A 144179-nucleotide genomic window follows, 5' to 3' on the forward strand; every position below is an offset into this window, starting at 1 on the left:
GTGGCTCCTGACAATTGAACTTCATCTTTTTCAGTTGGTAGTACGTCACTACGTTCATGTTTGTCGGCCGACAATTGTGTACCATTTGTATGCAAGACAAAATCCAGGCACACACCTTCGGACAAAAAGGTTTTGTCTGCAGAAAATCTAATCGTGTGTACGAGTCCGCAACGATGGAGAAAATTAGCTCCTTATAATACAAACATAAAATACAAGCTGAAAAGTCCACACCTATCTCTTCTCAGATAATGTTCACATTACCACAACATACAGTAGTTATATTAAACATAACATAACTCCCCTGTATCAACTGTCAGTTTAGAATTCTGCCAATGCTGGTTTTTCATTTTATTTTAAGTGTATTTTTGTATGTTGGTTGAACTTTATGGAGGTGACTTTGCAACTATGTATCTCACTCATTGAGAAAGTTCAAATTGAAATCCCATGAAAGCTTGTATAAAAGTTATATAGCTCAACTGTCATGAACCCACTCCGTTCTACCACAGTCACCTGGCAAGTCTTATTATCTCACTCATTAACAAGGTTGGATTTTATCATTGTAAAAGCTACAGTGGCAAGGCAGAGAAGCTGAAAGATATGGTGTGTCTTATATCTGCCACACTTAGAAACTGCTGCTTAGAAACTGCTGCGTAAAGCCTAATACACACTCTAATACACACTGTTCTGGGAAGACTGTCCACCAGGTTTAGGAGCGTGTTTATGGGAATGTTTGACCATTCTTCCAGAAGCGCATTTGTGAGGTCATGCACTGATGTGGACGAGAAGGCCTGGCTCGCAAGTCTCTGTTCTAATTCATGATCATCCCAAAGGTGCTCTGTCAGGTTAAGGTCAGGACTCTATGCAGGCCAGTCAAGTTCCTCCACCTCAAACTCACTAATCCATGTTCTTATGGACCTTGCTTTGTGCACTGGTCCAAATCATTTGGTGGAGGGGGGTTTATAGTGTGGGGTTGTTTTTCAGGGGTTGGACTTTCCTCCTTAGTTCCAGTGATGAAACTCTTAAGGCGTCGCCATACCAAGACATTTTGGACAATTTTATGCTCCTAACTTTGTGGGACCAGTTTGGAGATGGCCCCTTCCTGTTCCAACATGACTGAGCACCAGTGCACAATGCAAGGTCCATAAAGACATGAATGAGAGAGTTTGGGGTGGAGGAAGTTAACTGGCCTGTACAGAGCCCTGACCTCAACCTGATAGAACACCTTTTGGGATGAATTAGAGCAGAGACTGTGAGCCAGGCCTTCTCGTCCAACATCAGTGTCTGACCTCACATTCTGGAAGAATGGTCAAACATTCCCATAGACACACTCCTAATCCTTGTGGACAGCCTTCCCAGAAGAGTTGAAGCTGGTTAAGTTGCAAAGGGTGGGCCAACTCAATATTGAACCCTACGGACGAAGACTGCAATGCCATTAAATTTCATGTGCGTGTAAAGGCAGGTGTCCCAATACTTTTGACAATATAGTGTATTTATTGGAATCAAGTTTCAGAAACCTATTCCCTTTCATAATTTTTTTTGAACATTCACAGTCCATAAACATTCATTCAAAATGAAACTTGCATTCATTTTGCCAATAGATGTAAAGAACTGTGGTAATCACCTATAGATCTCCTTTAACCACTTGCCACCAGCACACCGTCAAATGACGGCGGGGCGGTGCGGTTCTCGTTCTGGGTGGATGTCATATGACGGCCCTCCAGAACTACTGCTCTCGCTTGCCCGTGGGGGTGTGTATCGCGGCGATCGGTGGTGCGGTGTGTCAGTCTGACACAACGCTACACCGATCTCGGTAAAGACCCTCTAATGGAGGCTCTTTACCACGTGATCAGCCATGTCCAATCACGGCTGATCACGATGTAAACAGGAAGAGCCCTTGATCGGCTTTTCCTCACTCACGTCTGACAGACGTGAGTAGAGGAGAGCCCATTGGCTGCTCTCCTGACAGGGGGGGGTCTGTGCTGATTGTTTATCAGCGCAGCCCCCCCTTGGATGCCGCCAGGACCACCAGGGATCGCCACCACACTGGACCACCAGGTATGCCACCCTAGGTCACCAGGGAAATGCCAATCAGTGCCCAGGCAGCTGCCAATCAGTGCCCATCTTTAGTGTTGCCTATCAATGCCATCTATAAGTGCCGCATATCAGTGCCCATCAGTGCCACGTATCAGTGCCCATCAGTGCCACCTATCAGTGCCCATCAGTGCCACCTATCAGTGCCCAGCAGTGCCACCTATCCGTGCCACCCATAAGTACTCATCAGTGCAGCCTTTCAGTGCTCATCAGTGGCGCCTACCAGTGCCCATTAGTGCTGCCTATCAGTGCCCGTCAGTGCTCATAAGTGCCACCTCATTGGTGGGACCTCATCGGTGCCGCCTTATCAGTGCCCATCAGTGAAGGAGAAAACGTACTTATTTACAAAATATTATAACAGTAACAAAAGAAAAACTTTTTAAAAAAATTTTAGGTCTTTTTTTATTTGTTTAGCAAAAAATGGAAGGGGGTGTAAGTGCCTGGTATTGAAGTAGTTAACATTTAACCTGCCCTAAACTAAACCCCAGTACTCCACCCTTTATTGTACTGCCTACCCGCCTCTTCCTCTGCCGGGAGCCTTTGTATCAGAACTACCAATATCCTAGTGCTATTGACATGATAATGAACCTTGTCTTTTTTTATCAGTCATGTCTTGCATTGTCTAACCATTTATGAAAGTTCACTGCTTTTAGAATCACATTGACTTGAGGTTACTAAACGGAAAAAGAGAAAACATGGTCAAATTTTCCGTTTTTGTGCCTTCACTGCCTTGCTAGCTATTCTATAACCAATTTGTTTTCTGTCACCTATATTTTTTTGCACATCTGACCACCGGCAGTAACAACTGCACGAATTTCAAAATTACAGCCACGGACCGCAACTGTCAATGTCTCAAATTAGTTTGTATCTCTGTTTGTCAGTCACCCAGTTCCGCTGTATAATAATAGGTTCACGAATCTCATCTTACATCAGTTTGTTGCCCGGGTTCTCAGGCAGCGGTATATATAACCCGAAGGGTATGTAAAGCACAACCATTGTGTAACACTGCAAAGCAAAGCAGAACCTTTTCATGCCATGAGCAAACACCACTACCCCCTAGACCCCAACGTTTAAAACAGTACCACGCGTTGATTGCATTATTTACATTATCATTTCTTATACAGGTGCATCTCATAAAACTAGAATATCATCAAAAAGGTATCGTATTTATCAGCGTATAACACGCACATTCATTTTAAGAGGGAAGTTTAAGGAAAAAACGTAAATTTTAAATAAGGAACTTTGGAGCAAAATAAGGGTCAGTGCCCATCTAGAGCTTCACCATCGCCATCAATGCAGCCTGATCAATGCCCATCTGCAGCCTCACAAGTGCCATCAATGCAGCCTCATCAGTCCACATCAATGCAGCCTCACCATTGCCATCAATGCAGCCTCACCATTGCCATCAACGCAGCCTTACCATTGTCATCAATGCAGCAGCCTCACCAATGCCATCAATGCAGCAGCCTCACCATTGCCTTCAATGCAGCAGCCTTACCAGTGCCATCAATGCAGCAGCCTCACCAGTGCCATCAATGCAGCAGCCTCACTATTGCCATCAACGCAGCAGCCTCATCATTGCCTTCAATGCAGCAGCCTTACCAGTGCCATCAATGCAGCAGCCTCACCAGTGCCATCAATGCAGCAGCCTCACCATTGCCATCAATGCAGCAGCCTCACCAGTGCCATCAATGCAGCAGCCTCACCATTGCCATCAATGCAGCAGCCTCACCAGTGCCATCAATGCAACAGCCTCACCAATGCCATCAATGCAGCAGCCTCACCATTGCCATCAATGCAGCAGCCTCACCAGTGCCATCAATGCAGCAGCCTCACCAGTGCCATCAATGCAGCAGCCTCACCACTGCCATCAATGCAGCAGCCTCACCATTGCCATCAATGCAGCAGCCTCAACAGTGCCATCAATGCAACAGCCTCACCAATGCCATCAATGCAGCAGCCTCACCATTGCCATCAATGCAGCAGCCTCACCATTGCCTTCAATGCAGCAGCCTCACCAATGCCATCAATGCAGCAGCCTCACCATTGCCATCAATGCAGCAGCCTCACCATTGCCTTCAATGCAGCAGCCTTACCAGTGCCATCAATGCAGCAGCCTCACCAGTGCCATCAATGCAGCAGCCTCACTATTGCCATCAACGCAGCAGCCTCATCATTGCCTTCAATGCAGCAGCCTTACCAGTGCCTTCAATGCAGCAGCCTCACTATTGCCATCAATGCAGCAGCCTCATCATTGCCTTCAATGCAGCAGCCTTACCAGTGCCATCAATGCAGCAGCCTCACCAGTGCCATCAATGCAGCAGCCTCACCAGTGCCATCAATGCAGCAGCCCCACCATTGCCATCAATGCAGCAGCCCCACCATTGCCATCAATGCAGCAGCCTCATCATTGCCTTCAATGCAGCAGCCTTACCAGTGCCATCAATTCAGCAGCCCCACCATTGCCATCAATGCAGCAGCCTCATCATTGCCTTCAATGCAGCAGCCTTACCAGTGCCATCAATGCAGCAGCCTCACCAGTGCCATCAATGCAGCAGCCCCACCATTGCCATCAATGCAGCAGCTTCATCATTGCCTTCAATGCAGCAGCCTTACCAGTGCCATCAATGCAGCAGCCTCACCAGTGCCATCAATGCAGCAGCCTCACCATTGCCTTCAATGCAGCAGCCTCACCATTGCCATCAATGCAGCAGCCCCACCATTGCCATCAATGCAGCAGCCCCACCATTGCCATCAATGCAGCAGCCTCACCATTGCCATCAGTGCAGCCTGATCGATGCCCATCTGCAGCCTAGAGGGGACAGGGAGGGGGGGCGGGACGAGCGCCGACAAATTACATACAGTGAAAATCTCCTATGATAGACAGAACAGTGGTCCAATGACGGCCCAGGAGACGGGACTTCTTATTACAGAGGCCGCCAAGTAAACAGGAGATTCTCACTGTATGTAATCTGACGGCGCTCATCCCGTCCCCCTCCCTGTCCCCTCTGAGGCAGCTAAAATCGAAGTACTGTATTAGCGTATAACACGCACAGGCTATTTGCACCTGATTTTCATGGTGAAAAAGTGCATGTTATACACTAATAAATACAGTAATTTATTTCAGTAATTCAATTAAAAAAGTGAAACTCGTATATTTTATATAGATGCATTACACACAGAGTGATATATTTCAAGCATTTCTTTCTTTTAATTTTGATAATTATGACTTACAGCTAGTTAAAACCCAAAGTTCAGTATCTTAAAAATTAGAATATTACATAAGACCAATTAAAAAAAAGGATTTTTAATACAGAAATGTTTTAAGTCCATGTACAGTAATGAATGCACTCAATACTTGGTCGGGTCTCCTTTTACATGAATTACTGCATCAATGCAGCGTGGCATGGAGGCGATCAGCCTGTGGCACTGCTGAGGTGTTATGGAAGCCCAGGTTTCCTTGATAGCGGCCTTCAGCTCATCTACATTGTTGGGTCTGGTGTCTCTCATCTTTCTCTTGACAATACCCCACAGATTCTCTATGGGGTTTAGGTCAGGCGAGTTTGCTGGCCAATCAAGCACAGTGATACCATGATCATTAAACCAGGTATTGGTACTTTTGGCAGTGTGGGCAGGTGCCAAGTCCTGCTGGAAAATGAAATCAACATCTCCATAAAGCTGGTCAGCAGAGGGAAGCATGAAGTGCTCTAGAATTTCCTGGTAGAGGGCTGCTCTGACTTTGGACTTGATAAAACACAGTGGACCAACACCAGCAGATGACATGGCTCCCCAAACCATCACTGACTGTGGAAACTTCATACTGGACCTCATGCAATTTGGATTTCCTTGCCTCTATACTCTTCCTCCAGACACTGGGACCTTTCCAAATGAAATGCAAACTTTTCCACAGTTTTTGATGATTTGGGGAGATTATACAGTACTTTTGTAGGATTAGCCTGTACAGTACTTTTGTAAGATTAGAGTCAGGTGTATTAATAACTAATTATACCAAGCAGGGGCTAATGATCATCAATTTCATAAGTAGGTTGAAACACAGTCATTAAACTGATACTAAAGTCTCATTTTTTTCTTTAAAAATAACAAACATGTTATACTTACCTGCTCTGTGTAATGGTTTTGCACAGAGCAGGCTGGATCCTCCTCTTCTCAGGTCCCTTGCCGGTTCTCTTGGTCCCTCCCTCCTATCGAGTGCCCCCACAGCAAGCAGTTTGCTATGGGGACACCCGAACTGAGCCACAGCTCTGTGTGCCCATTCAGAGACAGAGACAGTGTTTGGCCCCGCCCCCTCTTTCTCCTAATTGGCTAACTGACTTTGACAGCAGCAGGAGCGGGATTGTCTCCGCCAAAGAGGAGGGAGAGTCCTGGAAAGCCAAGGCACTTGTGTTTTGAGATAGAGCTCAGGTAAGTATTAGGAGGCTGAGGGGGGCTGCTGCACGCTGAAGGCTTTTTATCCTAATGCATAAAATGAATTAAGATAAAAATCCTTCTGCCTTTTGTTAGGGAAATAATTTGGCTGTAAGCTATGCACACAGCCATATCTCCTGTGCTAATAAGCACCCATTTCCGTCTTAATGATATAACGTACCTTTTGGTCGTATGTCTCCCCACTGGTTCCCCATTCCCCAGTAAACAGACATCAACACATTCTTACGTTCTCATCTCAGCATCTCTGGCTTTTCTCAGCCAGCAAGCCCTATTATTTACACATCAACAGGAAGTCCCAAACTTGAGGGTTGTGCCTCCAACAGCCAAACGCCTCCTACAAAGTTTGTGACCTCACAGGAAATGAACAACACAGAGGAAATGACCATATAAAGATGTAACAGGATGTGACAATACAGAAGCCCTTCCAACAGGGTAAAATACAAAACCAAAGACATGCATACATTCAAATAGAAATACAGTAGTGACGTATGCAGACAGTGGTGTGCAAAACCATGCGGCAAGCACATGGCTTTGAACACGACCGTGTGCACACTCCCACTGTTACCAGTGATGTGAACCATACAAAACCATGGCTCAGTGAGCCATAATTTTCATATAGTTATGCTATAGTTCCCATGTACGCAGACATGTATGCTCGGAGTCATTGATGCAGTCGCCATGAGGTGGCCAGTCTCTTGGTGAGGCATAAACTAACATCCCTAAAAGAGCAACAGATCTGCCATGTCCACAGGAAGGTTTTCGCAGTCAATGGTCTTGCACCAACGTCTGTATGTGCACATGAGCGCATTACAGCAAAACCGACACTGGGGGACATTTGACAACACACATTTATAAAATTTTCCACAACAGTCCCTCCTCTTGTCATATGATCCCATGCGTCCCCCGATGAATCCTGATCTTCTTCTTAGTCCATAACTCTGTTCTTCAGGAGGGATGACATGGTGAGCTGTAGTAATCGCCGGTCGGTCTGGGATCCTCTGTGTCTTGTACGTGGGTTGGGCTTTGGGGCATCTCATCAGGGGAGATGTGGTCATCTGCTCAGGCTCTGGTCACGCGTCCAATCAGGCAACACCTCATCACGGCATATAGAGGGAATAGAAACAAAAACATGAGTAAATATACTCCTACTTCCTTCAACTATGATCCGCTGCAAAACAAAATAATTAAATCCCCCCCGATTCACAAACCCTTAAAAGGATTCCAACCTTCACTAGCTATAGCTCTGGCTTTGCCTTGTAGAGATCTAAGCCTTATCCATGTGGGCCTGAACTTTGTCACTACTATCCCCGATCCAGGTATAACACTCTTTACTTATGAATTCCCAGAAACCCCCCTTGGACTGTGGGAACTTCCTTGTAGCTTCAACAGTTACATGAAAACATCCCATCCTCAATGGATGAGAAATTGTTCAAGTGTTTCATAAGCTCAAGCCCCCACCACAAGCAATTCCCTTCCAGCTGTCCCTGCCATTCTTACCTTCTCTCGCGCCATCAGATCCTCACTATCGGTCGTGACATAAGATGCTGGGACGAGTTTCACCAGCACACATGAACCTCTTGCCTTAGGGCAGTGGTTCTCAACTCCAGTCCTCAAGACCCACCAACAGACCAGATTTTAAGTATTACCTTGGGGAGTTGCAGACTAGAATACTGCAATCACTGAGCAATAAGTGATATCACCTGTGATGTATTTCAGCTATCTTGCAAACCTGGCCTGTTGGTGGGTCCTGAGGACTGGAGTTAAGAACCACTGCCTTAGGGGAATTACCTTATAAGCTGTAGATCCGCATTAATACCAAACTACAGTTGAAGCAAACTTGTGGGCTACCTAGTTATCCTGATACCAAAGCTGGCAAGAACCAGAGCTATTGTTAAAATTATAATTAATTTTACCCTCTAGAAATGTATTGTTAAGTTCTATTGACAAGTGTCTGTTTGGAATTTACTAGTTTGTCAAAACTCCTCACATCAATATGAACGTCACATATAGCATGTACCACCGTCATCGCTGGGGCACTAGTAGACCCGACCATGTGTCCTGTTCTCTTTCTTAGCTATTTGGGATGCTTTTCATCGTTACCCTTGCTAAAATTTATTAAACAAAAAAATATAAATAAACAAAGAAACTCCTCTATTCTTTTGTGGTTGATCCGCTTCTTGCAGTGGCTGGCATGGTCTCATTCCTCAAGCTTCTTTACAATGACCCAGTCACCTGGTTGGAAAGAATGTAAACTGGTTATTGTGTCAGGGTCCAGGAGGGACTGGTGAACCCTGTGGTGGACCTTTTGAAGTTCATGTTACAGTGATTGCACCTACCCCATCAGCTGGGAATGTAGGTGACAGCTAATAAGGAAAGTACAACTCTGGTTTTGGTTGACCTCCAAACAAACCTCATATGACAATAACCCAGACATCGGGACTGTGGTCACTGCATAACCTGTGCGTGGCTTACCATCTGGGGTGTAATACCTGGAACCATTGACAAAAAGGTTCTTAGCATCTGGGATGGGAGCCTACTTCACCAAACTGCTGCTTGCTGATTCAAATTTCATCAAAGAAAGACAGTCTTGGCACAAACTTTGCTAGAATTAGAGCGGTTAGTATTATTGGTTTGAAAATTTGTCATTCTCACCACTCTCATCCCCCCTTTTTTTCCTCCTCATTACAAACTGGAGGGAGACATGCAGGGTTCAGAAGGGTGCAGAAAAAAAAACTGAAACAACCTATGACACTTTTACCTTTTTATACACCTGCTTTCTATGTACATAAACTCCTTGGACCTGAAAAGATACTTATAAACAAAGGTTATTACTCCATCCTTTAAAGAATGGTAAACAATACAACATTCGTGTACATTGGTAAATTGTCATTGACATTCCTCAAAACCGATAATAACTAAGCCCTCTGTAACTCTTCACGTTTTTACTAAAATACAACACACGCGACACGTAAGAGGACTGTTGAGGTAGGTTCAAAGATCTTGTTACCACATACAAACATGAGACAAACGTTTAGCTACAAATGTGTGGGAGATATTTCATAGTTCCCAAAAACGAAAATGAAAAAGATAAAAACGACCAGATGGAATGCTGCCTTCACTCTTTTAGCGATAGAAAAAGAATACAATTTGAAAAGCACAAGAGCATCTCAAAATCTTTGCATGGACCAGCCACACAAAGTTCAAAAACAGGCCTGTATATTTTTAATCACACAAACGTGTACTACGCATCCATCAACTCACTCAACATTACAGATTTCTGAAGCCGCAGTCGCGCTACATCAACTCCAGAGGGATACCCAAAATAGTATCCTTGGACCACCTATGTCAATCTTTCTGGGGTTTAATGGCCTTTTTCTCAGAACTAGACTCCATGTTCTGTGCATCCGTCGGACTGTGGGAAGCCTCACATTCCTTCCCTTGCACGGACTGCCATTGCTCATGGTGATTCGAATCGGCTTATGGTCTTACCCCTGCGTCCAGGGAAACCCTTGCACCCATTTCGGGGAGCACCGCCCGGTGCCTTCTTACACGGTGGATTGAAGGACTACAACCACTATTAGTCCCCCAACTAGAAACCCTAAAACGAGGCATTAACTCTATGGCTTGTTGTCCCAACACTTTTGGCACAGAACTACAGAGTACCACTCTTTTAACCACCAACTATTAACTATGCCAAATGATTCGTCAACAACCACAGATCAACCCCCGAATTATGTCTCTACCCCTCACAGTGTATGCATACACAAGCGCATTGCGCTGTACGACCATACACTGCATCGACAGACAAATCTACACAGAGCACTTATGCCTGCTTTCTTTTACAAAACACTGCGGCTTCTCTCTGTACCTTGATATTACAACAATAACTTGGATGCCTCCTGTTTGCTCTCTACCCAAAACTGTATTACAGTATAAAACTAAAAAGACAACTGGAATTAAATTTAAAAACACTTTCAAACGCCAGTATTTTCCCCATTGTCCTTCCAAGCACAAATCTCATTTGCTTGTGTCATAGGACCCCAAGCTACCCCGACCAACTTCCTGTGGATACATAAAATGTTGAGAAGAAATTCCTGTTGCATGCCCAGCTCTAAAAACCCCTCAAACTATTTACATATCAATGTACAGGAAAAGGGAGGGGAGGGAAAGCCTAGTTTCATATACTGCAAGCTATACAATACAACCCTCAGATGAAGACACAAAAACACAAAACAAATAAAAATTAAACACACACTAAAAGTACAAAAACTCACAGTTAAAGCTAGTCTTGTTATCCATTGAAATTCAGTGCAAAGTAGAGGTTTCACTCAAAACCAATATTCAATACAGAAAGTTCAATAGTTTCCTTGAAAAGTATGTAAAAAGTATAAAAATAGAATTCACTTAAAAGGAAATGGTGCCTTGAGAGAAGGTGGCAGCCCAAACCACATGGCTACACACACACACACACACACACACAAAGGAAATTGGAGCAGCTTCCCTTGTAGGATGACACACAGGTCCTCAAAATGGCCGCCGATCCACAAGGTGACTACAACAAAAGCCAGACCACAACAAAATGGCGCATTTTCCCGCCAAAACTGAAATCCAATACAAAGGTGGCCACTCTTCTACTGCAAAGTTAACAAAAACTACAAACACAGCTCACCTACAATAGCTTACATTCGCTTAAAAGTAAACAGAGATGATGCCTAGAAACAAGATGGTGGCTCATGTCACATGGTTTCACACACAAAGGAATTGAAAATGGCCGACCGTAGCCACATGGCAGCCAACAACAAAAGGAAATGGCAGACAAAAACCAGGCCACGACAAAATGGCGAATTTTCCCGCCAAAACCAAAATTTCTCCCCACAAAACTACACATTTGAGATACTAAATGAACACTTACAAACATTTAAAAGTGTTAAAGTTATGAAAAAGCACAACTTAAAACAGAATGGTAGATGAGATCTGGACCACAGCAAGATGGCCGATGACAAAAGGACTACACTAAAACACAAGCACATGAAATGCAATTGTTGAACACTTAAACCATAATACAAACACTTTAGGAACAGTTCTACTGAAAAGCATGTTATCCAATGAAACAACAAAGCCACATAACCCACAATAACACGGCTGAAACATACCCTCTTTTCTCAAACAAAGTTCACATCAGCTTTCACAGGAACAGGACATTGACAAATACAAACAGTGATGCTTGCATGTCGGCTCAGATCATTAGAGCTCCCCTCCCACAGGGTGTAGCCCCTTCAACACAAAACAACAATGCCTATTGTCCTCCACTTAAACTCATGGCATTTTAAAAACAGATTCAGCTACTTACAAAGCTGCTCATCCACACCCATTCCATGTTGCAGATAATCCCAATTCATACATTGCTATTTCTCATATACTGTATTTATTGGCATATAACACTCACTTTTTCACCATGAAAATTGGATGCAAATAGCCTGTGCGTGTTATACGCCAATACTTCAATTTTAGCTGACTCGGAGCGGACAGGGAAGGGGGCAGGACCAGCGGCGTCAAATTACATACAGTGAGAAACTCCTGTTTACTTGGTGGCCTCTGTAATAGGAAGTCCCGTCTCCTGGGCCGCCATTGGACCACTGTTCTGTCTATCATAGGAGATTCTCACTGTATGTAATCTGTTGGCGCTCATCCCACCTCTCTCCCTGTCCCCTCTAGGCTGCAGATGGGCATCGATTAGGCTGCACTGATGGCAATGGTGAGGCTGCTGCATTGATGTGGACTGGTGAGGCTGCATTGATGTTGACTGATGAGGCTGCATTGATGGCACTTGTGAGGCTGCAGATGGGCATTGATCAGGCTGCATTGAAGGCAATGGTGAGGCTGCAGATGGGCACTGACCCTTATTTTGCCTCAAAGTTCCTTATTTAAAATTTAAGTTTTTTTCCTGAAACTTCCCTCTGAAAATGAATGTGCGTGTTATACGCCTGTGCGTGTTATACGCCGATAAATACGGTACTTATTACACAACATACAGTTACTTACACATACACACAGCACACAGTCTCCTTACACAAACATTCGAGCTTGCAAATACAAATCACACACACACACACACCAGACATACGATCAAACTTCCAGCATTATTTCAAAAAGACGAAAAATCAGTTATTTCGCAGAGCAGAGCCTCCCCAACACATCGTAAAGAGATGTCCTAGACTGGGATCCGTTCTCCCCCCTTTCTTGCCAGTGTGGAGGGGGCTTTGTCTGCTCCAAAAGGACCTGGCTCACCGCAAATGTTAGGGAAATTTGCCTGTAAGCTATGCACACAACCATATCTCCTGTGCTAATAAGCACCCATTTCCGTCTTAATGATATAACGTACCTTTTGATCGTATGTCTACCCTCTGGTTCCCCATTCCCCAGTAAACAGACATCAACACATTCTTACGTTCTCATCTAAGCATCTCTGTCTTTTCTCAGCCAGCAAGCCCTTTTATTTACACATCAACAGGAAGTCCCAAACTTGAGGGTTGTGCCTCCAACAGCCAAACGCCTCCTACAAAGTTTGTGACCTCACAGGAAATGAACAACACAGAGGAAATGACCATATAAGGATGTAACAGAATGTGACAATACAGAAGCCCTTCCAACAGGGTTAAATACAGAACCAATCAAAGACGTGTATACATTCAAATAGAAATACAGTAGTGACGTGTGCAGATGGTAGTGTGCAAAACCATGCGGCAAGCACATGGCTTTGAACATGACCATGTGCACAATCCCCCTGTTACCAGTGATGTGAACCATACAAAACCATGGCTCAGTGAGCCATAATTTTCATATAGTTATGCTATAGTTCCCATGTACGCAGACATGTATGCTCAGAGTCATTGATGCAGTCGCCATGAGGTGGCCAGTCTCTTGGTGAGACATAAACTAACATCCCTAAAAGAGCAACAGATCTGCCATGTCCACAGGAAGGTTTTCGCAGCCAATGGTCTTCCACCAACGTCTGTATGTGCGAATACGCTCACATTAGCGCATTACAGCAAAACCGACAATGGGGGACATTTGACAACACACATTTATAAAATTTTCCACAACACTTTATAATCACTTTAACTGAAACAGAAACAGCTGTGTAGAAGGCTTAAAACTGGATGAGGAACAGCCAATCCCTGCTGTTAAGGTGAGGTTGTAGAAGGTGTCATGTCACAGGTAGAGATGGTCCAAACACCCCCCTCAGGGCCACCATCAGGGGGGTACAGCCCTTACACTTGTAAGGGGCCCGAGTGTCTGGACAGGTGGGGAGAAGGCAGGGGCGGGTGCAGGGGAGCTCCGTAGCTGCGCTGGCTTTCAGAATGAGCGTGAGTCGGCAGCTGCTGCTCTGCATCGATGAGCTCTTTACTGCCACCTCTGGCAAATTACTGCATGTGCATTCCTCGTGTGTGTGCTGCACAAGAGCTGGGACCAGGAACACCACCTTACAAGTAAGGGCTGTTTTACAAATGAAGGGTACATGTGTGTGTGTCATACATAAACATGTGATGGGGCTGAGACCGTACAGGCGTTAAACAGGTGTGAGGGGGTTGCTGAGAGCATACAGCTGTGAGGGGGTGGCTGAGAGCATACTAGTGTGAGGGGGTGGCTGAGAGTGTACCGGTGTGAGGGGGGGCTGCAAGCATACAGGTGTGGGGTGGGGCTGTGCGCATACAGGTATTAAGGGGGTGTGGGGCATGCGAGCATACAGCTGCTGGATTGGGATGTCTCTTTTGGGCATAATATAATTTCCTACTGTTAAACCTTGAAAGTACTGATGACTTAATAATACACTGTTCATTTTCATATGACGTTGTAAGAGTGTTAAAAAAAAAAAGTGTGTGCACTGAAGGACTTGATGGAATGGCTAGTGGGCGGTGTCAGAAACCATGAATCAGACTGAGACAGAAGTACAGTTAAATCACACTTGTTTAATAATAATAAAAAAAAGGTTAACAGAGTAAATGTAGTCAAAACATAGCCAGAGTTCTGGAACCGGAACAGATAGTCAGACAAGCCAAAACGTCAGGGAGCCAGAAGGAATGTCAGCCAAGCAAGTCTTTAACAGGAACACAGGAGAGCGTCTCTAGAGATGTGACCAAGGCGAAGGCAGAGATCATCTGGACTGAATGGCTAAAGTAAGCAGGACTGACGAGCAGGATATCATCAACAGGTGAGTCACTGTGGAGAGATAGGAGCTGGCAATTAGCCAACAGCTGAGCGGCCAGCTTAGAGAAGGAAGGGCTGGGCCCAGCCCTGACAGGCGGATTCGGTGGGACGGCCAGTGGGCAGGCCCTGGGGAATGTTGGTGGTCAGGCCTAAAGCTGTCTAAGGGGCCCCACAATTTCTGATGGCTGCCCTGCCGCCCCCCCCCCGTTCGGTTAGCAGCAGAACTCCCGAACAGGGGAAAAGTTCTAACCCGAACGACAAACCCTATTGAAGTCTATGGGAATCGAACTAGGAAAATCAAAAGTGCCCATTTTGAAGGCGTATAAGCAAGTGATTGGCCATAAAAGGGGTATGGGGGTCCTGCCCTCAACATGGGGGGGTGCTTTGGGGCGGACCCCCTCCCACCCCAAAGCACCTTGTCCCCATGTTAATGGGGAGAAGGGTCTCTTCCCCACAACCCCCCCATCTTCTTTCTGGCAGCAGCAACACAAGGTAAGAGGGGTGCACTGTGATATAAGGGACAGTGGGGGACTCTTGACTTCTGATGGTGGGAGGACTCTTGACATCTAGTCTTACAGATGCAACCGGCCCTTTGAGGGCAACCATAATGCTGATGCAGCCAGCAATGAAATTGTGTTTGACACCCCTCATGTAAATAAATATCACAACTTGGAGTCGAGACCACCTACAGTATACTAAAGTTTTTCTCCATACAGGTGACATGATCTCTCCAATCTTTGAACACAAAAATCATTTTTTCTCTGCTACTGCCTATGGTATATATTTCTTATGGTTACATACCCTACCCACTGTACGTATAATGAAAATGTTATGAAAACTTATTGGAAGTAAAAAGAGTATCATGTGTAAAGATACATCAAGAAAGGTATTTCAAATAACAAATCACCTTACAGTATATATCGCTATACAGTTCAGTGAAAAAAAAAAAAAAACAATTCTGCAATAATTAATTCTGTGAATTTAAACTCCCAATAATAAACTCAATGATGAGTTTATGATGACCATCAATGATGACCATCAAGAGATGGTCTCATGAACTTGTTAATTACATCTACTCAATGTTAACTTTCCATCACTATAGGATAGGCCATAGACTCATTCTCAAATATTCCTACATCATAATATGACTCAAGCCATAAGGGAGAACACCTATACGCATGGTTAAGAAACTCTGCTTTAAGGAACAATGCAGATACTGCCGGTCAGGAGATCACTCGAACTAGCAGTGCCAGCACAGGTCAAGCATTCCAGCCCTTAGTTCCATGACGTGTCCTTCAAATCCTGGGACAGTCCCATGGAAAATGGTACAGTAGAGAGATCTGGTTAATGCAGGTCTATCTACAGGGCTTGGGCATAAGATCTGGAAACACTACATGATTTGCAGGTGTGAAAATGACGACATGTTTCACATTGAAAGCGGAAGTGGTGTAACATTCTTTTGCTTCCGCTGTGTGATGAGACACCTAGCTAACAGGTGGGAAGCCTCACTTTCATTATTCACTGCTTGCACTGCTAGTAATATGGAGTCAGCGCTTACTGAGTTTCAGAGGGCAAATTGTTGGTGCCAGCTTAGCTGTGTGGTGTGTGCTTGTGGTGTCACGAGGTGCAGTATCAAAGGTTATGACAGCAAATACAGTTTCCCGGGAATGGTTGACATGGTCAACTGATCGAAGAAGACAAAAGTGTATTGCTCTGGATTGTAACCTGGATTTTTGTATGAAGAGTAGTCCAACATCCACCATCCAAGACTTATATTTGTCAATTCCCAGGAGAGTTGAGGCCGTCTTGGATACCAAAGGCAGTCCAACACCATATTAGGTAACAATTTTGTTCTTTTACCATACCTGTTTCTATAATTTTTGTCCAACCCCTGTATATCTAGATCGTTGGCTTCGATTTTGTGGGGTAAGATTTATCAGGTTGGTTTACTAAAGAAAAAGACAAGGAAAAAGAGAACATGCAACTGGTGCAATAGGAGCTGCCCCCTTGGACTTTTAAGCGGCTCCTATTGCACCAGTTGCATGTTCTCTTTTTCCATATTTAAAGGATGTTGCCAGTCTCTCACATTCAATTCCCTCACAATCTTTTTCAAAGAAAAAGACAATGTTTACACTGGAAAAGGAATGTTCACCTTACTAAAGCTGGCTTTACATGTATCAAAATGTAGCCGGTTCAGTAGCAACCGGATGAGATTTGATCCATATATTGGCAGGCTGATTGTACCTATGTCGACCCATTGATCAACTTGGTTACAACTAGCCTGTTGGATTTTTCTACATTCGATTACTGCCAGCCGCTATAGTGGCTGGCAGTAACCATTGAGTTCAACTCACCAGGAAGGCATCCCACACCCCCCCACCTGAAAAACACAATAGCGCTGTGGAAGGCATTCATAGTCAGTGTTGATGGGGGAATCAAGTGATTTTCTTTCCTTCCACCCATGGTGGAAGTTAAGAAAGTCGAGTAATCTATGGACTGCTTTAGTGATTAGCGTGCAGCTCTACTTTAACCACTTAACAACCGGCCCATAGCCAAATGACGGCTACAGGGCGGTTGTTTAACTCTGGGAGGGCGTCCAGGGACGTCCTCCCAGAATTCTGCTCTCGCGCGCCCCCTAGGGCGCGCACTCGAGAGCATTCGTGACCGCCGGGTCCAGAGGACCCGGCGCATCACAGATCCCGGTAAATGGCCGCTGATCGCGGCCGTTTACCATGTGATCGCTCTGTCAAATGACGGAGCGATCACATGTCAACAAACCGGCGTCATCTGATGACGCCGGTTCCTCTCCTCCCCCTCTCCTCCCCTCCTGTGTACCGATCGGTACACAGTGACCGGAGAGGCGGATGGATGGATGGCTGCAGCGTTGTGGGCTGCATCTGTAGTGCCCACAGCGCTGCACAGAGACATCCAGCCATCCATCCATCCCTGCTCAGCCATCCCTACTACTCTGCATGCTCTGCAATTCCCACTGCAATGCCCCACAATACTCTGCCATACCTTGGAATACCCCTGCAATACTCTGCCATACCCTGGAATACCCCTGCAATACTCTGCCATACCCTGGAATACCCCTGCAATACTCTGCCATACCCTGGAATACCCCTGCAATACTCTGCCATACCCTGGAATACCCCTGCAATACTCTGCCATACCCTGGAATACCCCTGCAATACTCTGCCATACCCTGGAATACCCCTGCAATACTCTGCCATACCCTGGAATACCCCTGCAATACTCTGCCATACCCTGGAATACCCCTGCAATACTCTGCCATACCCTGGAATACCCCTGCAATACTCTGCCATACCCTGGAATACCCCGCAATACTCTGCCATACCCTGGAATACCCCGCAATACTCTGCCATACCCTGGAATACCCCGCAATACTCTGCCATACCCTGGAATACCCCGCAATACTCTGCCATACCCTGGAATACCCCGCAATACTCTGCCATACCCTGGAATACCCCGCAATACTCTTCCATACCCTGGAATACCCCGCAATACTCTGCCATACCCTGGAATACCCCGCAATACTCTGCCATACCCCGCAATACTCTGCCATACCCCAAAATACCCCGCAATACTCTGCCATACCCCGCAATACTCTGCCATACCCCGCAATACTCTGCCATACCCCGCAATACCCTGGAATACCCCGCAATACTCTGCCATACCCTGGAATACCCCGCAATACTCTGCCATACCCTGAAATATCCCGCAATACCCAGCCATACTCTGCAATACTCAGTGATACCCAGCCATACTCTGCAATACTCAGTGATACCCAGCCATACTCAGCAATACTCAGTGATACCCAGCCATACTCTGCCATACCCAGCCATGCTCTGCAATACCCCGCAAAAATCTGCAATACTCTGCCATAACCCGCAATACTCTGCCATACCCAGCCATACTCTGCAATACCCCGCAATACCCAGCCATACTCTGCAATACTCGGTGATACCCAGCCATACTCTGCAATACTCGGTGATACCCAGCCATACTCTGCCATACCCAGTCATACTCGGCGATACTCTGCAATACCCAGCCATGCTCAGCCATACCCAGCCATGCTCAGCCATACCCAGCCATGCTCAGCCATACCCAGTCTCTGTATGTGGCCAGGCTGTGGAAGTCTCACACATGTGGTATCCCCGTACTCAGGAGGAGTAGGAGAATCTATTTTGGGGTGTCATTTTTGGTATATACATGCTATGTGTTAGAAATATTGTATAAATGGACAACTTTGTGTTAAAAAAAAAAAAGCGTTTTAACCACTTCCCGCCTTCCGTCATACGACGTCCTTGACTTTGTGCGGGGATATCTGAATGATGGGTGCAGCTACAGGCATCATTCAGATATCATATTTTTCAGCCGGCGATTCCCTATACCATGAGAACGATCATAGCGGCTGTTACACTGCTTGATCGTTCTTACGGGAGGCGAGAGGGGACGCCCCCCCTCCCGCCGCCCTCCGGTGCTTCTACCGACTCACCGCTACGATCGAAGCCAGGATCTTTTTTTTTTTTTTTTTTTTTTAATTTCAGGAACAGCCTAGAGGTGAGATGTGGGGTCTTATTGACCCCATATCTCACTGTAAAGAGGACCTGTCATGCCATATTCCTATTACAAGGGATGTTTACATTCCTTGTAATAGGAATAAAAGTGATCAAAAAAATTTTTTTTTTGGAAAAAAGTGTCAAACTAAAATAATTAAAGTAAAATGAACAATAAAAAAAAAAAAAAAATTTTTAAAGCGCCCCTGTCCGTGTGCTCGCATGCAGAAGCGAACGCATACGTAAGTCCCGCCCACATATGAAAACGGTGTTCAAACCACACATGTGAGGTATCGCTGCGATCGGTAGAGCGAGAGCAATAATTTTGGCCCTAGACCTCCTCTGTAACTCAAAATTTGTTACCAGTAAAAAATTTTAAAGCGTCGCCTATGGGGATTTTTAAGTGGCGAAGTTTGGCACCATTCTACAAGCGTGTGCAATTTTGAAAGGTGACATGTTAGGTATCTATTAACTTGGCGTAACTTCATCTTTCATATTATGTAAAAACATTGGGCTATCCTTACTGTTTTGTTTTTTTTTAAAGCAAAAAACTGTTTTTTTTCCAAAAAAAACGCGTTCGAAAAATTGCTGCGCAAATATCGTGCGAGATAAAAAGTTGCAATGACCGCTATTGTATTCTCTAGGGTCTTTGCTAAAAAAACATATATAATGTTTTGGGGTTCTATGTAATTTTCTAGCAAATAAATGATGATTTTTACATGTAGGAGAGAAATGTCAGAATTGGCCTGGGTGCTCCAGAACGCCTGAAGGTGCTCCCCTGCATGTTGGGCCTCTGTATGTGGCCACGCTGTGTAAAAGTCTCACACATGTGGTATCGCCATACTCAGGAGTAATAGCAGAATGTGTTTTGGGGTGTAATTTGTGGTATGCATATGCTGTGTGTGAGAAATAACCTGCTAATATGACAATTTTGTAAAAAAAAAAAAACGAAAAAAAAAAAACTTGATTTTGCAAAGAATTGTGGGAAAAAATGACAACTTCAAAAAACTCATCATGCATCTTTCTAAATACCTTGGAATGTCTTCTTTCCAAGAAGGGGTCATTTGGGGGGTATTTGTACTTTTCTGGCATGTTAGGGTCTCAAGAAATGAGATAGGCCGTCAGTACTTCAGGTGTGATCAATTTTCAGATATTGGTACCATAGCTTGTGGACGCTATAACTTTCACAAAGACCAAATAATATACACTAATTTGGGTTATTTTTACCAAAGATATGTAGCGGTATAAATTTTGGCCAAAATATATGAAGAAAAATTACTAATTTTCAAAATTTTATAACAGAAACGAAGAAAAATTTATTTTTTTACAGATTTTTCGGTCTTTTTTCTTTTATAGCGCAAAAAATAAAGAACCCAGTGGTGATTAAATACCACCAAAAGAAAGCTCTATTTGTGTGAAAAAAAGGACAAAAAATTCATATAGATACAGTGTTGCATGACTGAGTAATTGTCATTCAAAATGTGAGAGCACCAAAAGCTGAAAATTGGTCTGGTTATTAAGGGGGTTTAAGTGCCCAGTGGTCAAGTGGTTAAACACAAAAATGGACAACTAAAGTTAAAAAAAAAAACACAACGCTGCCACTGTGTCCATTAAACACTGCCACTGTGCCATCAAATGCTACAACGGTGCCCATCAAATGCAGCCACTGGGCCAAACGCTGCCACTGTGCCCTGTGAGGAGCTTTTGCCGCTAAACCCTTTTATTGAAGTCAGAGGTGATAGAACGTCAATAGTTTAATTTTTACATTCCATTAAATTTTCATGTTTTTTGTTAAGTCAAACTTTGTTTTTCACATTCTTCATCTTCTCTCGTATATTTAACATACTTTTTTTGCTGCATGGAGAGTTCCTACCTTCAAGCTGGCATGACTAGTGAAAGCAGCTTCAGAGTAACAAACATTTGTGCTGAGGTTGAGAGTTTTTGTGCTAGGAGGGAGAGGGAGAAGAGGATCAGTGCTAGGAGAGGGGTAGAAGGAGGGGTTGTTGGGGAGAAAATTTGTACTGGAAGGAGGAAATTTGGGGGCGACAGTGGCGTACAATTTATGTCAATTTGGGGGGGATTTGTGCTGGGAGGGGGGATTTGTACTATGACGGGGATTTGTGTTATGAAGGGGGGATTTGGGTATTGGGAATTTGTGCTTGTAGGGATGATTGAGGGGATTAGTGCTAGGAGGCAAGATTTAGAGGGTAGAAGATTTTATGCTCAGAGGGGAAATTTGAGGGGTAAAGGATTTAAGCTATGGGGGGGGGACTGGTCATTGTATTTTGACAGCAGAATACACTGATCAGCAGCTGCTCACTGTTATCTTTTTTTTTATTTGACAATGCTTATTTACTATCTGTCCATTTTGTAGAACTGATTTTCACACCTTTCATTTCAAGCCCGCTTTTCCTATATTGCTAAAGAGTGTCCAATCATTGGTACTAGTGGGAGAAACAGTGCCCCATCATTGGTATCAGTGGGAGAAATAGTGCCCCATCATTGGTGTCAGTGGGAGAAATAGTGCCCCATCATTGGTATCAGTGGGAGGAATAGTGTCCCATCATTGGTATCAGTGGGAGGAATAGTGCCCCATCATTGGTATCAGTGGGAGGAATAGTGTCCCATCATTGGTATCAGTGGGAGGAATAGTGCCTTATCATTGGGAGAAAAATATCACCGCTCTGAAGGAGGTCTGTGAGGAACAAACATTTTCTCCATGCTGGAAGTAACAGGTGCAGGCAATGCTGGTAATTGAGAGGTAAACGAGAAATCCTGGACAGCCGCACTCAAAAGTAATCTTCGATCTTAATTTAAGTATAATCATAAAAATACATGCCACAGCATCACAAAGCAGGAAACTGACGCGTTTCACACTGTAGTCAGTGCTTAATCATAGCTAAATATCACATGAATGAATCCCCTATATATACCAATATTCATTGAACATGTGTCCAGGAAGTTGATTGGTGATAATCAATCTACAAACTCAAAAAAGCTGTGACTGAAATGGAAGTGGGATCTTAAAACTGTGAAAAAAGTAGTGCCTAAAAAATTCCTTTGAATAATATAAGTGAATAAAAATAATTTTAAAAAAAGGGGTAAATGTGCAAAAGATGCAAAAAATGCAAAAAGGAAGTGTAAAAAGTTCTTTGATGTGGAATAATATCGACTCAAAAAATTATGCATAGAATGAGTGATGTTGTGTCATGTATTTTTATGATTCTACTTAAATAAAGATCGAAGATTACTTTTGAGTGCCTTATCATTGTTGGGAGTAATAGTGCCACATCATTCGTGTTAGTGGATGGAATAGTACCCCATCATTTGTATCAGTGTGAGAAATAGTGCCTCACCATTGGTATTAGTGGGAGTAGTCTGTCTTCTTTTACAGATAGCTGATTTTTTTTTATATTTTTGAGTACCTTATTTTTCAGGGTCTCATAACCCCCTAAGCCTACAACTTATCCTTATCCCCAAAGTGAGCCCTTAACACTTACCCTGCTCCACCAACAGTCAACCACCATTATGCTGGCTTGTCCTGCACTGGTAGCCTCTGCGTCAAACGCACACAGATGAATAGGATTTAGTATTTGGTACCACCGGTTGTAAGAACAAGTCAATGTACTCCCCCAATCTCACATTGGCTGACTGTATGGCGTTGACAATGGGTCTCCCCGGTGGATGGGTCTGATCCTTATGTAGTTTCGGTATGGTATATATCACAGGTACTCTGCAAGTTTGAGGTAACAGATATTTAGCTTCTTCATCATTTAAAATCTTCTTCCTGGTTCCCAGTTGTATTAAGCTTTCCAATTCTTTCTCACAATTTTGTTGTGGGATTTCCCCTCAATTTAAGGTAAGTATTATTGTCATTCAGTTGCCCAATAAGTTCATTGTTATAATATTCCTTCGCTAAAACCACAATCCCCCCCCCCCCTTGTCTGCAGGTCTGATGACAACATTTTTTCTCTCCTCCAGCTCCTTAATTCCTCGTTGGATGTATCTTGGATCCCTTATCCTTTTTAGTTTCAGTGTTTCAAGATCTTGTAGTACCATATGGTTGAAAACATCCACATGTTCATTATTATGAATCTTTGGGTTAAACGGCGATTTGTTTCTCAACTGAGTATGGGGTAATATCACTGGTTAGGTTTTGTGACCTTTGGGTCACGGCAACAGATTTATTTAGCATTTAGTGTACCATTCTACCAGTAGTTCCGAAATTCACGAGCACCTACCTTAGGGGATATGATTGCAAAGAATATCCCTGATCCTCCCAGTCAAGCAACTAGCAACTAGCTAAAAAGGTTTTTTTTTTCCATGCAGGAGATGTTATGCATGCAAGAATACTAAGCTGAATGGCCAAAAAGACGATACATTCAAATCCACTGTTACCAATAAGGAATATCAGATCAAAGACTTTATTTCTTGTAGGACAGAGGGAGTGGTGTATGTCCTCCAATGTCCGTGCTTGAAGCAATATATTGGTAGGACTAAACGCCCAATGTGGAAAAGGATTAGAGAACATATTCAAAAAATTCGGAAGGAGTTTACTAAGCATAGTGTCCCTAGACATTTTGCCCAATTCCACTCACAGGACCATTCAGTAATGAAACTTTGGGCAATTGAAAGATATAAACCTCACTGGAGAGGGAGTAATAGAGTTATCACACTGAGTAAATGTGAATCAAAATGGATTTTTGAAATGAAATCTTTCCGTCCTCAAGGGTTAAACATTGATTTTGACCCTAATTGTTTCATTTCTGATTTCTAGATGTTGGTTTTTTCATTTTCATTTCTATTTACTTATCTATTACGTTTATTCTTGTACAATGTAACCACTGTTTGGTGTATTTATGAGCATTTCAGGTCATTTTTATACGTTTTTATATATTAAGTATCCTTTCAGTGGTGATATTGTTCTTGTCCACTAGATGTCATCCTCTCATACTTACCGGTACTTAGTATGTCTATAATTGGTTATATAAACTCCATGTGGCAGCACTATTGTCTTTTGCCCACTTGATGTCACCATTATCATCTCCTCTCTCTCGTTCTTAATGTGTATATTTTTATATCTTTTCTTTTTGGATTTAATTTTTTCTCTCCAATATTCTTTTTTGTGAAATCTTGTATGAAAAATACTTCCGTATCAATTGAATGTCCAAAATGTTTCCATGTTTGTCTGCCATTTAATGTTGTATTTAATTTATTTCATTTTATTGTATTGTGTGCAACCTATCACCTTTCGGTTGCTAGGCAGTTTTCTCTGGCCATGAGACTTTATTTTATTGTGTGCAACCTATCACCTTTCGGTTGCTAGGCAGTTTTCTCTGGCCATGATGGATGTTTTTTCTTATTGGCCAATTAATTATATTGGACACAGATGAACTGATGACTCACCTGTTACTAAGGCTCCCATTGGTTGGAGGGAGTATAAATACCCGGTGACTGTTACTTGGTTCCTATCCCTGAGGAAGTCACGTGACCAGTGACGCAACGTGTCAGCTTGAGCCTTGTGACGTAATTTCTGGTGGCGTTTTACGGATGTGCGGTGTGCGGTAGTGTGTCACTACTCCCATTGTTTCTTACTGCGATTTTTATTCTTACTTGAAGTAAGCAACTTCTTTTACTTAATAAATTTACTTTTTATTTGGCAATATTGCACTATGGCTGTTCTTTGTTTCCTTTGAGCGCCATTTATACAAGAAGTGCCATTTCTTGGAGCAAGCTGTTTCCTCTAAGTATGGAGTTTCCCAAGATGTTTTGATACCAAGATCTGGACGTAGTTCTTCGTCTTCGCTTGGGACCTGGATGTCTTTACAGATCCATCAGCAGGATTCCTTATCTGACTATCTGATGAGCCTTGTTTGACCTTTGGGTCATTTTTGGAGGTGAGCGGCCAATTCATAAATTTAACAGTCGATGTTTGGATTGATGTGTTGTCTGTTTTTTCTTCTATCAAGTCACTCCTATGAGATTTTTTTATCTCTATATGAACTGACTCCTACCATTGGGCTTTAGTTGGACTTTTATTTACATATATTTATTTGTATGTTTTGTATACTTATGTTCATTCTTTAAGTATATAAATTCATGGCACGTTATTGAATAAGCGCACCACTCTTATTTCTTCCTTTCACCAATGTAAACGGACACCAAAACCACTGACCACCTACTAAAAGAGGGACACTACACTAGCCATAACCAAAAGCAATGTAGTGCACTATAGTGACTACCAAACAAAACATTAAAGGGGGCACTACCCTGACCACCAGTTTAAAGGTGGGCACCCAACCACTGACCATTATCTTAAAGCAGGGCACTACACCAACCACCAGTTTAACGGGAGACTACAATGACCACAAATATAATATAGTGCGCTACACTGCTGTCAGTGTTATTCTTACACTTTTGTTGCCTTTGTTTTGTAACAGTTGCCTGTTTGTTGCCCATCTATTGTCATATTACCCATTTGTTGCCTGCACATTGTAAAAATTCTCTATCTGCCCATGTATGTAATGATTGCTTATTTGTTGCATGTGTATTATAATGGTTGCTGATTTGTTGACTAAGTATTGTACCAATTGACCGCTACTCATATAGTACAAATACACTTTATTGTCAAAAGCATTGGTACGCCTGCCTTTACACGCACATAAACTTTAATGGCGTCTTAGTCCGTAAAATTCAATATTGAGTTGGCCCACCTTTTGCAGTTATAACAGCTTAAACTCTTCTGGGGAGGCTGTCCACAAGGTTTGGGAGTGTGTCTATGGGAATGTTTGACCATTCTTTCAGTGCCTGCAAGGTCAGGCACTGATGTGGACGAGAAGGCCTGGCTCACAGTCTGCTCTAATTCATTCCAAAGTTTTCTATCAGGTTGAGATCAGGACTCTGTTCAGGCCAGTCAAGTTCCTACACCCCACACTATATTGCCAAAAGTATTGGGCCACCCCTCCAAATCATTTGGTGGAGGGAGGATTATGCTGTGGGGGGTTGTTTTTCAGGGGTTGGGCTTGGCCCCTTAGTTCCAGTGAAGGGAACTTATAAGGCGTCAGCACACCAAGACATTTTGGACAATTTCATGCTCCCAACTTTGTGGGAGCAATTTGGGGATGGCCCCTTCCTGTTCCAACATGACTGCGCACCAGTGCACAAAGTACTGACAGTACTGTGCAAAGCAAAAGACCTCTGGCTCACACTATTGTGTTTTTGGCTCTATGGACATTAGAATAAGCTCCTAGAAGATATTATGGGCTTTTTTTTCTGCTCCTGGAAGCTAATAGTGTTATCCTATGTGTCCATGCACACAATTTTATGTTAGAAGCATTTTTCAAGCTTCAGTGTTTAGGAGCAGAAAAATACGTGTTTTGTAAAGTTTTTGAGAGCGTTTTACCAGCAGAAAAAAAAAAACCTGCTAAACTCTCCTAAACGCTTTTAAACTCTACTAAAACAGTTTTTTTCGAATGTTTTTTGTTTTTCTTCATTTACTGTAAAAAATGCTAATAAAATGCTAACACTCCTAAATGCTCCTAAAAGCTTCTAAAAGCAACTAAAATGCTACTACACGATTATTAGCCTTTTTCATTCAGCTTTTTTATTCTAGCATTTTTTAGGTTTATAAAAAACGCTACTGTGCATGGAGTCCTAAAGTATATGTGAACTCTCACCTTGTAAAACAACCCATTTAGTTTAATCGCTTGCTGACCAGCCGCCGTCATTTTACTGTGGCAGGTCGGCACGATCCCGCGAACCGTCGTAGCTATACGTCGGCTCGTGGGATCCGGATAGCAGGCACCACCGGAAGGCACGCACACAAGTCCGCTGCACAGCGGGGGTGCCAGTGCTCGTGGCCGACGGTCTGGATGACCGAGGGACAGAGCACGGAAGTGTGTGTGTAAACACACAAATCCCTGTTCTGTTCTGAGAGGAGTGACAGATCGTGTGTTCCTATTAGCTAGGAGCCACGATCCGTCACTTCCTCTAGTCAGTCCCCTCCCCCTACAGTTAGAATCACCTCCCAGGAAATACAATTAACCCCTTGATCGCCCCCTAGTGTTAACCCCTTCACTGCCAGTAACATTTTTACAGTAATCAATGCATTTTTATAGCACTGATCGCTGTATAAATGCCAATGGTCCCAAAAATTTGTCAAAATTGTCCGATGTGTCCGCGATAATGTGTCCGCAGTCACGATAAAAATCGCAGATCGCCGCCATTACTAGTAAAAAAAAAAATAATAATAATAATAAAAATGCCATAAAACTATCTCCTATTTTGTAGACGCTATAACTTTTGTGCAAACCAATCAATATACGCTTATTGCGATTTTTTTTTTTACCAAAAATATGTAGACGAATACATATCGGCCTAAGCTGAGAAAAAATTAGCTTTTTAAAAAAAAAATGGGGATAAATGGGGAGTACAAAATATTGTGTTTTTTTTCAAAAATGTCGCTCTTTTTTTGTTTATAGCGCAAACAATAAAAACCGCAGAGGTGATCAAATACCACCAAAAGAAAACTCTATTTGTGGGAAAAAAAAAGGTCAATTTTGTTTGGTTATAGCGTCGCATGACCACGCAATTGTCAGTTAAAGCGACACAGTGCCGAGTCGCAAAAAATGGCCCGGTCATTCAGCAGCCAAATCTTCCGGGGCTGAAGTGGTTAAAACAGAAATGAAAGGCAAAACATTATAAATACCCTTTTCCCCCTTTTTACATCACATTTGTTCTCAGCTGCATAAGGAGCTCAGGGAGGAGAAACAGCAGCACACTGTGCTCATCTGCCTAGTGTGGTCAGTTTTTAATAGTAAAGCTGAGGGACTGGCAAGAACACCAGGGATTTCACACAAAGGAAGCAATACAAAGAGAACAGGATACTTTTTGATACAAGTATATGGTACAGCAGGCGCTTATCAGGAATATGAAAATGTTGGGTTTACATATTCTTTAATCCTTCCAGTTATAATTATAGGGAACTTGCCTTAAGCTGGAATGCCTCCAGTCCGAAATTTAGTGTTTCAGCTAGGCTGTAGTCAGCCTGAGCCTCTAATTGCTATTGTTCTGTGTTCCTTGGGCTTCCCATCTGCCTGTTGTAGGGGAGTGTTCCATTCAGACAGAGCAAGAAGAAACAACATTACTAAGTATGAATGTTTATGTCTCTCTGGCAACTCATTAGGAGGTTTATTTCCTGTGGTGCATGCTGAAGACGGATATAAATCTGTGTGGTGTCTTTGAAGAAGGAGCCTCCTGGGTTGTTGCAAGGAAAGGTGGCAGTGTTGGAGACCAGTGCCTCTCAGACCTGCTGCCTGGGAAGGGCCTTTAGCAGAAGAGAGAACATGGTTTGCAGCCTGGAGGCGTTTGTTCTACCGTGCTGGAGCAACTGGAGAAGGAGTGTCCTGCTAAATTATGTCCTGGAGAGCTGGGTTCATGCTATTGGACCATGCAGACTGTCCTGTCTAGAGTTGGGGAAATGGCTCGGGCCAAGCAATAGTTCAGCCCAAACACAGCCTGGTCGCCCTTTGGCGAACATCCGAATTTTCAGGGTGCTCGGCATTATGTTCGCCCCCCGAGTGCCCCACAATGCACTGCGCGCTGCACATAGCATTCTAAGCCCTGATTGGGCAAAGATTTGCCCGATCAGGGCATTTTGCTCAATCAGGGCTTAGTGAATAGTTGGTTGTTAAGGAGCCAGCTGCTGCGTCCTCAACAACGGATGAGTCATCAGCTGTCAATGGGCTTCCCCGCTGACAGCTGAATGAAAACATTGCCGTCAATAGAAAAATAACGACACCCCCCTCCACGCCAAAATTTAAAAAAACACTCCTGGTCGAGCCGAGCTGCATCTCTGTGTATCCATTCAGAGATGGAGCCGCTGGTCGGCCCTGCTCCCATTTCTCTCCTGATTGGCTGAGTTTGAGTGACAGCAGCTCGATTCACTCATGGACATCGCTGGATAGAGATGGGGCTCAGATAAATATTAGCGGGGCTGGGGGGCTGCTGCACACATAAGGCTTAGAATAGAGAATAGAGCTTCATACAGTCACTAACTTCCAGTACCAGGGTCCACCTTGCACTCTCCAGTGAGCTTCTTTAGATCCGAACGAATTCCAGGACTGCTGCGAATAGGCCCCCCCCCCCGCAGCTGAAGCTTCAGCTGGGACCTTGATGTCTTCTAGATGGCACATTGAGAAATCCTGCCCCAGGGTCAGAGCCCCTGCACAGGGGTCTCCTCCAGCAGGACCATACCCAGGAACTCTGCATCTCATGCCTCAAGCCCCAAACAATTTATGAGCTCTTTCACTGCCTTCTGAGCACACCTTACCAGGCATGGGTTGGAGTCCTATAAATATTCAGGCTGCTTGCTCTGTTCTTCTTCCCGCTATACTTCTAGAATCCTCTAGAATACAGGGGGAAGTAATCGGAGCACCAGACTGTGAGACATTGAGCAGACCTAAACAATCAACCCCTGCTCCACTGATTACAGAGCTGCACTACTATAGGAGGGTGCTACAGTAAAAAAAATTATGACTTACATGTGTGGAAAATGGTTCTTACTGTTCAGTAGGTTCAGTTCTCAATGGGAACAATTTGATGGTGCCTAAATGTTTTCAGAATCTGTATACAGTTACTCTATGTTCTCTGACCTCTGCAATCTAAAACAGTAATAAGCTTGACCCAAGTCTGTGTGGTAAGGATATTTCAATTAGACTGTAAGCTCCTCTGGGGTAGAGACTAATAGGAATTGTCCCTATTTCCCATCCTAGGCCAACTGTCTTGTGCTAACCCCATCCTGTCGCAATCAATTTTCCCATCTTAGTATCTTATGAACAAGGTTAGATGTCATGACTTTAGACTAAGCAGTCTCTGATGCTTTAAGACAGGGGTCTCCAAACTTTTCAAACAAAGGGCCACTTTTGTGTCCTCCAGACTTGTGGCCAGCAGGGGCAGAAATGTCACGGGCCCAGCATCAGTGAGAATAAATATGGCCGCAGGGTTTGTGGTCAATAGGAGTATTTTTCTTATTAGTAGGAGGAAAAGTATCCCATCATTGGTATCGGTGGAAGATATAGTGCCCCATTGTTGGTGTCAGTGGGAGGAATATTGCCTCATATCAGTGGGAGGAATTGTGCCCCAAGGGCCGGATAAAGGCTAGCAAAGGGCCACATCTGGCCCTCGGGCCACAGTTTAGAGACCCCTGGTTTAAGAGATGGGTTGCCCATTCTGTTGGTTCACCTTGAACAAGCAGCTAAATATATTCCGCAAACTGCAGGCTAAACTCTTCTAACATCTCCGGAACTTTAAGATGCCAAAGAAGTTTTAGTGATTGAACTAGAATGGAGAGGAGATAGAAGAAATAGACTGTCATAGAGGTAACGCGTGGAAAGGTGCAGCATAATGTGGCGGCAGAAAACACACAATGTCCAGGTGCAATAACAAAAATATAATTTAACAAAAGTTCAGCAAAAACAAACAAGCCGGGTGGGAAAGCAACAAAGCAGCAGTAGAGTGGTGTACCAAAGGTGCTGACAGCGTCTGTCTTAAGGAGCGGAATGTGGCCTGGCTGGTCTGCACCCAAACGGGAAGGTTCCAGGAAGGATGGCGTGTCCCTGCACTTTCTATACTGATCTGGAACCTTTCCCTGATGCTAAGCACTGTCCCTGACAGATGAGTGACCTGTCCCTACTATAGCCACTTGCAAAATGGAACCCCAAAACCAGGGTCTTAAATAGACTCTGCCTGACCCAATATGGCCTCTATTGTCACATGGGGTGTCTCCAATCAGATAGCTGTCTCCCTGTGACCGAGGAAACCATAGAGGAACAAGGTTCCTCTCAACTTCCTCCTCCACCCTCATTGCCTCTGCGGATGAGCACCACCTGCAGTGGAGAAAGTAGACTGAACCTACGTAGTCTGTCTTCTTTTACAGATAACTGATAACTGTTTTTTTTTATATTTTTGAGGACCTATCAGGTTCTCATAACCCCCTAAGCCTATAACTGATCCTTATCCCTAAAGTGAGCCCTTAACACTTACCCTGCTCCACCAACAGTCAACCACCATTATGCTGGCTATCTGGCTTGTCCTGCACTGGTAGCCTCTGCGTCATACTCACACAGATACTGCATAGATATAATGCAACCCCAATACCATAGAAACAATACTTATAGAAACTGCCTAAAGCTTATGTTGACAAAATAAAAACATTTTTGTTGCAATGTTTTTAGTAAGTTTACTATGCTACCTAGGCAAAATTAGTTTTAGAGAGTTTGAAAATGGAAATAAAAAAATGTGGTTAACTTTTCCATTTCCTAAATTTAATGAATCGCTAAACATTATTCTACCACCAATCTACAGTCACATGGTCTGCACATCTGACCTCCAGCACCAACAAAAAAGGTGTTCAAACATTGCACTCCAGCTACGGAACATACAGTGGGGACGGAAAGTATTCAGACCCCCTTAAATTTTTCACTCTTTGTTATATTGCAGCCATTTGCTAAAATCATTTAAGGTAATTTTTTTCTTCATTAATGTACACACAGCACCCCATATTGACAGAAAAACACAGAATTGTTGACTTTTTTGCAGATTTATTAAAAAAGAAAAACTGAAATATCTCATGGTCCTAAGTATTGATCTTATACAGCCATGAGTCTTTTTGGGAAAGATGCAACAAGTTTTTCACACCTGGATTTGGGGAACCTCCGCCATTCCTCCTTGCAGATCCGCTCCAGTTCTGTCAGGTTGGATGGTAAACGTTGGTGGACAGCCATTTTTAGGTCTCTCCAGAGATGCTCAATTGGGTTTAAGTCAGGGCTCTGGATGGGCCAATCAAGAACAGTCACGGAGTTGTTGTGAAGCCACTCCTTTAGCTGTGTGCTAACTAAGGGTCATTGTGTTGTTGGAAGATAAACCTTCGGCCCAGTCTGAGGCCCTGAGCACTCTGGAGAAGGTTTTCGTCCAGGATATCCCTGTACTTGGCCGCATTTATCTTTCCCTCGATTGCAACCAGTCGTCCTGTCCCTGCAGCTGAAAAACACCCCCACAGCATGATGCTGCTACCACCATGCTTCACTGTTGGGACTGTATTGGACAGGTGATGAGCAGTGCCTGGTTTTCTCCACACATACCGCTTATAATTAAGGCCAAAAAGTTCTATCTTGCTCTCATCAGACCAGAGAATCTTATTTCTCACCATCTTGGAGTCCTTCAGGTGATTTTTTTTAGCAAACTCCGTGTGGGCTTTCATGTGTCTTGCACTGAGTAGAGGCTTCCATCGGGCCACTCTGCCATAAAGCCCTGACTGGTGGAGAGCTGCAGTGATGGTTGACTTTCTACAACTTTCTCCCATCTCCCGACTGCATCTCTGGAGCTCAGCCACAGTGATCTTTGGGTTCTTCTTTACCTCTCTCACCAAGGCTCTTCTCCCCCGATAGCTCAGTTTGGCCGGACGGCCAGCTCTAGGAAGGGTTCTGGTCATCCCAAATGTATTCCATTTAAGGATTATGGAGGCCACTGTGCTCTTAGGAACCTTAAGTGCAGCAGAAATTTTTTTGTAACCTTGGCCAGATCTGTGACTTGCCACAATTCTGTCTTCAGGCAGTTCCTTTGACCTCATGATTCTCATTTGCTCTGACATGCACTGTGAGCTGTAAGGTCTTATATAGACAGGTGTGTGGCTTTCCTAATCAAGTCCAATCAGTATAATCAAACACAGCTGGACTCAAATGAAGGTGTAGAACCATCTCAAGGATGATTAGAAGAAATGGACAGCTCCTGAGTTAAATATATGAGTGTCACAGCAAAGGGTCTGAATACTTAGGACCATGTGATATTTAAGTTTTTCTTTTTTAATAAATCTGCAAAAATGTTAACAATTCTGTGTTTTTCTGTCAATATGGGGTGCTGTGTGTACATTAATGAGGAAAAAAATGAACTTAAATGATTTTAGCAAATGGCTGCAATATAACAAAGAGTGAAAAATGTAAGGGGGTCTGAATACTTTCCGTCCCCACTGTAATTCTCAATGTTTCAAATTAACTTTGTTCATTAGTACAGTGCCTTGAAAAAGTATTCATACCCCTTGACATTTTCCACATTTTGTCATGTTACAACCAAAAACATAAATGTATTTTATTGGGATTTTATATGATAGACCAACACAAAGTTGCACATAATTGCGAAGTGGAAGGAAAAGGATAAATGCTTTTCCAAATTTTTTACAAATAAATATGTAATTTAAAACAAAATTCTTTCAGCGCAAATATATGAAAAAATGTGAGCTAAACAAACTTATTAAACAATGAATAGCAGTGAGTGATATCACAAAGATACCGCAAAAAATAAAAATCAAACCCCAAAAAATTCAGTGAAGAATGCGTGCCGTGGTGGTGGCCTGTGTCTGTGTCCTGACTCCTGAATGAATGGAAACAAGCAAACGTTCATTGATGGGCACTGGTAGGCTGCATTTGATGGGCGCTGGTGAGGCTGCATTGATGGGTGCTGATAGGCTGCATTTGATGGGCACTGATGAGACTGCATTTCATGGGCGCTGGTGAGGCTGCATTTCATGGGCACTGGTGTGCTGCATTGATGGGCGCTGGTGAGGCTGCATTGATGGGCGCTGGTAGACTGCATTGATGGGCGCTGGTGAGGATGCATTGATGGTCACTGGTGAGGCTGCATTTGATAGGCGCTGGTGAGGCTGCATTTTATGGGCGCTAGTAAGGCTGCATTTGATGGGCGCTGGTGAGGCTGCATTTGATGGGCACTGATGAGGCTGCATTTGATGGGTGCTGGTGAGGCTGCATTTGATGGGCGCTGGTGGGCTGCATTAGCTGGGCGCTTCATTAAAAAGAAGGGGTATACATGGGCAGGGCAAAGGGGTGGAGTCAGGGATGGAGCCAAGGGGGGCAGAAAAATTACGTTTCGCCTAAGGCAGTGATGACGAACCTTGGCACCCCAGATGTTTTGGAACTAGATTTCCCATGATGCTCAACTACGCTGCAGAGTGAATGAGCATCATGAGAAATGTAGTTCCAAAACATCTGGAGTGCCAAGGTTCGCCATCACTGGCCTAGGGTGTCAAAAATTCTTGCACCAGCCCTGCTCACCAGTGTCTATAAATGCAGCCTCACCAGTGCCCATAAATGCAGGCTCACCAGAGTTGTAGTTTCCTCTGTGCTTCTCAGGATCTTGAGCGTGGACTACAACTCCTGGAATGCAAAAGCAGTCGGCTGGGCCGCCGGCCCAACTTCCTACGGAAGAAAAAAAAAAGGCAGTGGGCAGTGGGCAGCGGCTGCTGGATTTTTTCGACATAGCTTAGGGTGGCTTAGGGAGCAATTGCCACTCTGCCCCCGGCCCAGCCCGCCCCTGACATCATACATGACACTTCCCGGTCTGTGTACAGGAGGGTGGCTGAGTGGACGAAGGTCTGCTGAGCTCCCGCCGCCTTTTCCAGTGCCACCTGTCATGACAGCACCGGGCCCGTAGGTGGGACAGTGGTGCCCAGTAAACATGGTGAAGGGGGTTGCACATCATGGCAGTGGTGGAAGTGATAGGCGGCTTCACAGCCACTTGTAACACTTCCACATGAAAGGCAACAGTTGGTTTTACTAAAGTACACACACTCCCAGCTGCTATAGGGGCTGGGAGTGTGTAAAAGAAAAACATTCAGCACTGTAAAAATCAGAATCCCCAGCAAGTGTCTGGAGATTAGAATTTTACTGCCCCCCTGGCGCCCTGAGGTGGCTGCTTATGCCGCCTTATATTAGTGCCGGCCATAGCCCTGGGGCTGCTACAGTTATAGGGCAGTCTTTGGGCTCAGTTCACACCAGTGTGCTGTGAGACCTCACATGTGATTCGCACCGCACTGCAGTGCAAATCACATGTGAAGTCTGTGCTATGCGATTTCAGCCATACAGATAGTATGGCTGAATTTGGATCACATTTGGACCAAAGTCATGCAGGACCCTTTTTTGGTCCCCACCAAAATTGTATCGTATGGTTGTTCACACCCATGTGATTCGATTCATGTCTGAATTGACAGTTCGCACTGCGATATGTGAACCGATTTGGGGGTGTCATTAACTTTGTATTGAGAGTCCTAGCGGTTCACATAGGGCAGTGTGAAGCGCCTGCAAGTCAGGTGCAATGCGGGAACCCGCAGTGGATTGAAGGGTTCTCGCATCGCAAAAGAGGAAGCTCCACTTGTCTGCCTCCTACCTACTTGATGTCTGTTTACCTGCGCTCTGATCAATATTCCTATCGCACACGTTCCTAGTAGACATGGCTCATAAAATGGTGCTGCAACGATTACCAGTTGGGTCCGGGAAATATCAAATAAGCGTACATATTCGCCAGTACACCATGGATCAGCAATTTTCGTCCAAAAAGTTTTAATGGAAAAGATCACACCACAAAGGAAGGTGCAACGTTTCGGAGCCACGCAGGACCCCGTTGAAACCTTGCACCTTCCTTTTTGATGTGATCTTTTTCATTAAAACTTTTTGGACGAAAATTGCTGATCCATGGTGTACTGGCGAATATGTAAGCTTGTTTACCTGCGCTGTCTCCATTGTAGAGGCCCCAGAGCATTACTTTGCCCAGGGGCCCTTGATGCTATTAAGACAGCCCTGATTAGGGCCAAAGAATAATAGGATGGGCAGTTCCAATGGATGGCAGTAGATAATGGCCGACCGGCCCTCTTACCAGACCTGGGGATACAGCAACAACAGTTCCTCTGATCAGGAATTAGCTCATTCTGGGTTGCCTGTGGCGGCTCCGCTGGTTAGCGCCCAGATCTGTATTCTGGAAATAACTTCATTCCTTTTTTCACAAGGGATGGTGCTAGGCTGTGTGGCTTTCTCTCCTGTGGGACACTGTAGCGGGGTTCTCTCTCTCTCTCCCTCTGATGGAGTCCTATCAGCACAATCCTCTCCCCCTGGAGTCCTGGGTGCACTGTTCCAAAAGCTCTCCTGGGATCCTGGCTCACTCTCCCTCCTGTTCAGCTGGCATGCTGGGGGCTGCAATTTCTTCCCTTAGGGGTGCAATGTCCAGCCCTCGGGACTATATGTCCCACAATCCTCCTCTCTGCTTGATTTTGAGTGTTCTTTCCCCCGCCCAATAAGAAGGAGGTGGAAGAAATCTAGCCAGCGCTGCTCCCAAATACAGCGGTGAGAGGATGAGAGGGAGGGGGAAAGAAGAGCCTGCAGCGTCTCTCTTTCCACACAGAGACACAGGCGCTCCTACTGCTCTGCTCTCCTCCTCTGACAGGAGAAGGGAGGGGGAATGGGCAGGAAGCACAGAGAGCCCTCGAATCTTTCAGTGGCAGCTCAAGGGGGGTGAGGAGGTCTGCTCCTGTCATTTGCGGGGGGAGAGCAAGCAGTATGGGGATCCGCAGCACTCACTACATATATCAGGCAATTTAGGTGGCCGCGAGGCCCTTGTGATCACGAGGCCTAAGGCGACCACCTAATTTTCTAATTGGAGAGCCGCCTCTGACCCTGTTCTATTTTCATAATCCAATCACTATGGTGCCGTGAAGTCTGGGACAGTTTTGCATTACAAGGCTAAAATTGTAAAACTATATAAATAATCGTTACAGCATCATATGTAGATAAAAGAGGGTGTTGAAAGCCCCTACTCCCACTGAGGAAAATACTTGAATAAGGTATGAAACTTCTGCAACAATTGATTGTGACTATCTTTTAGCTATACCATGACCTGGATACATGAACACTTTCATATAAACAGATAAATGTTGGGAAATCTCACCACTGGATTTGCACGAGGAGAACATCCCCGTGATAACCTCCTCAATTGAAAATCAAAGTTTGATCTATCCAGAAATGTGGAAATGACCTTCTAAGGCACATGTGTCAAACCCAAGACCCACAGGCCGGATCCAGCCCACCAGGCTATTTCATGTGGCTCTTGCACCTTGGATCCTGCACTTCTCTGTGCAGGCATCAAAAGTTTTGTCTTTGACAATCCCCACACACACACACACACACACATCTCAGAAATCGGCAGCAGAAAGGATAACAGAACTCCTACTACAGATCCTGGTCCTCTCTGTGCAGCCACAGCACACCCTCATCTCCACCTCCCCTGATCTCAGCATTCAGCAGACTCTGGCAGCTGACTCGAGGCTCCCCTCTGGTTCTCCTCCAGACCCTGCACTTTCTGCTTCCCAGCTCCACCCCCAGATTTTTCCTGGCAGCAACACAAGGTAGGGGTGTGCACTGTGATGTAAGCGAAGGTGGGGGAGTCTTAACTTCTGATGATAGGGGGGCTCTTGACACCTGGTGCAAGGAGGGCAGGGTGCTCTGGACATCTAGTCTTACAGATACAACTGGGCCTTTGAGGGCAACCATAATGCTGATATGGCCCACAATGAAATTGAGTTTGATCTATGGTATACCAAGGAGTCTTCAAACAAAGCCTGTCAAGGGTCCAATTGGCAGAGACGCCCATTGTTATATGTATAAGAACATGTCAGAATCATCTGGTTTAATGAACATCGAATTTCTTTATTTCATCGAAAAATGCATTTAGAAAGAAAGAAGATGTGATGGTGCGAGTGGCGCTACCTATATGTCAAATAGTGCTCTACCAAATCACTCTATAGTGGCTAAGTATTAAAAGACACAGGTAAGGCCTTCTGAGCACAGGCTAACACATGTATTATTTCGTGCTCACAAGAATTGGCCACTGGCTAATGCATATGCACATGCGCGAACTCACGTGCACACAAAAAAGCCATCGTGCATTCTCGTGCGTGAGTGTGCACACATGCACCTGTGACAGATGTTGGGGCTAACCAGGCTATTTAAACTCAGCCAATGCTCAGGATCGGTGCTGCTTTGTCTTTCAGCCTTCCCCGCATCCTGTGTTCCTGTTGTCCTGTATTATTATTCCAGTTGCTGACCCGACCTGTGTGACCATTCTCTGAACTCCATCTGCACCGACCCCGGTTTGTCCTTGACCTCTGCTTCTGTCTGCTCTATTGGCTTCTATTGCACCGACTGACTCCTGACCCGGCTTGTCTGACCAGTCTCTGAACAAACCCTGGTTTGTCCTTGACCTCTGCTTCTGTCTGCTCTATTGGCTTCTATTGCACCAACTGACTCCTGACCCACCTTGTACCCAAACCACGCTATTGACTGCTCCTCTGTACCTGATCTGTCCTGCCAGTGTATGACCCGGCTTGCCTGACCCTGCTTCCTGACACATCCTGCTGTGCCTGCTGTTCTACAGTCTACTGCCAGCACATGCCTCACCTGCCCGCTGTATCCAGTACCAGCCTACTTCAGTCTGCCATCCTCCAGCTGTCTACCAGTCCACCTGCTTTACTGAAGACTACTGACAAACTCTCCTGCCTGGCGTGGAAACATGCTCTGCTACTGGCAAGACCTACAGGCACTCGTGCCACTCTGCACTCCTGCGTCTTCTGTTCACACTGCCAGGGGCCCCAAGTCAGAGGCGTAAGAGAGGCCTACCTCATCATTTCAGGCTCTGCTACCAGGTACGTGATAAACTTCCTTCCTATGTACAAAATCCTGGACTGTTGTCCTTCCTGGACCCTGTCAGTCCTCAGTAATCAAAAGCAAAAGTCCTGTGAGGACTAGGAGCTCTCAGTCCCCTTTAGAAAATAGCAAAGTATATTGTAAACAGCATGAAGGAGTATCTCCTCTCCTTTGTAGAACTGTTCCCAGCTCTACTGCCTGCAGGAACTACCAGCCCTCCTGGCTGCTTGTCCACCAGCCCTACCTGGCTGCTCCAAATATCACCCAGGGCAAGGGATAGAAAGTGTTAAGCAGAGCGCTGTCATTCTGAAAGCTTGCTACATGTGGCAGTCATTCCCTTTTGAATTCCTGGTTGTGCTGATGTACTCACTCTGTCATCCTTGTTCCCTGCTGCTCCTTAGGCAAGATTCCTCCTCAAACTGGGATTATGATAGGATCTTCCCAGGCCAGCCCGAACCCAGCCTGCAGGCAGAGCCCCCCCCCCCTCCCAGACCCAGGTGTCCCCTCCTAGGCCACCTACAGCTTCCTCAACACTCCATCTTCCACTAGACTCCTCTGCTAGCATGGCTCCCCCATATTTAAGTGCTAACCTAGCCACCTTGCCAGGACATTCTGTCTGGGGATTGACCGAGTTCCCTCAAGTATGCAGATCAGAACCTCCTGACCTCCGCCCACTAACTTCTAGAAGCTTCTCCAAACTTCTAGATCCAGAGTGAGGTACCAGAGACCTGCCTCTGTGGAGCCATCCAGCCTGACCTACAGTAACCCTGACCCAATTTCTGACTCACATAACTTACCGTGAGTCATAAACTTACATTTGCCTGCACTAACACTAGTAGCACATTAGAGGGTGCTAAATAAGTACCTGAAATACATTAATTTAAAAAACAGCATTTTTGCTTGCATATGATTCAATGATGGAAGTCAGCAGAACTTCACCTTAATTAACCACTTGCCGACCGGCTCATGCCGATATACGTCGGCAAAGTGGTATGTTCCCACGAATCGTAGTACGGGTACGTCGGCTCCTTTAAAAGATATAGCAGGCACACGCCCGCTGCACGGCGGGGGACCCAATGCACGTGGCCGGCCACCCGCGATCACGGGCACAAGAGCCAGAATGAGGATGTGTGTATGTAAACACACACATCCTCGTTCTGACAGGAGAGAAGAGACAGATCTGCTGTTTGCAGTAATTACGAACAGCGATATGTCTCCTCCCCCAGGCAGTCCCATCCCCCCACAGTAAGAAACACTCACGAGGGAATACATTTAACCCCTTGATTACCCCTAGTGTTAACCCCTTTCCTGCCAGTGATATTTACACAGTAATCAGTGTATTTTTATAGCACTGATCGCTGTATAAATGTCAATGGTCCCAAAAAGGTACCAAACGTGTCCGATCTGTCCGCCGCAAATCAAAGTGTAAAAAGTTTGGTCTTCTGTTGTTCTTAAAATGCTTCTTTCATGATCAGTGAGTCTGTGGTCACTTGAGTTTCCTTCCGCCCACCCTAACAGTTATAAATAGTCTTCATATCTTGTGTTAGGTTCTATATTGTCCTACATAAGAAGGATTGCAGAAATGCTTGGAGTGATGTGCAGGCTGTTGGTTCCATGTCAGTTTTCTATCATTATCTGTAAGTATGGAGTATTTTTCCAATTCTCTGGGTTATCTTTGTTTTTAGCATATTTTATAGTGAAGAGCCCCTGACAATATTTCCAGAGTCCTCTGTGTCTTATATTTCATGCGTAGTGTAAAACCTTGTCTTTTTTTGGGGACCAGAATGGTTATGATAGACATATATATGCTAAATACCGTATGGAAAGTTAGCAATTTTTTGGTTTATTTTGGATTTTGTTCACTGATAAATATGGATGTGTGGAGGAATTAGCAAAATCGCAGATTTCACCATTCACAACATTTTTCTAAAGTGGAAAGTTTTAGTTTTGTTCCTTTAACTTGTTAAGTTAAATTAGTTGAAACAAAAAGAAAATTTTTTTAAAAAATCTGCTCTTTTTTTTTTCTTTAATTATAAGGTGTGATTATTTAATTATCTTTGGTGGTGTATTATGGCTACTTTAACCTGTTTATTGTAGCATTCATTGAATTTGTGTTTTTATTTTCCTTTTTTTTTTGTGCGTGTGATTGGTACTTGTGGGCAGTTACTTTTATTATTTTACTTTTTTGCTGTCTTTTTCTTTCTGTGGAAAAAGTAATGTAATGAACCTAATGAGGCATGCATAAAACAATTCTAATGAAATCTGCAAATTATTGCAGAACTTTAAACACTCCTTTCTCAACTTTTTTAACATGAAGTATCCCTTAAAATACCTTTCTGGTCTGAGGGAACCCCTGCCTAAAATGACAATATCTATAGCTCGTGGTACAAACTATAGGTGTGATGGTCAAAAGGAAAATGCTCTTTATATTTAGGGACAGAATGAAGAACCCCCCTCCAATAGAAAGCTAAAATAGATCATTGTGGTCAATGAGAACTTATCTGAGATGCTCTTTGGTCAAGGAAATCCTAGCAATCTTTAAAGGAACCCTAGTTGAGAAAGGCTTCTTTAAACCATCAATTTCATTCATCCCTTCTGCTGAGAGATATTTTGAAATTTTTTTATGTATTTAATTTTTTTTTGGGTTGTATGTATGTATATGTATTTAATTTTTGGGGGTTTTTTTTGGTGGTGTATTTTGAGTAGTTTAGTTGATTTGGGTTTTGTGTAAATTGTGTGTTTTTTTTTAATTTTTTATTTTAAGTGTGTAATTGGTAATTGTGAACTGTCACTTTATTATTTTAAATTTTCTTTGTCTTTTTTTCCTGTGAAAAAGAGTAATTTAATGAGGCAAAAGAGGGGTATTTTTTTGGCACAAAAACAGATCCAGGAGAGTTGAAAGCAGCTTCTGTACCACACAGGAGCCAATTAAAAGCGCATTGTACTCCTAATAGCAAATTAAAAAAAACCTTAATGTTGCCTTCCCTGTTAACTCACATGCATTTTAATTAAAGCTGCTATTTTTTCCAAACTTTAAACTGCCATTTTCCCCTCATCCCTTTTGATAAGAGATATTTTGAACGTATACCTACAATGGAAGTTGTATGTATAACTTCCAAACAAACAATGCTCCTTCTGTCCATTACGAATTTGGAACTTTTTCTGTATTTAATACTTTCAATTAATTTTCAGAAGCCTTAATTGGGGTAAATAACATAAGCAGTTTTAATCTTACACCACTCAGCTTTTTAAAGATGTTTTGTCAATCAACTCATTTGTAGCACTCTGATTTTAATGCATTCCTAATGAGATGATTGCCAACGGGGAAGTTAAATTGCTTGGTAGCATAATATTAAAGCCAGTAGTTTTCCCGTATATCTATGCATTTCTTGTAATTCTGGCCCTTAATTCAACATTTTTTCAGTGATCAGGCTGAATGCCAAATTAGTGGATATTGGCAGATATGGATGAGTCCCATCCTACCTAAAATACCCTCAATAGTGAGTGAATAATGAGTGTGATTAAATAAATGCAAATAAAAAGTATATAATTAAAATCTATATCTCTCTCTATCTATCTATCTATCTATCTATCTATCTATCTATCTATCTATCTATCTAGATGGATAGATAGTGATGAGTGGCTGTAAACAAATAAATTGTGTTCCCACAATGTGTTAAAATATAAATAGAGGATTTTGTTGTGCCTACCCTAAAGAAAATGACTCAAAAACGGTGTTCATGTTACCACTGAGGAAGTCACGTGACCACGACGACACGCGTTGGGTGGAACCGAGTGACCTGCCAAATCCGGACGTGAGGCGGGGAGCTGTGGTCCCATTGTCGGTTTCTATTTTAAGAAGTGCATCTCTTGTTTTGTTCATGTAAGTGCAATTTTATTGGAATAATTTTACTTTACCAACTTACTACACTATATGGGACCCCTGTGCTGTGTGAGCTTGACTGCAGGGAGATCCACAATCCTTTAAAGGGCCATACACCTACTTAGGTGGAAACAGTTTATCCCACCCTGAGAGTCCACAGGAGGAAAGAGTGGAGAGAAGGCTTGGCGGAGGGGAATTAGAGCATAGTCCCAAAGAGAGGTGAAAGCGAGTGTGACCTGATTATTTGAAGATACAGACCTGCAGATATTGGAGGAAGATGAAATGAAAATCACATTTTAAAGATTATAAATTCCAGAGACTGAGAAATTCACTTGGGACTGTTTTTGCACATTTTGCATATTTGCACAATATATCTATTTTTTTATTCTGTTGTTCATATATCTACTGATTTGATGGTTTATCAGGATCACCATGTTTACAAAATTTTTTTTAGGGTAGGTGCAACAAAATCCTCTGCTTAAATTAAATTAGTGGATATGTCGTAGAAAAAAAATAATCAACCACATGAATGTAAATGGGATCAAGAACTTCTTCATGGTATCCTTATTGAAGCCTTGTACATACATACAATTGTAAAACATTGTTACAGTTCATTTAGTTGTAGTAAAGTATGAACTCCAGCAACCTCGGAATTGTAAACGTGTTTTGCTATTTACAGCTCATCTAAACTGAAAAACAAAAATGTAATATATTGCAGCAGTCCTTAGATGGGATGGCTGCATTAGATTTATTTTTCAGCAAGTACAGAAAAATACCTGTTGAAAAAAATATTTCTATTCTTTTACAATTAATATTTTTTTTTGTTTTCATTTTCATTTGTTGCCTCCTTCATTTTTTTACTGACAAAAGAAGCGCAAAAAAGTCATTATTTCATTGGTTAATAACTTTGCTATGCTTTACACAAGAGGTCTCCAAGCTTTCTAAAGGGCCAGTTTACTTCGGACTTCAGAGGGACTGGACTGGGCCCAGTGGGAGTAAACAATGCCCAATCTTTAGGTATAAGACCCCTTTCACACTGGGGCGCTTTGCAGGCGCTACATCGCTAAAAATAGCGCCTGCAAAGCACAGTGAAAGACCCACTGCTTTCTCTTCAGTGTGAAAGCCCGGCAGGACGCTAAAAAAATCCTGCTAGCAGCTTCTTTGGAGCGGTGAAGGAGCGGTGTGTATACCGCTCCTTCACCACTCCTGCCCATTGAAATGAATGGGCAGGATGGCTATACCGCCGGCAAAGCGCTGCTGCAGCAGCGATTTGCAGGTGGTTTTAACCCTTTCTCGCCTCCTTAAATACCTCCGCAAATATGACAGTAAAGCGCCGCTAAAAATAGGGCTGTAAAGGGGTAGAAACAGTTTGTGTCATTGGGAGGAATAGTGTCCCATGTTTGTTGTCAGTGGAAGGAATTATGACCCATCAGTGGTGTCAGTGGAAGGAATAGTGCCCCAGTGTTGGTGTCAGTGGCAGGAATGATACTTCAAGGGCCGTATAAAGGCAAGCAAATGGTCGCATCCGGCCCCAGGGCCGCAGTTCAGAGACCACTGCTTTACACTAAAAACAACATGTCAATGTCACGATAAACAAGAGAAATTATATAATTAAATGTGCACTTTTTTTTAAAGAAATACTTGTTTTAGAGACTTAAACTGGACAAAACATTATATATATCTATATATATAGATATATATATCTATATATATATATAGATATATATATCTATATATATATATAGATATATATATATATATATAAATATAACTACTGCAGTAGGAAACAGACACAAAGGATACACTCAGCATCTTTCCAAATAACTGTTCTGCTTTATTATGACACAATTGAAGGTTTTTATACACATGATTACGTAGGTATCAAATTAATATTACAATTGTACATTTATGGTAACAAGGGGCGCAACATAGGCAGACTAATTCTAATCAGGACTCAAAAGAATGCAAACATGTACTGAAAACATTATTAGTGCCGTGTGCACAGTGAGGGCAGTGTGCAACACATACAAAATAGAATACAATTATATACAGAACTTACAAATTTCCTTTACATATATATATATATATATACACACACACATACACACATATATATAGATATAGATATAGATATAGATATAGATATAGATATAGATATAGATATAGATATAGATATAGATATAGAGAGAGAGAGAGAGATCTTTTGTCTACAGATTATCCCTTCCTTCTCTTCTCCACTTGGTTATTTATCTTTTGCTGATTTTAGGCAATTATTTTAATAAGGTTTGTCAGCAATTAATGTAATTAGGCTTATATATTTACATTTTCTCATATGATCAATATATATAATTTTCTAATTTACCTATATGTACCACTTTGTCTTCAGAGGCCACTATGAGCTGCACTTGGCATGACTGGCAGTTTTAGAGGGTGGTCTTAGAGGCCATTCTGTCTTAATCATTTCGGAGTTCCCTGCGTATAAACATGGCATGCCTATGGTTAACATTCATATCTATAAAAGGTGGTTAAGGCCACTAGAAAAAAATTATAACAATTTGGGTGGCATCTACAGTTTAATTTTTTTTTTTTTTAATCAATTATTAAATATTTTCATGAATATTTTGTATTTTCATATCCAGCCAGCAGGTGGGGGACTTGACTTGATTTTAAATACTTTTCTCTGTTTACTAAAAGAGTAATGTAAAATGCCTGCTATGTACAGAGCTCATTGGTTTAAGCTAAAATTTAATAATGATTAAGAGCCATGACTTATCCCTTTTCAGTTGTCTCTATCTGAGGTCTCACCAATCCCATAATACTGCCTGGATTTCATCTGGGCATTACTGCTAGGGAAGATGAGCACAATGAAATGTTGTGGATACCTGCCCACAGCTCTCTATTATAGATATGGAGTTTGGTGCTACCAGTTTTGCAATTCAATTATTATGCTTCCCAGCTGGTGTTTGTCCAATGGTGATTATTTCCACAACTGAGTAATTCTGCAACAGCCATGGAGGTAAAAATAGTCTCCTCCTATGAAATGGTACACCTTATTCATAGACAAACTCTCCACACCACTGACCCCCATTCTGGACATGTCTCTAAGATTTAAAAATAATATTTGCAGACTCTTCCACCATTGATCCAGGCCATCTCTCTCAATAATTACATTTAGTATCACCTGCAACAGGAGCGTTTTTTTATGGTTCTACATGGTCCCCAGTGGCCTAAGTTGGAGCTGAAATATGTTCAACAATTATATTCAAAAGGTACCTTCAAATCCTTCTCTTTGCTGAAGGTAGGGTCACGCTCTCCTTTTGGTCTGTAGGAATTTGGGAGAAGGACCATACATGTCAGATGTGATCAAGCTTGGGGCTACCCCAGAAAAGGACCCTAATACATGGCTCTGAACTGAACTTTATTGACCAATTTATGAAAAACAAGTTTATCTACAAAGGTATGGAACACCACAGCACTTATGGGAAAGTGGAGAATGTCATGGTTCAGTGCCACCTATCAGTGTCAACCAGCGGCACTTAACAGTGCCACCTATAAGTGCCTATCAGTGCCACCTATCAGTGCCCATCAGTGCCACCCATCAGTGCATTCTTATCAGTGCCCACCAGTGCCACCTCATCAGTGCCTATCAGTGCCACCTATCAGTGTCAATCAGTGGCACTTAACAGTGCCACCTATCAGTGCCCATCAGTGCCACCCATCAGTGCATCCTTATCATTGCCCATCAGTGCCCATCAGTGCCGCCTATCAGTGTCAATCAGTGGCACTTAACAGTGCCACCTATTAGTGCCCATCAGTGCCACCCATCAGTGCATCCTTATTATTGCCCATCAGTGCCGCATCATCAGTGCAGCCTATCTGTGCCCATCAGTGCTACCTCATCAGTGCCCATGAGTGAAGGAGAAAAATTACCTGTTTGCAGAATTTTATAACAAAATATTAAAAAGCATTTTGTTTGTTTTTTTAAAACTTTTTTTGTTTAGCAAAAAATAAAAAATCTAGTGGTGATTAAATACCACCAAAAGCTCTATTTGTGTGGGGGAAATAAATGATTAAAAAAATTTTGTGAAAAAAATAATAAAAATTTAATTTGGGTACAGTGTTGCATGACCACGCAATTGTCACTAAAAATGTGAGATCGCTGAAAGCTGCAAATTGGCCTGAGCAGGAAGGGGGTAAAAGTGCCCAGTAGTAGGCAAGTGGTTAAGTAATTTAGGGGCACTTACTCACATATGAACGTGATACCAAAATGCTAATTAGGTAAATTTTAGAATATGGTTCCCCCCATGCCTACAAGCAGAGTGACAGAGTACTAACAATCGGGACCCAGATCTCCTGATTCCGGGTCACCTGATCGATGTGAAGCTCGCCCCATCTTTTCTTTCTTTGTAAATGGAGGAGAGAGATATTTAGTATCTCTCTCTCTCCTTGCAGGGGGAAAAAAAGTGTGTGTACAAAAAAAATAAAATAATAATAAAAATTGAAATACAAAAAAAAAAAACTTAGATCAAGGTTTGATCTATGTCAGTGCCAGGGTGTTTGGGTCAAGGTCAGGGTCAATATATATATATTTTTTTTTTAGTATCAGTGTCAGTTAGTGCCAGTGTGTTTTAGGTAGAATAATAAAAAACAAGCAAAATGTGCACTATTGTTTTTGGGGAGTACAAACAACAACTAACATACACATATGCGATTGTCAACAGCAGGAGAATTTAATTTGGGTTGTTCTTTGGTGAAAGGGTATGGCAGTGGCAAGAAATATACAGCTAAATTTAAAAAAAAAATATTTTAAATTTTTTTACTATTTTGGGTCAGTTTTCGTTTGATAATAAACAAATCAGGAGATATCCATTACCATTTAGCACCAAATAAAAGCGCAATTTGTCCTAAAAAAAAAAAAAAAACGTCGTATAATCCCCCTGGATGCACAAAGTAGTTGTGGTGATATATACAGTTTTACTACCACATGTCAAAGTTGCAAAATTGTGCTTAGGCATTTAGATTTGTTTTACCCTTAGGCACGAAGGGGTTAAGTAATCATTACGTTTTCAATAAATCATTAGGCCCATGGATGAAATGTAAAAATCAACAAAGAAAAAATCAAAATCAACACATATTTACAAGTGAACTTATTTTGAGATTTAATTCTTAACCACTAGACATCCGCGCTATGGCCGAATGACGGCCACAGCGCGGACCTGCATTCCTGGGAGGCTGTCATATGACGGCCTCCCCTGTGCGCGCTCCCTGCGCACGCCCTGCAAGGCGCGCGCCGGGCGCGCTGTGATCACGAGTCACTGAGACTCGGCTGATCACCGATCTAAGTAAGGGGCAGAGGCACATCTGCCTCATCAGTGCCACCTAAAAGTGCCACCTAACACTGCCCACAGTGCCACCTAACAGTGCCTACAAGTGCCACCTATTAATGCCAACAAGTGCCACCTATCAATGCCCACAAGTGCCACCTATCAATGCCCACCTGTAGTGCCAATGAGTGCCACCTGCCAGTGCTGCCCATCACTGCCACCCATCAGTGCCCATCACTGCCACCCATCAGTGCCCATCACTGCCACCTCATCAGCGTACATCAATGAAGGAGAAAAATTACCCGTTTTAAATTTTTTATAACAAAATATAAAAAAAAAAAAAAATTTTTTTTTTAATTCAGTTTTTTACATTTTTTTAACAAAAAGTAAAAACCGCAGAGGTGATCAAATACCACCAAAAGAAAGCTCTATTTGTGGTGAAAAAATGATAAAAATGTCATTTGGGTACAGCGTTGTATGACCGCGCAATTGTCATTCAAAGTGCGTCAGCGCTGAAAGCTGAAAATTGGTCTGGATAGGAGGGGGGTTTAAGTGCCCAGTAAGCAAGTGGTTAAAAGAGAAGTCCACACGAAAAAAAAATCTGTTTTCAGAAAGGAGTTAAAATTTAAAGTTATATGTAGGTGTGTAATCACAATACAATGAACATAATCTCCTACACAGAGGGGTTGATTTACTAATTAAAAAAAAAAAATTGTGCTGTGAAATGTTGTTTTCTTCAGAGCTTAGTGGATTTGGTGATATTTTACTTTGCAACGAACATTTAATATTCATAATTAGATAATAGAAGTTCCGTCGCATTCATTAAGAGCCTGGGAAGATTTTCCTTTAAATAGTGCAACTTTCCTTGCAAAGGAAACAGCATTTAGAAAAACAACCTCAGTGCCTCTAGTAGTAAGTACGTGATGAGATCCCTTCTGTGTTATGTTGTATGCATAAGTGTGAAAACCAGAGGCCACAGGCCCGTGATAAAAAAAAAGTGGGTGGAAAATTTGGCCTGTACTTGGCTGTTCTTAGGGTGCTTTATTTATGGCCAATGAGCCTGTGGTCACATGAGCTTCCTTCCTAAGAAGTTGAACACTGAATACTCGTCATATCTTGTGTGATCAGACCTAAATAACTGTCCCACAGATAAAGGATTGCAGAAATGGTTAGAGTGATGTATAGGCTGTGGGTACCAAGTCAGATTGCTATCATTATTTGTAAGTATGGGGTATTTTTCCTTTATTTATTTTTCCTTTATATTTATCTTTGTCTTTAGTGTATGTATTATAGTGTAAAATCCAATCCAATTATCTTTGTATTTAGTGTACGTATCATAGTGTACGGTCCCTGCCAATGGCTCCTGAGTTCTTTGTGTTTTTAGTATAAGTATCATAGTGTAGATTTTGTACCAATGTTTGCTGGATTATTTTTGTATTTTAAATATGTATCATAGTGTAGAGTCCCTGCTAATATTTCATAAGATATTTGTGTCTTTAGTTTTAGTACCATAGCATGGAGTCTGTACCAATGTTCCCCGGACTATCTTTGTCTTTAGTATATATATCATAGTGCAGAGTCCCTGCCAATGGCTGAGAGCACCGATCGGGAGCTGGTCAGCTGCTGGTTTTCCAGCATGCTGATCTGACAGAAGATGGCCAAATGGCTCGGCTTCTGTCAGACCGGTTGCCATACACACGGGCCGAATGTCGGCCGATTTTTATTGAACTGGCCGATGTCGCCCAGCGTTTGACCCATGTGTTCTAAGCATAAGGTTATCTTTGTCTTTAGTATATGTATCATAATGTAGAGTTCCAACCAATGTCTCCCGAGTTCCTTGTGCCTTTAGTATATGTATCGAAGTCTAGAGTCCCAAACAATGTCCCCTGGGTTATCTTTGTCTTTACTATAAGTATCATAGTGCAGAGTCCCTGCCAATGGCTTCTGAGTTCTTTGTGTTTTTAGTATAAGTATCATAGTGTAGAGTTTGTACCAATGTATCTGGATTGTATCTCACCACCTCCAGCTACCGTTGCCACCGTCCTGACACAGGTGGTGAGACACAAAACAGCACCCTAAATTATGCACCCCCAACACAAATTTACTAAAAGGCTTGATATATGTTTTTAAAACGTGAGTGGTTTTCCTATTTTAAATAAAGTTGTTGATTATTGGGTTACTGTACCATTGGAGGCATTTTCTTTATTTTCCATATGGGATACTTTGAGATATCCACCCCACGAAGGAACTCCATGAGATTTGCTTAAGGAGTCAACTGATTCAATGTTCTATTGAGTTTAATACGCCAACCATAAGAATGGAAGGCATATGTTTCTGGTGAGTTACTGTCTATTTGGAGAGGGATCACGTTGGTGCACAGAAGGTGTTTTCTTTGGAAAAAACGCACAGTGAATATTGACCAGAACAGTGGACTGTTTTCAGCACATTGCACTGGGTGGAATCATCTTGACTATTTATTTCAATGTTTTATTTTTTTTCACTTTGGACTATATGGTTTACATTTTTTTTTTTCATGAACTCTATATACATTTGATGTTGATTACATTTATCACAGCACTACTGACAGAGTGGTCAACTTTGCACTGAGATAAGATTTTATACTTTGTCGTATAGTCCATAAGGTTATTTTTGTCTTTAGTATATGTATCATAGTGTAGAGTCCCAGCCAATATCTCCTGAGTTCCTTGTGTCTTTAGTATAAGTATCTTAGTGTAGAGTCCATACTGATGTTCCCTGGGTTATCTTTGTCTTTAGTATATGTATTATAGTGTAGAGTCCCTGCCAATGACTTCTGAGTTCTTTGTGTTTTTTGTATCATAGTATAGAGTTTGTACCAGTGTTTGCTGGATTCTTTTTGTCTTTTGTGTATGTATCATAGTGTAGACTCCCTGCCAGTATTTTATAAGTTCTTTGTGTCTTTAGTTTAAGTACCATAGCATAGAGTCCGTACCAATGTTTGCTTAGTTATTCTTGTCTTTAATATATGTATGTTAGTATAGAGTCCTTGCCAATGTCTCCCGAGTTCTCTGTCTTTAGTATATGTATCGTAGTGTAGAGTCTGTGCCAATATTTCCAGAGCTCTCTGTGTCTTACATTTCAAATGTAGTGAGGAGTCTGGGCTTTTTTAGGGACCAGAATGGTTATATTAGATATAAGCTTAATATCCTGTGGAATATTTGCATTTTTTTTTTATTGACTATTTTTAGATTTTTTTTCAAATGGTTGAGGGATTTACAAAATTGCAGATTTCACCATTTACAAACATTTTCTGAAGTGAAAACTTTCAGTTTAGCTCTTTGAGGCACTTAACTGAAATTACTTGAAAAAAAAAAATCTCTTTTTTGTTGTTGTTAATTATAAGGTGTGAGTAATTTTAATTTATATATATATATATATATATATATATAATTTTTTTTTTTTACAGTCTTTTTTAGTAGTAGTAATTAAATAAATAGTTAGTTTCATTTAGTGTTCGTGGATTTTTTGATTCCTTTTCTTAATGGGTGTGATTGTTAATTGTTTAAAAACGTTATTTTAATATTTTTTTTTTCTTTATGTTTTCTGTATAAAAAGAATTTAACAAGGCAAATGAAGGGAATTTTTTTGGCACAAAAACTGATCCAGGATAGTTGAAAGGAGCTTCCGTACCCCACAGGAGTCATTTAAAAGCTCATTGTACTTCTAAAAGCATGAAAAAGCATCTTAATTTTGCTTTCCCCATTAACTCAAACATTTATATGAAATCTGCAAATTTTTTCCAAATTTTTAACTGTAATTTTCCCTCATTCCTTCTGCTGAAAGATATTTTAAACATACACCTACAATGGCAAATGTATAGATAACTTCCAAACAGTGATCCTTCTGTCCATTATAAATTCTGAACTTTTTGGGTTTTTAATGCCTTCAGTTAGTTTTCAGAAGCCTTAGATGAGGTAAATAACATAAGCAGTTTTACTCTCCTGTGTGGTCAGAGTATTAATAGAGGCAAGCTTAATATCGTGTGGGAGGTTAGGATTTTTTTAGTGTGTTTTATTTTAGATTTTACACACATTTAAAAAAATCCTAACCTCCGGCCACACAGGAGAATAAAACTGCTTATGTTATTTACTTCATCTAAGGCTTCTGAAAACTAACTAAACTTTCAATTTTGCTCCTTGAGTTGCTTAAGGCAATTTGCTTTTTTTTTTTCTTTAATTATAAAAGAAAAATGTATTTTTATGTATTTGTTTATTTTTTATTTATTTATATTTTGTGGTGTATTTTTGGTAGTTTAGTTTGTTTCATTTATTTAATTTAGTGTTTCTAGAATTTGTAACTGTATTTCCTTTTTTTATTGTGTGTGATTGTTATTTGTGTGAGGCCACTTTACTTTTTTTAATTTACTTTTTTCGCTCTCTTTTTCTTTCTATGGAAAAGGTAATATAATGAGGCTAATGAGGGGATATTTTCTCGCACAAAAACAGGTCCAGGATAGTTGACAAGAGCTTCCAAACAATGCTTCTTCCGCCCATTACAAATTAAATTTTTTTTGTTGTTTTTCATTATTTCAATTTATTTCAGAGGTTGTAATTGGGCTAAATAACAAATGCAGTTTTAATCCTATGCCATCCTTTTCCATAGCTTTTTAAAGATTTGTTATCTATTAATTCCTTTGTAGCACTCTGATTTTAATGCATTACTAAATAGATGATTGCTAAAGGGAAGTACCGTAAATTGCTTGGTAGCATAAAATTAAAGCCAGTAGTAGTTGTGTCTATATCTATGCGGTTCTGGTATTTGAATAGTGGTGGAGCAGATGTGCAGGGGGTTAGAGTGGTGGGGCAGATGTGCAGGGGGTTAGAGTGGTGGGGCAGATGTGCAGGAGGTTACAGCGGTGAAACAGATTTGTAGGGAGGACAGTGATCTGAGGTGTGAGGGTGCATGAATTGGGGCTCATCTGAGATGTGAAGGTGCAGGAATTGGGGCTGATCTGAGGCGTGAGAGTGCAGGATGTTAATTTCTCACTACTAAAGTAGTTTACAGCATTTACTTTATAAAAAATCCTTTTCGTGATTGAGAAGTGTGAAGTTGACATTTTTTTGTTATAAAATCGCCACGCTCAACTTCTTTGAAAACATTTTTTGGCACATTGTGCTCAAAAGGTTGCCTACCCCTGATATAGTATCTCACAAAAGTGAGTACACCCCTCACACATTTGTAAATATTTTATTATAACTTTTCATGTGACAACACTGAAGAAATGACACTTTTCTACAATGTAAAGTAGTGAGTGTACAGCTTGTATAACAGTGTAAACTTGCTGTCCCCTCAAAATAACTCAACACAGCCATTAATGTCTAATCCGTTGACAACAAAAGTGAGTACACCCCTAAGTGGAAATTGTGCCCAAGCGGGCTTTCTTATGCATCATCTTTAGAAGAGGCTTCCTTCTGGGACGACAGCCATGCAGACCAATTTGATGCAGTGCATGGCGTATGATCTGAGCACTGACAGGCTGACCCCCCACCCCTTCAACCCCTGCAGCAATGCTGGCAGCACTCATACGTCTATTTCCCAAAGACAACCTCTGGATATGACGCTGAGCATGAGCACTCAACTTCTTTGGTTGACCATGGCAAGGCCTGTTCTGAGTGGAACCTGCGCTGTTAAAACGCTGTATGGTCTTGGCCAACATGCTGCAGCTCAGTTTCAGGGTCTTGGCAATCTTCTTATAGCCTAGGCCATCTTTATGTAGAGCAACAATTCTTTTTTCAGATCCTCAGAGAGTTCTTTGCCATGAGGTGCCATGTTGGACTTCCAGTGACCAGTATGAGAGAGTGAGAGCGATAACACCCAATTGAACACACCTGTTCCCCATTCACACCTGAGACCTTGTAACACTAACAAGTCACATGACACCGGGGAGGAAAATTGGCTAATTGGGCCAAATTTGGACATTTTCACTTAGGGGTGTACTCACTTTTGTTGCCAGCGGTTTAGACATTAATGACTGTGTGTTGAGTTATTTTGAGGGGACAGCAAATTTACACTGTTATACAAGCTGTACACTCACTACTTTACATTGTAGCAAAGTGTCATTTCTTCAGTGTTGTCACATGAAAAGATATAATAAAATATTTACAAAAATGTGAGGGGTGCACTTACTTTTGTGAGATTCTGTATATATATATACACATATATATATATATATATATATATATATATATATATATATATATAACACTTTCTATTGACAGGATACTTGTTTTAAAACCAATTCTAGTCTTAGGCCGGCCATAAACAGAGCGAATTTCTTTCCTGTAACCACGAGTTACAGGGAAAAGATTTGCTTGATTCCCCCAGAGCAGTATTCTCACCAACCAGGGACAGTGAAGAATTGGGAAACTTCAGCAGGTGTCAAGCCAGGGACCCAGCCAGCGGAGGTGATGCTTGCAGAGCAGCCTTCTGTGTCAAGCCAGGGACCAAGCAGGCCAGTGGGGTGAAGCTTGAGAAGTATCTGGAGTGCCAAGCTAGGGACCCAGCAAAGAATATACTGTGATAAGTGAAGATTGGAAGAGTTCAAGGGATTCAGTGGCAGTGGTTTATCAAATCTAGTGAGAGAGAGACTGGGAGCTCAGTGAGTTGAGAATATACAAGAAGTGACTGTATAAGAGTAAAGGAGATCGTTACAACTTGTGTTAGGAACTGTTCCAAGACTGTTGCCATAGGAGACAGCATTCCTACACATGCAGATGTGTTGTCTTGCTGGATGTCTTTCCCTGCATGGCTGTCTACCTGTAGAAGTCTCGGAGTCTGCCAAATTAACATTGCAACTTCCTAAGGGTGTCCTGGCCCTAACCCTCTCTCCCAAAGTTCTGTTCAAGAGAAATAAAATCTCTTTGAATTCAAGAAGTGTCTGGCCCATGAATCTACTTTGCACCACACACACTATGCTTTACAACCCACTCTATATGGAAGGATGTCAGCAGCTCTTGGCTCTGGAGGTTCTCATTAGACTGAAGGAGGCCTGGGACCATTCTACAGTAGTAAGGAAGGAAGGTAAGGAAGAAGTAAACTATAGACTAAGGCTGGCCATTGATAGTTCAAATCTTGGCCAGTTCAGCAGGAATCAGCCTCGATTCCAATCATGTATGGGCAGGCTGAATGTACCAATAGATATAAAAAGTCTACACACCCCTGTTAAAATGTCAGGTTTCTGTGATGTAAAAAAATGAGACAAAGATAAATCATTTCAGAACTTTTTCCACCCTTAATGTGACCTATAAATTGTACTCAATTTAAAAACAAACTGAAATCTTTTAGGTGGAGGGAAGTAAAAATAAAAAAATAAAAGGGGGGGGGTAAAAATAATGTGGTTGCATAAGTGTGCACACCCTCTTATAACTGGGGATGTAGCTGTCTTCAGAATTAAGCAATCACATTCAAACGTATGTTAAATAGGAGTCAGTACACACCTGCCATCTTTTAAAGTGCCTGTGATTAACCCCACATAAAGTTCAGTTGTTCTAGTAAGTCTTTACTGACATTTTTTTAGTCGCATCCTACAGCAAAAGCCATGGTCCGCAGAGAACTTTCAAAGCATCAGAGGGATCTCATTGTTCTGAATTTCCAAGGCATTAGATATACCATGGAACACAGTGAAGACAGTCATCATCAAGTAGAGAAAATATGGCACAACAGTGACATTACCAAGAACTGGACGTCCATATGTCTGGGCTATGGAGTAGAGTGGCAAAACTGAAATGTTTTCTTATGAAGAAAAACATCCAAGCCCAGCTAAATTTTGCAAAAACACATCTGAAGTCTCCCAAAAGCATGTGGGAAAATGTGTTGTGGTCTGATGAAACCAAGATTGAACTTTTTGGCCATAATTCCAAAAGATATGTTTGGTGCAAAAACAACATTGCACATCATCAAAAGAACACCATACCCACCGTGAAGCATGGTGGTGGCAGCATCATGCTTTGGGGTTGTTTTTCTTCAGCTGGAAAAGGGGCCTTAGTCAAGGTCAAGGGAGTTCCACAGTTCCAAATACCAGTCAATATTGGCACAAAAACTTCAGGCTTCTGCTAGAAAGCTGAACATGGAGAGAAACTTCATCTTTCAGCATGATAACGACCAAAAGCATACATCCAATTCAACAAACGAATGACTTCACCAGAGGAAGATTAAAGTTTTAGAATGGCCCAGCCAGAGCCCAGACCTAAATCTGATTGAAAATCTGTGGGGTGATCTGAAGAGGTCTGTGCACTGGAGATGCCCTTGCAATCTGACAGATTTGGAGTGTTTTTGCAAAGAAGAGTGGGCAAATATTGCCAAGTCAAGATGTTCCATGCTTATAGACTCATACCCAAAAAGACTGAGTGCTGTAATAAAATCAAAAGGTGCTTCAACAAGATATTAGTTTAAGGGTGTGCATACTTATGCAACCATATTATTTTATTTTTTTATTTTTGTTTCCCTCCACCTAAAAGATTTCAGTTTGTTGTTCAACTGAGTTGTACAGTTTATAGGTTAACATTAAAGTTGGAAAAAGTACTGAAATGATTTCTCTTTGTCTATTTTTTTTACATCACAGAAACCTGACATTTTAACAGGGGTGTGTAGACTTTTTATAATCACTGTAGTTGCTTTAAAACTCTAAATGGTTCCAAGCCCCCGCAGAATCCATATCTCTAACAATTTCTGTGTTCTCTTGCAGATCTAACAATAGGAAAACCAGGTAAGCTTTTGTCTTTCATGTCTTCAGTGAAATTTCTCAGTGAAAGGAAGAGGGCAGAAAGGGGGCCTGGCTTAGCCACGCCCCCTTCCTCCCCCACGTGCTGATGTCACTTTTGGGTAATTGCTAATTTAAATAAACTTGTAGTGTGTCAATGCTGCCCCCAGACTGGCACTCTTTGTTGTTTTCGCCATTGCTGCAGAGATCCCTTCACATCTCTTATGCCGCGTACACACGAGTGGAATGTCCGACAGAAAAAGTCTGACGGAAGCTTTTCATCGTATATTCCGATCGTGTGTATGCCTCATCGAACTTTTTTTTCAGAAAATTCTGACGGACCTAGAAATAGAACATGTTCTAATTATTTCCGACGGAACCAATCCCTATCGGGAAAACCGCTCGTCTGTATGCGGTTCCGAAGGACCAAAAACGACGTATGCTCTGAAGCAAGTACGAGACGGAAGCTATTAGCTACTGGCTATTGAACTTCCTTTTTCTAGTCCCGACGTACGTGTTGTTCGTCACCGCGTTCTGGACGGTCGGACTTTGGTTTGACCGTGTGTAGGCAAGACCGCTTGAATGGAATTCCGTCGGAGTTCCGTCGGAGAAACCTTCGGAGTTTATTCCGACAGCAAGAACGGTCGTGTGTACAGGGCATTAGAGCTGCCTTTGAGTGCTGCTTATGTTGCTTTGCGTTTGTGGACTTCGGTCGTAACCCTACTTCATGTGCCATCTATGTACTATTATATTTACCTTATTCATTGGCAAACTCTCCACACTATTAACAGTACCCTCATTCTGGAAATGTCTCTAGGATTAAAAAAAAAAAAATCTGCAGACTCTTCCACCATTAACCCAGACCATCTCTCGCAACGGTCCCATTTGGCATAATCTTCAACTGGAGTATTTTAATGGTACTATATGGTCCAAAGTGGGTTGAGTCGACACTGAAATATGCTCAACAATTATATTCACAAGATACCGTCAAGTTCTTCTCTTTACTGGATTTCAAAATTCCCAACGCCTGGCATTTTAAGTATCTCCAACTTAGACATTTGGCTGGAGCCTATGTGATGTAGTCTTTCAGAGACTGTTTTACCCCAGCCGAATCATACACAACTGATCTCCAGAATCTATAGTAATCTGTTGCAGGGTAAACCCAAACTGCCCCAAATACAAGAACATTGGAATGCAGATATCCCAGACTGGAGTGAACAAGTCAGGAAATAATTTTTAACTCCTTTTTTAAGCATGGTTGGATAAACTCATTCAACTGCATCATGTCCATAGGGCGCACTTCACTCCTATCCGCCTGTAAAAATGGGCAAACGGCACACCCCATCTGTCACAAATGCCAGGTGTCAGGTGGGGACTTTTTACATATGGTCTGGGATGTCTCAAAGTCAAACCAGGTCAGGTGACGCTAAAATTATTTCCCACATGGGCACCCTTGCCTTCATTGTTTGCCAATCGTAATGTCGATATCTGTTCACATTATTTAATTTTTTCCAATAAAGCTTTTGGGGAAAAAAATCATTTCCCATAACTTTGCTATCCATTATATTGGCAATAAGTGATGTATTTTTGGTATCTTTGGTGATATGGACTTGGGCATTGCCAAGAAAAATGTTTACTACTTTTTTATCCCAGAAAAACTATATTTCTTAATTGGACATCCATTAAAGTCATAAAAATTAATGTACAGAAACTCTCTGTAAAATAATATATGAGGCTAGGGGTTGCCCCACTAAATTTGAAAAATTTTGGGGCGACTTCTTGTCCTAATACTCATGAATCAAAATTATTGGTAATGTCCTTTCCTATGTTGATATGACCTCAACCCTCATGTCTACAGTCACTTCTCATATGATACCACAATCCATTATCAAAAAAAAAAAATCTCACATTGTATTGATTTAAATCCACTAAGTTTGTTCATTAATAAATATTACAATATGTGCAAGCTTTTTTAATTGTGCAAAATTACTAATTATTGTTTCTTGTTTAATTAATGTACTTTATTACTAAAATAAGGAAAGCAAAAAACACCCGCATGCTTCTGTAATGAACTTCTACTGCATGTTTTAGCCTAATTAATTCATTTTTTTTTTTAATATGTTGATGTTGGATAACATGTACCTGTGTATCCTGATTTACTCAATAAAGTACATTATAAAAAAGTCCCCTAGAAAGTGAACTTAAAAACTGCAAAGAACTCAAGTCTGGATTCTCTAGGTGATATACTGTATAACTGAAGACCCACCCAAGAGAGAAATTTCCATTTTGGTTGAAACCATTTAGTCATTGACCATTTAACCATGTACTTTTGCTAAAAGGTTATGCTTTGCTTGTTCTGTAATGGAGACACATTTGAAATTAAACAACGTAATGTATCTTGGTGACTCCATTGGTTTTAGTGAGAAAAGATTTATAACTTTGTATTGTTTTATGATGTGGTGCATTGTAGGTTCTTCAGGGAGGCCTGTGTTGACCTTCACCCCAAACTGGAACAAGATCCTCACAGAAGACAGTATAAAAATGAGCTGTCATGGTGATAGAGAGAGAGGAGACCTGACCTACCTATGGTATAAGAACAATGAAAGAATACATGGAGATAGAGAATATAACATTCACAATGCCCAGATATCAGACAGCGGAGATTACCAGTGTCAGGTCCCTGATGGTGATAGAAGTGAATGCATCACACTGAATGTTACTGATGGTGAGTCAATGGGAATGTGACACATTTAAAGAGAACCTCCAGTAAAAAGAAAAAACTTTTTTTGAGTTGCTAATGACAGATCTGAGTACCTATCTAAATATAGCATGGCCACTGGTACCCTTGGTTATTTAATCTGGCATTGTCCCTGTATTTGCTGATTTTGGGTACAGGATGTTCATTTCCATTCCTAAACAATGCTTATTGGGTTTATTCCCTGATTCTGACATAGATAAATATACGCTTAAGTTCATGCATGAAGCACTGTTTGGCGCCAGGAAAGTGGTGGCTCGGGGATGGATACATGCCATTCCTCTTACCCTTGCAGCCCGGATCACTAAAATAAACAACACCTTACCATATAAAAAGGTTATCTATATTAATCAGGGTTCCCCGGGAAAATATAATAAAATCTGGGATAGATGGTTACAGTCTACTTCGCCCCGTACCTTATAGCAGTGAAGCGCTTACCCCCGAAGGAGCGGCTGATTAAATATTATATCTGTAATTCACGTTTACCACCCAACCCTCGCAGCCCATAGATTCAAAACTCACAGTCCTTAATACTTTTTCTCTTGCTTTATTCATCAACATAAACTGGGATGAGAGAAGGACTTCCTTTGAGATGCTCTTTGTTACATTATCATCTTCCAATTGCTCTTATGGGAAAACTATAATCAGTTGCGGATAGTTGGGAAATCACTTTGTGTGATTTCTTCAATCAGGCAAGATGGAAGTAGATTTGATAGAGAATAATTGATAAGGAGTCACTCTGAATAACTTCTTCATCTGCATGACTTTTAACCACTTCCATACAGGGCATTTTCACCCCCTTCCTGCCCAAGCCAATTTTTAGCTTTCAGCACTGTCTCACTTTGAATAACAATTGTGCGGGCATACAACACTGTACGAAAATGAAATTTTTATAATTTTCTCCCCACTAATAGAGCTTTCTTTTGGTGGTATTTGATCACCTCTGCGGTTTTTATTTCTTGCGCTATAAACAAAATAAGAGTGACAAGTTTGAAAAAAACACAATATTTTTTACTTTTTGCTAAAATAAATATCCAATTTTTTTAACAAATTTTTTTCTCAGTTTAGGCCGATATGTATTCTTCTATGTATTTTTGGTAAAAAATATCGCAATAAGCGTATATTTATTGGTTTGCGCAAAAGCTATAGCGTCTACAAAATAACAGGATAGATTTATAGCATTTTTATTTATTTTATTTTTTTTACTAGTAATGACGGCGATCTGCGATTTTTATCATGACTGCGATATTTTGTGACATATCGGACACTTTTGACACATTTTTGGGACCATTCACATTTATACAGCGATCCGTGCTATAAAAATGCATTGATTACTGTATAAATGTGACTGGCATTGAAGGGGTTAACCAGGAGAGGGCGCTATAGGGTTAATCGTGTTGCTAGGGAGTGATTCTAACTGTGGGGGGAGGGGACTCACAAGGGGAGGAGACCGATCGATGTTCCTCTGTACAAGGAACACACCATCGGTCTCCTCCCATCTGACAGGACGTGGATCTGTGTGTTTACACACACAGATCCATGGTCCTGCTCGGTTACCGGGCAATCACGGGTGCCCGGCAGACATCGCGGCCGCTGGGCACGTGCACCGGGACCCGAGTGATGCCCACCGGCGCGCGCGCGCCCCCTGGGGGACCTGGAAGGGCCGCCGTCATATGACAGCGGCCCAGGATAACAGCTGCACCGTCCCGCCGTCATATGACGGTGGGCGGGCAGCAAGTGGTTAAAGAACAGTCCATATCTCTATATGTGTGCTTGCAGCTTCACTGCTACCTTTTTACCACTACTTCCCATCTACATGGTACTTCCAAGTTGAGCTAAAGAAAAGTCACTCTGAATAACTCTTCCCGCTTGACTGATTGGAATCCCAGGGCATGGCTGAACCCAAAGTCATAGGCCATCACTGCCCATCTCACTGACTTGCGTACCAACACCCCTCAGCCTCTGGTAGTACCCTGCCCTTGGGCTTTCACTCACGTGATCAATAGTCCATGTGCCACTCATAAACAATCGATCGCCCAGTTTCCTTCCGCTTTGTTGCTACTTCTTCCGTAATAATTCTTAGTTCCCTTTCTCCTTTATGGCCCGCTCCCCTCCCCGCAGGGGCGGCCATCGACACCAGCAACTACATGCTGTGAGATGTCGTCTGTTGCTCCATGAGGACCCGTTCTTCACCCTTATTGCAAGGGTGAAGCTCCGTTGGTTCCCCGGAGGGGAAAACCTCCACTCCCCCCTCCGGGAACCAGGCTGGCTTCTCTCGCTCCTCAGAGCAGGACTCTACTCGAAAACTCCAAAACTCCTCCCGGAACCACGTGACACCCCTTTTATATGAGAGTCCCGGGTGTTACCAAGCAAATTAATGATTGGCCGAGATTAGCATACAAACTACCTGCCATTCAAAGGAAAATTAACAACAGACAGGCCTGCTGTAATAGCACAAGCCTGTCTAAATTTACCTGACATAGAAACCACCAGGAAAAAGGTCACCTACCAAAAGTTGATGCCCGCTACAGCAGTGAGTGTGGTTCTAATGCCCTTGTGGGTATACCTTTCATCATGGGATGCTTTTGCTGTGACTCTGGCAGTAGTTCTTGACTACTGTTAGATCAACCGGAATATCATCTCCTAGGCAGCATATATCGTTTTCTCTCTTTTCGCTTTTCACTTTGTCTCTCGGCTTATTGATTTAATTATTTTTTTCTGTTTCGCTATGTCTTGGTATTGGTGTTGCCCTATATGAAAATTTATCTTACCTTTTTTCTCTTTTTTTCTTTTTTTGGTTTATTAGTATTTGTAATGTAATTTATGTTTGTATTTTGTACAAATCTCAATAAAACTTTTTATTTAAAAAAAAAAATATCTATAGCATGGCCACTAGGGATCGATACTCACTTTTTTAGAAGTATAGGTACCGGTCAAAAAACGGACTGATATTACCGAATTTGCTTCAAGAGGTTTTACCGGGGTGATGCATGTAGCTGCATGTGTCACCCAGTACCATTCCTTAGAGCAAACGGTTGGCTTTAATGTAATGACAACCGATGCGGCTCAGCAGTTTGGCTGTTATTACAAGCATTGGGAGGGGACGTTTCCCCCTCCCATCGCCTTCCGCCACTGGCCCGGGCTCTCCCGTCCTACCGAGAGGTCCGAGCAACCAGCCGGCACGTCAGCCGGCTAGCCAAGGACTCGAACAAAGCCGATGCTTTGTTCGGGTCTCGGATCTAGTAGTCCGGAGGGATGTCATGACATCACTTCCCAGATTACCGGCATCTTAAAGATGCCAGTTTTAAAAGATAAAAACACTGATCTTGACATTTTGAATACTTTGAAGTGCAGAGGAGGGGTTTGGGGTCTTATAGACCCCCGATTTTTCCATAAAGAGTACCTCTCACATGCCTATTACTGTCACAAGGGATGTTTACATTCCTTGTGACAGCAATAACAGTGATAAAAAACCCCAAAAATGTAAAAATTACAGTGTAAAAAAAAAAATTTCATGTACAAAATATCAGCAAAAAATATTGGCTATCAGCAGGAGAGGTGGCCAAAATATCGGTATTGTATCGGCACCGAAAAAACGATATCAGTCAACCCCTAATGGCCACAATAGTTTCTTACTCACTGAAGCTTAGAAGGTTGTTAAAATGGGCCTCAGTAGCATTAAAATTCTGCATGAATACATTCCTTAAGTTCTTGTTCAGTGACTCTGCCTAGGCTGAGGTGATGCCACCAGTTTGCTGCAGGTAGGAGGAAGCATTTCCTCAGTCTTTTTCTCTGGTGACCTCTAGAACTTGTACACTTTTTAGCAAGTCACAAGATTAAAAGGGTTCAGCAGGGGTTGATTTATGTCAGACATTTGTTGTTGCAACCAATAACTGCATAGGCGACAGGATTTATATGATTGTGTCAGCATCCCCTTGGTCAAGGGAAGAACTGTGATGTCTGTAAGAGGTAAATAATACCTGGGAGTGTTATGCCTCGTACACACAATCGAACTTTCCGCCAACAAAACCGTGGAATTTTGTCTGAAGGGCGCTGGCTTCTACTTGTCTTGCAAACACAGGCCACACAAATGTTGGCCAACAATTACAAACGTACTGACATACTAGACGTACTATGTTTTTTTCAGCTCTTTAGCGCCACCCTTCTGCTCCTTCTGCTTATTTTGTGTTAGTAGAAGTTTGGTGAGTGTTGATTTGCGCTTTTCTTTTTGCTTTTTCATTTCGCGCTTTTCAGTTGGCGCTTTTCATTTTGTGCTTTTTAGTTCATTTCTGAACAGCCATTCGTCAACCAGACATGTTGCGGAATCAGAGATAACGTGTTATTTATTATTGGCCTTGGAGTTATTGCTTTGACATTATTTTTTTGGTTGAATAATGATTTGATTTTTATATTTTTATTTTATATTCTCTATATTTTTTGGATGCATAGAATGCACTTTTTAGTTAATTTCTATTGGCAGATAGCATGTCTTTTTTTTTTTTTTAATGCGGAATAAAAAAAGTCTAGAATAATACTTGGCTATGTGTTTTACTTCAAATGACAGTTTGGGAGTAGGCAGTTACATTTTATAAAATACAATGTAAATTTAACAAGGAACACCAACATAGTTGTATCTTTGATCTTAAAAACTACGGGATAATGTTGTTGTGGTAACTTGCCCCAAAAAAAAAAAAAAAAAAAAAAAAAACAAGCATAATAATATTATTCTTGATATCACTAGAAAAAAAAAAGCCCTTGAAAATTTGTTTGCAATAATTCCATCAGTATCACCAGCAAAGCAGCTTCATTATTATCCCATTAAAGAAGAAGAGAATTGTGGGCTGCATTTCCAGATTTCATAATTTGCCACGTCACGAATGTTAATTCTCCATTACGAACGCTAGTTTACAAGACCGACCGCTTCTGCTTCTGAGCATGCGTGTTTGTACTTTGGACTTTTGTCCAACGGACTTGTGTACACACGATCGGATAATCCTACAACAAACATTTGTTGGCAGAAAATTTGAGAACCTGCTAGCCAACATTTGTTGGCGGACAGTCCAACAACAATTGTCCGATGGAGCGTACACACGGTCAGACTTACCGCCAACAGCCTTACATCCAACATTTCCCGTCGGAAAGTCAGATTTGGTGTACGGGCCTTTACACTTGCATCCTACATAGACACTTAAAATTCATAAACGCGTCTCATGGTAGGCCCATTTTAAAATTAATATTAGTTCCTAAAACACCCTTTTAATTTTTATATCTATTCCGTCCTTCTTTATCTACATTGACCATCATGCAGTTTATTTTCCTATCCATGGAATTTATTGATCATGACAAACAGAGGAGTCAATGGAGACCAGAAATAAACAGGAGTCAATGAGCTGGATCAACCCACACACATCCAGTGTCAATATATCACTTATGAATCTGTTTCTTTTACACTTTTCTACCTGTGTATAAATGCAAAAGTCTATGGGGAACCAATAAACAGTCAGACTAGGGCCAGTGGACAAGGTGCTGGTCATACCAATCAGGTCACTCCCCAATACAGCCAGATGGAAGGCCACTCTTTGGTGTTACAGTCGGGTCAGAGCTGCATTTAGACACGATGGGGTTGATTTACTAAAGGCAAATAGAATTTTCACTTATGCCGCGTACACACGAGCGGACTTTACGGCAGACTTTGCCCGGCGGACGGGATTTCGTCGGACAATTCGATCGTGTGTGGGCTCCAGCAGACTTTGTTTTCTCAAAAGTTGGACGGACTTAGATTTGAAACATGTTTTAAATCTATCCGTCGAACTCGAGTCTGGTCAAAAAGTCCCCTCGTCTGTATGCTAGTTCGACGGACAAAAAGCCACGCTAGGGCAGCTATTGGCTACTGGCTATGAACTTCCTTATTTTAGTCTGGTCGTATGTCATCACTTACAAATTCGACAGACTTTGGTGGATTGTGTGTAGGCAAGTCCATTCATTCAGACAGTCCGTCATAAAGTACGTAGAAAAGTCCGCCGGGCAAAGTCTGCCGTAAAGTTCGACCGTGTGTACGCGGCATTAGTTGAAATGACCTCAATACTAATGTCTACAGACATTTCATATACAGTATGGTACCAAAATCCAGTATCAGAAACTGCTCTCATACTGTACTGATTTAAATGAAAGAAGTGTATGCATTAAAAAACATTACTCTGGAGTTTGATTTACTAAAGGCAATTAGATTGCCCACTTTGCAAGGGAAGTTGCGCTCTGCAAGGAAATTTTCTTTTCTTTGCACGTTATTAGACATTCTTTACAAAGTAAAACTTCACCACATTCACTCAGCTCTGGGACAAATTCCCTTGCAAAGTGCAACTTCCCTTGCAAAGTTAACAACCTATTTGTCTATAGTTACTGTAATCAACTATTATCAACTACTACATTTTCCCCTAGGCACACTTAAATAGTAATGACATTTCATGAAGCTCTGTTCTTCGTGTCACAACTGTTTTAGTAAAAACCGGAGTGGAAACAAATAGCTATTGCTGTGCAGAGTTCTCAGCCAGAGTCTAACATACAGTACATGTTATAATTTTCATATACAGGTGCATTTCAAAAGATTTGAATATCTTCAAAAAGTTAATTTATTCTAGTAATTCTTTTCGAAAAACGAAACCGAAATATTATATAGCTTCATCACAGAGTGATATATTTAAAGCATTTTTTTCTTTTAATTTTGATGATTATGGCTTACAGCTAGTGAAAACCCAAAATTCAAGATCTCAGAAAATTTGAATATAACATAAGACCAAGACTTTCAATACAGAAATGTTGGCTTACTGAAAAGTATAAAAAGAAAAGTGTGTGAGTGTGGCGCTGTCCCAAAGTTGCAGAAGAAATGTCTGCATATATACAGTTTTATCAAAAGTGTCACGTGTGTATTCCTTTAAGTGAAATATGTATGGCAGTTATTACCACTCCTGTGGGTTAAAGTGACTGGTGATTTAAACATGAGAAGCATAATGAGTGCAATAAATCGCATCCAAGGTGTCTAGTGCTATATTCCCTCAAAAGGAAAAAACAGTATTAACCACTGCTAAGAGCATGAAGCGGTCTGTGTCTAAACACTAGAAAACACAAAGTTGCAATAAATACATCACACGTGACATGCAAAAAATTCTAAAGTGTCTAGTGCTAAATAAATAAATATTAAAATGTTGTTCTACAAACGTTGCAAATAACAAAGTGACAAGTGCCCAATGAAGAGGTCACTCTGAAAAGTGCTAAACACACGTGCCATGCAAATGGTTCTATGATAGTAAACAGTTCATATGGGTAAGTCCCCGGTGCACTATAAGTGAAAAAAGGCGTCCTTTGTGGGATTCCTCAAAGCATACAACAGGTGTTAATCCAGTGCTGGTGTCTCGCGTTGTGATTGTGCAGAGACTCACCAGCTGTATATCCCCTGCAGGGGTAACGAGTAGTCACAGTATGTGCCACTGTGCAGCAGTGCTTGGCAAGACCAGGACCAGGATGATATCATAAGGACATAAGAAGAAAGGATTCCATAGTGTGAAACCGTTTTTTTTGATGTTTTGATGTTGTCTCTGGGTCAGGAGTGGCTTGACACAAAGAATGCGACAGTTGTGATCCATGATTTGGATATGTCTGTGTGTGGTGACTCTTGAAGCACTGACACCAGCTGTAGTCCACTCCTTGTGAATCTCCTCCAAATTCTTGAATGGCCTTTGCTTTACAATCCTCTCAAGGCCGCGGTTATGTCTGTTGCTTGTGAACCTTTTTCTACCACATGTTTCCTTCCACTCAACTTTCCATTAAAGCGGGGGTCCACCTATCTATCGTTTTTTTTTTTTTTGAGTTCATTCACAAACTTTTCTTCTCAGCATTACATACTCACATATTGTGTGTAATATGTCCGCCTGTGTCAGATTTCGTCGGAAAGAATAACTTATATTATTCACTGCAGGCGGTTTCCATCTTCATTGTGGGCATTTGAAGCCCACAAGCATTTATTTCCTGGATGTGGTGAATGCTGTGCTCCCAGCATTCACTGCTCATTCCCGCACATGCTCAGTGGCATCCTGGGAAGCCTGAGACTAGCTCCCAGGAGTCTGGGAGAGGCTAGAAACACGCCTACTCCCACAGGAGGAGAACCAGGAAGTGCAAAGAAGAATAGAAAAATAAAAGGTAATTACGGCGATTTAAATTTTTTTAAACGGCATGTCAGCATCTAGGCAAGGAAGAGAATACATACAGATATTGTTCAAAATTTGGGTGGAAGCCCGCTTTAATATGCTTGGATACAGCACTCTGAACAGCCAACGTCTTTAGCAATGACCTTTTGTGGCTTACCCTCCTTGTGGAAGGTGTCAATGACTGTCTTTTGGACAACTGTCAAGTCACCAGACTTCCCCATGATTGTGTAACCTACTGACCCAGACTGAGAGACCATTTAAAGGCTCATGAAACTTTTACAGCTGTTTTGAGTTAATTAGCTGATTAGAGTGTGACACCATGAGTCTACAATATTGAACTTTATCACAATATTCAAATTTTCTGAGATAATGAATTTTGGGTTTTTACTAGCTGTAAGCCATAATCATCAAAATTAAATTAAAGAAATTCTTAAAATATATCACTCTGTGTGTAGTGACTCTTTATAATATACGAGTTTCACTTTTTAAATTGAATTACTGAAATAAATTAACTTTTTCATGACACAATTTTTTTGAGATGCACCTGTATATCCATACAGTAACCCCACATTAATTATAATTTGTTAAGCACATTAGTGTTGCTCTGCATTTCAGGTCCAGTCGTTCTGCAGACTCCGGTCTATGTGTATGAAGGTGACACGGTGTCTCTCCGATGTTACAGTCGCTCTAGACAACGTACACGACAGACAACATTTTACAAGAACCAGCAAATCCTACAGACATCAATGAATGACTCTATGTCCTTGGATAATAATCTCACAGATAGGACCGCCATTTACAGATGTACAAAAGAAATGTTCAAACATAATGATCGTATTTTCAGCGATGAGATCCATGTTTCTTACACAGGTACATTTCAGCAAATGAACATGACTTGTTGGAGTTGGAAAAGAGCAAAACAGAACTTAAATTCAAACCATATTGCGATATTTGCCAAAATTGCCTAACATACCACACAAAGCTTTCTATACAATTTTAGCTAACTCACAGGCGCAGACTGTCAACCTCGTTACTCCCTAAGAAAACCAATAGTGAATTAATCCTTTATTTCAATCAGTGCTAATATTGTAACTAAAAATAAGTGCATAGCAGTAATAGCAAAATTGCCAAACCAGCTGAGAAACAAAACCTATACTTGTAATTAGAGATGTGCATGGCGGAAAACATTGTTTTGTTTTGTTTCGCACTCATCTGTTAAGTTAATAATTTTGCTTCGCCATATACGTTATGTTAGAACAATTAATTTTCAGAATTCCTTTCATATATTCGGATTTGTTTATTGTATTCATTGTTCCAAAACAATTCGTATTTTTGGAAGTTGTTTTGGAAGATTCAGATTTATTTATGTTATGATATAGAGATTCTGATGGATCCACCTTCATCCACAGTAAGTAGAAATCATCGTATTTCACTTTTATACCTTACTGTAACTATTTATTGCAATATGTTTCTATTTCATATTGTATTATTTAGTGCATTTTTTATAATTCACTCACTAGAATAAAAACACATTTTTTATTCACTAGTATAAAAATTCACTAGAATAAAAACAAATGGATCTGAATCAAGTCAGGTCAATTGTTATTATTTTTTTTTTTTTTTACATTAGTTTGGATGCTTCAAGCATTAACACAAGGCCAAATCTATTGCATGTAAAGTGTAGGCAAGGTATGGTGAGAAATACTCCTGCGCTTGTGAGGCCGTTTGTTGTAAGGAAAGGGTAGTATTGTAGAAAGTGGAAGGACTAGAGGAGATGATAGAGCGTGTCCCGCTGCCTTAACTGACCAGGGGTGGTCTGGAAAAGGCTGTTTGGTAGGAGGGTGATGGAAGGCGCGTGATCAGACACTTACATCAAGACATGTATGGTTTAATAATGTATAAGAAATACAAACATATGAATATTGAATCATACAAATACTACGTTGCATAAAAATAGGTAACAAAAAAGGCACTAAAAAGTTAAAATTGGGGTATGCCCATGTTGAGGCAGGTATTTAAAAAGGTTGACGCGTTTCGAGGGTAATCTCTTCATCAGAGCCAGGAGAACAGGAGCACAGACTGTATGGGCCGGTAGGCCGACATGTGTACATGGGAAGGAGTGGCTAGTAGGAGGGTATGTCCTGTGATGGATAGTTGATTATTCCAAGTTCCTTACGTCCAAGTGTTCTATGAATGTAATAAGAATGTATATTAATTATATTTTCCTTTTGTGGTGGTATTTGGCTGTCAGATGTGCCTGTCTCCAGTGGGTATGTAGGAGCGGCTGCAGTCTGTAAAGGTCCTTCGGGGTGGAGAGTCGTGTGATCCTGGAAGTTGGAGGGGGGAGGAGGTGTCCTTGAGGTAGCTGTAGCCGTGGATGCCTGAACAAGAAGTGTCTTGCTGCCTGGGGTCTGCAAGTCCCAGGCAGACCCCAGGCAGCAAGACACTTCTTGTTCAGGCATCCACGGCTACAGCTACCTACAGCTACCTCAAGGACACCTCCTCCCCCCTCCAACTTCCAGGATCACATGGCTCTCCACCTCAAAGGACCTTTACATTTCCCATGTACACATGTCGGCCTACCGGCCCATACAGACTGTGCTCCTGTTCTCCTGGCTCTGATGAAGAGCTTACCCTCGAAAAGCGTCAGCCTTTTTAAATACCTGCCTCAACATGGGCATACCCCAATTAACTTTTTAGTGCCTATTTTGTTACCCGTTTTTATGCAACGTAGTATTTGTATGATTCAATATTCATATGTTTGTGTTCCTTATACATTATTAAACCATACATGTCTTGATGTAAGCGTCTGATTACGCGCCTTCCATCCACCTCCTACCAAACAAATCTATTGCATCCTGTCATTCAAATGAAAAGAATATAAAATGAATTGGCTGTTTTTCTTATAACTTATTTTGGATTTGTTGAAATGTGTTACTATTGTAATTGGGAGGTTTGGATACATGCCAATCTCCAAAAATGAAAATTTTGTCCAAATTTTGATTAATAACGAAGTGAATTGCGCATGTCTACTTTTAACCACTTCCCGACCGCCGCACGACGATGTACGTCCTAAGTTTGAACGGGGATATCGTTGTTATGGCAGCAGCTAGCTGCCATAACCCCAGTATCCCCGTTTTCGTGCGGCGGCCGGCTTTCAGATAAAAGTGGTCCCTGCGGCAGATTCGCCGCGAGATCACTTTTATCGGTGGCGGGAGAGGGGCCCCCCCTCCCGCCACGATCCGGTGCCCTCCGCCGCGATCCGGAGCCGTCGGTAGCGGCGGAGGCGATCGCGTCCTGCTCTCTGGTGTGTCTGAAGACGAGTGAGGCTAAGATGGCGCTCACTCGTCTCCATGACACTGCTGGGTGGAAGCGACGTCAAAACGCCACTTCCGTCCACGCCTCTTAAAGGCATATTTTTTCAAATGTCATTTTTCTAAATGACTTTTTTTTTTTTTTTTTTTTATTGCATTTTAGTGTAAATATGAGATCTGAGGACTTTTTGACCCCAGATCTCATATTTAAGAGGACCTGTCATGCTTTTTTCTATTACAAGGGATGTTTACATTCCTTGTAATAGGAATAAAAGTGACACAATTTTTTTTTTTTAAACAGTGTAAAAATAAATAAAATATTGTAAAATAAATAATAAAAATAAAAAAAAATTTTTTAAACCCCCCTGTCCCAACGAGCTCGCGCGCAGAAGCGAATGCATACGCGAGTAGCGCCCGCATATGAAAACGGTGGTCAAACCACACATGTGAGGTATCACAGTGACCGGTAGAGCGAGAGCAATAATTCTAGCCCTAGACCTCCTCTGTAGCGCAAAATATGCAACCTGTAGAGTTTTTTAAACGTCGCCTATGGAGATTTTTGAGGGTAAAAGTTTGACGCCATTCCACGAGCGGGCGCAATTTTCAAGCATGACATGTTGGGTATCAATTTACTTGGCGTAACATTATATTTCACAATATAAAAAAAATTGGGATAACTTTACTGTTGTTTTATTTTTTTATTCAAAAAAGTGAATTTTTTCCAAAAAAAGTGCGCTTTTAAGACCGCTGCGCAAATACGGTGCAAAAAAAAGTATTGCAATGACCGCCATTGTATTCTCTAGGGTGTTAGAAGAAAAACCGTATATAATGTTTGGGGGTTCTAAGTAATTTTCTAGCAGAAAAACCTGTTTTAAACATGTAAACACCTAAAATCCAAAACGAGGCTGGTCCTTAAGTGGTTAATCACAAAACACACTAGTACTCTTTTGATTGTCCTCCTGAGCTTGGAATAAAGTCGTATCTGGACCTTTTAGCAGTGGTGTGGCATTTTAATTTATATTTTTGTTACATTACACTACAAACCAACGAGACTATGGAGATCTTTCGGATTGTAGAAGCTGCCTGCCTGGGAACTAGATCACTTACATCAGTACATTAAGATAAGATAACAATACCAACAAGGTAACCCTAGGGGTATAACACTATGTATCCACTTTCCTTAACTCCTGTTACTTTGGGGAATATTAGTAAAATATATTTCAAAAAATATTTTGACCAATCACACACATGTATTCAGCAAAGACATATATATATATATATATATATATATATATATATATATATATATATGTGTGTAAATAAATGCCGCTACACTATACATATTAGATATTTCCACACTTTTTTATTTGATGAAAATTTTTGAGATTATATGTAAAGATACTTCACCTTCTACCCCACCACTGCCACTCACAATGGGGTTATCTCCTTCTTCAAATTTTGTCTTGTCTTGTAGAGGATACGGGGAGAGTTCTGGTGACCTTCACACCAAACTGGAACAAGTTTCTTACAGGAGACAATATAACAATGACCTGCCATGGAGGAAGTGATGTGACCTATCAGTGGTTGCAGAATGGTACTGTGGTTGCAGAAGAAAAGAACTATACAATCACATCTGCCCAGGTTGGACACAGTGGGATCTACCAGTGCCGGACCAATCTCAGTAATAGTGCTTCATTCAGACTTAATGTCATTGATGGTGAGTTGGTCTTTAATTTAAAGAACTGTATTTTAACTCTTCCTTTTTTGTTCTCCAATGATCTACAGACTAGGTCAATACCTGTAATGTGAAAAAAGGGGAGAGGGGGAGGGAGAGTGGAACTGTCTTGGCATAATATACTTGAAGGTACGGATGAAAAAAATGTCAGAAAGGTAGGTATTGCACTCACATACACAAAGATGAACCCAGAATGTCAATGATGTCAGCTCCCAGTGGCTTCTGGAATCCTTCAATGTATATGGAACAATAAAGAAGGGTAAGAGAAGACAACTGTCTAATGCTTAGTACACATGAGTAGTTTATTTTATTGTTTTCAACCCAGTAGGGCTTGATGAAAAAAAAAACCTGACAGCTCCAGAGGAGCCACTGTACTAACTATACAGCGATCTGTTAGTACAGCGATCTCCCCTGCTGTGCTATTGTGTTCTGACAGGGGGAGTGCCCCTCCGCCAGAACACTCCAGTCAGCGCACTCAGCCAATGGCTGAGTGCGCTGATCGGGAGCCGATTGGCAGACCTTTTTCGGTCATGCCCCATCGACAAAAGCTGGCTGGCACACAGGCCGAATTTAATAGAAACCGGCCGATACCATCCGACATTTGGCCCATGTGTACTAGGCTTAAAGTGATTGTAAACCTTCAGTTTTTTTTTCTTTAAATAACAAACATATCATACTTACCTCCACTGTGCAGTTCGTTTTTCACAGTGTGGCCCCGATCATCGTCTTCTTGGGTCCCCTGGCGGCGCTCACGGCTCCTCCTCGCATCGCTAAAACCCCTGGGAGAAGCGCTCTCCCCGGGGTTACCTTGCAGGCGTGCTCTAGAGCAGTGTTTCTCAACTCCAGTCCTCAAGGCACCCCAACAGGTCATGTTTTCAGGATTTCCCTCAGATGAAACAGCTTTGGTAATTACTAAGGCAGTGAAACTGATCAAATCACCTGTGCAAAATAATGGAAAGCTTGAAAACATGACCTGTTGGGGTGCCTTGAGGACTGGAGTTGAAAAACACTGCTCTAGAATCCAGCATTTTTTGCGTTTATAGACACAGAATGCCGGACTCTGCCCCGCCCCCTGCCCCCCGTGTCATTGGATTTGATTGACAGCAGCGGGAGCCAATGACTGTGCTGCTATCAATCTATCCAATCAAGAGCTGAGAACCCCCAGGCAGAGAGGTAGAGCGTGTCTCCACCAAGGTAATGAAGGGCTCAGGTGAGTAAAACGAGGGGGCTGGGGAGCCTGTCAGTGTAGGAAGTTATTTCGCATAGGATGCATTAAAGTGAAAAACATGAAGTTTACAACCCCTTTAAGCATAGAACATGGTGAAAGAACTCATAGAACGTGGTGAAAGAACTCATAGAACGTGGTGAAAGAACTCATAGAACGTGGTGAAAGAGTAGGTATTGCACTCACATAAATGGTAGAAGTATATGGCATCTCAATAGATCTAATGTGAAGACCTTAACAGCTGCAAACTCATACTTCAGTATGCGACTGTATCAGTGGACACAATTTCTTGGTTCTCAGATGGATGTAAAATTATAGAAAAGTAGGACAACCAACTCTTATGCCCCGTACACACGGTCGGATTTTCCGATGGACAATGTCCGATCGGAGCGTGTTGTCAGAAATTCCGACCGTGTGTGGGCGCCATCGGACATTTTCCATTGGATTTTCCGACACACAAAGTTGGACAGCAGGAGATAAAATTTTCCGACAACAAAATCCGATCGCGTCAATTCCGACCGTGTGTGGCCTGTTCCGACGCACAAAGTGCCACGCATGCTCAGAAGAAATTCCGACACGGGACAGCTCGTTCTGGTAAACTTAGCGTTCGTAATGGATAAAGCACTTTCGTCACGCTGCAATGTTCAAAATGGTTTAATACAGCGCACTCTCTTCTTCTTTATAATGTGACAAGAATTAAGTCGTTTTGATGCTCATATTCACACACACTTCTCACAAAGTTTTTTCGTTACTATTTATCGGGATTCCCTCAATATATTTTGATTTCTCACATCTGACAACATATTTTTTTTTTTTTGTTTTTTTACTTTAATGTAGAATCTTTTTTTGTGTTTCTCTTTTTATTTTTTTTTTTTTGGTGATTTTGATTTGTACTCCCGAAAATGTTTGTGTGTTTTTTGTGACAAGTTCCCACAACACCACTAATATGTTGTTCTATTTAATCTGTAGGAGATTGTTTGGTGTTGTTGTCCCTTGTTAATTTCACATTGTACTTTAGAAATGTACCTGAATCGTCACCAACAAACTGTCCTTTTTGGATGAAAACACACACAGGAGAGTAGAATTTACCGAAAAATATTTTATTAAGGGGTCACAACTATAAACAAATAGTGAGGCAACGCTGGAGAAACTGCAGAAGTGGGCAAAGCCTTGGACCCCCGGGGCAGACATCAATTATTTAAAAGCAAAATTGGTGGCCTGAGGAGTCCTTATCTAAGGGAGGGCAGTCTGGTCCAGAAGTCCCAGAGATCCGGAAAGCAGCAGATGACATCTGTGTCCCCAGGCTGTGGTCATACAAGAGACTGCAGCTTTTGTCAGACCAGACTGAACCCAGGGCCATCACTCTTTGGTCTTCCTTCCACGCTTCCTTACAGGCTTTGGCTGTGGTGGTGGAGTTGTGGCAGCAGGAGGAGGAGGAGGAGGATCGTCCCTCTCCATGACATCCGTCTTGTGTGTCAGTTCCCCACTCTCCCCCTTACGTAGGACTTTATAAATCAGGTCCTCAGAAATCTTGCGTTGGCCCTCCTGCATGCCCTGCAATTTGGTGGCAGCCATGCAGGCAAAGGCCTCTTCAGGACTGGGGAAGGCTCTGAGGGACGCCGAAGCCTCCTGGATCAGCCTGTACGCTGAATCCTGCACAGGACTGGGAGTGGCCTTCCTGGCCCTTTTATATGGCAGGCGGAGGGGAGGGACCTGAGACTCAGTCAGGCTGCGACTGGTCCCTGGCTTCTCTTGGCTGACACTTAGCCCCGCCTCCTCCTGGCTGCCACTAATCCCCGCCTCCTCCTGGCTGACACTAATAATCCCCGCCTCCTCCTGACTGCCACATTCCACAGCCTCCTCCTGGCTGAGGTCTTCCTGTGTATGAAAAAGGGACATAGTTTTAGTATTGTTTTCATCAATCACACACAATTTTCACCTCCTGACTGCTGCAAATTCAATGTTAACAAATATAACAGACTATCCTTCTGAGCCCAGCATTTTGCATTCTTGTCCCAATTTTGGGTGCCCACTACTGTCTATTGATATGTAAAACACTTTTTTCAAGCAGCAATTAGTGTTCAATAATAACATCTAGTAAACATCATTTATTTATTGACCAGAAATCTGTAGAAGAATGCTATACCTGACTCAAGCTGGGCTCCTCCACTTCTTCCTGGCTGGAAGGCCCAGGTTGGACATCAGAAGCCTCAGCTGGTATGGAAGGAAGAGTGGAAGGAAGAGTGGAGAGGGATTCCCTGACTTCAGTGTGGTCTGACAGAAATCGCAGTCTCTCATAGTACCACAGCCTGGGGACATAAATGTCATCTGCTGCAGCTCCGGACCTCAGGAAATCCGTGACCTTCTTGCGCTCCCTAAGATAAGTGTTCCTCAGGCCACCAATTTTAGCTTTCAAATAGGGGATGGTTGCTGTGGGGACCACCGGCTTCACCAACTCCAGCAGTTTCTCCAGCGCTGCCTGCCTCTTCTGTTTGTGGTTATAGTGGGGGTGTCTCACCTGCCACAGACAGGGCAGCTCTCTGTACTTGTCAATAAACAGGGGCAGGAAATTGTGGTCGTTGAACCCATCCATTTTCTCTGCAAGACACAACACAAGACAAACCCTAATGTCAGGCCAAACTCCCCTAATCTTGTTACAATATAGGCTTCCATTTCGAAGCAGTATAGGCCCAAGTTTAGATCCTACCTTCGTTAGCACGATCGGCGTCTCCGATGCTCCTTCCTCCGCTCACAGATCGTACGTAAGACGCGCGCGTTACGATTTATACACACTGCGCATGCGTATAACTCCGCCCGCCCCTGACGTTCTTTCTATTCTATTCCCCGCCCCTTTTCGTTCGGCGCAGTGGAGGAAGAGCACATGGCGGATAGACAGCAGGATCGTGCTAAGTACAGCAACGAGGAGGAGGGGGAGGAAAGGCCGGAGCCTGAAACGTCCCGATCCAGAAGGAGATTAAAGGACTCAAATATGTCCTTTGGGGAGATGTTGGAGATGGTGGACATCCTGAAGAAGGCCGACTATGATGGAAAGTATGGGCCTTACCCCAACCCCAATGTCAGAAAGGCCAAGATCATGGCGAAAGTGGTCAGGAGTCTGCACCGGAAATTCGGGGTACGACGATCGAAAGATCAGCTCAGGAAGCTGTGGTCGGACCTGAAATTACGAGAACATGAGCAGTACATAAAGATCCGGAGAGTGCTGCAAAAAAGTAAGTAGTTGTGCTGTGTTCCTATTCTTTATGTTTATTACGTTCATGCTGCTCCATGTGCTTTTAGGAACTGTTGTACAGTTTAAAATGGCAACTTTCATGTTCATGGGCACATTATTCGTTCGGATCACACATTTTTTTTTCGGACTATAAAATACCATTGTTTAGCCCATATGCATTTGGCCACCATTTTGAGGCCCTATACTTGTCTTCAAAGAATTGGGTTGTGTAGATGGCTTTGTTACTAGAATGAAATGCAAACTAGATTGTGTGTAAGGAGAGGACACTGAGCAGCTGTTTTCACATCTGGACACTGGAGCACTAGTGTGGGACACAAGAACACCATTTTTATTAGGGGGCCACACAGGTGCTCCAGTGTATACTATAGGGGGGATACATCTGTGAAGCTTGTACCAAACAGGTAAAGTATTGCAGCTTGACAAAGGACACTAAAAAAAGCTACATCTTGGAACTCTGCTAAAATAGACAATTGTACCCCACTTCCAAGCAATGTTTCATCTTTATAGTTCTGCCATCAAATATCTGTGTGCTAATTATATCATTTTTGTTTTACATAGGGGAGAAAAGACTCAGAGGACACCCCTCATCCGAGGAGAACAGAGCCCCCCCCCCTCTGGAAGAAGGGGAAATCCCACCAACACAAGATGAGCAGGAGGAAGAAGACGTGGTGGAACTAGTCACCACAACAGGTGAGTGTCTGCAACCACAGGCTCAGATAAGAGATGGATGGCGGCATTTTTTTTAGACCTAATTTATTTTGTGTTTCCTCTCTTTTTAGGTGATCGTGAGGTTGTGGATGAAGATCCTTTCACATCCGAAAGTGCCCAGATCCTGATCGGGGAGATCATGGGGTGTAATTTACAATTGGAAAACATCAAGCAAAACATCAATGATGTTATTCCCAAATATAAAAACATCATTGATGTTTTGGGGCGAGTTTAAAGCCCCTCCAAATCACTTTCTTCTTTTGTCTGCTACAATGTGCTAAATGTTTTTGTGATTTTGCACAAAGCCAAATTTGGAGGATGCACACAATGTGTCAACATGTGCTATCTGCCATCACGGGAGATCAATGGACGCGTTTTGGGGGTGCAACCCCTTCCTCAATTATAAAGTAACGGTGAGGAAGGGCTTTCTCCCCCAAAACACGTCCCTTGATCCCCCCTGATGGCAGATAGCACATGTTGACATTGGGAAATTTGTGTGCATCTTCCAAATTTGGCTTTTCCAGGGGTGATTTCCCCCCATCTGAACGCAATATCAAACACAGTTCCTAAATACTCATGTCTGATATTGCCTTCAAGTTCTACCAAATGTGAACTTTGTAAGATCAAGATTTGTGTCTTTCTTGTGGGTTTTACACTGGCCTGTTTTCTATAAAATGCACATTTTGATTTTGGATAATGACACCACAAAATATGTTATACAACAAACATGTCGGTTTGTCAGAAAAACCTTTGGTAAATGCACATGTGATTGTGCAGGTATTAAAAAGATTGCTCATCAAGAATGTGTGGATTATTGTCTCAACGCTACAACACTTTTGGGGTGATGTAATTGTTGTTTTATGAGAAAATGGGGGTAATTTCCTAAGGGGAAATCCACTTTGCACTACAAGTGCAGTTTCAGTGCAGTTGCAAGTGTACTTGTAGTGAAAAGTGTCTTTGCATTTAGTAAATAACAGCCAACAGTGCTTTGTATAAGGTTACACAATCACGACATTTTCTGCACTCCACACATTTCTGTCAGGGTCAGCTCAAACAAACACAAGCAGTAAATGTCCACAAAGAAGAGCCTGGGGGGAGATGCCTGTCGAGAACTTGAGGTCCTGCAGGCTTCTCCCTGTGGCCAAATACCACAGGGTAGCGACCAACCTCTGCTCCGGAGTGATGGCTTGCCTCATGCAGGTATCCTGACTGCTGATATAGGGGGTCAGCGAAGCCAACAAACGGTGAAACACGGGGTCCGTCATCCTGAGAAAGTTCCTGAAATCATCAGGATTATTCTCACGGATCTCACGGAGCAAAGGCATATGACAGAACTGGTCACGCTGAAACAACCAATTCTTGGTCCATGAACTCCTCCCCACCCTGTTCATGGACTGGACTTGTGTCAAGGTCAGGACCCCAACACCAAGCCCCCACACAGCACGAACTGTACAAGGAGTACGCATACGAAACATGGCTAGAAAACGGTCGGCTGCTCAGAACGAAGTAACAGAACGCACTGAAGAACAGCAAGGCCTGTGAAGAGCGACCTGAAAAACAGCAACGAGCGGACAAGATCGCACAGAAAACTCCGATACGAACTGACTGCACGCACTGAAGAGCAAATACAAACCCACAAGCACAAACTGAACGGCAGAAAACGATCTGAAAGCCACGAGTCTGAAAAAGCGCGAATCGTCTCTCACCAAACTTTTACTAACACGAGATTAGCAAAAGGAGCCCAAAGGGTGCCGCGCTTGGTTCTGAACCGGCCTTTTCTAGTCTCATCGTACGTGGTGTACGTGACCGCGTGGTTGTCGATCGGAAATTCCGACAACTTTGTGCGACCGTGTGTAGGCAAAACAAGTTTGAGCCAACATCCGTCGGAAAAAATCCTAGGATTTTGTTGTCGGAATGTCCGAACAAAGTCCGACCGTGTGTACGGGGCATTAGTGTAGTCTTAGTGAGAATGGTGGTGTGAAGAGCAGAATATTAATGTACTCACATTTAGAAATGGCATTGCTCATAAAATTCAGCAGACAATAACCTCTTATCCATCCATGATGTTGCTGGTAAGTAGAGGGAGGTTCCTGGTGGAGATCCTTGTCAGCCAGTATGGGTACACCCACAATTAAAAAAATTGTAGGCAAATAGAGAGTTTTTGCCAATGAGTGTAGTATTGGCAAAAACACATGGATGATACATCTCCAATGACCACAGGTGTATGGGTCTGTCAAGACGTGGCGCAAGATGACCAAGGGCTGAAACCCAGGAAGAGCCAGCACTAATACTGTGCAGTCAAGTGGGAGACAGCAGTGGACAGCAAGGAAGTGTGATGCGTCAATACCTGTCCATCACCTGACATAAATGATCATGTCCACAGCTATTTGGAGTACAAAGTACAGGAGTTAGGAGTTAGAAGGTTAGAAATTAGTTGACTCCAAAAGCTCTACTCTTTAGCATTAAGTCAAGCCCCAGTGAAGTTTGTTTTAGCCCCCCCCAAGACAAAGCAACAGAAGTTTCAATGTTTTCCTCTTGATGTGCTTAATTTAACTCACCTGACTATGGGAATATGAACACTTATTGAATGCTATTGGTTGCTGGACTCACCTTATTCTGCTGTAGTGCCATACTGAATTAGCCTGTTCATCTTACAGTAGACCTATGGTTCTTAATTAAAATATTCTGCAACACCTATCTATAGCAGGGGTCTCCAAAATTTGTAAACAAGTGGCCAGTTTACGGTTCTTCAGACTTTAGGGGGGCCGGGGAGAAAACAATGCCACATCTTTAGTGTGAGAAAGAAGAGCCCATCATTGGTGTCAGTGGGAAGAATAGTGTCTCATCATTGGTGTCAGTCGGAGGAATAGTGTCCCATCATTGGTGTCAGTAGGAGGAATAGTGCCCCATCATTGGTATCAGTGGGAGGAATAGTGCCCCATCATTGGTGACAGTGGGAGGAATAGTGCCACATCTTTGGTGTCAGTGGGTGGAATGGTGCCCCATCACTGGTGTCAGTGCAAGGAATTGTGCACCATTATTGGTGTCAGTGGAAGGAATTGTGCCCCATTATTGGTGTCAATGGAAGGAATAGTGCTCCATGGTAGGTGTCAGTGGAAAGAATAGTGTCCCATTGTTGGGGTCAGGAATTATGCCCCTATTGGCACTGTTAGTGGGAGGAATAATGCCCCATTGTTGGTGTCAGTGGCAGGAATTATGCCCCTATTGGTGCTGTTAGTGGGGGAAATAGTTCCTTATCTTTGTTATCAGTGGAAGGAATTGTGTCCCATCATTGGTATCAATGGGAGGAATAGTGTCCCATCGTTGGTGTCAGTGGGAGGAATAGTGCCCAATTGTTGGTGTCAGTAGGAGCAATCATCCCCCAAGGACTGAATAAAGGCTAGCAAAGGACATCTGGCTCCCCGGGCCACAATTTGGAGACCATTGATCTATAGGTTCAGCTGAAAATACAGTTTTATCTTAGTCCCAATGAAAAGTCCTTTAAATGCTTGTTGATCCTGCCAGTGAAGTCTACCTAATGCAGCTTCCTATGATTGTGTGGCAACAGCGCTGAACTGCTCCTGAATAATAAGCAGAGTTGCAGCTCTCATGTAGGCTATGCCTGCTTGTAAAAAAACGAGATGAAAAAATGTTGCAAGAGGTGTGCCATTGTCACTGCTAATTTGATAAAGTTGTAACTTGTCAATCGTCACCTGGCTGCACCTAGTCCTGCCCACAGCTTTCTGGATTGATAGCACTGCTTCTGTTGCTAAAACCCTCCCACTGTGATCTGCAGTGTCTGAGCCGGGGAGCGTGTGAGACAGAAATAAAAGAGGATTTGGCTCAGTCAGGGAAGGGAAAGGGAAATGTTTTGTTCACTTTATGAGGCTTTTGCATAACACAGTAAATGCATTTGAGATTTTGTTTTAGTTGCACTTTAATAGTTTGTTGTCAATTCATCATTGCAGGACCAGTCATTCTACAGGCTCCATCCAACATCTCACAGGGAAAAGAACTGACTCTGAGATGTCATAGTCCTCCTGGGTATGTTGTATACCAAACAAAATTCTACAAGGATAATGTCATAAGGCGGTCTGGAGGAGATGGTGGTTCCCTCATTCTTCCAGAATCAGAGGATGTGTCTGGAAGATACAGATGTGAGAAAAGATTATTTTGGGATCAAAATGTCATTTTTACCGATGAAGCCTCCATTCCAATTATAGGTAACTCCTCATCATTATGTGGAAGTATTCCTTCCAACTTCAGTAATTTTAAGGTGCAAGTACGGGTAAAATTAGTGACAACTCCAACCTGCTGGCAGTCTGAGTTGGAACATCTAATTCTATCAAACCGCAGAGAGACTGCTTTGTTTTTGTAGGGGGGCGGGGGTGGTAGGAAAGTTTAGTTAATTGAATTCAGTATTCTTTGTGTTTTTTCAGCTGTATAATCCTTAATTGACACTTTAAATGTTTTATTTTACTTGTTTTACAGTTTTTTTCTTTCTGTAAATAATAAAAATAATGAGGCTAAAAGAATGATTTTTTTAGCACAAGAACCAGATGAAAGAAGCTTACCTAACCTTCAGGAGTTAATTATCTCCCCTTAAAAACCATTAAAAACGATCTTCATTTCACCTTCCCCATTGACTCCAATGGCAAAAGTTTCCAGAAGTCTTCCCATTGTCACTGAAATTTTGGAGAAAAAAGCAAAAAAGGACACAGAACTGTAACTTTTTTCACAGCGCTCAGTTCAAATAGGGCCGTTCTAGACAAGAGCCTGTTATTTTAGAATATAATACTGTCTGTCTCCATGCCATTATGCTTCTCCTTTTTGAATGTTAGGCACTGCCTTATTTTCTGGTTGGATAAAGTGGGGAATCATCCAATATCTGCCTGTGAGCCCAAACAGACATAGGTGCACCCTTTGTAGTCCTCCAGACTTCAGGTGGTTTCACCAGCTTCCAGTAGCAATGAAGACACACTGCATGCTGAGAAATAGCCCTGTTGGAACCCACGCTTAGTCTGCCGCAGAAACATAGACAGATTTAAATATGAAGCCTGAAGTTAGGCTTTAAGGTATTATCACACGCCCCCAGCTGATAGAACTTGAACAGGCTAGGGAAATTTCAAGTCACAGAAGTGTATCGCTGATTTTTTTCCACATACAATTCAATTATTTTTTCTGATAAAAACTATTGCTTGTGTGCTTGGAAAATAATTGTATACTGTTTTCTGACTTAAAGTGGTTCTAAAGGCTCAAGGTTTTTTACCTTCATGCATTATGCATGAAGGTAAAAAATCCTTCTGTGTTCAGCAGCACCTCCAGCCCCCCTAATACTCACCTGAGCCCCAAAGCAATCCAGCGATGTGCACAAAAGTCTTGGCCCTCTGGGGACTCTTTCTCCTTATTGGCGGAGACAGTGGTGAGAGCCATTGGCTCCGACTGCTGTTAATCACAGCCAGTGGGAAGAAAGTGTCAGAAAACATTAAATCAGGCCGAGACAGAAGTACAGTAAAATCACACTTGTTTAATAATAAAAGTAAAAAGAACAAACATAGTCAAAGTGTAGCACTTACCCCCGAAGGATCTGCTGGTTTAGATTGGGCTTACCGTTACCTCACCGTTACACCGTGTCCGTCACAGGGGTCCCATTAAAAAGAAAAGATTCAATGATGTCTGCACCAAACACTTATGCCCCGTACACACGGTCGGACTTTCCGACGGAAAATGTGCGATCGGAGCTTGTTGTCGGAAATTCCGACCATGTGTGGGCTCCATCTGACTTTTTCCATTGGAATTTCCAACACACAAAGTTTGAGAGCAAGCTATAAAATTTTCCCACAACAAAATCCGATCCTTTAAATTCCGATCGCGTGTAGACAAATCCGACGGACAAAGTGCCACGCATGCTCAGAATAAATTAAGAGACGAAAGCTATTGGCTATTGCCCCGTTTATAGTCCCGACGTACGTGTTTTACATTACCGCGTTCAGAACGACTTTGTGCGACCGTGTGTATGCAAGACAAGTTTGAGCCAACATCCGTCGGAAAAAAATCCATGGATTTTGTTGTCGGAATGTCCGATCAATGTCCGATCGTGTGTACGGGGCATTCGTTTCTTTATGTTTGCAATTCTTTTATTCTTCAATGTCAGATAGAGGGATGGAGGGTTAAGGGGGGATTCAGGTGCCTTGTATTGCGGATCAGGGTATTTCTTCTATCCAGAGAACAGACGGTTCCCTCCACTGGATACAACATTCACCGGATAGGTCTCTCTTACTGACCTAGCAGCCGGTGCAATGCTCGGACACAGTCTCTGCCACAGACTTGACGAGAAACAATAATCACTGCGGTCGTTACACAGTCCTCTGCCACAGGACGGTATACCCAAACTTCTGCTAAAGTTAAAGCTTAACTGCAAAGTACCAGTTTCTTTCAGCCGACCCGGCGATACTGTAAGATAGGTGATCCAGGTTGCATCCTTCGATTGAGTCTCCAGGCTCCTATTGAGATACCAGCATACTTTGCTTGGTCACCTCCAGAGAAGTCCTCCCCTGGTCTCCTCCAACCGATTGGCTTCTCCCCGCAGGCAAGACAGCACAGGACCACCCTTTGGATCAGCAGGCCCCTGAGCTCCTGGGCCTTCTTCTATAGTAGCAACGCCTTGGGCCAGCCGGCCCCAAGGCAGCAGAGCTGCCCCAGCCCCCCTTTGGTCAGGAGGGCCTTCAGGTCAGGGACAACGATAAAAAAGAACCCCGGCCCATTGGCGCCTGTACCTTAAATACCCTCACCCAGAATGCATGGCGAGTGAACCACTCCCACCGGGCTGTTTCTGAGTAAAAAGGGTACCTAGTGCATCCAACCTGTTGCATTTCCAACACTTGCCGGGGGCCACAGCGACACCCACGGTCAAGTGGAAACTGACACAACCCAGCTGAACTGATACAGAAACCAGTAGATTTACCATAATTAGTCTGAGCTAAACTGCAGCTTCAGGTGAACTTAAATTTACACAGATAGCACCTGCCCATCAGGAGCAGGGCGCTACAAAAGCATAGCCAAGGTTCAGTAATCGGAAAGGATAGTCAGCCAAGCCAGAAGTCAGGGATCAATGTAGTGGAACAGCAAGCAGGATCTGGAGCCAGAAGGGATGTCAGCAAAGAAAGTCTTGAACAGGATCGTAGGAGATAGTTTCTGTGATGTTGACCAAGGCGAAGGCAGAGATCCTCTGGGCTGGACGGCTTAAGTAGGCAGGACTGATGAGCAGGATATCATCAACAGCTGAGTAACTGTGGAGAGATAGGAGCTGGCAATTAGCCGACAGCTGAGCAGCCAGCTCAGAGAAGGAAGGGCTGAGCCCAGCCCTGACAGAGAGAGGGGAAGGGAGCGAGCCTGCTGTGGGGGCACTTGGCAGGGGGGTGGAGCCAGGAGTGCCGAAGGGGGACCCGAGAAAAGGAGAATCAAGGATGCTCTATGCAAAACTACTCCATTGAGCAGGTAAGTATAACTGGTTTGTTATTAAAAATAAAAGCCTGACTTTAATATCACTTTAATTAAGCAGAAATGTTAACTGCTAACATCAATTTTATTTTACTTTTTTGCTTTTTTTATACATATATTTTTTTTTATTGGCATGCATGCATTTCAGCATGTGTTACTGAGGTCCCAAAGCAACAGACTTTTTAAAACAGGAGGTAAGAAACTACTGGAAAATGGAAAGGGATTTTAAAGCTCCACCTACTGGCTCAACGTGTATACTAATTTGCATAATTTTCCACATTTTCCACATTTTGTCAGGTTACAACCAAAAAAGGAAAAGGAAATGTTTCTTTGTCAGTCTTTCTATTGATATAGAGTCTTATAGAGACTATACTAAGAAACTTTATGTTATCCTGGTTGAGCTACAGATACAGTCCATGTTTGTGCATCCTTCATTTTCTGTTTTGTATTATTTGGCAGGGTATGCATGCTCTTTGTCATCCAAAACCTGTTTTGTATTATTGCTTCTAACTTCGCACTTATTTGATCTTTCGCCTGAATACTTATTCTGTTAAATTACTAATAAACTATTAAGACAAGTTGGAGCCAACAACCTTCGAACAAAAATCCACGGTTTTGTTGTTGGAAAGTCAGATCGTGTGTACGGGGCATTAGGCTTAGTGGTGAGTGGGAGTAAGAAAAATTGCATAGCACCTGTAATCAGAAGGAGGAGGAATACAGTGCCTTGAAAAAGTATTCACACCCCTTGAAATTTTCCACATTTTGTCATGTTACAACCAAAAACGTAAATGTATTTTATTGGGATTGTATGTGATAGACCAACACAAAGTGACACATAATTATGAAGTGGAAGGAAAATGATAAATGATGGTGTGAATTTGTATTCAGCCCCCCTGAGTCAATACTTTGTAGGACCACTTTTCTCTGCAATTACAGCTGCAAGTCTTTTTGGGGATATCTCTACCAGCTTTGCTGGTAGAGACAATCTAGAGAGTGACATTTTTGCCCATTTTTCTTTACAGAATATCTCAAGCTCTGTCAGATTGGATGGAGAGCGTCTGTGAACAGCAATTTTCAAGTCTTGCCACAGATTCTGAATTGGATTTAGGTCTGGACTTTGACTGGGCCATTCCAACACATGAATATGCTTTGATCTAAACCAGGGGTCTCCAAACTTTCCAATCAAAGGGCCAGTTTACTGTCCTTCAGAGCTTAGGAGGGCGGGACTGTGGCCAGGTCCTGACTTGAGTGGGAAAAAAATAATGCCCCATTGCTTGTTTCAGTGAGAGTAATTGTGCACCCATTGTTGATATCAATGGGAGAAATTTTGACCCATCATTGATGTCATTGAGTTCCATTGCTGGTGTCATTGAAAGGAACTGTGCCCCATTGTTGGTGTCAATAGGAGGAATTGTGCTTTCTTTCAACAATGGCTTTCTTCTTGCCACTCTTCCATAAAGGCCAGTTTTGTGGAAAGCCATTCATCATTGTCCCTCCACTTCACAATTATGTGCCACTTTGTGTTGGTCTATCACAAAAAATCCCAATAAAATACATTTATGTTTTTCGTTGTAACATGACAAAATGTGGAAAATTTCAAGGGGTATAAATACTTTTTCAAGGCACTGTATTCCTCCTCCTACTGATTTTCCAAGGCACTGTAGGTAAGAGGAACCACTACAGAACCACTAAAGATTCCCTTTAATCAGTCTAAAGCCGCGTACACACGGGCGGGCTTTTCGATCAGACTGGTCCGACGGACTTTCTGACAGACTTTCAACAGACTTTTGATGGACTTCCTACGGACTTTTTAACGAACGGACTTGCCTACACACGATCACACCAAAGTCCGACAGATTCGTACGTGATGACGTACACTGGACTAAAATAAGGAAGTTGATAGCCAGTAGCCAATAGCTGCCCTACCGTCAGTTTTTGTCCGTCGGACTAGTATACAGTCGAGCGGATTTCTGGGTCCGGCGTAGTTACGACATAAAGATTTGAAGCATGTTCCAAATCTAAAGTCCGTCAGATTTTCGACTGGAAAAGTCCGCTGAAGGTCCGATGAAGCCCACATACGATCAGATTGTCCGCCGGACTCGGTCCGTCGGACCAGTCTGGCCGAAAAGTCTGACCGCGTGTACGCTGCATAATATTCCTGTGTGAGCTTCTGGTTCACATGCATGTTAATTCTGGCCAAATGGCAAACAATGTTGGTAGAACAGTTTAGGAGGATCTAAAAAGTCCTGTTTTTCTTCTAGTGAAAGAGAACAACACTGAGCATCTCATCTTCAAAATTGCCATCCCATTTTTAGTACTTGCCATTCTTATCATCTGGGCTGTCTTGCTCTTCACATCAAAATCGCATAGTTCCAAAAGACAGATGGTCAAATCACAAAGAGGTAAGTGACTATGGTTGTTGGATATACAGGACTAAACAACTGTCATATCATGTATGTGCCTACATTATGTGAGATCATACATGGCCTAATCTTTGCAAAGAGTTTAAGAACCAGATGCAGATTAGGCTGTGCTGGGGCTTTCAACCAGGTAGCAGATTAGACTATGTTGGGACTTTCTGGAGGGTAGCATATTAGTCCATGTTAGGGACCTCCTAGAGGTTGTCAGAGTAGACCACATGGAGACTTCCTAATGGGTAGAAGATTAGACAATGTTGGGGCTTTTTTGTTGGTAGCAGATTAGATCAAATTGGTGTTTCTTTGAGGGTAGCAGATTTGACCATGTGCAAAGAGTGTTTAAAGCGGAACTCCACCCTAAAAAGGAAGTCCTCCCACCCTCTTCTAACACTTTTGGATGTTTTTTTTTATTTGAGGGGGAGTGGGTACCTGCTTATAGCCTTCTGGGGAACATCGCAGGTCCCAGCAGGTTGCGGGCCCATTCACACAGAGCAGCATGGCTCACACATGTGCAGTTGGAAGCCAACTGTTAAGTAGCAAAGAGTGTGATGCTAAGCAGATGGTTTAGCAACATGTTGGTTACTCATTAGATTGTCCCCGACTTTTATAAAAAACCAAATTGTATCTGGACCTCTTAGCAGTGCTTCAATTCCCATGATGTTTCAAATCTCATGGAATGGAGATCCTCTTGGGTGTTGAAGCCATCTACCCAGGAACCAGATTATTTACTTCAACATCAATACTTTAAGATAGCAATATCAATAAGATAACCTTATGGGTCCAACACTATTTTTCCACTTTTCTCTAAAGTGTACTTGAAATTGTGACTGTTTCTCTTTAGAGATACATACATTCAACAGAATGTTTCCTGCACCTCCAGAAAGCCTGAAAGTTTTTCTTTTTTATCAACAGGAAGCTGGCATTGAGTTGGCCATTGTGCATTTACCATTGTGTCACTCTGATTGGCAAAATTTTAGGATGACTGCTTGTAACTATCATTTTCTGTTATTGTTATCAGTGACGTCCAGAGACCAACACAAGGATGAGGAAACTGAACACCCAAATATTACCCTCAACAAGAATGGTAGGTGATAATTCTGATTGCTCTTATGTCACTTACCACTTTACAGTGTCCGAGAATCCTTTATTTTCAAGGTTGCTATACCCCAGTGGGACTGATTCATAAAAATTGGAGGAAAGAAAATGAATACCGTACAGAGGTTGTAACAATTAACCTTTAGCAGTGGTCTCCAAACTGCAGCCCTTTTATCTGTCCCTCCCATTAATACAAGGCACTACTCCATCCACTGACACCAATGACAAGGCATTCTTTCTTCCACTAACACCAACAGTGGGGCATAATACCACTGACACCAATGAGGGGGCACTATTTTTTCACTGACACCAATGATGGGGTGCTATTCCTCCCAATGACATCAACAATGGGGCACTATTCCTTTTACTGACACACAATAATGGGGCACTACTTTCTTACACCAATACCAATGATGGGGCACAATTGCTTCCACTGACACTAACAATAGGGCACTATTCCTCTGAACAATACCAAAGATGGGGCACTATTCTTCCCACTGATACCAATGATGGGGAGCTACGCATCAAAATTATACCAATGTTGGGCCACTACTCCTCCCACTGAAACCATTGATAATGCACTATTCCCCCCACTAGTACCAATAATGGGCAGCTACAGTGCCTTGAAAAAGTATTCATACCCCTTGAAATTTTCCACATTTTGTCATGTTACAACGAAAAACATAAATGTATTTTATTGGGATTTTATGTGATAGACCAACACAAAGTGACACATAATTGTCATGTGGAAGGAACATTATAAATGGTTTTCCAAATGTTTTACAAATAAATATTTGAAAAGTGTGGGGTACATTTGTATTCAGCCCCCCCGGAGTCAATACTTTGTAGAACCACCTTTCGGTGCCATTACAGCTGCAAGTCTTTTTGGGGATGTCTCTACCAGCTTTGCACATCTAGAGAGTGACATTTTTGCCCATTCTTCTTTGCAAAATAGCTCAAGCTCTGTCAGATTGGATGGAGAGCGTCTGTGAACAGCAATTTTTAAGTCTTGCCACAGATTCTCAATTGGATTTAGGTCTGAACTTTGACTGGGCCATTCCAACACATGAATATGCTTTGATCTAAATCATTCCATTGTAGGTCTGGCTGTATGTTTAGGATCGGTGTCCTGCTGGAAGGTGAACTTCCGCCCCAGTCTCAAGTCTTTTGCAGACTCAAACAGGTTTTCTTCTAAAATTGCCTTGTATTTGGCTCCATCCATCTTCCCATCAACTCTGACCAGCTTCCCTGTTCCTGCTAAAGAATAGCATCCCCATAATATGATGCTGCCTCCACCATGTTTCACAGTGGGGATGGTGTGTTCAGGGTGATGTGCAGTGTTAGTTTCCCGCCACACATAGCGTTTTGCATTTAGGCCAAAAAGTTAAATTTTGGTCTCATCTGACCAGAGCACCTTCTTCCACATGTTTGTTGTGTCTCCCACATGGCTTCTCACAAACTGCAGATGGAACTTCTTATGGCTTTTTTCAACAATGGCTTTCTTCTTGTCACTCTTTCATAAGGGCCAGATTTGTGGAGAGCACGACTAATAGTTGTCCTGTGGACAGATTTTCCCACCTGAGCTGTGGATCTCTGCAGCTCCTCCAGATTTACCATGGACCTCTTGGCCTCTGATTAATGCACTACTTGCTCAGGCTGTCAGTTTAGGTGGACGGCCATGTCTTGGTAGGTTTGAAGTTGTGCCATTATCTTTCCATTTTCAGGTGATGGATTGAACAGAGCTCTGTGAGATGTTCAGTGCTTGGGATATTTTTTATAACCTGACCCTGCTTTAAACTTCTCCATAACTTTATCCCTGACCTGCCTGGTGTGTTCCTTGGCCTTTATTATGCTGTTTGTTCACTAAGGATCTCAAACAAACCTCTGAGGGCTTCACAGAACAGCTGTATGTATACTGAGATTAAACTACATATTGGACTCTATTTACTAATTAGGTGACTTCTGAACGCAATTGGTTCCACTAGATTTTATTTAGGGTTATTAGAGTAAAGGAAGCTGAATATAAATGCACGCCACACTTTTCACATATTTATTTGTAAAAAATTTGGAAAACCATTTATCATTTTTCTTCTACTTCTCAATTATGTGTCACTTTGTGTTGGATTATCACATAAAATCCCAATAAAAATTTCAAGGGGTATGAATACTTTTTCAAGACCCTGTATTCCTCCTCCTACTGATTACAGGTGCTATACAATTTTGTTACTACTACTGACCACTAAGCCTAATGCACCGTACACACGATCAGACTTTTTTGGATTGGATTTTCGTTCGAAGGTTGTTGGCTCCAACTTACCTTGCATACACACGGTCACACAAATGTGGGCCAACAATAACGAACGTGGGAACGTGGTGATGTTCAAGACGTACGACGGCTGTTAAAAAAGAAGTTCAATAGTGATGCCTGATTCCGAGTATGCGTGTTTGTACTTTGGACTTTTGTCCGATGGACTTGTGTACAGACGATCCGAAAATCCGACAACAAACATTTGTTGGCGGAAAATTTGAGAGCATGCTAGCCAACAATTGTTGGTGGAAAGTCCGACAACAAATGTTCGCTGGAGCGTACACACAGTCGGACTTTCCGCCAACAAGCTCACATCCAACATTTGATGTCGGAAAATCTGATCGTGTGTACGGGGCATAAGGCATTTGTTACTTCCACTGACCAAAGTCCAGTCCCCTTAAGGTCTGAAGGACAGTAAACTGGCCCTTTGTTTAGAACATTTGGAGACCCCTGATCTATAGCAAACTACCAAGTTTTTATTTCACTTCATTGGAAAATAAACAAGAATTCTGATTGGTGCTATGCAAAAATTCCAGTTTTGCACTCTTTCTCTGTTTCCATGAATCAGCCCCATAGAGACCATAATATATAAAGTGAAATTTTTACAGATCTGTCCACAGATTTACAATGAGATAGGAGGAGCAGTAAATCCCAATCACTGTATCACTAATCAGGAAGACAATGAAGATATTTGTAACCCTCGTCCCAGCCCTGGCTACACTGACTCCATACTTTCATTCATTTTCAGCCCCCAGCACAGAGGAGGAGGAAATATCTTATGCTAAACTTGTCATCACTAAAAAAGGTGAGTCGTTCTGATAGGCTGTACAGTTCATGTTGATCTTTGCTCTTTATCACTCAAGGGGTTCTGTACACATGGCCAACAAGTTGAAGTGTTTTTGTTCAAATTCTTGAAATGGGAGCAGATATAGGGATAAGCAATCTGCCAGGGTTCAGTTTCATGAACACAGTTGAACTCTACGTGGTGTGCATCTTGTCATTCAATACTGATCATTTATAGGATTATATGCAAGCTAATGTCAAAGTAAACACATTGGAGGTCAGGCACCACCATAGGGGAATATACCAATAACAGCAATAAAAGAAGCATGCTAGTTGTGGTCATGTGCTCTTCTCTATGCACACTGCAAATCCCATAGTCCATAGTCCCTAGTACATCTCCAGAGAGAAGCAAGAGAGGGTAGCTACAGTCCGGTGGGACTATGGAGAACGAACATAGCCATCCTCTAACAGGAAGTCAGGTAACAGCAGCAAACAAAAAAGATTTTGGAGATTTGGAGGAGGCGGAGAGCAACAGAAGGTTCTTTTTTGTGTTGAATAGAATTTGTTTCTTTTAACCGCTTCAGCCCCGGAAGACTTTACCCCCTTCCCGTCTTGAGCACTTTTTGCGATTCGGCACTACGTCGCTTTAACTGACAATTGCGCCGTTGTGCGACGTGGCACCCAAACAAAATTGACGTCCTTTTTTTCCCACAAATAGAGCTTTCTTTTGGTGGTATTTGATCACCTCTGCTGTTTTTATTTTTTGCGCTATAAACAAAAAAAGAGCACCAATTTTGAAAAGAACGCATTATTTTTTACTTTTTGCTATAATAAATATCCGCCAAAAATATATAAATAACTATTTTTTTCATCAGTTTAGGCCGATATGCATTCTTCTACATATTTTTAGCAAAAAAAAATTGCAATAAGCGTATATTGATTGGTTTGTGCAAAAGTTATAGTGTCTACAAAATAGCGGATAGTTTTATGGCATTTTTATTATTCATTTTTTTTTTTATTAGTAATGACGGTGATCTGTGATCTTTATCGGGACTGCGATATTATGGCGGACACGTCGGACACTTTTGACACTATTTTGGGACCATTGTCATTTATACAGTGATCAGTGCTATAAAAATGCACTGATTACTGTGTAAATGACACTGGCAGAGAAGGGGTTAAACACTAGGGAAGTTAAGTGTGTCCTAGGAAGTGACTCTAACTGTGGGGGGGGATGGGCTAATACTCACATGACAGAGATCACCGCTCCCGATGACAGGGAGCAGTGATCTCTGTTATGACTCAAGGCAGAACAGGGAAATGCCTTGTTTACATAAGGACTTCCCCGTTCTGCGGTTCCGTGACACAATCGCCGGGAGACCGGTGGACATCGAGTCCGCCGGGAGAGCGGGCATGGTCACGCTGTAAGCGGCGCATGTGCGCCTGCTATCCCCGCCTTTAAAAGGGGACGTACAGGTACTCCCATTTGCCAACGGTTGCCATTGTGCCGATGTATATCGGCGTGCAGCAGTCGGCAAGTGGTTAAACCAGAGTTTAGTGTCACTTTATGCACTAGTCAGCATACAAGATTCTATACCCTGATGCTTAAATGAAGATATGTCGGTGGAGCTCTGGATGAATTTTGGTAGATATATACAGTAGATCCATACATTTTGTAGGAGGCTGCTCTCTAAAGCTGAACAAGCTATACAAAAAGATGGCAACCACACCAATTTATAATTAGTTTTTGCATTAGGGTGCACATGGAAAGGTAGTGCTCTTGCTGGGCGTCCAATGTGTCCCTGTGCCTTTTAAAGAGGAGTAGCTCACCAGCTCCCATTTGGGGTGTGTTTTAGACCAGTTAGGGTATTGGATTGGGAGGGGATCTGGTCGCTGGTAAAGGTAGGATTGGGGTTTGGTACTGGGATGTGGAGGGGATCTGGTGCTGTGGGGGGTGGGGGTCAGGGAGGACATTATTGACTGGTTTTATAGAATTTTTCAATAAATCATTGTGGAGTTTACTTAATAGGGTGTGTATATCGTGTTCCTTTTTTGTTTTTTGATAGACCTAATGTTAGATGATCACCCCCTCTTATTTTGAGGTGAGTACTCCTCCCCATTCATATGGATTACTGAGCAAGGTTCCCAGGTCTTTTCTCTTTTGTTTGTGTTTAACTACCTACCGACCGCCCGCTGCAGTTGTACTGTGGCAAGTTGGCTCCCGTGCGCTAATCGCCGTCATTGTACGTAGGGCGCGTACACGGCAATTTGTGGGCACGCCCATTCGCAAGTGAAGGAGCCATTCAGTGGGGAAGCCAACCAGTGGGTCCGGCGGACTCGATGTCCGCCGGCCACCCGTGATCGCTCCAGAAACAGGCAAATCGGAGATCTGTCAGTGTAAACAAACAGATCCCCGTTCTGTCATGGGAGGAGAGACAGATCGTCTGTTCCTAGTGATTAGGAACAGTGATCTGTCTCCTCCTCCAGTCAGCCCAGCCCCCATACAATTAGCAACACCTCCCAGGGAACACATTAAACCCCTTGATTGCCCCCTAGTGTTAACCCCTTCCCTGCCAGTGACATTTATACAGTAATCAGTGGCTATTTTTAGCTCTGATCACTGTATATACAGTATATACACAGTACATATTTACATAGTGGCCTAAACTGAGGAAGACATTTTTTTTTTTTAGATAATTCTTTAAGTATGTAAACAGTAAAAAAGAGAGGACAGATCATATTGGCCGCATAAAGAATGAGGAAGGACATCTGGTTACAAAGGATGGGGAGATTAGACTTGGGAACTTAACATTAATCAATCACCGGGACCAGATGGCTTGCACCCGAGGGTAATTAAGGAACTTAGTCAAGTAATTGCCAGACCATTGTTCCTAATTTTTACTGACAGTCTACTGACTGGAATGGTACCAGCTGATTGGAGATAAGCCAATATAGGGCTAATAAAAGGGCCCACAATACATCCCTGAGAATTACAGACCAGTGAGCCTAACATCAATAGTATGCAAGCTCTTGGAGGGGATGATAAGGGACTATATACAAGATTTTAGTTATGAGAACGGTATTATTAGCAGTAATCAGCATGGATTCATGAAGAATCGTTCTTGCCAAACCAATCTATTAACCTTCTATGAAGAGGTGAGTTGCCATCTAGATAAAGGAAGTCCCATAGACGTGGTGTATCTTTATTTGCAAAAGCATTTGACACAGTTCCCCATAAGGCTCAGCAATGGCATGCAATGCCAACCTGCTGCTAACAAAGCAAACAGAATATTGGCATGCATTAAAAAAGGGGATCAACTCCAGAGATAAAACGGTAATTTTCCCGCTCTACAAGACTCTGGTCCGGCCGCACCTAGAGTATGCTGTCCAGTTCTGGGCACCAGTCCTCAAGAAGGATGTACTGGAAATGGAGCGAGTACAAAGAAGGGCGACAAAGCTAATAAAGGGTCTGGAGGATATTAGTTATGAGGAAAGGTTACAAGCACTGAATGTATTCTCTCTGGAGAAGAGATGCTTTAGAGGGGAAATGATTTCAATTTACAAATACCATACTTGTGACCCCACAATAGGAATAAAACTTTTTCGCGGAAGGGAGTTTAATAAGACACATGGCCACTCATTAAAATTAGAAGAAAAGAGTGTTAACCTTAAACTACGTAGAGGGTTCTTTACTGTAAGAGCGGCAAGGATCTGGAATTCCCTTCCACAGGCAGTGGTCTCAGCGGGGTGCATCGATAGTTTCAAAAAACTATTAGATAAGCACCTGAACGACCGCAACATACAGGGATATACAATGTAATACTGACATATAATCACACACATAGGTTGGACTTGATGGACTTGTGTCTTTTTTTCAACCTTACCTACTATGTAACTATCTGTAATTATGTAACTATGATATTTATTATAACAAAAAGTAAAAAATATTGTGTTTTTTTTTTCAAAATTTACGCTCTTTTTTTTGTTAAAAGTGCAAAAAATAAAAACCGCAGAGGTGATCAAATACCACCAAAAGAAAGCTCTATTTGTGGGAAAAAAAGGACATAAATTTTGTTTGGGTACAATGTCACATGACTGCGCAATTGTCAGTTAAAACGATGCAGTGCCGTGCCCTAAAAATGGCATGGTTGTTAAGGGGGCAAATCCTTCCGGTCCTCACCTTTACAGAAAACTTTGTAAGGTGAACTTACACAGGTCCCCCCCCCCCCCCCTCCCGGTCCCGCTGACCTGGACCATGGATATCTCCAGTTCTAAGCCCCGGTATATCTGCGCCAGGTGTCTGGGGCTTAGAAATCCTCTCAGCTGAATATCCAAAACGTCCCCGTTAGGGGGACCTGTGTAAGTTCACCATACAGATTTTCTGTAAAGATAAACTTACACTTTATGTGGTTAAAGAGGAGTAGGCTCCCTCCAGGCAAACCTGCTCTTAATTTATTCAATGCTATATGTGCTCCAGCTTAGAGACTCTCAAAACTGTAGAGTTAGGACTGCAGTACACAGAGGAGCCTTGGCGTAGGAACTATGGCTTCCAAATGTGTGCAATTAAAGGGGTTGTAAAGGTTCGCATTTTTTCACCTTAATGCATCCTATGCATTAAGGTGAAAAAACATCCGACAATACCGGACCCCCCAGCCCCCCCCGTTTTACTTACCTGAGCCCCTTCACCTGCTGCGCTTGCCCCCGATGTCTTCTTCGCCGCTCAGCCTGGCCATTGATTGGCTAGAGTGGATGGATTGAAAGCAGCGCAGCCATTGGCTCGCGCTGCTGTCAATCACATCCAATGACACGGCGTGCCGGGGGGCAGGGCTGAGTGATACAGTGAGCGGCTATAGCCGCCGGCTGTATCATGGGAGCGTGCCCGCAAGAACTAACCACCATACGAGAGAGCTTGCATGAAGGTGGTTATTTCTTGCGGGAGGAGCCGAGACAGCCGCCGAGGGACCCCAGAAGACCAGGTTCGGGCCACTCTGTGCAAAATGAGCTGCACAGTGGAGGTAAGTATAACATGTTTGTTATTTAAAAAAAAAAATTTCCTTTACAACCCCTTTAAACCCTCTACTTTTAACACCAATTGTTAGAGTCAATTTGATTTTTTTGCAGGCTAGCTGGTAAGTGTTGTGGGAAATGTTTGTGATGTTCTCTAAAGCCGGCCATACACCAGTAGAATTTTGTTTGAAGCATTTTTTTTTTTTAAATGTTTGCTTGATTTTCTAATGGTTACATAGTTAGTGCAGTTGAAAAAAGGCACAAGTCCATCTAGTTCAACCAATGAAAGTAAAAAAAAAGAAAAGAAAAAAAATGTTTTACAATCCTATAAACACAGTTGATCCAGAGGAAGGCAAAAAAAAAAAACCCGGCAAAGCATGATCCAATTTGCTCAAGCAGGGGAAAAAATTCTTTCCTGATCCCCCAAGAGGCATTCGGATATTCCCTGGATCAACTTTACCTATAAATGTTAGTACCCAGTTATATTATGTACATTTAGTTAGTGGGGTAAAACCAGTAATCGTTTTTGACTATAATGATGTTTTAACTATAAGGGCAATAAAATTTTGAAGAAGCAGGGTGCATAATTCTTCTCAAACAAAAATTTTTACTATGAATATGGTTTTCCTTCAGGAAATATCAGTTTTATTTGGAAAAAATTGCTGTGTCCAGAACCCCATGCGCATGTTTTGGGCACAAAAGGAACATGTTTAATACATCTGGATTCCATTCAAGTAGCAGGTCTGGATGAAATTTCAAGGGCTTTTGAATGAAATTAGTTGACTCAGTGATGGCAAAATGAAAGTGCTGACAATCTGACAAGCAATTTTTTTAGCCTTTCCGTAACAAAATTCTACTGGCCTGCGTAAGATATAATGGGTCAGAAGAAGTGGCCCCTGGGTTGCAAGTAGTAAGTTTGGTAGAGTAAGGAGAACGTGGACCGTCGATCCCTTAATCCAGGCTAGAGAGTTCCACTCCACGATACCCATTCTCAGTACAGTTTTTTCCCAACCCACACCTGTACAAGTGCTGAAAAAGGAGATTTGATTATGAAATGTATCCTACTCAGTGGCTTGGTGTTTAATACTTCCATTGTGCAGTACTGGGGTCACTGGTTTGAGACCCAGTCTACACATTCCCTGGATGGAGTTTATATGCTCTCACTGCCCTTGTGCAATTGGCTCCTTTCAAACGTTGCCTTAGTTGAGCTCATCACTTTAGATTGTAAGCTCCTTCAGGGCAGGGACTGATGTGACTGCAAAAACTGTCAGTGCTATCAAAGTAGCTATGGAGATGTACTTAAAAGGCCATTACATTTTGAAAAATCCATAAAAAACAGCCTTAGTTTTAAAGTGGATAAAAAATGAATTGTGTTTCCATTATACAGGATACGTAATATATATTTTTTTTAATTACTAATTTAGAATGTGAAATTATCATGATATGACATTTTCATATAGATTTGCTTATAGTTGGCAATTCATTTCTACTTTGCTTTTTATTTTCAGGTGCACGCCCAAAAGACACCAACAATGTGAGTTTAATTTATGACTTATCAATTTATTTACTATTAGGGATGAGCCTGCAGTTCTAGTCAAAAGTAAGTTAGACTCGAACATCGGGTGTTCATTTGCTCGCAAGCCAACCGAACATATGGGGCATTCACTGCAAATTAGAGCGCCGTGGAACGCCCCATAATGCACTGCAAGATGGCAGTGCATTGAAGACTGATGATTGGCCAAAGCATGCACCTGACCTGCATGCTTTGGCCAATCACAGCGCGCTCTGCTGTGAGAGACATGATTGGCCAAAAGCAGGGTGCTTTTAGCCAATCATGGCTCAGGGGGCTAAGTCCACGCCCCACACTATATAACGCTGCTTAAACAGTGGCCGTATATAGTGTATTGAATGAGAGAAGTTAACTAGAGGCAGGTTAGTTAGTGTCATGCAGGCAGTTTAGGGTGTGTATATATATATATATATATATATATATATATATATATATATATATATATATATATATATATATATATATATATATATAGTAGCCAAGACTATATATACAGTGTAGGCAGTGTAATAATATATTTATACCATGTAGTATATATATATATATATATATATATATACATATATATACCGTGTAGTATATATATATATGTATATACTCTGAATTCAGTGTAGAATATATATACAGTGCAGTCAGTGTACAGTATATAATACAGTGTATTGAAGTGGTTAAGGGGAACCCTATGACAGAATTAAGAAACAAAAAGCCATGGGTCCCCCCCCCCAGTCCATACCAGGCCCTTTGGGTCTGGTATGGTTTTTAGGGGGAACTCCACGCCAAAATTTTTAAAAAATTGGTGTGGGGTCCCCCTAAAATCCATACCAGACCCTTATTCGAGCAAGCAGCCTGGCAGGCCAGGATAGGGGGGATTAGTGAGCGCCTCCCCTCCAGAACCATACCAGCCCGCTTGCCTTCAATATGGGAAGGGTGCTTTGGGGTCCGCCCCAAAGCACCTTGTCCCCATGTTTATGGGGACAAGGGCCTCATCCCCTCAACCCTTGGCCGGTGGTTGTGGGGGTCTGCGGGCAGGGGGGCTTATTGGAATATGGAAGTCCCCTTTAACAAGGGGCCCTCAGATCCCGCTCCCCCCTATGTGAATGGGTATGGAGTACATTGTACCCCTACCCAGTCACAAAAAAGTGTCAAAAAGTAAAAACCACAAAAAACTGTTTTTGACAATTCCTTTATTAAAAAAGAAAAAAAAGTGTCCCGCGATGTCCATCCATCTTCAATCACGGCGCCGACGGACCTGAAAAACAGAAAAAAAACAAAAATACTCTGCCTCCATGGGAGGCGTCCTGCCAACTGCTGTCTTTTTGCTTTGACAGCTGCAAGGGCAGGGCTACCCGGTGATGTAACTGAGTGACCCCACCCCTTCTGATGGCATGTGCCGTCAGAGGGGGGCGGGGTCTTCCATTTTTTTCTATTTTTCGGGTCCATCGGGTGGTTAAAGATGGATGGACATTGCGGGACACTTTTTTTTGTGGGGGGGGGGGGGGGGGGGGTTCGGCTCATCCCTATTTACTGTTCAAAAAATATTTTACTAACATTTAACAGTGTTAGACCAGGATCTGAACCCATGACCCCTGCTGCATCTGGCAGTTGATCTTGCTGAGCCACACTTCTCTCCTCCGTTATGCTGAGTTTATTTCCCAGTATTCATTCTTATTCTGTATGAATGGGCCCTGTACACTACAAATCCCATAGTCCATAGTCCATCTCAGGAGAGAATAAAGGAGGGTGTCTATATTCCTACAGTGGGATCTTGGAGAAAAACGTAGCCATCCTCTAACAGGAAGTCAGATCACAGCAGAACAAAAAAAAAGAATTTGGAGATTTGGAAGAGACTGAGAGCAATAGAAAGAATGTTAGTGCTTGAGAAAGTGACAAAGGGGTTGAATTACGGAAGGCAAATAGGCTGATTTTGCATGGGAATTTTCCCCAGAGCTTAGTGAATGTGGTGAAGTTTCACTTTTCAAAAAATACCCAATCACATGCAAGTTAAAAAAAACAAACAGCATTTTGCTTGCAGATGATTAAAATGGTGGAAGTCAGCAGAGCTTCACCTCATTCACTAAATTCTGGGGAAAATTCCCTTACAAAGTAAACAATCTATTTGCCTTTTGTAAATCAACCCTAATATGTCCTGACTCTACATTCACACTAGAAGTCAGTAACAGCATAGAAAAGCCTCCCATATGTATCTACAAATCTTCTCTGTTCTCTGGCAGGTTATCTACTCTGATATAAAGTCGAAAATGGAGACATGAAGATGATCCAGTCCAGGCCCTGATGTGTCTACCTGCCTTTTAGAGGATCAACATTTTTTTCTGAATTTGGCTTCTCTTCTGTGTTCTCTTCTTCTACAAATCCAGAGACTGAGGAATTTTTATGATGAGATTCTACCAACAACAAAGTGGATCTGTGTTATCTTATCCAGTTCTTACATTGATTTAAGGCCATAAATGACTTGACAATTTCAAGCAATGCGTTATGACAGGTGCCAGAATTCAATGCAACCCCCCTTCTGTATTTCTTTGGTAATATCTGCCTGTCTATAGCCATGAACTACAAACTAGACAGCGTGTAAGGCATTGACTTTCGAGTATGGTAACCAAGGAGTTTAATGCCTTTTACATCAGCTTGGTTGGTTTTCAGATACAAGGATGCTTTTGGTTTCTGCCAAGAGAGGGTCTCTTTATCACAGCTGAGGACTGTAGGTCTCCTGTCCACCGAAGGCCACGGAGGGCGGTAAGGCTACCAGGACAACAATCTGTGACCAATAGCCACGGGTATCCTCCAACTTGTAACTAGCTGCTGGGTCCCAGAGCACCACCTGATATTCAATGTAGGCACTGGGCACCGGTTCACTTTATTTACCAAAGGAACATTCACTTCGCTAAGTCAACCTGATGGGTCAGAGCAGTCATCAATTTCACTTCTGCCCTCCACCCTGCCTCCCATCCTCTCACTTTACACAGCTCTATATGACGTTTCAATTGGAGAAAGGGTCTAACAGCAAACAACGTCTGCTGTGCTCTTTCTTTTAAAACACCCTGAATGCCTAGCAAATCCAGTATTGTGGGTGCACCCTGAATGAAAGTATGTATATATCTACTTTAAACAGTCACTAAAACTGACCCGAAACCATTATTGTTTTCTCTTAAAAAGGATTTAGGGTAAAGACATTGGTCAAAATAGATTGTGTTCTCACAATGCATCATGCGTCGAGAAAAATATAAAAATAAATAAATAAATAAATATTTTTCACAGTTTTACAGTTGACTTTTCTCAAAATGGTCATTATATGCCTAATTAATGTGGTCACCCATTTCCTTCCTCTTTTACCATTAAAGCTGTGAATAGCCAGGACTCAACACTTTTTGTTTCAGATCTCCTAGGTCTCTTAATACTACACCATTAGCTGCTAGTTTCTACAGACAAATGATTGCATAGAAGAGTTGAAGTGATGTATAGGCTACGGAGTCCATGTCAGATTGTCATCCTTATCTGTAAGTATAGATCATTTTTGCATGTGCTGTCACTGCAAATATGGGCTTTTCAGTTCTCTGGAGTTCAGTTTTAATACCTTATATAAAGCTAATGAGGTTCTAGTTTTTTTAGGGTTTTTTAGCATATTTATATTTTTATTTCATATTTATTAATATTTTCATTCAAAAAACACATAGAATCATTGCAATTAAAAATTCATCACTCTCATCTAACATAGACATTCCATCTAAAGTATCCATAAAAGACAACTTATCAAAATATCTTAATATAGCATTAATAAAACATAAATGAATACAGCAAACCAAGTAACAGCAAAAAAAAAAGTTACCTTATGATTCCGTATCGTAGTGTTTTATTTTATCACTAAGCAATTTATATCTACACTACTCCTCTTTAGGACAAGTCTTAAACCCTATTAGTGTTTATGGCTTTTTTTTATCATGTTTATGGCTTTTTGGAAATTCTGGCTTTTTTCGGTGCTATGTGGTAGATCTGTTTAGCTATAACTTCTGAGCAATATTCCTGACATCTGGGTGGTTGCACAATAATTATCTATTCATATACCGTATATACAATTCTGTGAAGCATAATTTAGAAAAATCTATTTTGCTCTGTAAAAACTGGTACAAATTTAAAATCTAGTAGAAAAAAAAAAGGGGGTTAAAAGAAATCCTGATTAACTACTTAAGCCCTGGACCATTTAGCTGGCCAAAGACCAGAGTATTTTTTGCGATTTGGCACTGCGTCGCTTTAACTGACAATTGCGCGGTCGTGCGACGTGGCTCCCAAACAAAATTGACGTCCTTTTTTTTTGCCCATAAATAGAGCTTTCTTTTGGTGGTATTTGATCACCTCTGCGGTTTTTATTTTTTGCGCTATAAACAAAAAAAATAGCAACAATTTTGAAAAAAAGCATTATTTTTTACTTTTTGCTATAATAAATATCCCCAAAAAATATATAAACATTTTTTTTTCCTCGGTTTAGGCCGATACATATTCTTCTGCATATTTTTGGCTAAAAAAATCGCAATAAGCGTTTATTCATTGGTTTGCGCAAAAGTTATAGCGTCTACAAAATAGGGGATAGTTTTATGGCATTTTTTTTGATAAATCAATAACCCCATGAGGAAGTCGATATGACGAAACATGTCGGGGGGCGTGGCTGTACAGCGACCATCTGTGAGATTACACATCTAAACTTGTGCTGCCTTTGTGTCTGACGAGACACGGGGGAGGTGAGCGAGATAGCGAGGAGGGTTATCCAGGGCATAGCGACCCGTGCCAGCTTGACTGCAACACATCGCTCCATCTCTGGGACCGCTTATCTGATTCTTTGTCAAGCCTTTTTGATTGGGAAACATGTGAGTACAATGTTTGAAGTTTTATTTGATTTTTAATAAATGGTTTACAATATTACACTATTGGAGGGTTTTATCTTTTCATGTTCACTGATGGGATTCTCCTCCCGTATTGAATGCTGCTGTGAGCCGATGTCTGATTAAACCCTGGTGGTTTCTAACAGCTTGTTTGCCGAGCATGAGAATGCAAGGCATAACTTTCTGGTGAGTGCGATTTCAACAGGGAGTGGAACACAAATCACATTTTGGTGTGGTGGAAGACATACACATTTTTTTGTTCTGATTTAAGAAGATTTTTTACTTTCCATATGGATCTTATTACTATGCATGGACTTTGTGTTTAATATATGGACACTCTTTCACGTGGAGATTTTATATATAATTTCTTCTGTTAACCACTACTAGATATTGTTTATATATTGCTTTATTTAGCACTTCTGAAATCATATCACGGATTTTTGTTTGCAGCGCCACTGTCTTTTCTGAAAAACACTTTATTGATTTATATTTATTTTTATTTAAGTTGGCGGCTTTTAGGGGGTATCAGCATTTTATGCATGAGCGCAGTGGTGGCACATTGAGTTCAGGAGCGGGGAACTTGTGTACCAGTTTCAGCATTTTTATTGATAATTTTTTTTTTTTTTTTTACTAGTAATGGCGGCGATCAGAGATTTTTATCATGACTGTAACATTATGGCGGACACATCGGACAATTTTGACACATTTTTGGGACCACTGGCATTAATACAGCGATCAATGCTAAAAAATTGTATTGATTACTGTGTAAATGTGGCTGGCAGTGAAGGGGTTAACCACTAGGTGGCGCTGTAGAGGTTAAGTGTGTCCTAGGGAGTGATTCTAACTGTGGGGGGGAGAGGCTGTGTGTGACACGTCACTGATCACCGCTCCCGATCACAGGGAGCAGAGGTCAGTGTCACTAGGCAGAATGGGGAGAAGCTTGTTTACATCAGCATCTCCCCGTTCTTCCTCACTGTGAGATGATCGCGGGTATCCCCGCGGACATCGAGTCCGCGGGACCCGCGATCATGGAGCGCGCCCTCAAGTCGCATCTTAAAAGGCAACGTACAGGTACATTAATCTGCCTGTACGTGCCCTTCTGCCACAGTATATCTGCGTGAGGCGGTCGGGAAGCGGTTAACTGAATACAACTGGAATTTCAGCTTAAAACAAAAAGTAATTTTGATTAATAAATAAAATAAACATAACATTGTTTCTATGTTTTTGAATATAGTAATGCAACAAATGTATTGATATCAGTTTTTGTTAGTGCACTTTTTAAATTGAATTTAAATAATGCGGTGCCTGTTTGATAAGGATCGCAAATTTAATTTGTTTTTCCTTTTTGCTTTCTTTTTATATGAAATTAGTCTTAATGTAATATGCTGTGTTTGGGGTATTATTCCTTTGTATATTTTTATGGAAATACTATTGACAAAATATTTTTTTTATTACCTTTTTTTAATCCAAGAATTTTGGAAATAACTGATTTGTATTTTTCGCTTACTTTTTTAAAAGATCTAAAATTACATTTGAATTATCATATAGTCATGTCGGTTTTCTGCCCCAAATTTACAAACTCATCAGCTTGATCTTCATAATTCTTTTCTTGGTTTTTACCAAATCACACCTGCAGGTATGCACAAATATCAGTACACTTTTAATTTATCATTAACAACTGTTTCCACATTTAATACAAACCAAACTATAACATAACATGAGTCAAACCTTATTCTTGATGCACTCATTTTACATTTCCCTTCACTTTGCACTATTTTTATCATCATATACTTCCCATATTAATTGCACTTCCTCTGTTCATACCTATTACTAGTTATACTTTTACATAAAAAGAAGCAGCTCCAAAAACTTTATTCTTGTGCTAAAATCACTTAGGCTTAGTACACATGGACCGAATGCTGGGCGACATCAGCCGGTTCAATAAAAACCTGCCAACATGCGTGTCTGGCAGCTGGTCAGACAGAAACCAACAGCTGACCGGGTCCTGATCAGCGCTCTCAGCCAATGGCTGACTGGAGTGTTCTGTCGGGGCATCCCCAATAGCTCATCATGAGCCAATAGCTCAGCAGAGGAAATTGCTGTACTAACATCCGATTGTTAGTACAACGGCTCCGACCTGAGCTGTCAGTTTTTTTTTCTGTTCAACTTCAACCTGCTGAGTTGAACGAAAAAAAACCGACAGTGTGTACTAGGCTTTTGACAGGTTTACAATCTAACAGTCTTGCAAGGGAGGATCAATAAAGACTAAAAAAAGGAGTAATCTATTAACCTTTTTATTATTCTATTCATCTATTACCTTTATAGATAAAGGTGATCAAGGGAAAATTCGATTGCCTCTCGGGGGATCAGGAAGGAATTTTTTCCCCTGCTGTAGCAAATTGGATCATGCTTTGCCTGGGGTTTTTCGCCTTCCTCTGGATCAACTGTCAGTATAGAATTGTGTATATGGTACTGTATGATTTAAAAAAAAAAATGTATTGGTTGAACTAGATGGGCTTGTGTCTTTTTTCAACCTGACTAACTATGTATCTATGTAACCTTTCCTCCCAGCACTGCTCATGTAACTAATAATAAAAAAAACAAAACATTTTGCCCCTCATGATCACTATTGAATCAGAGGCTCTACCAATATGAACTCTAATCCTCCCCTTCAATGGAGGCCACATGACCAATTGCCTAATTTTTTAGCACTGGAGGAAGTGAGTATATTCATGATTTTAATTATATATATTCAGGTCCATAAATATTGAGACATCAACACAATTCTATTTGTTTGGCTCTATACACGACCACAATGGATTTGAAATGAAACGAACAAGATGTGCTTTAACTGCAGACTTTCAGCTTTAATTTGAGGGTTTTTACATCCAAATCAGGTGAACAGTGTAGGAATTACAACAGTTTGTATATGTGCCTCCCACTTTTTAAGGGACTAAAAGTAATGGGACAATTGGCTGCTCAGCTGTTCCATGGCCAGGTGTCTGTTATTCCCTCATTATCCCATTTACAAGAAGCAGATAAAAGGTCCAGAGTTAATTTCAAGTGTGCTATTTGCATATGGAATCTGTTGCTGTCAACTCTCAATATGAGATCCAAAGAGCTGTCGCTATCAGTGAAGCAAGCCATCATTAGGCTGAAAAAACAAAACAAACCCATCAGAGAGATAGCAAAAACATTAGGTGTGGCCAAATAAACTGTTTGGAACATCCTTAAAAAGAAAGAATGCACCGGTGAGCTCAGCAACACCAAAAGACCCGGAAGACCACAGAAAACAACTGTGGTGGATGATCGAAGAATTCTTTCCCTGGTGAAGAAAACACCCTTCACAACAGTTGGCCAGATCAAGAACACTCTCCGGGAGGTAGGTGTATGTGTGTCAAAGTTAACAATCAAGAGAAGACTTCACCAGAGTGAATACAGAGGGTTCACCACAAGATGTAAACCATTGGTGAGCCTCAAAAACAGGAAGGCCAGATTAGAGTTTGCCAAACAACATCTAAAAAAGCCTTCACAGTTCTGGAACAACATCCTATGGACAGATGAGACCAAGATCAACTTGTACCAGAGTGATGGGAAGAGAAGAGTATGGAGAAGGCAAGGAACTGCTCATGATCCAAAGCATACCACCTCATCAGTGAAGCATGGTGGTGGTAGTGTCATGGCATGGGCATGTATGGCTGCCAATGGAACTGGTTCTCTTTTATTTATTGATGATGTGACTGCTGACAAAAGCAGCAGGATGAATTCTGAAGTGTTTCGGGCAATATTATCTGCTCATATTCAGCAAAATTCTTAAGAACTCATTGGATGGCGCTTCACAGTACAGATGGACAATGACCCCAAGCATACTGCGAAAGCAACCAAAGAGTTTTTTAAGAGAAAGAAGTGCAATGTTATGCAATGGCCAAGTCAATCACCTGACCTGAATCCAATTGAGCATGCATTTCACTTGCTGAAGACAAAACTGAAGGGAAAATGCCCCAAGAACAAGCAGGAACTGAAGAAAGTTGCAGTAGAGGCCTGGCAGAGCATCACCAGGGATGAAACCCAGCGTCTGGTGATGTCTATGTGTTCCAGACTTCAGGCTGTAATTGAATGCAAAGGATTTGCAACCAAGTATTAAAAAGTGAAAGTTTGATGGATGATTGTTAATCTGTCCCATTACTTTTGGTCCCTTAAAAAGTGGGAGGCACATATACAAACTGTTCCTTAATTCCGTTAAGGAATTCCGTTCCGTTCATTAATCGTAATTCCTACACCGTTTGTGACGAACGCGAGTGTCAGATCCCTGCCCTCCTCGCTAACTCGCGACAAAGGACCGGCCAACCTCACACCACGCTGTCACTTACGTAACAATGCCACTCTCAGCTGCGCCCAGCACAAAGATTTTCCAGCTTGCGGGACCACAATCTAGGTGCGAGCAGCCTGAGAGTGATTGTCACTGGGCTAATTACACAATTAACCCTTTAACTGCCACCACCCCCGTTTAAAAGACCGAGCCGGGGGAGACTCGTAATTTTGCAATACCAATTATAATTTTAGAATAAGCGTCTGACACACACACTGCCACTACAGACAGATCTGCTCAGAGTCTTACTCTACAACAGTAGCGCCCTTCAAGAGGCAGGTTCGTTTATAGCTTGCATTAGGAGCTTTAGAGACAAGGTTAACACTTTTCAACGTAAGGGTTTATTATGAAAAGGTCAAAGCTGATGCAAATAAAATATTTACAGAAAAAAGAGATGTTTCAAATAGATGAAGACAATATACAGCCACAAAGCAATAAGGTAGAATTGGGAAGAAAGAATACTTGCAATTAATGTCCAAGGGTTGATCAGAGTTCGATCGATGAGCTAGGTAATTGGTTCTCGACTTGGCAGATGTTTCTTCTTGGATGGTAAAAGGAGAACTGACCATTGTCTTGGCATCTCCTCTTTTCTGTCAAATCAAAGGGGGTGTTGACAGCGACCAGTAACCAATCATCTGATCAGCTGGTGTAGGGGTTGGTTGCTGGGAGGTGTCTACACTCATGACCACATCCCAGGTGATTTTGGTAATACATACTCATATATCTGCATCTATAGTGTTTACAGACTTCAAATATCCATATTATTATTCAACTTGAGATTTCCTTCAAAACAAGTCTAAACATGCCATATCTATAACGTATAGCCTGCTTTGGAGGAATAAGTGGTCCCAGGGGTTTCCCATATGACCTGACCTAGGGGTGTCTGGACTTGAAATGTTCCATATTATCTGAGGAAGCTAAATATGTCCAGATTATGTCTGTGCTATTACTAAGTCAGAAGTTATGAAACATGCTGAAATTTCATACTTATTCTTATGAGGTGTATTCAGAAGACTTTACGACCTAGGCCTGTTTGGTCTCTGAATGGGGAGGGTGACAGTTTTACGACAGGCCTGAACTGTTTTCTCTGTTGAGATAACCTTTTCTGTTGAACTTAAAAAGCTTTGAATTCCTAAGGTGGGGAAGACGGAGTTCAGAGTTCTCTGTGAGGTTACATGGTTAGCAAAACTGTCATGGCTACTTCCACACAAGATGGCAGCTAGCTACAGCTTGTCATGTCCCGTACTTGATATCGTTACACCGTTCACCTGATTTGGATGTAAATACCCTCAAATTAAAGCTGAAAGTCTACAGTTAAAGCACATCTTGTTTGTTTCATTTCAAATCCATTGTGGTGGTGTATAGAGCCAAAGAGATTAGAATTGTGTCGATGTCCCAATATTTATGGACCTGACTGTATAAATATATATATATAATATATAGCGGTGATTGAATTCATGAAAACCCCAAATCCACAATCTCAGAAAATTAGAATATTGTGAAAAGGTGCAATATTCTAGGCTCAAAGTGTCCCACTCTAATCAGCTAATTAAGCCATAACACCTGCAAAGGGTTCCTGAGACTTTAAATGGTCTCTCAGTCTGGTTCAGTAGGAATCACAATCATGGGAAAGAATGCTGACCTGACAGTTGTGCAGAAAACCATCCTTGACACCCTCCATAAGGAGGGAAAGCCTCAAAAGTTAATTGCAAAAGAAGTTGGAGTTTTGTTCCCAAAGTGCTGTATCAAAGCACATTAATAGAAATTTATGTGGAAGGGAAAAGTGTGGAACAAAAAGGTGCACAAGCAGCAGGGATGACCGCAACCTGGAGAGGATTGTCAGGAAAAGGCCATTCAAAAGTGTTGGGGCCTTTCACAAGGAGTGGACTGAGGCTGGAGTCAGTGCATCAAGAGCCACCACACACAGATGGATCCTGGACATGGGCTTCAAATGTTGTATTCCTCTTGTCAAGCCACTCCTGAACAACAAACAACATCAGAAGGGTCTTACCTGGGATAAAGAAAAGAAAAACAGACCTGGTCTGTTGCTCAGTGGTCCAAAGTCCTCTTTTCTCATTAGAGCAAATTTTGCACCTCATTTGGAAACCAAGGACCCAGAGTATGGAGGAAGAATGGAGAGGCACACACTGCAAGATGCTTGAAGTCCAGTGTGAAGTTTCCACAGTCTGTGTTGATTTGGGGAGCCATGTCATCTGCTGGTGTTAGCCCACTGTGCTTCATTAAGTCCAGGGTCAACACATCTGTCTACCAGGAGATTTTGGAGCTCTTCATGCTTCCTTCCGCAGACCAGTTCAATGGGGGTGCTGACTTCATTTTCCAGCAGGACTTGGCACCTGCCCACACTGCCAAAAGCAGCAAAACCTGGTTCAATGACCATGAGATTACTGTGCTTGATTGGCCAGCAAACTCGCCTGACCTGAACCCCATAGAGAATCTATGGGGCATTGCCAAGAGAAAGATTAGAGACATGAAACCGAACAATGCAGAAGAGCTGAAGGCCGCTATTGAAGCATCCTGGTCTTCCATAACACCTCAGCAGTGCCACAGGCTGATAGCTTCCATGCCACACCGCATTGAAGCAATAATTGCTGCAAAAGGGGCCCAAACCAAGTACTGAGTACATATGCATGCTTATACTTTTCAGAGGTCCGATATTGTTCTATGTACAATCCTTGTTTTATTGATTTCCATGTAATATTCAAATTTTCTGAGATTGTGGATTTGGGGTTTTCATGAGCTGTAAGCCATAATCATGACAATTATGACAAATCACGGCTATGTGAGTAATGTAATGAGTCTATCTCATATATTAGTTTCACCTTTTAAGTTGCATTAGTGTAATAAATGAACTTTTGCATAATATTCTAATTTTTCGAGTATCACCTGTATATCACCACCAATGTGATATAACTGTGAAAGAGATTTTTTTGTCAGAAACCATGAATCAGACAGAAGACAGTTAAATCTCACTTGTTATAATAATAATAAAAAAAGGTAAACAGAGTAAATGTGGTCAAAACATAGCCAGGGTTCAGGAACCGTAACAGATAGTCAGACAAGCCAAAATGTCAGGGAGCCAGAAATGAGCGTAGTAGAACAGCAAGTAGGATCCGGAGCCAGAAGGAATGTCAGCTAAGCAATTCTTTAACAGGAACACAGGAGAGCATCTCTAGAGATGTGACCAAAGAGAAGGCAGAGTTCCTCTGGACTGGACGGCTTAAGTAGCAGGACTGGCGAGTAGGATATCATCAACAGCTGAGTACCTGTGGAGAGATAGGAGCTGGCAATTAGCTGACAGCTGAGCGGCCCACTCAGAGAAGAAAGAGCTGAGCCTAGCCCTGACATTTTTACTATCTGAATTTTGCTTCTGCCAATTTTTAGAATCTGTTTTGTTTTATTGTTGCTAAAAATAATTTTGTAAAATTTTTTTGTAAAAACTTACTGTCAACACCAGTGTATCCTGGGCTATAAATACAATTATTATTAGCGAGGTTCCCCAAGATCTGTAAATCATTTCAAAGGTTACCCCATGTTTATAAGGTTGAAAAAGGACAGGTTTCCAAGTAATTGCAGAATTCATATAGTAAATTCTAAAGAATGTATAAAAAATAAAATATCTTTGTACTTTCACAGATCTAATAATTGCAAAACCAGGTAAGATCTGGTCTACTAGTCTACTAGAGTTTTACTGTTATGTCATGGCAACCCCAAGAGAATATAACAAGTTACTGATGTGTGTATATTTTTATATATGATTAGAATATCAATTAATCAAATAAAGGTGCTTCTAATTGCCACTTTGTTCTATACATTTTTTGTGCACTGTGAGTACAGATCAGCTATGGCACACCCATTGCCATTTTAATTTCAAATTGCACCAACTTTAGGAGTATCTGATAGAGAGCGAGTGACTGAAAGGCACGTGGATTTCTCTTCAGAGAGAAAAGCAGGTGTAAATAAAGCCTAAAAGTTAAAATATAGCAAAATTATTATTGCTTCATTGTAACTGTAACTCTTAATTCATAGTAGATCAAATGGGGTGACCACTATTGTTAATATATATATATATATATATATATATATATATATATATATATATATATATATATATACATTTTTTATTTTTATTTTTTTAATGTTTAAGCCTTTATTAACTCTAGTCATCCCTCTCCTTTTACCTATTTTAGCTATGATTATGCCGCTTATTTTTTTACATCAATATTTAAATCTCTTTTTACTTTTTATTCATTTTATTCCTTACGTTTTTTAGTGACATAATAAAAGACACAAAATTGAAAAAAAACAAAACATTATTTCATTTTGTTTTGTTACATCTTTTGTCAACAAATTGCACTGCAAGTGCCATTGCTCCAGAGCTTAGTAAATTAGGTAAAGCTTCACTTTGCAAAGAATACCCAATCACATGCAAGGAAAATGAAAAAACTGATTTTTTGCTTGCACGTGATTGGATGCAACTGCACTTGCAATTTAGTAAAATATCCCCAAAATATCAATTTTTTACATTTTTTTATTTTAAGTGACAACAAAGTAATTAATAGGCTTATCAATGAAATACAAAAATTGCTCTGGTCCCTAAGGTGTCCACAGGTACGAGAACTGAAGTGGAAAGAAAAATTAAGAATTAACCCTCCGATTTATGATCTTGTAAGAAAAAAAAAAAAAAACAAGTGGCATTATAGATAGCTCAAAATTCTATTTTCCTAAACATTTGTTGGTATTCACTTTAAATGAAGGTAAATGAAGGACACTTAGGCTACTTTCACACTGAGGAGCTTTACAGGTGCTACAGCGCTAAAAATAGCACCTGTATAGCGCCTGTAAAGAGCCTCTCCTGTGTCTCCAATGTGAAAGCCCGATGGCTTTCACACTGGAGCGGTGCGCTTACAGGACAGTCAAAAAAAGTCCTGCAAGCCGCATCTTTGCAGCGCTATAGGAGCGGCGTATTCACTGCTCCTAAAGCGCCCCTTCCCGTTGAAAACAATGGGGCAGCGCCGCAAACCCAGTTTTAACCCTTTTTCAGCCGCTAGCGGGGGTTAAAACTGCCCCGCTAGCGGGTGAATAGCGCTGCTAAAATTACTATAAAGCGGCGCTAAATATAGCGCTGCTAAAATGACGGTAAAGCGGCACTAAATATAGTGCCGTTTTACCGGTGACGCCTGCCCCAGTCTGAAAGTAGCCTTAGTGCTTGGTATTACTTACTGCTCAAAAATATTACTATGCGAAAATTAAAAAGGCTCCTAGTCGTTCCTTATTGATTTTTATTGAATGAAGCTGTCATTATGTTGGAGGACTGTGCCATGTTACAAGTTATATGTTAGCAACCTTCTCCAGACCAGACCCTGGTTTTATCATCCCTTTCCTTTTTATAAAAGTTGAGTGACCAGCGAGCGCCCAGCATGATGCTCGTAGGTCACCTTTTTTGATGCCTATTAGAGCCTATGGCTCTAATTAGGTGCTTCAAAACCACCCCCACCATTGTAATTCAGGCACCCTGCGCCAGAAAAGAGGCCTGGTGCCTAAATAGGGGGTGGCAGCGGTGGCCATAGATAGATTCATGCAATGCATGAATCTATCTATTGGTGATAGAGGGGGGTGGCAGGAGAGTGGGGGCGGCGCCCCTGTACCCTTATGGACACACCGCCACTGTTCTGTTGTCTTCTTTTAGAGGTACTCTGTCTTTTACAGAAATCTGACAGTTTTATCTTTGAAGACCTATCGCGGTCTCTTTACCCCACCCCAACCAAGCTTACAACTCATCCTTATACCTAAAGTGAGCCCTTAACTCTCACCCTGCTCCACCAACAGTCAACCACCATTATGCTGGCTATCTGGCTTGTCCTGCACTGGCAGCCTCTGCGTCAAACTCATGCTATAAGCTTATGTTGACAAGAAAAATAAAAAAAATTTCTCATATGAGTTTTTTTTTTTTTGCATTGTTTTTAGTAAGTTTACTCTGCTACCTAGGCAAAATTAGTCTTACAGAGTTCTAAAAATGGAAAGAAAAAAACATGTGTTCATATTTTCCATTTGCTAAATACACTGAAATGCTAACCACTACCCTATTCTACAGTCACACGGTCTGCACATCTGACCTCCAGCACCAACAAATAAAGTGTTCAAGCATTGCACTCCAGCTACGGAACACAATTCTCAATGTCTCAAATTCATTTTGTTTCTTAGTATATACATTTATTAGTAATTTAACAGAAAAAGTAATCAGCCAAAAGATCAGACAGGGAGTAACTGTAACTTTACTAAACAGATGCAAAGTTAGAGGCAATAATGCAAAAGAGGTTTGGGGTGGCAAAGAGCATGCATACCCTGCAGAATAATATAAAACAGATTGGACTGTATCTGTAGCTCAATCAGGGTAACATAAAGTTGCTTAGCACAGTCTCTATAAGACTCTATAACAACAGAAAGACTAAGGCTGGGTTCACACAAATGCAAATTGGATGTGGGTTCCCCTGCATCCAATTCGCATGACAGGCGAGTGTGATGGCTCTCAATGGAGCTGGTTCACACAGGTCCGGGGCAGCTGCGGTCCACATTGAAAAAGGGTCCTGTGCGTCTTCTGCTCTGATTCCGGTGCAAATTCAGGCAAAACTTCAGACCTGATTCGCACCTGAACAGGTTAACAGGGACGCACTGGACCCCAGGAACGAACCCGCGGCCGTATATGTGTGAACCTGGCCTTACTGAGAAACATTTCCTTCAGTAAAAGAGTTTAGAACACAAACAGCTACTTGCACATATCCCTACCAACAGCATTCCCCTCAGTGAAGTCCAGGGTAGCTCTGGTAATACAGGAGAACAGTTGGAGGCATCCAAGGCTTGAGGACAAAGGGCCAACCTACCAGAGCTGTAGTACCCTGGTAGCAGTTGGGGAGGTGCCCCCCTCCCCCCCCAAGGTAGTTGGGTCTTACAGAGAAGCTGCGTACTATTAGGTTCCTCCTGACTGCCCACATGCCAGTTCTAAAAGTGGAATGCCAATCACCTGGCAGATCACTTGATTAGCTAGCTACCTTTGCCTCATCAGGTGTAGTCTCTCTGAGCTGCTGAGATAGGGAAGCTGAAGAAGTTATCTTACCTTGGTGTGTCCGAGAACCCAGGGAGTTTTAAAGGAGCAAGTTGACGGTAATATCTACTCCTCCAGGGGGTGGGTTGTCAAGTGCACCTTTTACCTTGCCCTGAATGGGCAAACTGAGAGGAAATGTTTGAATATTTTTAAGGGTAAATCACTCATATGCCGCATCCGTATAAATCATTTCGAGAAGAAAAAGTTTTTCCCCCACTCAGTCGGACTTTAGAGGCAGATTGGAACAGCAGTATCTTTTTAAAATATTTTATTAAATATGAACATATAAACAGACAAAAGTATACAATTGTATAAAAAAATATGTGTCCACTAACAGCCAAAAGGAATGGCCAGAAAGAGAGGACATTACATACACCCAAGTAGAACAATGATGTTCAAAAGAATGGCATCAAACAATGCGTGAGCCCCTGTGCATCTACACGTTTCGCTGGGTTGCTTCTTCAGGACACACTTTGGGGGGTATAGAAAAGGTCTCGTTGATCTGTACAAGTACTGAAACCTGCACAGAGATCTTCTAAAGTGGATAACACAATACTATGATCAACATATAGGGTCCACAATCGGCATATGAAGCCAAATAGTTGGGCCTCTAGGGGCACGTGGAATCCTCAATTATAAAGACAGACCAGCCAAGTTATAGCTCCCCATCAATCCGGAAGCCACACATTTCACAGCACCAGCTGCACCAATACACACGGGGCCAACACCTGATGGTGTATCTAGATATCCCCTGGTGAAGTCATGAGGAAATGTTTGTATGGTGTATAGGCCATTCACAGTTATAATGCCCAGCTCCAACCTATACTCATGTTTCCTACTAACAGAATGGCAATCTGCCTTGTTTACATAGGCAGATCGCCGTGCTGGCTCTCTGCCTAATGATCAGCGGATACCGGCAGACATTCAGTCCGTGGTACCTCCGGATCAGCTCCCACTGTGGCTAATCACAGCAGAAGCGGGTCGCCGGTGGTGCTCATGTGCGCCCCAGACCCGGAAGTGCAGGATCACGTACTAGGTACGTGATCCTGTGCCGCAGAGCCCTCTTGCCGCCGTATATGTTCAGTATAGTAGTAAGCGAGTAAAGGCAAATCTGCTATTCATTTTGCAAGGAAAGTTGTGCCATCCAAGGGAGTTTCCCCAGAACTTTGTGAATTTGATTAAATGCAAGAAAAATAAAAATGCAGGGCTTGTACATGATTGAATGGAGGCTGTCAGCACAGTTTCACCTCGTTCACTAAGTTTGGGGGAAAATTCCCTTACAAAGTGCAATTTCCCTTGCAGAGTGATCAGCATTTAGTAAATCAACTCCAGTGATTCTAATAATAAGTAAGTATTGTGTTTCCCCTTTTGTGCTAAGTTGCATTCATCAGTGTGAAAATAGATCGATTTTGCCCTTAACGAAAAGTTTGAGGTGCCACAAATCAAGGTGTAAAATATTTGGTCTTCAGTTAGCTGTTCTTAAAATGCTTCTTTTTTGATCAATGAGTTTGTGGTCACTTGAGTTTCCTCCCGCCTACCCTGAAAGCTATAAATAGTCTTCATATCTTGTGTTAAGATCTATATACCTGTCCTATATATGAATGATTGCAGATATGGTTGGGGTGATGTCTAGACTGTGGGTTCAGTGTCAGTTTTCTATCATTTTCTGTAAGCATGGAGTATGTTTCCAACGTTCCTAGGATTATCTTTTCTTTTTAATATAGGTTTCATAATGTAGAGTCCCTGCCAATATTTCCTAAGCTCTGTGTCTTACGTTTCATGTGCATTTTACAGCCTGGTCTTTTTTTGGGGACCAGAAGGGTTATGATAGATATAAGCCTAATATCCTGTGAAAGGTTAGCAATTTTTTTGGTTTATTTTAGTATTTGTTCACTGATAAATATGGAGGTTTGCAGGAATTTGCAAAACTGCAGATTTCCCCTTTCACAACATTTTTCTGAAGTGGAAAGTTTCATTTTGCTCTTTGAGCTCTATAAGTTAAATTGCTTGGGAAGAAAAAAAAATCTCTTTTCTTCTTTTCTACTTTTTTTCTCTTTACCTATAAGTTGTGAGAATTATTTCTTCATTTATTGTTGATGGTTTATTGTAGCGTTCTTAGAATTTGTGTTTTCATATTCCTTTTTTTTAGTGTGTGTGATTCTTATTTGTGTGCAATTACCGTATTTATCGGCATATAACACGCACTTTTTTCTCCTTAAAATCAGGGGAAAATCGTGGGTGCGTGTTATAGGCCGATCCCCGCCAATTTAGTTCTGATTGGAGCGATCACGGTGATTGCCGCGATCGCCACCAACATACACAGCCGTGTGTAGATTCAAATATGGCGCCGAGACTGCAGGGACTCGTCGGAGCTGAGATAGACATACCCGAGTGTCCTCGGCTTTTCTCGGCGCCGCTCACAGTCCCATCCAGTCCCGCCATTGGACCTGTGTTATGTCCATCATAGGGCAGGACTGGGCATGACTGTGAGCGGCGCCGAAAAAAGCCGAGGACACTCGAGTATGTGTATCTTGGCTCCGACGAGTCCCTGCAGTCTCGGCGCCATATTTGAATTTACACACGGCTGTGTATGTCGGCGGCGATCACACAAGGCTGCACTGGGGCAAAGCTGCACTGGGGCAAGGCTGCACTGGGGCAAAGCTGCACTGGGGCAAGGCTGCACTGGGGCAAGGCTGCACTGGGGCAAAGCTGCACTGGGGCAAGGCTGCATTGGGGCAAAGCTGCACTGGGGCAAAGCTAGACTGGGGCAAGGCTGCACTGGGGCAAAGCTGCACTGGGGCAAGGCTGCACTGGGGCAAAGCTGCACTGGGGCAAAGCTCCACTGGGGCAAGGCTGCACTGAGGCAAGGCTGCACTGGGGCAAAGCTGCACTGGGGCAAGGCTGCACTGGGGCAAGGCTGCACTGGGGCAAAGCTGCACTGGGGCAAGGCTGCACTGGGGCAAAGCTAGACTGGGGCAAGGCTGCACTGGGGCAAACCTGCACTGGGGCAAGGCTGCACTGACAAGGCTGCACTGGGGCAAAGCTGCACTGACAAAGCTGCAATGGACACTGAAAAGGCTGCACTGACACTGACAAGGCTGCAGATGGACACCGATAACGTTGCATTGATGGGCATTTTAATGTAAGTTTTTCTTCCTTAAAGTTTACTCCTAAAAGTTTTTTTCCTTAAATTTCTTAAAATTCCCTCCTAAACTTGGGGTGAGTGTTATACGCCGGCGCGTGTTATACGCCGGCGCGTGTTATACGCCGATAAATACGGTACCTTTCTTATTATTTTACTTTTCTGCTGTCTTTTTCTTTCTCTGAAAAAGGTAATGCAATGAACCTAATGAGGACTCTTTTTTTTGAAAGGTGTTTATTTAAGATCTTTGATAAACACAATAATAAAATAATATAGTACAATACAAAGGCACCATTGATATATGGCAAAAGCATAAACACACCCTGTTGTGAATGCCTACCCACAGCCCTCCATTATTTATATGGAGTTATATATAACAGAAACCCTGTGCTCAGAATGGGTGATTATACAAAGCCGCCAGCACTATGAGTCAAGATACAACAACTCAAATATAAATAAATAGAAAAAAAGTGCAGCGATAAAAACACATTGGATAACAAGGAAGTATAAACTTATAAAACTAAAACAAATTGGAGATATCCAGTAATGTGTAAAGAAACTGTAATCCAAAAAAAAGGGTTGCATTTAAAAAGTCCACCAATAAAGTCCACCATAAACAGAAAGGGGAATCGCTGTTATTATTAGTGGTATAAAGCCATACAAGTGGCAGAACATATAGGTAATATAAAGGCTGGGTTCACACTTATGCGAATTGGATGCAGGTTTCTCCACATCCAGAGAATGTGTCCGGCTCTCAATGGAGGTGGTTCACACAGCTCCGGGTCGGCCTAAACATGGTTTCGTAATCATAATCTATCCAGGCATTATGCAAAACATCAAAACATCACAACAAAAATCTGGCGGGTACCCTTTTTATCACGTTTGAAAAATATACACCACACTGGAGGGGCAGCCATGTTACAAGAGTGATATCTAGGTTAGAAACCCGCTGGATTTTTAATTTTAAAACCTTTGTCCCTTTTGGCCTTAATGTCGGGACATCTATTGTATTAGCAATAATAGTTAGTTCTAATAAATATACTTTTTTTGGTACTTTTCTTTTTTACTGTTTTCTTTTTATTTTTAATACTATAAAAAAAAATTTATGGTGCTTATATATCACAATCCATAATTTAAGGTGCAATATCACAAACAATGTGGCAACTCAAAATAAATGTAAAGTAGTAAGTAATAAAATAGCAGTAAAAAATATATATACATTTTTCTTTTAGAAAAGTCCTTCAATGTGCACAGCCGAGCACCAAAGATGTGATAAGAAAAAGCAAGTTCTTCAATAACAGCATACAATTGTTATATTTTCACAATTTGTGCCCAAAGGATAGCTGATTCGTACACTCGCCAAAATTCTATGACCCCCCCTTACAGAATGTCAAACAGAGCTTAGGTTAGCCAATGCCTGGTCAATTTCTTCAATGGCCCCTTTATTTCAATGATCTAAGATGTTTAGTTCCTCACATAAAACAAAGGATATCAAAGGAAGTACTCATAGTGTAGTAGTAATTAAAATATATAATAATATAAAAAGTACAGACTGCCAACTCACATTTTACTGTGCCCAATGCCGGCACCAGTGTATACCGCTTTGTATTATAGTGATCCACTCGCTGCCACTTGGGTTCGGTGAGCATTCCAAGCCTCACTTTCTTACTGGATGTGATGTTATGTGTTTACTGAAAGTGGTGGGTCCAATATATAATATATATAACAGGTATACACTTGGGCACTGTAAAATGTAAAATTTATACCAGTTTTAATTTTATTAAATACTACACTATGAGTACTCCCTTTGGCATCCTTTGTATAGATTACCTATCACTTGCAAGCTACAACTATATTTAAACATGAAAAAAGTAAATTTAATACCGAAGATCGGAGAATTCTCTACAGGCACTGCCTCCCCTAAACATACCGTATTTATCGGCGTATAACACACCCTTTTTTCCCCTTAAAATTAGGGGAAAAACGCGGGTGCATGTTATATGCCGATCCCCGCCGATCTCCGCTGATTGTGATTAGAGAAGCGAGCGGAGCCGACATACACAAAGCCGAGTGTACTTCGGCTGGACTCGGCTCCTCCCGCAGTCCCGCCCATCTCCTCTGATTGCGAGAGGAGAGAAGCGAGCGCCGCCGACATACACAAAGCCAAGGCTGCAATGACACTGGGAAGGCTGCAATGACACTGGGAAGGCTGCAATAATGACACAGAGCTGCAAAGACACTGGGGAAGGCTGCGGATGGACACTGATAAGGCTGCATTGATGGGTATTTAAATGTAAGTTTTTTTCTTAAACTTCCCTCCTAAAAGTTTTTTTCCTTAAAATTCCCTCCTAAACTTGGGGTGCGTGTTATACGCCGGCGCGTGTTATACGCCGATAAATACAGGTAATTAGAAAATGCCAAGAAACAAGATTGGGAGTTTTGAGGTACCAAAAAATGAAATCAAATTGATAATACATGTTTCATAATTTTATTTAAACATACATGATTAAAAAATCAATAAAGTTTTAAAAGCAAAACATGAATGATCATGCGGTCACAGTACAAAAGTTGGTTGTCTCTCTAGATGTTTCACCATAATCATGGCTTCTTCTGGAGCTTTTGTAGGACCTTTATACAATGTCACTAAAAAAATAAACAATAATTTTAATAAATACAAAGAAGAAAAAGAAAAAAGAAAGAAAGAAGAAGAAGAAGAAAATAGTACAAAGACCCCAAAGGGACTGTTAAATTTACAATTCATATATTTACATAGTTACAAAAATATATATAGATCGTCTGATGAATTCACTCTCACCCCAAATGTGATCAAGGTTCCAAAGGACCCTCAGGGCCCACCAGGATGTCCAATGAGGTATCAGTGTGCCATAAAGGGGGGGGGGGGGAACAATAGCCCTAAATTCACCCCTGCAAAGGCATATGGTTGATTAAGCTAATACATCCTACTTATCATTACTTAAGCCAATCATTTGACCATAAAGTAGTGCAACTTAGACCTACCCTGTTGTGATAAGGAGTCAAGGAGTTCATAGGCTGATAATTATATCACTCCTATGAGGTATAATTCATATACTTGTAGTAAGCTTCAAAAGGACTGTGCAATCTGAAAAAACACATAAAACATCACAGAGTTTTCCTACAAATATAAGATCTTTCCAGAGGGATGTAATAATAAATTTGGCAAGCATCTCTTACCTAAGCACTTCCTTTAGTGAAGATTACCAATTCCTTTCCTTAGTATCAATGTGATACCATTGAACCAGGGAAGACCAATGTTGATTAGTCTATCCCAAGGGAATATCCCCTATGGAGGAATAATAGGTTAAAGTCAGAACCATGGCTATGTTCAGCAAAGAGATTATGGCAATTTGATTTCAGCTCGAGAAGAAGCCATGACTATGGTGAAACATGTAGAGAGACAACCAACTTTTGTACTGTGACCGCATGATCATTCAAGTTTTGCTTTTAAAACTTTATTGTTTTTTTAATCATGTATGTTTAAATAAAATTATGAAATTTGTATTATCAATTTGATTAGATTTTTTGGTACCTCAAAACTCCCAATCTTGTTTCTTGGCATTTTATGATTAAACATGCAGTCCAGTGATTCATCATGTTAATGTATTTACTTTGGGCATTGTGGCCAGTGGTTAAGATGGCCCTGCCGCTTTATATATAACCCATATACATGGTGAGTTGCCTTTCCAACCTGTCCCCCAGAATACTTCATCTATAGTAAAACACATAGGGTGTGTTAATGCTGGGGGTGATGTCACCATGCATGTTTGATCCAAATGGATGGTTGGAATTGTGTCTGGCAAAGCCGCTTTTGATTTGCTACTTGCTGAGTGCGCTATTTTATCTATTTTAATAAAGTTTATAGCTGTAATACTACACTATGAAAGTGCTTCTTTTGTCTTACTCCTGGGCGTTTCTGGAGTCTTTGGGATTGGCACAGACTGTGGAGACGGAACGGTCGGAGGGAGACCTTAATCCCCTATGTGCTGTCTGACCATCTGTAGTACTGCGAAACACTTTCTGGATGGGTATCACTGCACATTGTTTCAGCTAGCCATCATGGATTTTTCACTTAGGTGCTTTATACCACTGAGCATGACAGAGATTGTCCTTTCTGTTTATGGTGGACTTTTTAAATGTAACCCTTTTTTTTGGATTACAGTTTCTTTACACATTGCTTGATATCACCAATGTATTTTAAGTACCTTCAAATCATTCTCTTTACTGAAGGTCGGACCCTGCTCTCTTTTTGGCCTGTTGTAAGTTGGGAGAAGGACTATACACATCAGATGTGATCAAGCTTGGGATTAACCCAGAGAAAGACCCTGATACAAGACCCTAAACTGAACTTTATTGACCAGTTTATGAAAAACAAGTTTATTTACAAAGGTATGGACTACTACAGCATTTAAGGGAAAGTAGAGAATGTCATGGTTGCCTGAATTGTATCGTCTTGTGAATTGTACTGGAACATTGGTGCTGTATGACAACAAATTCCTTCAATAAAAGAAGTTACTGGTTAAGTGTAACATCTGGTCTGAATTGCTTTGGGAAGAGAGGAGAGTATGCTTCTACAGTAAATGGGAAAGCAGAACAAAGTTTAAACCTTCATATTTACCTTCTGGGTGATGGAGAGTAAGAAATAAAGGGAAGGAGGAACAGACAGCTTGGGGGAGGAGTGAAGGAGGTTCTGTCGGAGGGGTGAACTGGTGGCTGTATGGTTTGCCCTTCTAAGTGCAGGCTCTCTATATTAAGGCCCATTGCATAACAGAACTCTCCTAGGGACCAGGCCTGGACCATGGTGTGTGAAGCCTCGTGAAGTATACAGCAGCTTCCCTCGATGCCTTCGGCCTGAACATGTAAAGTGTATCATGTCAAAGGTGTAAAAGAGCTAATGGAGAGAATCCACGGTATCTCTCAAAATGTCTCTGCAGTCGGTGCAAGAACAGGTGTCACTGGCAAGTGAAAAGGCGTTATCCTTTCGGTGTGGGGCCCGGTTAAATAAATTGGCCTCCAGCCAGGAGGGGGCACTTACTCACAAATGAAAATGATACCAAATGCTTGGGGAAAGTAGTCATGTAAATTATCAGCACAGAGTTCCCCCGCGCCTACAAATGAAGTGACAAAAGATGCTTATTCGTACACACAAAAAAAAGTTATAAGTACGTGATGTGTATCCATTCTGTATAAGTGTGAAAATCAGAGGCCACAGCCCTTTATAAAAAAAATAGAAGGTGGTTGACCCCAGGTTAATATCGTATAAATATGGACTTAGTCATACATAGGGGTTCACCAAACTACTCCTAAGTCCATATTTATATGAGACTAACCTGAGGCCAACCACCTTCTATTTCAGAGTATTGTATACTACTGTACATTGATTATTATATGATGGTTCATTGTTTTTATACCATCCCTTTGAATTGATGGACTAAATTGTTTTAAACATTTGTAATAAAATGTATACTTTTTTATATACTTTGGTCACACTCTATCTACTGCCCTTAAATTCCCATAGGGGGTTCCTTCTTCTTTTTTGGTAAATAGTTTAAGTATCATAACATAGAGTTCGTACCAATGTTTGCTTGGTCATCCTTTTCTTTAGTATATGTCTGATAGTGTAGAGTCCCAAGCAATGTCTCCTGAGTTCTTTGTGTCTTTAGTCTAAGTATCATAGCAGTAGTTTTCAACCCTGTCCTTTAAGTACCCCCAACAGGCCATGATTGCAGGTTTACCTTTATCTTGCACAGGTGCTTTAAATCAGAGTCAGTGGCTTGGTATTTTAGACATCTATTTTATCTAAGAGAAATTCCCAAAACATGGCCTGTTGGGGGTACGTGAGGACAGGGTTGAGAACCACTGGTGTAGAGTCTGTACCAGTATTTCCTAAGTTCTCTGTGTCTTATGTTTCATATGTAGTGTAGAATCGGGTCTTTTATGGGGACCAGAATGGTTAAGATAGCTTAATATCCTGTGGAACATTAGCAATTTTTTTTTATTGTGGTCTTTTTTAGATCCTCTTCATATGGTTGAGCGATTTATCAAAATTGCAGATTTCAGCATTCACAAAGTTTTTCTGAGTTGGAACTTTCAGTTTTGCGCTAAGTAAGTATTGTGTTTCCCCTTTTGTGCTAAGTTGCATTCATCAGTGTGAAAATAGATCGATTTTGCCCTTAACGAAAAGTTTGAGGTGCCACAAATCAAGGTGTAAAATATTTGGTCTTCAGTTAGCTGTTCTTAAAATGCTTCTTTTTTGATCAATGAGTTTGTGGTCACTTGAGTTTCCTCCCGCCTACCCTGAAAGCTATAAATAGTCTTCATATCTTGTGTTAAGATCTATATACCTGTCCTATATATGAATGATTGCAGATATGGTTGGGGTGATGTCTAGACTGTGGGTTCAGTGTCAGTTTTCTATCATTTTCTGTAAGCATGGAGTATGTTTCCAACGTTCCTAGGATTATCTTTTCTTTTTAATATAGGTTTCATAATGTAGAGTCCCTGCCAATATTTCCTAAGCTCTGTGTCTTACGTTTCATGTGCATTTTACAGCCTGGTCTTTTTTTGGGGACCAGAAGGGTTATGATAGATATAAGCCTAATATCCTGTGAAAGGTTAGCAATTTTTTTGGTTTATTTTAGTATTTGTTCACTGACAAATATGGAGGTTTGCAGGAATTTGCAAAACTGCAGATTTCCCCTTTCACAACATTTTTCTGAAGTGGAAAGTTTAATTTTGCTCTTTGAGCTCTATAAGTTAAATTGCTTGGGAAGAAAAAAAAATCTCTTTTCTTCTTTTCTACTTTTTTTCTCTTTACCTATAAGTTGTGAGAATTATTTCTTCATTTATTGTTGATGGTTTATTGTAGCGTTCTTAGAATTTGTGTTTTCATATTCCTTTTTTTTAGTGTGTGTGATTCTTATTTGTGTGCAATTACCGTATTTATCGGCATATAACACGCACTTTTTTCTCCTTAAAATCAGGGGAAAATCGTGGGTGCGTGTTATAGGCCGATCCCCGCCAATTTAGTTCTGATTGGAGCGATCACGGTGATTGCCGCGATCGCCACCAACATACACAGCCGTGTGTAGATTCAAATATGGCGCCGAGACTGCAGGGACTCGTCGGAGCTGAGATAGACATACCCGAGTGTCCTCGGCTTTTCTCGGCGCCGCTCACAGTCCCATCCAGTCCCGCCATTGGACCTGTGTTATGTCCATCATAAGCTATCTTAACCAGAATGGTTAAGATAGCTTAATATCCTGTGGAACATTAGCAATTTTTTTTTATTGTGGTCTTTTTTAGATCCTCTTCATATGGTTGAGCGATTTATCAAAATTGCAGATTTCAGCATTCACAAAGTTTTTCTGAGTTGGAACTTTCAGTTTTGCGCTTTGAGACGCTTAACTGAAATTGCTTGATTATAAGGTGCGAGTAATTTTTTTAAAATGTATGTATTTATTTTTACATTTATTTTTAATGGTGTATTTTTGGTAGCTTAATTTAGTGTTTGTGGATTTTCTTAATGTGTGTGACTGTTAACTGTGTGCTGTCACCTTACTTTATTATTTTACTTTTTTCCTTTGTCTTTTTCTTTCTGTATAAAAAAGTAATTTAACAGGGTAAATGAAGGGCAATTTTTTGGTACAAAATAGTTGAAAGGAGCTTCTGTACTCTGCAGGAGCCATTTAAAATCTCATCCTAAAAACATGAAAAAAAAACAACTTCATTTTGCCTTCCCCATTAACTCAAAAGCATTTTAATGAAATCTGCTATTTTTTTCCAAACTTTAAACTGTAATTTTCCCTCATCCCTTCTGCTCAGAGATATGTTGAACATACAGCTAAAATAGAAAATGTATATATAGCTTCCAAACAATGCTTTTTCTATCCATTACAAATTATGAACATTTGTTGTTTTTAATGCCTTCAGTTAATTTTCAGAAGCCTTAGCTGGGTTAAATAGCATAAGCAGTCTTAGGCCCCTTTCACACTGGGGCGGTGGGGGCATCGGCGGTACAACAGCGCTATTTTTAGCGCTGCTGTACCGTCGTTCTTGCAGCGGTATTCGGCCGCTAGCGGTTCGGTTTTAACCCCCGCTGGCGGCCGAAAAAGGGTTAAATCCGCTCGTACAGCTCGGCTATAGCCGCGGTATTACCGCGGTATAGCCGCGCTGTCCCATTGATTTCAATGGGCAGGAGCAATGAATACACCGCTCCTTCCCCGCTCCAAAGAGGCGGCTCGCAGGACTTTTTTTACCGTCCTGCGAGCGCACCGCTTCAGTGTGAAAGCCCTCGGGCTTTCACACTGAACAAATAGCGGAGGCTGTTTAGGGGCGGTTTTCAGGCGGTATTTTTAGCGCAATACCGCCTGAAAACCGCTCCAGTGTGAAAGGGGCCTTACTCTCCTGTGAGTCCAGGGTGGGCCCGGAGCAATGGAAGATGTAAGTTTAATACCATGAGGAAGATTAGCAATTTTTTTTCCTGTGGTTTATTTTAGATTTTGTACACTAATGTGTAGAGAACTTTGCAAAACCTTCAATTTTGTTCCTTGAGCTGCTTAAGTTAAATTGCCTAAAAAAAACTCCTTCTTTTATTTAATTACAAGGTGTAATTATGTTTTAAATTATTTTGGGTGGTGTAATTTGGGTACTTTAATTTGTTTCATTTATTTTATTTAGTGTTCATAGAATTTGTGTTTTTATTTTTATTTTTCTTAGAGTGTGTGATTGTTATTTATGTGTGGTCACTTTACTTTTTTCATTGACTTTTTTTTGCTCTCCTTTTCTTTCTGTGGGAAAAGTAACATAATGAGGCTAATGAAACAATTTTTTTTTGGCACAGAAACAAGTCCAGGTTAGTTGAAAGGAGCTTCCTTACCCCACAGGAGCTACTTAAATGCACGAAAAGAGCACCTTACATTTGCCTTCCAAATTGACCCAAATGCATTTTACTGAAATCTGCTCAATTTTGCCAAATGGAAGTAAATCACTTGGTAGCATAGTATTAAAGCCCGTGGTAGTTGTGTCTATATCTTTACATTTCTTGTAATTCTGACCCTTAGAGCAAATTTGTTTAGTGTTCTGTCTGAATGCTGAATTGGTGAATATGCTATATAAATACATCAACCATATAAATGTAGCACCCTCTACCAATAGGTAGGTGCTAGTAAGGGTTATTTTACTAGGGTTTGTCAGCACAGGCAAATTTAGGCAGGCCTATGCTGCAAGCTAGGCCTGTCTGTTTTGATCTGGGGGCTGGGAGTGGTCAGAGTAGCAGTGGGTGTGACCACCTGTGCTCTAGTTCTGGGGCACCTCCCCTGCTTCCAGAGAGAAGATTCTGGAAGAGGGGCTGGGCCTGGAACTGGAGTGGCAGGCAGCTTATGTGGGAGCCCTGACCAATCCCCAATTATTATTTTTTTATTTTGGTATTGGAAAGGGGCGGGCCTCCTATATAAGCTGAGGTGAGATGCCACTGGGGGGGAGAAGTCAGCTGAGTGAAGTGAGGAATGGAATGCTAAGCAGCAGCAGGAGGACACCCCCATCTGGTGGGGTGTACTGATCGCAGGAGAGAGCTGTGAGGGAGCTTTGTCTCTACATGGTCATTGGTAATGTCTCTGACACCACACGGTCAGTGGTAGAGAACTCCTGGAGCAGAGGGGCAGGTGAAGCTGTCGGAACGCATGGTCCAGTCAAGTTCCTCATCAAGGACTCAGGGCAGTGGAAGGTCGGTGAGTGTTGCCACAGTTGAGGGCAGGATGTGCCAGGAAGTCTGTGAGGGAACTCTGCTTCTACATGGTCATTAGCCAAGTCTTCATCATACACACGGTGAATGATGGGGAGTCCTGGATCAGAGAAGAGACTGTGGGGATCTGTGTCAAATCAATGTGGCCTGAGGGCACAGGATTTGCAAGTTGGGCTGGCTGGGAACAGTAGTCCACCATCTAAAGACATGCTTTTAAACTACTAGGCCTCCGGGGAGAGGTTCTGCAGGCCTCAGGCCTAGTAGCAGCGAGCAACCAGAGCCTGTAGAGGGACTTATTCAGAGTGGGTCCCTATTACTCAATAGAAGAAGATGTGACATACTTTAATTCGGTAACTGAAAGTTTACACAGGAGGAAACCAGTGTGTGTAGAAGGAAATAAGTTTGTGCAGGACGAGAAGTCTAAGAGGAGATAGTCTGCGAAAGTTGAGCAGAGGAGGAGCAACATGGAGATGCAGGAGGAGATTCATGCTCAGTTATATATGCACATCCAATCTTCTGGCTCTAACCATATCTTTTGTGTTTAAATCTTAAAGTATGATGGCAATGGTATGTTCTATGGGCATCCCATATTGCTAATCCCTATCCAAGTTGTACCCCCCAATAAAACAACAAAAACAAAACCAGCAAAAGACTGTTCATTGTCTCTGGAAGTGTTGTATAAAGTCTGGCAGAGGAGTGAATTGGTGGATTGTTTGTTACTAGCGTCAACTACATCGCTACATAAATAAAAAGGATATCAAAACTCCTTCATGGCATTCTTATGAGGGCCATGTACATACACTGGAAGCGACTTCTTCTAAATGAAGCCCTCAAACAGTTGTAGAATTATTCATTCTTAAATGCATTGTAAAATATTGTTACAGCGTATTTAATTGCTGTAAAAGGTGAGCTCCAGCACCCACGGCAGTGTAAAAGTGTTTTAGTGTTGTCCTCGTTAAAGTGCTTCTAAACCAAAAAACAAGAAGAAGAATTATGGAGGAAGTTGTGAGTAGGTTCCCTTACTTCTTCCCCTTATTATTACAATTAGATTGCTTTTGGTATGATTTTTGATTTTTTTTGTTTTTAGATTTTGTCACAAACTCATGCAGTAAGGGGTGGTCGAGATGATGTAGAGGGGAGAGGAAAGAAGATGAAGATGCAAGATGCAAGAATTGGCATAGAGCCCGAGTAACCCTTTGGGGAGAAAGATCAACCAGATTATTAGCATTTTGATTTGGGGAGCCTCCACCTCTCAATGTACTTTTCCTCCTCTTTGAGGAGTAAATATGATATATAGGGTCGATATTATAGGGTCATAGAATATACACCTTTTTTATATGTTTGTACTAGTTTGTATGTAATGTATATGAGATTGAAATGTTTTTTCTACTTTTGCTTGCTTATTTTATGAATGTTGCCCTGGGTTTTTATTGTGTATATTATTGTTGTCCATCTTTTTTCTAAAATAAATAAAAAAAGAATTTAAACACCTAAACCAAAACACAAAAATGTAATCTATTGCAGCAGTCCTTAGATGTGGTAGCTTTTTCAGCAAGTACAGAAGAAATATCCGATTAAAAAAATATATAGCATTCTACAATTTATAGTTACTTTTTTAATTTTTTAAGTCCTTATTTTTTTTTTGTGTGTGAAATAAACAACACAAAATTTTGAAAAAAATAAGTCTTTATTTTTTTTTTAAATATCTATAATTTTCACAAAATATAAAAATACAATTACATACTTTTAACATGGAGAATGCACAAAAATCAAAGATCCTAATATCCAAAATACAGTATATCTCAGATATATGAAAAACAAACCTTTCACATATGGTGAAGCAGACACACTCCTCAGTAAGGGACAAGGATAAATCCTTTTAACCTTATTTTATACACTTTATTTGAACTCCTTTAATTAGAAAAAAAAGTCTTCATTTTATTGGTAAATAACTTTGCTATGCTTTGCAAAAGAAACAAAATTTTTGTGTCATAAACATGCAAAACTATATAAAAAAATGTGCCTTTTTTATTGATAGGAATACAGTACATGATTTAAAACTTAATCTGGACAAACATCTTTTTATACTTAGTGTACAGATTACTCCTTACCTTCTTTTCTTACCACTTAGCTATTTTTCTTTTGCATTTTAGGTAATTGTTTTTTTTTTCACAGTTTGTAAGCAAATTTGTTTTTATTTTTGTACAATAACCTGAAATACAAGATTAATTAGATGTTGCATGGCAATAGTAAATACATCATTTATAATAACACAACCACAGATACCATACAAATATAAAACAAATAGGTGTACTGTTTCTACTCCCAGACCTGACGTTGCATACCCCAAAGGCCTCCAAATTTGCACCATTATTCCTATTTTCTATATGAAGATCATGCCTCAGACCATCTGTGATGAGCCAAATCAATAAAAAAAAAAAAGTTGTGATTACGTAAACATTTTAACTACAGTACCAGTGGGAGTCTACTTGTAATTTTTTTTCACACAACTTTCACACTATTTTCACCCAGAATGTACAATTTTTTTTCAGTTGGACCAAAATAGTAAATGTATAAATCTTGGGTGAAAGTTGTGTAAATCTTGTGTGAAAACATTTATTTATTTTATTTTATTTTTTTGTTTCATACATTTTTTATTGAGTAAACATACGAAAATCGTACAACATTTTAATGTAACATTTGAAAGCATTAAGGTACAATGATAGAGAAAGACATTTTGTTTTTGCAAAATAGGGTAGTAATACTTAAGAGTCAATTAGTACTTTACAGAGATATGCATACTGTATTATTAATTTATATATTGATTTTGTATTCTAGTTTGTAGATGTTTAATTCAAATTGTTCTTACATTAGTAATGTGAGTTTAGAAAATGGCAGCTTGTGCCTATTTTTGAATAATATTGCAATAATAATAATAATAAATAAATAAACAAATAATTAAAATAAAAGAAGGGGGGGAGGAGTTTGGGGAGGGGTTCATTTTGTATCAGAGTTTTCCCTTTTCTTTATTTTTTTTCTTTCTTCCTCCAATGTCTAGTGTATTCTATTGTTGAGTATTGTTTTCTGAGGTTATACAACAGTTGCTTCGTAGGCCGAAGAGGATTTAAGTGAAAACATTCATAAATTCACCCCTAGTTGTCTTAAAACTATTAATGGCCCATTTTACCTTTTTTTCAAATGAAAGAAATTTACAGAAGACAATGCTGTGAAATCCTTGTTTTGGTGAATTTGGTTAATTGGCGAATCAATAGGCATATTGTCAAAATGAGCAATTACCCTGGTCCATAGGGGGCACACGCTTAAAGAAAAACTAAAATCTTTGAACAGTTGGCAACTCTGCCACAGTAACAGGAGATAACTTTGGGACCAGGAGTTAAGATTGTCTCAAACCTCCTCCAGATGTCACCTTAGACAAAATGGTTCCAAATCCTTCAGAATCTATATCTATAATCATTTCTGTGTTTTCTTGCAGATCTAACAATAGGAAAACCAGGTAAACTTTTGTCTTCTATGATTTTTTTAACTGAAATGTCTTTATTCAAACTAAGAAAATAAAGAAAGATGATCTCTGAATGGAGGACTGATGGATGAATGGAAGGTCTACCTCCTCCATTGATAGCTTCTATCAATTTAGGAGGAGGGTGGAAAGGGCCAATGTATTCGGAAAGGGCATTCGACAGGTCCCCTGGCTCTCTTAACCTCCACCACACTGTAGGATTACAGCGATGGAGGTAGGGGGGATGAGAGGACAGAGGATTTTACAGCAGCCAGAAGCACAAGGGGTACATTGCATTGATTGACAGCAATGTCCCATGTACTTAATTTTTTCAATTTTTGACTTAACTTAGGATCTAATTTAACACGTCATCCATGTCTTTATGGACCTGGCTTTGTGCACTGGTGCGCACTCATGTTGGAAAAGGAAGGAGCCATCCTCAAACTGTTCCCACAAAGTTGGGAAAAGTTGGGACATGCACCCCAGCCAGAAACCCAGGGCTTTCAATGCCGATAGCAGTATGGAGCTTTCAGGGGGCATGGAGGGGTGTGTATTGTATCCACAGGGTCCAGTTTTTTAAGAATTTCTCATGTGATCTAGCAGAATGCTAGTAAGCGTTTCATTAATAAAAAAAAAATTGTCTATGCAAATATGAACTTTCGCAAAGGAAACAAACTGTTGTTTCCAAGCTTTTGCTATAGTTTGGTATGCCGCTAGTAGAACACAAACTCACCGGACACTTTAGGTACACCTGTTTAATTGCTTGGTAACACAAATTGTTAATCAGCCAATCACAAGGCAGCAACTCAATGCATTTAGGCATTTAGATGTGGTAAAGATGACTTGTTGAAGTTAAAACTGAGCAATAGAATGGGAAAGAAAGGGGATTTACGTGACTTTGAACATGGCATGGTTGTTGGTGCCAGACAGGCTGGTCTGAGTACTTCAAAAACTGATGATCTATGCACAACCATCTCTCGGGTTTACAGAGAATGGTCCAAAAAAAGAAAATATCCAGTGTGTGGAGGAAAATGCCTTGTTGATGTCAGAGAAGAATGGGCAGACTGGTTTGAGATGATAGAAAGGCAACATTAACGAAAAAAAAACACTCATTACAATCAAGGTATGCAGAATACCATCTCTGAATGCACAACACATCGACCTCTGAAGAAGATGGACTACAGCAGCAGAAGACCACACCGGGTGCCACTCCTGTCAGCTAAGAGCAAGAAACGGAAGCTACCATTTGCACAGGCTCGCCAAAATTGGACAATAGAAGATTGGAAAAACGTTGCCTGGTCTGATGAGTCTTGATTTCAGCTGCAACATTCAGATGGTAGGGTCAGAATTTGGCGTAAACAGCATGAAAGCATGGATCCATCCTACTTTGTATCAATGGTTCAGGCTGGTGGTGGTGGTGTAATGGTGTGGGGGGGTTTTCTTGGCACACTTTGGGCCCCTTAGTAGCAATTGAGCATTGTTTAAACAGCACCAGCCTGAGTATTGTTGCTGACCATGTCGATCCCTTTATGACTACAGTGTACAAGGACGAGTTCAGAGGGTGGTGATAAATGGGGAGTATTCGGAATGGTCAGGGGTGGGTAGTTGGGTCCCCCAGGGTTCTGTGCTGGGACCAATCCTATTTAATTTGTTCATAAACGACCTGGAGGATGGGGTAAACAGTTCAATCTCCGTATTTGCGGACGATACTGAGCTAAGCAGGGCAATAACTTCTCCGCAGGATGTGGAAACCTTGCAAAAAGATCTGAACAAATGAATGGGGTGGGCAACTACATGGCAAATGAGGTTCAATGTAGAAAAATGTAAAATAATGCATTTGGGTGGCAAAAATATGAATGCAATCTATACACTAGGGGGAGAATCTGGGTGAATCTAGAATGGAGAAGGACCTGGGGGTCCTAGTAGATGATAGGCTCAGCAATGCAAAGCTGCTGCTAACAAAGCAAACAGAATATTGGCATTAAAAAGGGGATTAAAGGGGTTGTAAAGGTAAAAATTTTTTCACCTTAATGCATTCTATGCATTAAGGTGAAAAAACTTTTGACAGTACCGCCGCCCCCAGCCCCCCCGTTTTACTTACCTGACGCCTCGAATCTTCGCTGCACGTTCTTGTCATCTTCGCTGCAGCTCAGCCTGGTCGCTGATTGGCTGCAGTGGATGGATTGAAAGCAGCGCAGCCATTGGCTCGCGCTGCTGTCAATCACATCCGATGACGCGGCGCGCCGGGGGGCGGGGCCGAGTGATACAGCGAGCGGCTATAGCCGCCGGCTGTATCACGGGAGCACGCCCGCAAGCACTCACCACCATGCGAGGGAGCTCGCATTAAGGTGGTGAATGCTTGCGGGGAGGAGCTGAAACAGCCGCCGAGGGACCCCAGAAGACTAGGTTCGGGGCCACTCTGTGCAGAACGAGCTGCACAGTGAAGGTAAGTATGATATGTTTGTTATTTTAAAAAAAAAAAAAAATTACCTTTACAACCGCTTTAACTCCAGAGATAAAACGATAATTCTCCCACTCTACAAGACTCTGGTCCGGCCGCACCTGGAGTATTCTGTCCAGTTCTGGGCACCAGTCCTCAGGAAGGATGTACTGGAAATGGAGCGAGTACAAAGAAGGGCAACAAAGCTAATAAAGGGTCTGGAGGTTATTAGTTATGAGGAAAGGTTGCGAGCACTAAACTTATTCTCTCTGGAGAAGAGACGCTTGAGAGGGGATATGATTTCAATTTAAAAATACAGTACTGGTGACCCAACAATAGGGATAAAACTTTTTCGTAGAAGGGAGTTTAAAAAGACACATGGCCACTCATTAAAATTAGAAGAAAAGAGGTTTAACCCTAAACTACGTAGAGGGTTATTTACTGTAAGAGAGACAAGGATGTGGAATTCCCTTTCACAGGCGGTGGTCTCAGCGGGGAGCATTGATAGTTTAAAAAAACTATTAGATAAGCACCTGAATGACCGCAACATACAGGGATATACAATGTAATACTGACACATAATCACACACATAGGTTGGACTTGATGGACTTGTGTCTTTTTTTCAACCTCACCTACTATGTAACTATGTAGTGTACCCATCTTCTGATGGCTATTTCTAGCAGGATAATGCACCATGTCACAAAGCTCAAATCATCTCACCACTGGTTTCTTGAATATGACAATGTGGTCACTGTACTCCAATGGCCTCCACAGTCACCAGATCTCAATCCAATAGAGCTCCTTTGGGATGTGGTGGAACAGGAGATTCACATCATGGATGTGCAGCCGACAAATCTGCAGCAATTGTGTGATGCTATCATGTCAATAAGAACCAAAATCTCTGAGGAATATTCCCAACACCTTGATGCATCTATGCCATGAAGAATTAAGGCAGTTCTGAAGGCAAAAGGGGGTCCAACCCAGTACTAGCAAGGTGTACCTAAAAAAGTCGGTGGGTGTATATAGCCAGTTTAAATAGGGCTCTTGGGTGGTCTGGAGGTTTCAAATGCAATAGGACATATCAAGAGTCTCTGGGAAAGGGGCACATTAGCAATGTTTGTAACAGTTGTAGGACCTTTGTCCAAAATCCAGAAAGCATAAGGGAGCAGTTTTGAAAGCAGGTGCCGGTAAAGTTAAGGCAAAGGTGTGATGAACGGGTTGGGACCATATGCCACCTGGTGATGGATTTAAAGGCCAATTCAAGTGTAAGCATGTTGATAGAAGCCATAAACCATTTCTATGGGTCACATTAGTATAATTGTAGTTAAAGTTCACACTTTGCTTATCTTGTAATGGAGACACATCTGAAATTGCAATATATCTTGGTGACTTCATTTGTTTTAGTGAGAGGATTTTTATAAATTTGCATGGTTTTATGTTTTGCTGCCTTGTAGGATCTGCAGAGAGGCCTGTGTTAACCCTCATCCCAAACTGGAACAAGATCTTCACTGGAGAGAATATAACAATGAGCTGTGATGTTAACGGAGAGAGAGAAGACCTGACCTACCTATGGTACAAGAACAATAAAAGCATACATGTAGAGAGACATGGGAGAAAATATAACATTCATAATGCCCGATAATGGACAGTGGGGATTACCAGTGTGAGGTTTCTGGTGGTGATAAAAGTGAGCTCGTCACACTGAATGTTACTGATGGTGAGTCAATGGATATGTGACATATTTAACCACTTGCTTACTGGGCACTTAAACCCCCCTCCTGTCCAGACCAATTTTCAGCTTTCAGCGCTGTCGCACTTTGAATGACAATTGCGCGGTCATACAACACTGTACCCAAATGAAATTTTTATCATTTTTTTCCCACAAATGGAGCTTTCTTTTGATGGTATTTGATCACTTTTGCGGTTCTTAGTTTTTGTTAAAAAAATTGAAAAAGACAGAATTTAAAAAAAAAAAAATGATTTTTTAAAATATTTTTTTATAAAATTTTGCAAACAGGTAATTTTTCTCCTTCGTTGATGTACGCTGATGAGGCAGCACTGATGGGCACTGATAGGTGGCAGTGATGGGCACTGATGGGTTGCAGTGATGGGCACTGATTGCTTAAACTGATGGCAGCACTGCTAGGTGGCACTGATTGGCACCACTGGTGGGCATTGATAGGTGGCACTTGTGGGCATTGATAGGTGGCACTTGTGGGCATTGATAGGTGGCACTGCTGGGCACTGTGGGCACTGGCAGGTGGCAATCACAGATGGCACTTGCAGGCACAGATGAGGCATATGTGCCTCCTTCCTCTTCGGGACCGATGTCCCTTTGACATAAGCCGGTGATCGGCTTTTTTTTCCTCCTCATGCTGTCAGCGTGAGGAGAAAACAAAACCGATCACCGAGCTTTTGTTTACATCATGTGATCAGCTGTCATTGGCTGGCAGATGATCACATAGTAAGGGGCCGGGATCGGCCCTTTACTCGGATCGGTGATCACCTGAGTCTCTGTGACTCGGTGATCACAGCACGCACACCGCGCGCCCTGCAGGGTGTGCGTGCACAGGGGAGGACATCCCATGACGGCCTGCCGGAAATTGAGGTCTGCGCTGTGTCCGTCATTCAGCTATGGCCCGGACCTCAAGTGGTTAAAGAAAACCTTCCATATAAAAAACTTTTCTAGAGTTGCTAATGGCAGATTTGAGTACATCCCTACATATAGTATGGCAACAATAGTTTCCTACTCATTGAAGCTGAGAGGGCCATTAAAACGGACCTTTTAATAACATTAAAAGTCCACATGAATAATTACTTCAGTAGCTTCAGTCCAGTAACTCTGCCTAGGCTAAGATGATGCCATCTGTTTCCTATAGGTAGGAGAAAGCATTTCCTGAGTCTCCTTACCCCTAGTGATCGCAAGAACTGTACACTGTAACTGGGTTCAACAGGGGCTAATCTATGTCAGGCACTTATTACCACAGCCAATTACTGCACAGGCCTCAGGATTTACATTTTATGTTAGCAGGAGGATTATTGTAACCTGTGTGGATAAGTGAAACCCATGTTTTTAAGATGTTTGTGAGTAGCACTCTTTTATTATAAATACATTTTTAATTATTTTACGGTAATGCACTATAGGACCTTTTATTTTTTGACATTTGAGAGATTTGATGACCTGAATCTGACCTCTATAAACACATGGCAAACATTTAAAACAGTATAATTTGCAAACATGGTGCTCAGTAGGTAAGGCATATAGCAGTGGACAAGCCGAGGGAGCCTGGGATGACCGCAGCGGGCGCCGTGTGCACAAAGTTTTTTGAATCTTTCTCTATCCGGTAGAGAGTTATGGATGAATTGGATGGCTAAGTAACTGCCATCCAATCCATCTCCAACTCTCTACCAGATGGAGAAAGTGTCAAAAAACTTTGTGCACAAGAGACCTACTGGATTTTCAAACTTAATAGTCTCTCACCTGAAGGCCTAAATGAAGAGCTCAAAGTCAGCACTATTCTTTGATTCCCTTTGGGTCTCTTACTCCAGGCCCATCTGCCCCACCATGCACCTTTCTGGTCGGTCTCCAGTTCCCAGCCTTACCTCCGCCCCTTCTCTGTCAAAAATGTTTTTTTAAAGTTCTGGCACGAACTATCGTGCCTTTTACAAATGCTCTAAATTCACTGTTACGTGTTACGTGGTTGCCCCAGCTGAAGCCGCATATAAGTCCTTCCTTCATTTGGATCCTTCTTTTGGTACCGACAAGGTTAACCATGGACACTATTTAAACCAGAGATCGGCGCTAAACAATAGGCTGATGAAGGAGGCGTGGCCCTGCTTCTGAAACGCGTTCCGATTGGCCAGTCCAGTGGTAGGTGGCATCAAGATTGGACAGCTATGGAACACTCCCACTTCGAGAGACCACTCCGGCATCCTTCCGAGTCTTCTCCTTTCAACTTTAACTCTCGCTGCAGTACTCCCAGACTCCCTCGGCTTGTCCACTGCTATATACCTTACCTACCAAGCACCATGTCAGTGCAATTTATACTGTTTTAAATGTTTGCCATGTATTAATAAATGATACTGCACCGGAAGGGTCCTCATCCTTAGTCCCTCCCCCCCTTCCCTCCCCTTTTCTTTCCTCCCCCGCTGCGCCCCCCCCCATTATTTCCTTCCTCCTCCTCCCCATGTTTCCCCCCCTCCCCCCTCTCTTCCTTCCCTTTCCCTCTCCCCTCCCTTTCCTTCCCCCCCTTCCCTCCCTCTTGCTGTTCCTCTCCACCCTTTCCCCCCCTCTTTCCCCCTTTTTTCCCCCTTTCCTTTTTCTTTTCTCCCCTCCTTTCTCCTCCCCCCCCCCCCTTTTTCCCTCTCCTCTCCTCCTTTCCTTTTTCACTCTCTGTCATTCCTTCATTTCTTTCTTTTTCATTATTTCACCCGGGTGAGCACTCCCCTATTCCTTTTGTTTATTGGAATTTACATTTTGGTCATTACCTATTTAATCAGAACCTGTATGGGGTCCCATTTTTTTCCAATGAACACGTCTGAGTTGGTGAGCCAGTTTTCCACATTGTTATTATTTTTGTATTGTGTTCTTTATCCCCTTTTGCTGTGTAATTTTTAATCTTGTCTAAGTCCAAATTATTAATTTTAGACTTATCCCTCCTGAAGAAGCGGTTCTAACCGTGAAACTGGTTGAGGAAACAATTCCATATACCCCTCTGTACAAGAAACTTTACGGTTTTTCCGTCAATGTTTATGGCCAATGTGGTGTATGTAACTGATTTTAGTATGTTTCAAATATGCACTATTTTGTAACAATGATTTGTAATGTTTGTAATTATTAAAGTTTATATATTTTTTACTTTTGTGTCATTAACTAATGCCGAGACAGTCCCAAATTTCATATCATGGGGTATTTGCGTGGCTAGGCAGGTAACAGCTCCTGCTTCCACGCCTTCACCTCTTGCTCTTTCACACTTAATTTGAGAAGGGGTTAGTGTGGGGAAGTCAATGGCTTGTAGGAATGGAGACAGCTCATCCTGAGAATAGTGGGCGGTGGAAGTATAAAGATCCGAATAAAAAGTTCTGTACTCTCCGGCCACTAGGTCAGGGTCTGTATTCTTGTTCCCTGAGTCAGTTTGGAGTGTAACCACTAGCGGGGTTTATGATCGAAGTGAGCCATATAAGCGAGCAGTTTACCAGCCCGTTCACCGTGTTCGAAGATGCATTGTTTGCATTGTGTTAGCTTGGTCAGTAGTTGGTCAGTAAGTCTAGTCTGCAATCTTACAAGGGAGGCATTGGCTGCAGAGGGGTTGTTCTGAAAGACCTGCTCTAGAGATCTCTGATATTCTGCTGCCTGTTGGAGCACTAGTTTGGAAGAGGCCTTATGCCTGTTGTAATATTGGGGGTTTTTTAACTTCAGTGTAGAGCTTACCAGTGAGCTGAGTCTACATCAGACATGCAGTTTAAGGGCTTTTTTGGCCCATGTTTATTGAAGTAAAAGAAAAAAAAAACAGTCCATCCAGCATTTCCACGCAGGTGTTTCAACTTCTAAGTAATAATGTAATAACGAATGGAAAATACAGAGCCACCTGGCTCTCTGGTCAGCACTACTGTTTAGGTGTTAACCTTGGTCCTCTTGACCCTGCTTGGGGCCTCCGTCTGCTCTGTCAGACTGTCCTGTGCCAACAGGCACACTTCTCCCTTGCACGCCTGGACTCCTCGGGAGGGTGGAGCCCAGAATCCTGGCCCTGGATCTGCTATATAGCCACCTGAACAATCAACAAGCCAGACTCCTGGCTGTTCCCAAAACCCGATCTCAGGATTGGAGATTCCATCCCACCCAGATCGCTATGATTTTCCCCAAACTAAATAATTCTACTGGAGCCTCTCAACCTGCCTATTTCAGAATCCTGGGCTACAATCACTATGACAGGGATCTGTACTGTCACACTGTTTACGCGTGTGGATAGGATCATGCGAGCATGTAACTTAAAAGCTTCCCACACCGTCCCAACCAGTTCCCTCTGGATACTCTCCAAATCCGAAAGGGTGGAGAGCCAGGAGAAGTTCAGCCTCCAGATGCTTACCGCGGGGGGAGCAGGTAAGCACAATGTGGCCCAGTAGGGGGAATGGTCAGAGAGCATCCTGACGTGTCATGACTTATTTAGTAAAAAACAAAATCACTTACATGTCTCAGATTTCATTTTTGGGCAAACATATTTCCATACAAACCAAGCTGTTTTTAGGATTCACTGAGATTGTTTGTGAGATTTTGCCTGAAAGGTCATTGTTGGCCTATGATGGGTGGAATGGATGTAGCAAGACATGTTGTCAGGATCCATGGTAAGTATGGGTAACCTACCTACCAAAATAAAGCGCAATATAATATAGAATAAATTTGGAACATCAATGGCCAATAAACAAGTTTTAAAAATCTGCTTTTCAAAATGTATCTGAATAAACACATTCACATTTTTGTATACATATGTACAGTAAATCCATTATGTAGGTGACCTTGTTTATTTTGAACCTCGTCAAGTATAACATTCACAATAGGACCTCAACCTCTGAAGCCTGTGCATGTATAGTATACTGTATTTATATAGTAACCACACATTATTTGTTGTATAAATATTGTAAATATATTTACAATGTTATATTGTAAATCACATTTGTGTTGTTCCTTGTATCAGGTCCAGTCATCCTGCAGGCTCCGGCATATGCATATGAAGGTGACATGGTGTCTCTCCGATGTTACAGCCGCTCTGAATGTCGTACAGGACATATAACATTTTACAAGAACCATCAAATCCTGCAGTCAACAATGAATGACTCTTTCTCATTGGGTATAAGGCTCACAAATGGGAACGCCATTTACAGATGTACCAAGAAAGTGTCCAAACAAAATAATCATATTTACAGTGATGAGACACATATTTCCTACAAAGGTAATTTTCAACAAATGTATACCACTTGTTAGAAAAGAGACCATTGAGAATAAGCCCAGTCTGGGCAGCTGCACATGTACCTGGAGATCTGCATAAATTGCCTGACCCACCACACAAAGCTTTTCATTTAGCCTTAGCTGCCTCTTAAAGCAATACTAAAGTCCGCTTTGTGATTTTTACCTACAAGTAAGCTTATAATAAGGCTTACCTGTAGGTAAAGTGAATATCTCTTAAAAGGGCACCATTTAGGAAATATTCACACTAGATGCAGGGGGTGACGTCACCGATGCATGCGCTCTGGAGGTCCAGCATACCATGTCGGACCTTCAGAGCACTGTGCCGGAACCGAGGGCTTCCGCTTGCATGTGCGGGAGTGACATCATCATGGCTCTGGCCACGCAGAAGAAAAACCAGGGGGAAGATAAAACCATGGTGGTTATGACTAAGGCCTTATAGGCTGAAACGCGTCACCTGTTTTCATTTGCATTTGTGCTCTGTCTCTTTTCAATAACATGAAGATTTTTTAAGAGCAACAACCGAAGTGCGGATCATCTTTCCTACATTACTCTACTCAGCCAGCGATCAAGCACCTGGGAGCTCTGCTATCTATATGTTGTATGGGTAGTAGCACTGATTTTTCTGTTTATACAGTGAATTAATACATTTATTACTTTCACTCCCACTACTGTAATGGTTACAAAAATAAACTCATGGCCTAGAAATACAGAAAGGAGCACCAGACCAAAATCAGATAAGAGTCCAAGATAATTTTAATCGTTGATTTTAAAAAAGTCACATAAAAACATCCAACGTGTTTCAGGGCCAACACCTCTCCACCTTCATCAGGGCTAGACATAGGATAAAACTTGGATGAACGCAGAGAAAACTGTGACTTCACAGATCTACATTAGAACCAATTTTGAACGTTCCACATGGAGGAACAACCTAACAGCATTTGCTGAGCAACAATGAAGTATTATAAAAATAAACTCATGACAGCAGTAGTGGCCACAAGTTGGTTTCAGATATTTTCAGCTGACTTCAGCTGGAAAGCCACCCAATCCCTTCTGCAGCCTTTTTAGTTGTCCCCCATAACTACCTTCATCCTGGTCGAAGGGCTCCTATGGCTTCTATGGCTCTGCAAGTGCAGAACTGTGGCAAGGGAGGAGATCAGTGAGCTCCAGTTCAGTGTGGTGATTGAGCATCTGCCACCACCTGTGTTTTTTGTTCCAAGGGGAATGTCTAAAAAACTTATTGAAAAAATATTTTTTCTAAATCTGTATGATTTAATAAACTAGGACACAACTAGGACACATGTATGCAAACGTACTTTGCATATTAGGTATTCCAACACTTTTTGAAGATTGTATGGAAGGATGCTGCCACACCACTACCACTCATAATAGGATTATCTCTTTCTTCATATTCTTGTGTCATGTCTTTTAGAGGATGCAGGGAGTGTTCTGGTGACCTTCATACCAGACTGGAACAAGTTACTTACAGGAGACAATATAACAATGACCTGCCATGGAGGAAATAACCTGACTTATCAGTGGTTTCAGAATGATACGGTAGTGGCAGAAGAACAGAACTACACAATCACATCTGCCCAGTCTGGACACAGTGGGATCTACCAGTGCCGGACCATTCTTGGTAATAGTGCACCATTCAAACTGGAGGTCCATGATGGTGAGTTAGTCTTTTGGCTAGGTTCACACGTGTCCGATGCAAATTTGCCCTTAGTTTTCGCTGCGAATTTCCTAAGCAGCTGTTCAGTGCTTAACAATGGATGACTCGTCAGCTGTTAGCAGGTTCCCCTAGCAAGCATCTCTCCTGAACTATACCAGGCCTGCTTGCTCGTCCCCCCCCCTTTCCTGGCCTGCCAGGCTGCATGCTTGGATAAGGGTCTGGTATGGATTCTGGGGGGGACCCCACGCCATTTTTTTTTAAATTTTGGCATAACATACCTAGAAGTCTGGCATGGATTTTCTTTTTAAACATTGGCATGGGTTTCCCCTTAAATTCCATACCAGACAAGAAAGAGCCTGGTAAAGATTGGGGAGAGACCCCCACGCAGGGTTTTTTTTCAGATCAAATTTGTGTTTAAAACTGTTCCGATGTGCGAAAACGCATTGGAGTATTTTTAATTTCGCAGTGATTTCGCACTGCCGCTGCACCGCACATATGTGAACTGTCTCCATAGAAAACCTGTTTGATTCACATGCCATGTGAATGGGATGCGGTTCGAAAAGCATCTTATTCGCATATATGTAAATGGAGCCTTAACCCCTTGGCGCCGACTCCTGATGGCCCTTTAAGGGGTTTAGAATGCCAGGAGGTGGGAGGGGCCTGTGACCGGCTGTCACGGCGGTCACATGATCGGAAAACTCCCGATCGCAAGCAGCGGTCAGGAGCTTACCATGTGCCACTGGTGCCTATGCCGGGAGTGCGCAGGGCATGCAATCTCTGCACAGCTCTATCAGAGCTATTGCACCCAAATATGCGGCCGCTCAACTCCAAAGGTCCAAGGCGCCAAGGTGAAAAATCTTATTTTGCAATCCATGCTGCATAAATAGTATGTAGAACTATACACAACTGTGTCACAAGATACATGTTAAAGCTACAAAATGTATTTTTCACGCCCAGAGTCCATCATTCATCTTTTGTAGAAATGGGCTTGGGGGTTCCCCAAATTTAATTTGGAACCCAAACTCCAAACTCTCGCTTTTTTGTACTCCAATGAACTGTAGGCTCAATACCCACCTATCAGCTCACATGACTGATCCAGCCAGCAGCATATTGTACAAAAATGCATGAGTTTGGAATTTGGGTTAGAGATGAGTTTGGAGGATGCCTAAGCTCATATCTTATATCGTCTCCGGGCTTGCCAGACCCTTCGGTTAGCCTGGAGCCGTTCTGATGCTCTTCGTGGCTGGGCAGGAAGCCTTGTGAGGGCAAGATAGCCCCCCACACTGGGCTCTATGCCCTTGGATGAACCGAACGACCTCCAACGTCACTTCCACTTCCGGCCTTAAAGGGATGATTTTTTTAATCCCTTAAAGGCAAAATTACTTTTTTTTTTTGCTTTTAAGTGGTAAATGTCAGATCTGGGGTCTTTTTCACCCCAGATCTCGCAATAAAGAGGACCTGTCCTACTACAGGAATAAAAGTGATAAAAAAAAATAAAAGATTTAAAGGGACAGTGTAAAAATAAAAGGTTAAATAAATAAATGGAAGAAAAAAATGTAAAGCATCCTACCCCTCTGAGCTGTGCAGAAGCGAAGGCATACGTGAGTCGCGC

General features: G+C 41.8%; 1 protein-coding gene across 2 annotated transcripts; it reads left to right on the forward strand.

Annotated features, from left to right (window-relative positions):
* The first annotated feature begins 40402 nt into the window (after positions 1–40402).
* On the forward strand, positions 40403–101899 carry LOC141117662 (high affinity immunoglobulin gamma Fc receptor I-like). Of its 2 annotated transcripts, none has more exons than XM_073610626.1 (11): positions 40403–40500; positions 56793–56813; positions 59278–59532; positions 68379–68633; positions 72552–72794; positions 81964–82218; positions 87757–87897; positions 88931–88996; positions 92064–92120; positions 98614–98639; positions 100907–101899. In XM_073610626.1, the coding sequence occupies exons 1-11, from the start codon at positions 40446–40448 to the stop codon at positions 100943–100945; spliced, it is 1413 nt and encodes a 470-aa protein (XP_073466727.1). In that variant the 5' UTR covers positions 40403–40445; the 3' UTR covers positions 100946–101899. The 2 variants fall into 2 exon arrangements, with proteins under 2 accessions (XP_073466727.1, XP_073466726.1); XM_073610625.1 differs by lacking the exon at positions 40403–40500 and adding an exon at positions 49179–49290.
* Positions 101900–144179: the final 42280 nt, after the last annotated feature.

Source organism: Aquarana catesbeiana, linkage group LG13 (assembly GCF_042186555.1).
Source record: "Aquarana catesbeiana isolate 2022-GZ linkage group LG13, ASM4218655v1, whole genome shotgun sequence".
Lineage (NCBI taxonomy): Eukaryota > Metazoa > Chordata > Amphibia > Anura > Ranidae > Aquarana > Aquarana catesbeiana.

Coding starts and splice junctions, on each gene's coding strand:
- LOC141117662 (XM_073610626.1), top strand. CDS start 40,446: ATGCTTGGAGTGATGTGCAGGCTGTTGGTTCCATGTCAGTTTTCTATC. Junction 68,634..72,551: donor GATCCATGTTTCTTACACAG/GTACATTTCAGC, acceptor CTTGTCTTGTAG/AGGATACGGGGAGAGTTCTG. Junction 82,219..87,756: donor AGCCTCCATTCCAATTATAG/GTAACTCCTCAT, acceptor TTTTTCTTCTAG/TGAAAGAGAACAACACTGAG.